This window comes from Lolium perenne, chromosome 6 (genome assembly GCF_019359855.2).
Source record: "Lolium perenne isolate Kyuss_39 chromosome 6, Kyuss_2.0, whole genome shotgun sequence".
Classification (NCBI taxonomy): Eukaryota; Viridiplantae; Streptophyta; class Magnoliopsida; order Poales; family Poaceae; genus Lolium; species Lolium perenne.
This window is the reverse complement of record NC_067249.2, coordinates 24,435,913-24,566,357: the sequence shown is the minus strand read 5'-3', so window position 1 is coordinate 24,566,357 and position 130,445 is coordinate 24,435,913. Positions and strand designations below refer to the sequence as shown.

Below are 130,445 nucleotides of genomic sequence, written 5' to 3'. Positions count from 1 at the left end.
TTGAAAAAATGTTATTTACAAGTTCTTAAAAAAATTGAAATAAATATTTGCATGTACATATTAACTTGATACTTACATGTGCCAATTCCCCAGAAAACATATGATTGTATGTGACTTATGTAAAACTTACATGTACATTTTTCATTTAAATAAAATAATTTACATAGCGTTACAAGTATAAAACATAAATACATAAAATGGCTTTGGCCTGCTAAAACCGTAAGCCTAGCCTACCTCCTCGCCGTCGCTGGGCATCTGGGTCAGGTCGACGACGTCCGGGATCGCCCATGGCCGTTCGGATGCAGCGCCTCGCCGAGGTGAAGTAGGTGCGCCGACGCACATCATGCTCCACCTCGAACCACAAGTCCAGTAGGGACTCGTGTCGCTGTAGGCGGGGTCCTCCCGGAGATCCGCCGGCTGCACGTGCCGCCTATGGATCTCCGTCAAGCGTGCGCGGCTGGTGGCCGGGATCGGCGGCACCAGAACCCGATCTGGGCTCAGGTGCCAGCCGTGGGGGAGGTGCATGGTGCCCCACGGCATTGGGGCGCCGGCCTCACAGAAGATCTGCGCCACCACGACAGTGACATAGATCCGGTCGCAGATAGCCAGTGACGGCCCCATGTGGGCTAGACACGTGGACCAGACGGACGCGCGATGACTCCGCGTGCCATCCGCGGCCACGCAAACCTTGACTATATTTGGATTGGGTTTGGGTCATCCCGGACACCGCGACATCCGCATTTAGGTTGCGTTGTCGTGTTGGACTGCGTTTTTATCCGCCACGACCAATTTAAACGTGCGGGATGAGTAGCCGCGTTGGAGATGGGCTTACTGCAGGTCTGAGTTGGACTTGTGCACTCGGGACGCAGATCGGACAAGGATTGTCGTGTGTGTAGCATTTTCGTATCTATGGTTCCTCTCTAAAATAAACAAAGATTTTATATTTATGTCAAAGTTAATGTGATAGTTAGGCATAGCCTTAATTAATTCCTTGACTTCCTCATAAACGTGGCCCAAGGGTTTCAATAATTAACTTCATTAGTATCTGCCTCACTAAGCACGTGTCAATCAACCCCATCAATTTGATGACATGCTTCCTCTAAAAACTTCATGTACTTTACAATATTCTACTAGGATATACCTACTGATACATTAGAAATCTCAGATAAGATTTTTTTTTAGATTGTACACTTCAGTACCCCTCTAAAGCCATTTAATGACGATAAAATGTGTGTGTTCACACACACACACACACACACACACACATATATATATGTATATATATATATATACTGTATATACATTGTATAGTTCAAGGAAGGTACAAACAAACATATTTGACATGTGATTTTGTCTATTTTTACCATATTTAATATACTCCATTTAACTAGATCTTTATATGGAGCAATGACTGGAACACAAAAAAAAATCTGCTCAAAATTAATATACTACAAAATACGTTTACATTTAAGAGTTATGTCTCAAAAACTAAATAATATTACTTTTATATAGTTAAGATCGTAGGCAGAAAAAATATGAAGAAGTATACAAGTTTACTATAAATACGTACTACTAGTAGTACTTGGCACGACAAACATGCTCCACCCGCTAGAGTTATTTGATAGTTAGAAAATGTAAAGTACTCAAAATTGTATGAGTTACATAGATTTGTTTAGTGAACAAACCATCCTGATAAGTTTTATATTAGACTTTGCAACAAATGTATCTCATTGTTCAAATATACTTTGTAACTTTTAACTTATATGTAGCGACCTTACAAATCTCGTTGAAAAAATAGATCTTGCTCTTCAAGACTTTTACATCAAGTTTCTTACTGGTGGTACTCACAAGCTACAAGTTTTGATCAATGAGAGCAATAATGTACTTTTGAGTGTCATTAATAAAGATACTCTATATGTCTAGATAATTGGCACCCGGATTAGTTATTTAGATAAAATGTTGTGTATAGTTACTTGGTGAGGGAAATGGTTGTGTGCATGTAACTTAGCAGTTTATATAGCATGCATTGCTCATAGCAAGTTGATTAGGCATACATGCCCTCATGGTGGATTAAGCTATAATAAAAAAAAAACGACGTATATACTACAACAACTATATGAGGAACACGTGTCTTGACTCGCTAGCTGAAGCATCTCCGTGGTGAGATCGATTGGATTATTGTCTGGTTAATATGCGCATATGATGGTGTTTGAGAAGGTGGATTTGCGTACCATATGTCGCGTCATAAATAATGGGTCTCGGCGACTTGGTCTAGTGGGGTCTGGCGGCATATGCATATTGATGGGCGAGCCTAGGGCAGAGGCACTGCTTGGCGACGATAGGCTTGGCATGAGTCTCAGATGTCTTCCCCCAAGATGGATCAGCGGTTGATGGAAGTGACGGTTTCTCAAATGAGTGCATGAGGTGCTTGTTGAGGGTCCGCTAAGTGGATGAGAGCTCATGTTTTTGCCATAGGGTGACTCAGTGATGTTCAAGTATTTAGCTGGTGAACGTTTTTAGGGCACAATGTCATGACGACATGTTTCTTCAGTGATAGGTGTTTAGTGGTGGATTTGGATTTTATGATGTATACCCGGCCCTTGATAAGTCTTTGTTGAATAAATTCTAAATAAAAGATATATAAATCTATTCGATGCAAAAGGTCGGGGCCTCATCCTCCATTTTGAAATTTTATTTTGCCGGTGCCATCTATATCAAACCGACGATATTTAACCGTTTAATTAGTTCATTGTGCCATTGTGTACCCTTTATTGTAAGTGCAGTCGCTGCATCGCCACACCCCTAAGAGCAAGTACAATAAATCACAGTAGTCTAGCTATAAGGATTATAATAATATATTATTGTCTAGTTGGAGGAGAGATAAGCGGAGAAAGAAGGTAAATGGACTCTCATGGAAAAGCTAGCTCTTGCACATCCCGCTTTAGGAGAGTGAAAGATGAGCCATCAATCAACAAAGTAGTATAATTTTGTAAGTTATAACTAACTATTCATGTTGGCTATATGGCTAACTACAGTTGACGGCCAGCACTTGACTCTATCATTGAACTTGCTCTAAGCACATCGAAGCTAAAAGTGAACTGATTTGCCATGAATGAGTAAATCATATGGTTGCAAACGTAAAATTTAAGAAGTTTCAGCCCGCTCAATGGCATGCATGTCGTGTGTGAGGCTTTTGACAGAAAATGGCAAATGTATTCAAGAAAAGAGCAAATGTATTCAATAAAAGAGATCCAAACAGATTCAATTTGCATATTTCATCAAGTACAACAACAAAATGGATATAAAAAAACACGAACACCAAAATAGAGCTACATTTTGATAAGATAGTATCATACCATTAAGTTGCCTCCTCGTCGGCGTCCATCGAAGGCAGCCGGGGACGAGCCGAGCTGGGGGCAGCCGGGCAGGGCTGACCGGCCGAGCAGAGGCCAGGCGATTGGAGTCGGAGATGAGGACGAGCTGAGGCGCTGAGCAGGGGGAGGAGACTAGAGACGAAGGCGGCGTGCCGCCGGAACGGCGATGACAGCACCGACCTCCTCGACCTGGTCAGGGACGCCGAGGCCCTGGCTAAAGCGGAGAAGGAAGCAGAGGAGGAGCAGCCATGCGGCGGTCGACGCCGAGATGGAACAGCGCAGGGTGGCGGCAGCCGCAGCCGCAAAGGACTCCGACTCCGACATATCATGGTCTTCCGATGACCCTGATGCACCTACCCCGGAGGAGAAGGCGACAGAGTAGAGGGCTATAGTCGAGTCCTTCGAGATGCTCAAGGACGACACCGCCAACGCGAGGCTGCGGCAGTGCCTACTAGAGGACGCGGCAGCGCACCGAGCCCTAGCGGCCGCACGGGAGGCGGCGGAGAAGCAGACGAGGGAGCGACGTAACGACAGGGCTGGCCCATCAGGTAGCAAGTAGTCTAGGTTTCTAGAACTACTTTGTATAGTTTGAATGTACTAGACTTCTATGCTTTCTATATATGTTGCAAATCTTAAAAAAATGGATCGCCCCGATGTAAACACACCCAGACGCAAACGGACGCGCGAACAAAATATATCCGCGGGGCGACGCAAACGGACACTCGCGACCACATTTAGGCGTCTAAAATGCGTCGCCCCGTTGAAGATGCCCTTAGAGTTGATTATTTTTCCCCAATTTCTGAGCCGGGTCGACCGACCCTCCTCGACCCGGTGGTGGCTCCGCCCATGTTTGTAACTAACTATTCATGTTGGCTATATGGTTGACTATAGTTGACGGCCAGCACTTGACTCTATCATTGAACTTGCTCTAAGCACATCGAAGCCAAAAGAGAACTGATTTGCCATGAATGAGAAAATCGTATGGTTGCAAACGTAAAATTTAAGAAGTTTCAGCCCTCTCAATGGCATGCATGTCGCGTGTGAGGCTTTGACAAGTTGGCATGTCACGTTGGCTGAACAAGTTGATGATCAATCTTTTTTTTTTTTTGAAGTTTGCAAACTACAATGCACATACATGGCAAGTTGATGTTGGGCAGTGTAATTACGTTTATTTTCAATATATTAAAAGCATGATACTCTCTCCGTTTAACTTAGTTATCACAACTTTGGTCATATTTGATATCCGTAGGCATGCACATCTTGGTGTGCGCTCATTTATAAAACAAACTGCGATAACTAATTTAAAACGGAGATACTCCGTAGCATATTTTATTGGGATTTATAGAGGGTTTTGTGGAAAATTATGTAGAGGCCAAATTGGTTGAATTTCTAATGTTTGGCTCGGTTTTTGTTCAAACAAAATCTTACTACTTTGATTTGCTACTGTACTTGTTCAGGCCAAACCAGGGCCATATTTTGAGCTGAACCCGTCTCTCCAGCCGCGCGCCTCTTCTCTCGATTCGCCTCTGAACATGATAAGAACCTTCCAGAACCTTCTGCAACCACCCCACCGACCCCACCGCGCTTCTACTTCTCTCTGCCGATTCTGCAGCCGCGCTTCGGCCCCGCCGTCGCCCGCCGGCGCCGGCGACATCTTCCACTGGAACTCCGCCATCACCGCCCACCTCCGCGCCGGCAGGGTGGCCGCCGCGCGCCGCCTGTTCGACGAAATGCCGGAGCGGAACGTGTTCACGTGGAACTGCATGATCTCCGGCCTCGTGGGGAACCGGATGCTCGCGGACGCGCGGAGGGCGTTCGACGCGATGCCCGCGAGGAACTCGGTCTCCTGGGCGGCGCTGCTGACGGGGTACGCTCGGCACGGGAGGGTCGCCGAGGCCAGGGAGCTCTTCGATCGGATGCCGGACCGCAACGTGGTCTCCTGGAACGCGATGATGTCAGGGTACGTGCGCAACGGGATGGTCGAGCGAGCGCGCGAGCTGTTTGACGCGATGCCGTCCAGGAACGACGTCTCGTGGCTGACTATGGTCTCCGGTTACATCAGGAGGCGGCGCGTCCGCGAGGCGAGGGAGCTCTTTGACTGCGCGCCTTCCCCGTCGACTTCTGTGTGCAACGCGTTGCTGTCGGGTTACGTCGCGCTTGGTTGCATGAAGGACGCCGAGGAGCTGTTTGGTCGGATGCGGAGACGGGACCCTGTCTCGTGGAATGTTATGATCACTGGCCATGCGCGGGCTGGGAGGATGCAGGTTGCGCAGAGCCTGTTCGATGAGATGCCGCAGAAGGACACCATATCTTGGACCGCCATTATGCGCGGGTATCTGCAGAATGGAGACGTCGACGCTTCATGGAAGGTGTTCCAGGAAATGCCTGATCGGGATGCTGTTGCTTGGAACACAATGATCGGTGGTTTTGTGCAGAGCGAGAGGGTGGATGATGCCTTGAGATTGTTTGCTGAGATGCCAGATAGGGATCTGGTATCCTGGAATACAATCTTGCAGGGCTATGTTCAAAATGGGGACATGGATGGCGCAAACACTTGGTTTAGAAGAATGCCAGAGAAAGATGAAACCTCGTGGAACACATTGATTTCCGGGTACAAAGATGAAGGAGCACTAGCTTTGCTGTCAGAAATGATCAGAGGAGGACTCAGGCCGGACCAAGCCACATTGAGTGTCGTCATTTCTATCTGCGCCTCACTTGTTGCACTCGGATGTGGAAAAATGGTGCATCTCCGTGCAGTCAAAACTGGCTTTGAGCACGATGCTTTGGTGATGAGCTCACTTATATCTATGTACTCCAAGTGCGGTCTAATTGCTGAAGCTTCCCAAGTTTTCGATGCGATGGTGCAGCGAGATACAGTGACATGGAATGCCATGATTGCGACGTATGCTTATCATGGTATGGCTGCTGAAGCTCTGAAACTCTTTCACAGGATGACTGAAGATGGGTTTCGTCCAGACCATGCAACATTTCTAAGTGTATTGTCTGCTTGTGCACACAAAGGCTATTTATATGAAGGTTGTCGCTATTTTAAAAGTATGCAAGAAGATTGGAACTTGATTCCGAGATCTGATCACTATTCCTGTATGGTTGATCTCCTAGGAAGATCGGGTTTTACACAGCAGGCTTATGCCTTCACAAGAACGATCCCATCGGACCTTCAAGTAAATGCGTGGGAGACACTGTTTAGCGCATGCAATGCTCATGGGGATGTTCAGCTTGGAGAAGTCATTGCAAATAATGTCCTTCAGGCGCAACCTTCTGATGGAGGAATGTATACACTATTGTCAAACTTATATGCTGCAAAAGAGATGTGGAGCAGTGCTGCCACTATTAGAGGATTCATGAAAGAACAGGGGTTAAAGAAGGAAACTGGGTGTAGTTGGGTTGAGCTGAAGGGAGAGGTTGCTTCCTTCTCAGCAAATGACAAAACACATCCCCTGATTGATCAGATATGCCAAGAGGTTGATAATCTTTCTGTCATGATAGAAGAGGCTACGTGATAAGGTTTATAAAATGGAACCCTGACAGTCTGTGAGATCATTTGATGACCCTTGTGGCTCCAAAGTCCAAACACTGATTTGTTTGTCAGGGGCCTGGGCCCAAATGACAAGTTCTTGAAAGGTTAGTCAGGTGTTTGTGTTCAATTCTTTAGTGGCAACCCGTCTAAGATGATAATCAAGAAGTTGAAAAGAAGACTGCTGTCTCATCCTCTGAAACCTCCTTGACCATCCTAAAAGAGGTGAGGTACTGGAATCATGAACTCTGCATTAGTGGTATCCTTTAAATTTCACTCACAGATTCATTTCTCAGCCAATATCAATATTTTAAAATAAATCAAACTGGAAAAGTCTACGTCTTAGCTAATAGCAGCATATGCACACAACATGTAGCTGTCATGACAGGTGCGATATTTTCCCATCACAGCAATTGGAGACCACACAGTAAGGCCCTACCTAACAGACTGGCACTCCAATAGCAATTCACGTCCACTACCACACACTGATACTCTCTCTCCCCTGCCCCCTCCCCTCCCTCTCTGGCCCTCTGTCCTAACCACCACCCCCCAGGCTTCAATGGCCATGGCAATCAGTTATTCAATCTCCAACCCACCACTTACCTTCAAAACTTCTCATCTTAATAAACAAGTACACCGTCCTAAACAAGACATCTCATCTTTTATTCCTTTCTTTCCCTATAAACTTGAGCTTTCTGTTCATGCAGTTTCTTCATTTTGTGAAGGTTCCAAATTGGAGGCTTCCTACAATCAGAAGCGGCGATGGCAGTGGGGGTATGCTCAGTATGCAAAGGAGGACTTTAAGAACTTGTTTCCATGTCTGTGCTGTCACTGGGGACCAGAGCACCAGCAATGCCTTCAGTGCAAAATTCCCAAGCGATTACACAGAACTTATAATGCAGGTAATTCCTGTAAAAACTTGTTCATTGACAACTGGTGCTCCTACAATGTGCTGGGGCCTTTGATGTTGTGCCAGTTTTACATTCTGATATTAGTCTCTTTGCTTTAATACGAGCCAATCATCTCATTGTGTGCAGCTGCCTGTACTTGAGGTGAACTTGCACCTGAACTGATAAAATGCCAAGTCCTTTGTCTGTCAGGCAGTTGTGGAATGTCTGAATACTAGTTATATCATTTGCATTTCAGATTCCCAGTTACATTTCTGAGGTCTATGCATTGGCATTAGGGGCATGCATGCTACACATTCAATTGGGCTTCCTTCACAATTAGGTGGGAAAACCGATGCCACATTTGGTGCAGGGATTTTTACATCTGTCTCTCCGTGCTGCAAAGTTATTGTTGCAGACAGCTCTTGTAAGAGTTAACACATGACGGGTTGGTTGAAGTTCCATGCCCAGCAACTCAGCACTATACTATATCTGGAAACTGTAGTTTGGATGGAATCCCTGAACATGCCAAATTGGTGATAAAATTTGTGTTAACCATGTCGGCAGCATCTCCCCTGACATGCTTATGTGGCTGAGAAGCCCAGCATAGTGAATTCTACCTTTGATGGCTAACAATGTAATCATTTGTTTCTACTGTAACTTTTGTATACCAGCGTTTTGTACCTGTGCTGTTGTTTACTCTGAAAGAAATTGTGTGTGCGATGTAAGGAGTAATGGGTATACATTTAGTGATTGCAGGCTAAAGAAGCTACAGAATCAGCTTTTAAGGATGGAAAACAGCTATTGGTTAGTGACTGGAGCGTCAATCTTATCACTTAGTTGTATTTCATTTTCTTCCTCTTGTGTCAAGAATTTTCTATGTCTTATGACAGGAAATAGAGTTTCCTACAGCAGGACTACAATCTGTTCCAGGTTCCACAAAGATGAGCTTTTGTATACTTGACTTACTATAAGTAAATTGTCAGGTGAAAAAGGTCCAATTTGTTTTTGTTCAGGTGACGGTGAAGGAGGAATTGAGATGACAGGAAGCATGCTTCTCATTAGAGAATTTTGTGATCGTTTTGTACCTGCCGAGAAAGCGACCCGGACAAGAATTGTACGTCTTTCTGGGCATTCCTTTATTTACCTACATTCTAGTTATATGAATGGATTTTAACCTCTGAAATGCAATAAAATCTTATGCTATGTTAAGCTTTGGCGAGTACTTGAATTGTGACTAACTTCAAATAGGTGTACTTGTACTGTACTTAAGTTTCTATTAACCAGATTCTTTACTGTCTCAACATGGTCCAGTTCTTCCCTGAGGCAAATGAAGTTACTTTTGCAAGACAGTCAGCCTTTGAAGGCTGCTCATTAAAATTGGATTATCTAACAAAACCATCATTATTTGAAGATTTTGGTTTTACAACAAAGGTCAAAATGGCAGACCGCGTGCAGCCCAACGATGAGACATTTCTTGTGGCTTATCCCTATTTCAATGTCAATGGTGTGTTTTTCTGGTGTTTCAAGTTTGAGCTATCCTTCCCTTATTGTACTGTTTAGTTTGCTGCTCTAGTAATCTGTCAATAATGGTCTGTAGAGATGCTTGTGGTGGAGGAGCTTTACAAGGAAGCAGTTCTTAGTACAGAACGGAAAATGATTATCTTCAATGGAGAACTAGATCGGATAAGAAGTGGATGTATCCTTATAGAGCCCATGATCAATTGGTAACATGAACAGGGAGCTAGAAACCCTTATTTCGTGATTCCATGTTTGTAGATTTGACTTCCTTAACAAGCAAAGATTACCCGCCCTTTTTCTACCCAAAGCTAGCGGAACTTTCCAAGACATTTCTTCCGAAACTGGAGACAGTTTACTATATTCACAATTTTAAGGGATCCAAAGGAGGAGCACTTTTCAGGTTTGCATTATTGTCCTGTGCATATGTTATGCCTTCCCTAATGCATAGGTCCATGTGTACACATGCACAATTTTGACATAGTTCTATTGAGATATATCAAATATTTCTGGACATAAGTTTGTTAACATCATTCCACTGTTGAAGTCTCGATTCTTGTAGTACTAAAACTCTTAATATTAAAATATAGTTTGTATACCAAATTACCAATCCTACTTCTCAATCGTTTCAGCTGTCCTGTATGCACTTTTTAAGACTCTAATTCTCCTCCTATTGATATGGTAGTCTGATCAACACAATCCATGGGTTAATATGGAAGCTTACATGTGCCTACCAATAAGTTCTTATCTTTATGGCAGGTGTTACCCTGGCCCTTGGAAGGTGCTAAGAAAACTAGGCGGCAGTTTCATTTGTTTGCATGAACAGGAGGAGATGCCTTCGCTGAAAGAAGTGGCCCTCGACATACTTCCTTCTGCCTAGAAGTTTCAATGCTTGAAGCTTTCTTAAATCATCTCTAGAGTTCTTCCCTCGATGTATATGCTCACGAGGTTGCTGACGATCCTGTGGCAAAGGGCATTGAATTAAGTTAGAAATGAGTATTGGATCGCTCAAATATGTATCTTGAGGCCAGGCCAGTCAGTCTTATCTTGGAAGATTACCTATAACCGGTTGCGCCCACCTGTAATTAAGAAAAAAAAAAGCTCATCATATAGAGTTTAAACTTCATCACAAAAAATAGAGCCTAAACTTGGTATCTTATGGTTATTTTAGCATCATGTGAGTTAGCTTGGTGGCTTCCTCGGTCCAGAAGAAGCAGAAGGTCTTGTAATAAATCCCCCGGTGGCTTCCAAGCCTAAGCTCAAAGGCGGGGAAACCAAAACATGAGCTAAGTAATGTGACAGTGACAAGGTTGGTGCAAAGAAATATGTTTTGCCATGCATATGGGGTTTGTCTTGAGAGTTGAGATCCATAATAAACGTCAAGGGTTTAGTTCAAATTAAACTGATTTAAATTAAAGCTCCAATGATTATTATAAATCAGAGGGAGTAGCATATTATCCTATTTCTAGCCGGACCTGGCTGTGAACCTATGAATAGTTCAAGTCTTCAAGCCGTTATATTATTGCTCTTTCACGGATGTGAATTTTTGGCACAAATGGGTGCTATGCACCCCATAAACACCAAATTTCATGGTTATTTCAAATATTAAAAAATTTGAATCCTCCTGAATACAAAAGATGATAAAGTATTGCATTCATATAAAAACATTTAGGCTTGAAATGATTTCCATGGTATCTTGGGTAAAAAGAGAAGTTTATGATGAATATAGCATGAATAGTACATGAACATAGGGCTTGTTTGATTTTGTCTTTTTTACCCATGCACATAGCATCACGTGAGTTAGCTCGGTGGCTTCCTTGGTCCGGAAGACGCATGAATAGTACATGGACAAGTTCATGCTATATTTATCAGAAACTTGTCTTTTTTACCTGGACAAGGCGGTTAGCTCATATACTCCTGATTCAATAAAAAATAAAACAAACAAACAAATTCAAAACATCTGAATTTTTTGTGCAATGAACATGAATAATTGTTCTAACTAAACAAAAAATCTTCGAGAAAAGACATATGTAGTGGTCTGTAAAAAGACAAATCAGAGCGATCTGATCAACAAATCTAGATGTTCCAAACATCACCGCATTTTATCTTTTGCACAAACCACTACATATGTCTTTTGTCGGAGATTTTTCGTGTGCAGTTAGAACACTTGTTCATGTTCATTGTACACAAAATTCAGATTTTTTGAAGTTATTTGCTATTTGCTTCAATTTTTTTATTGAACCAAGAGCATATGAGCTCGGGTTCAGAATTGGGTTTTCATTTTTACCCAGGATACAATGGTAGTAATTTCGTCATGATTTTTATTTGTACAAGTACAATACTTGATTATTTTTGGTTCCTAAAAGAATTTGGATTTTTTAAACGTTTCTTAAACTACCACGTTTTTTTGGATGTACAGGGTGCTTGGCACCCATGAGCATGGATGTATTTTCCCTCTTTTACACTTTATTTTGTTCATAAAGACTGTGAAAGTTAGATGCTTGCAGTATCTACTCACATTCAATTCCATCTTGTTTTTTGGACCTCATACATTTTTCTAAGTAAGATTTAATATATTCCACATAACAAAAAACAGGGAAGTAATGTGACAAAGACAATGTCGGTGCAAAAAAATGTGTTTTGTCGTGCGAGTAAACTGATTTGAACTAGCATATTCTCCTATTTATAGCCAAACCTAGCTGTGAGTAGTAACTGTTATATTATTGCTCATTTTACACTTTCTTTTGTTCATAGACATGGTGAAACTTGGATGTTTGCATTGCAGTGTCCACTCACGTTCAATTCCATCATTTATTTCTAGATCACATACATTTAGCTTTAAGTAGGATTTAATATTCATGTGTAACAAAACAATAGTACCGGCTGAAATAATCCGTCACACATGAGGAAGTGGGAAAGGGCCACTACCATGCACATGCACACGTTAATGTTTTTGTGTGAAATGTTGATTTTTTGCGCATTAATGATTGAGATGAGACAAAAAAGAATTGCCTCCATTTTGAAAAAAAATAGTTGACATGCCAAAGTCTTTTGCCACACATACCAAGTCTCCTCAGAAAAGCTGAAACATGGGCCTCAAACGCCAGTACATAGAATTGCCGAATATCCACCGAAATAAAACTATTTGCTGTATACAAAACAAAAAGAACGAAAAAACAACAGAAATATTCCCGCCTCCACCACTGTTCTTCTCCCCCACCTCCTCTCCTCCTCCTCCTCCTCCTCCTCCTCCTCAAGTGTTCATGCCTGTGAATATTTCAAGTCTTCAAGCCGTTATATTATTGTTGTTTTACAGACACGAATTTTTGGCACATGGGTGCTATGCACCCCATAAACCCCAAATTTCGTGGTGATTTTAAATTTTCAAAAAACTCGATTTTTTCTGGAAACAAAAGTTGATCAAGTATTGTATTCATATAAAATGTTTAAGCGAAATGATTCCCATGGTATTCTTGGCAAAAAACACAAGTTTATAACGAATATAAATAGTACATGGACATAGAGCTTGTTGGATTTTGTCTTTTTACCCAGATTACAATGATAGTAATTCCCTCGCGAAATATTTTTGCACAAGTACGATACTTGATTATTTTTGGCTCCCCAAAGAATTTGGATTTTTAAACTTCTTTTGAATTACCACGATTATTTTGAATGTACGGGGTGCTTGACACCCATGAGCATAGATGCATTTCCCTCTTTTACACTTTATTTTGTTCATAGATATGATGAAACTTAGATTCTTGCAGTATCTACTCACATTCAATTTCATCTTTTCTTTTCTAAATCGGATACATATCTCAGGAATGTGCGTTTTGGAGGCCGAGCTACATGTAACTCTTTATTTTCGAACACTCAAAATTCGTATTTCAAAGTTCAAAAAAATCTGGAGCAAAAATCTAGGGTAACCAATGATGAATGCTACAATGGTGTGAAATCTCAATACAAACTGATATGTATTCTAGGCTACACGAAAATGACAAAATCTGATTTTTTTATAGTATTCAAATATGCACTATTCACTATAAAAACTAGATAATACCCCGCACATTGTTGCGGGAAACTTGTGAAATAAACTTTGTAAAATATGAAATTTAAGTCTATGACTCTTTCTTTTCGAATAATTTTAGTAAACTGGATTAGAAGGGCCATAAAATGTTCATTGTATTGACAAAGCTCAAATGAAGAAGCAAATATATTATGTCAAGATAACACTGTTAAAAGCAGCCATATAACTAAATGGAATATAAATGATTTTACTTTGCCCAATTGCATAGTAAGATCATGCTTTTGTTCGTACATATAAGATAGTTACATCGTCGAGGAGGTCTGTGAAAAGACAGATAGAGTGTTTATCTCCAAAATTACTTTACATATTATTAAGAAGAAAAACAACCAAACTATTTCATGTGTTGCGCCTTTCGCCTTCATTGGACGATGCTTGGAATCTACCTTCCCAAGGTTAGTATATCTAATTTATTTCATGCACTCAGCATAAACATACTGCTGCTTCGTCCCACCAGTTATTCTCTTATGTAAAAATGCTTGTACCATCAGCCTGCATGTGAGTGGTCTTACATAGTGTAGTAGATGAGAGAGAAAATATTTCTCTTCACCAAAATTTATTTTTGGGCCCGTATTAGTGGAAAATAAACTGAATAATATACTATCTTGATGCATAACACAACATGACAAAATGGATTTTCTTGCTAGTTGCTACGCCGTATGCAACATACTGTAAACAAAATACCTAGACATTAACCAAACTAAGGTGAGTGTGCATGATTTAGCAGTCATTAGTTGGTGTAATGACTAATATACCACTACCTTAGCCCTGGTGTTTTTCCATCTTTGCTAGAGAACTATGATAAACAATATAAAAAAGCATGCAGCGTCATTTTAGACATCTCACCTTTGCAACACCACAACTACAATGAATAGAGGAAGATGAGGAGAAAGATTAAACTGAGAGAGAGCTGCTAGCAGAGTCTCTGTAGTAGCAGGCACCCGTGGCAACCACACTGCCGCCTTCCTGCAGCGCAATCAAGATGCAAGTAAACCAAATAGAAGCAAGTGTGACATTAGAATTGCAGGGATCGCCTCGGGAGGTCTTGTGATATGGAGCAGCACCAACAAAAGAGAGGGAACTACAAACAGCAGACCTCGTCGAGAGTTCAACCGGCCAGAACGGAGCTTGGGCGGTAGGAGAAGAACAGCCAGGCTGCAGCCTCCACCGGCAGGGGTCGTGGAGCTAGAGCGTCCTAGCGTTATTGAGTCAAGGAGTAGCACAACACTGCCTTAGCTCAGGCGCCAATAGTCGCCGGAGAAGGGCGCGGAGGTGATAAAGCTGCGCGCGTGGTGCCGTCGGGAGGAGGAGCCAAGGCATATGAGAATGTGTACACCAGCTTCTAAGTTGGAGATGATATAAAGCTCGATGGAGTGCGGTGGCATGCCAACAGTTTCATGCATGCAACAGCTAGAATTGATGGCTAGTGTTATATTTTGACGCTTCACATTGGTAGCAAAGTTGAAAATAAATGCGATGAAAGGCACCGCACAACAATTGTATGAAGCGCTTGCATGTCCAAAGAAATGACTTAGTGGGAAGGCAACACGAAGTGCGTTCTTCATTAATGGATCAAGATGGCTGATTAGGTGGGCCCGATGAGGTGGCATAGCTGCATGTTTAGAGAAATAGGTTAGTGGAGATGAACTTCTTAGTTATATAGGATTTCAGAATTTGTCATTTTTGTGTAGTCTAGAATATGAAGCAGTTTGTATTGAGATTTTACATCATTGTAATATACATCATTGTCTATCTCTAGAATTTTGTTTCAATTTTTTTGAAACACAAATTCTAAGTGTTTGTAAATAAAGAGCTACATGTAGCTCAGCCTCCCTTTGAGGTTTTCCCGGGTGTGGCACTTTGTAGCTCGGGCTACATGGAGCTCGGTTTTTCAAAAATTTAAAAATAGTAGCTTATAGTTTCAAGAAATTAGAAACAAAAATTATATAGGTAGACAATGATGTACTCTACGACTATGAAAAAACAATACGAAAGATTCAGTATTTTGGGCTATGCATAATTCATAAATCCATGAATCTGAAAACATTAACAGTACATATTTTGAAATCTCCAACATTTGTCGGTATTTGTCATTTTTGTGTAGCCTCTAATATAATGTATTTCCTCATGAAATTTTGCACAAAGGTAGAGTACATCATTAGCCACAATCAGATTTTTTAAAAAAACTTTAAATGTTAAATTCAAATTTTGTAAAAAAAAAGAGATGTGTAGCTCGGGCTACACTTTAAGTTTCCCTTAATATATTCCACATAACAAAAAGGGAAAATTATGGAAGTAATGTGACAAAGACAATGTCGGTGCAAAGAAATTTGTTTTACATGCACGTACAATGGGGTGATGTCAGCTTTCTCTTATGCTTGCCACGTCAGATTTTTACTTAGTTGGAGGAGAGAGAATGAAGGGAGGGGAGGTTGTCTTCCCTTAGCTAAGGTATGATCTCTTGTGAAATAAGAGAAGACTATTTTCCCCATTCTACGATTTGTCTTCCCTTAATCACATAATTTTTGACTAAAAATAATTAATTATCATTTATTGCAAGGGATTACAATAAGAAATAATGCATTGTACCGATTATATTTATCATGCTCTCTAGATGACATAGACTATTAAGAGAAGACGTGCCTTCCCTACCATTGTACATGCCCTAAATTGATTTGGAGTAAAGCTCCCACAATAACTACAGATTAGAGAAGGCATATTCTCCTATTTATAGTCAGACCTAGCTGCGAGTAGTTCAATATTATTGCTCTCTTTACACTTTCTTTTGTTCATAGACACGGTGAAACTTAGATGCTTGCAGTATCTACCCGCATTCAATTCCATCTTTTATGGCATACATTTTGATCTAAGTAGGACTTATTTATGTGTAACAAAATAATAGTACCTGTTGAAATGATCCGGTCGCCTAATTTTCCGCTAACCAGCCTGTTAATTCTCTTCTTCTTAATAATTGAGATGAGACAAAAAAGAATTTGCCTCCATTTTGAAAAAAATCAGTTCACATGTCGAAGTCTTTTGCCACAGATACCAGGTCTCCTCAGAGAAGCTGAAACGTGGGCCTCAAACGCCAGTACATAGAAATAACACTATTTGCTGTACAAAACAAAAAGAACGAAAAAAGAAACAGAAATATCCCCGCCTCCACCACTGTTCTTCTCCCCCACCTCCCTCTCCTCCCCGGCTCCGATTTCTCCCCCCGAATTCGCCCCTCATTTGCTCGTCTGCCCTTCCTCGCAGTCCGCCGCGGCCTCACACGTCGACGGACTCGCTGCCGGCGGCGGGACGGCGTCCCCTCTGCTGGCACAGAACTGTCAGACGCGGAGTGGAGATCCACCCCGGCCTGGAATGGTTCCTTCGTCCGTCGGTAAGGACACCCTAGCTCGATTGCGCTAAAGCCTCCGTTTTGCGTTGCTTCTCGGGGATCCCGAATCTTTCCGTTGCTGTTGCTGTGGCTGTGACCATGAGCAATCAAATCCAAATCTTTGTTACCTTTCCGCTCAACCAAGCTGCCGGTTTCCTTGCTGCGTAGTGCCGTGCGTTTCATCTAACCCACCAACCATCCTTGCATCGGGTTCGATTAGGTTCTTGTTCCTCCTCGGGCGCGCAAGATCCAACCAACCCGAGGCGCCCCGCCGTTTTATTTTGGTGGAAAATCGGGGCATCTGCTGAACTTCGTGCGAGTTTTGGTGTAGTTGAGGTTCGTACTGTAGTGGGGACGCAAGTCTTCAGGGGAAATGCTGTTGAGAAAGCCAGTTTGGCTGTTGTGTAGATGGTTCCGAATTCTGTTCTGTTTGGGCAAGCAAGATGCTCCTTTTCTCCCTCGCGGCCAATCGTTGTGGTGCGAGAATAATGAGGAACAGAATGTCGGTTGTTTTGGGCAAGCTTAATTTTTGTGAATGGTAGTACACTTGATGTTAATGAACATGCGAATCTTTAAGGATAAATAAGATAACCGACGAACCAAAGTACCCAAATAACCAAGGAGTAATTTTGGTTCTTTGCCATGTTCAGTCGTAGGTGCTTTTGGTTAGGTCACAATGTCACATGTAGATCTGATGAAGTTGTCCTTTAATTTATGAAACTTTTGTTCGTTCAAATGTGTATTGGATGATATAACGGCTCCTTAATGCCATGTCAGAGTTCTAGAAACAATCTAAGTTTATAAATGAGAACATGAAGGGAGTTTAATTACCAGTAACTTCAGTTGTGTCCTATATCTTCCAGCAAGATTTTTATGTAGATCATCTACACTGAAAACTGAATTCAGTATCAGCCTATGCAACAGATTTACCCATATTTGTATATCTCGCTGATAATCATAAAACTGAATCATGCAGCTGATCACAAGGAAAGATGGAGTGGTGGGGGTGCTGATATTGTCTAGTGCATCCCAATGTGAAAGAATCTTTTACAATGGCCCCAGGAAGCAGCATTGTGACTGTAGTTCCCGAGTCAGACTGTGTAGACCATGGGCTCTCTGAGGCACTCAGTAGTATCAGGCTTGATGGAGAGTCTACAAGTAAGCCCTCTTGGGCTGCGTCACTTGTCAATGTTGGTCTATCGTCATTGACTGGCTTGAATGATTTGCTCGAGTGTCCAGTGTGTACAAACTCAATGCGGCCACCCATACTTCAGGTATGATTACTAATGTGTCTTCATTCTTTTCTAGTCCTTCAGCAGAGCAGAATCTTTGGGGTATGTGCATCAGGCTAGCCCTGGTGTGAGCACTTTATTGGTTGTATCGCCTCGGTGTGGCGTTTTGAATAGAAATCTCTTGATAAAAAAGCAGAGCATAATCCTTGGCAAATGAGGCCCTGTTAGTTTTAATTTGGCTCGGTCGTCTTAAGTATTGGGTTAGATTTGTGAAGTTGTGCCAGACAAGCAGTCCCACGATGTACATAGGACATGTGTAAAAAATGTGTTTTGATATGTAAGGTATAATTGTTGTATTTGTCCAAACATAGGACATGCACTGGTGTACATACTCAAATTATTCTGTTGGTAAAGTATACTTGGTCTTTTGCTAATTAAAGTACCCTTAATTTTTTATTCATTTGTTCCATGTGGATTAGCATGCCCCTTTTCATGATGGAATCCCTTACATGTTATAACTAATAACAAGTTTACATTGGTCATGCTCATGTTTTTCGTTTTGTGTTCACCATACTGTCCATTGTTACAATGTTGGATTGTTCACCTTGAAAGTCTGGAGATTGCCACGTCTTAAAGACACAATAGGAATGCATGGGAACAATTTTTTGGTTTGATCAGTATCTTTGTGCTGTGCATGTATAATTAGTTGCTCATGCTTCTGTCAACCTTTGTCATTTGCATGGTCTCAAGTGTCACCAAGCACATAAGTTTTCTGCCATTGCATAAAAGTTATTCTTAGTTTGCTTCATATCTAGGCACTTATGTAGTTCTCTGTTTAGTGTGGAATCCTTTTCACCAATTTTTTTTCATTTCATAGCTGCAATTGCTGAAACACGAGTTTCATTTTAAATCTTGAAACTTTGCTAGTGGTTCCATCCTTATTTTATTTCCTTGAAGCCGAAAGAATTGCACGCTTGTTGTGTTACTTGAGGTAATGGATCATTGTAGCTAGAACAAGTTTTATCAATTATGAGTAAGAAAGATGATATCATACTGATTGATTAATTCTGGACTTCCTGCAGTGCCCAAATGGTCACACAATTTGCTCCAGCTGTAAGCATAGGGTAGACAATCATTGCCCTACTTGCCACCAGGAACTGGGAAATATCAGATGCTTAGCTCTTGAGAAGGTGGCTGAATCAATTCAGCTCCCATGCAAATACCAAAGCCTGGGCTGTCCTGAGATTCATCCTTACCAAAACAAACTTAAGCACGAGGAGCTCTGCAGGTTCAGGCCATACAGTTGTCCATATGCAGGTTCAGAATGCCTGGCCGCAGGTGATGTTCCGATGCTCGTGTCTCATCTCATAAATGACCATAAGGTGGACTTGCATGAAGGCTGCACCTTTAACCACCGTTACGTGAAGTCAAACCCTTACGAAGTGGAAAATGCTACATGGATGCTCACTGTAAGCACTATATCTGTGCATGTTAAATATAGACATACAGTATATCTGGTTGTGCAAAAGAAGTTAATTCCTCCTTTCCTTAGTGACAACATATAATTTTTGTCAAAAGTCAACTCCTTCTAAGTTTGACCGAGTTTATAGACAAAAACTGGGCTATAACACAAATCAATATGACAATATCAATAGGTTCACCGTAAAATATGTTCTCATGGTGTATTTGTTCAATATCACAGATATGGACATTTTTCTTGCATATACTTTGTCAAACTTAGTAAGCTTTGGAGCGGAGGTAGTATGTATTTATCCAATCTGGAATACTCCCTCCGTCCTATGGAACTTGTCTTAACTTTGTCAAATTTTGGATGCATCTAACACTATATAGCATCTAGATACATCCAATTTTTTGATAAAATCAAGACAAGTTTCATGAGACCGAGGGAGTACATCAGTTATCTTTGTCTAAAGAATCGAACATTCAACAAATCAGCATATGCATATTTTATAGGATATAATTTGCCTATCAAGAAGCATTTCTGGTATATATCATTGGACGTTCTGAGTGTGATCATATCCTTGTCATTTGCTTGGAACTCATCCAATCTTAGCTGTTTGTATCAGGCAGCTAGCGCCTTCGACTGTTTGTAGTCTAAGATCCGCTCTACCTTGTCATTGCCTTTGTAGGTTTTCAAGTGTTTTGGTCAACACTTCTGCCTCCACTTCGAGGCGTTCCTGCTGGGGATGTCGCCAGTGTATATGGCCTTCCTGCGTTTCATGGGCGAGGAGAGCGAGGCGCGGAACTTCTGCTACAGTCTGGAGGTTGGCGGAAATGGGCGGAAGCTGACGTGGCAGGGCACGCCCCGGAGCATCCGCGATGGCCACAAGAAGGTGCGGGACAGCTTCGATGGCCTCATCATCCACCGCAACATGGCTCTCTTCTTCTCTAGTGGCACCAGGCAGGAGCTCAAGCTGCGGGTGACCGGCCGCATCTGGAAAGAGCAATGAGGAGATGAACGACAAGCAGCCGCTGCTCCTCTGCCAGGTGCAAAGCCCCCCTCCCCCTCAGGAGCGGGCTGCGGCAGCGGGAACCCAGCCGCCGGCGCTGCGGATCTGGCCTGTGCAGATGCTTCTTCCATTCTTGCTGACCACCCCCATGATTCCATTATTTTGTTCTTGTGCTGCTGGGAGAATATGTCTACTACTACTTGATGTACAAATCCTTCAAGAAATTGTTTGTCGAGACCATGGAAGGAAGTCTTCCCTAGAACATATATGTTGTGAATTCTCTCCTTTTGTCATTGTGTATATTCCATGGGCAGCGGACGCTGCATATCAGCCAGGGCCTGGGCCCTGGCCTGCGGCAAGCGAGAGCCACATGCTGTAATTCCCAGCATAGTCGTCTTACAATCCCCGACATTGTGTGATGCTATGCTACAAAGCAAAATGCACACAGTATCTCTACAGGATGTTCACAACTCTGTAGTTTCCAAGTCGTAGGTCATTTGTGTGTTACTTTAGACTGACGATCATAAACTAGTTCCCAATAGGCGACTGACTTTGTAGCTCATGTGTGACTGAAAGTTTTATTTCCGACACATCCTAACCCTAGCTAACGTTTTTTGTGCGTAGATGGTAGATTATTGCGGCACAAACATACGAAGAACATAAACTTTGTGAGACCCTCATCTGATGGACAGCGTACACATATGGGTACAGATGCTCTTCGTTGCTTTTTATAAGGCTCACTCAAGTAGTTATCATTGCAACACCTTAGATGTTAACCTACCCAAGCTCTACTATACCATATACCGGAGGAAACCAAAATCCTAGAACTTGTCTTAGTAACAACATTTTAGAGTTTCAAATTATGGATGCTTATGAACCAATGATATGCTCGATGTGGATTATGCTCGAACTATATGACACTGTTTGTGTCCATCATACACTAAAATCTAAATCATGATAGCTCATGATTCGGACAAGGGAGTTTGTGAGTTCTGCTACGGTACACCCTGTATGTAAAATATAGGTCCCTAAAATATAATGATATTCATTGCAAATCAACTCACGACTCTAGGCTTTTTCCCTTTGCCGGTATTAAAAATATTAGATATCGATAGGAAAACTGAATCTCTGCATATTAATTGTGCGACACAGAAAAGAAATCCACACGGGTAGTGAAAATTCAATCAGTTTCTTACATGGGGAGAGCGGTTCGTTAAATTGTTTGAGCAAATGGTCCTGCTAGCTCAACTGAACTATTCAAAGCACCATGTGCTTAGCTAAGTTAGAACAACGAGGAAGTTATTTGCTGCATCCTCGCATTTTGGGACAGCAGATCTTTAGATGACAAACTGACAATGACTTCTGTGTCACATACTTCCTCCGGTATAAAGTTATACTAAATTCGAGTTAATTAAAAGAGTTCGGAGAGAGTAGCATGGAAAGTTTGATTTCCGACACCTCCCAACCCTAGTTAAGCTGACTCTCATGGACTTCCTTACACAAGCGTGCATAGTTTCACAAGCGATTCTATCACCCGTCTATCCCGGGCAGCCATCCGGCTCGCCGGCCGTCCATAATTTTCTACGGCAATTTTTGCGGCAAATTAACATCTAGTTGGTTGTTTTTTCTAGGTCCAACGCTGCAGAGATTGCAAGAAGTTTGTGCAACAACTATATATAGGCAAAAATCAAACAACTTTGTCCGGTCGTGGGCTACACGGATATGAAGGCTCCTTGCTTCTTTATATAGGGGCCAAGGGGTTGATGCGAACACTCTACTTAAGTGGGAGCTGGTGGCGTGGTGCAGGACGTGGCCGTTCACACCGCTCATTGTTAGTCTTTCTAACCTAGAGCAAGCCACCTGATAACACTAATCCGAAACAGTACAATTAACACCGGTAAAAATGCTCATTGGCTATGATTTTGGGGATTGTTCCCACATTTATGCCATTGGTGTGGTTCGGGTAGACCTTAAAATAAACTGGTTCATAAATCGCTCAACGTGACCACATGGATAATACAAATGTGTTCTTTAGGACATGTTTCTTGGGAGTAATTAATGTTTAGTATAGATTGAGAATTAACTTAATTCTCAGATATGTCATACAATCACAATTGCGACACATGTTACAACTCTTGATTAGCACGAATCATGGATCAATCCAATGTTGCAAGTAGTAATCTCAATTGTAACCCGGTCTGTAACCATGAAAATCTCAGTTGATGTGCATGTTACAACTCATGTCTAGCGTGAATCACGGTGTAATCCAATTGCGCGGGAGTCAGCCGAGAATTATGAAAACCGATATTTCTAACGAATGAACAAGAAACAAGTGTTGTTCATGTTGCCATAAAAAGTGTTGTTCGTCTGATGCCAAGGTCAATAAGATAGGGAGATCAACTTGATTCGAGTATCCAGGGATACATGTTAGAGGACTTGGATGATGCATTCCTCGTCTCAGGACCTAGTAAAAGGATAAGAGCCGGCGAGCCCAATAGCATCTTCGACGGCCATTTGGGGGCAGGATTCAAAATTAGGCTCACACCGGCGCACCCTACAAAGTGGAGAAAATTCCTTATTTGACACTCCCTTAAAGTTGGCTTCCCTATTTGGCCCTAAGAAAAAAATTATTCTCATTTTGACATCTAAACTCAGTTTCTTCCCTCAAATGACACTCTAGTGTATTTGGAGCACTAACGGTGTTAAATAGGAATGTGGAAAGACTCTTTTGCCCCTAACACATGATGTGACAAAAAATTGTCTATATAGATGTTAAGACACATTTGACTAAATAAGAACCGTACTATTCAGCTCAAATATACACATAAGCATGCTTTCTACTCACGGTCAGCATATTTCTACTCACGGTCAGCCTCAACTTGGGCGGAACGCTGTCCGAAGCTGGAAGCGGCTGCTACCCCCTCATCGGCCGCAGCATGGCGGGCGGATGCTGTCGTTGCCTAATCGACGGTACCTCGGAGGAGGGATCCTCACGAGGGGGAGAAGAAGTAGGGGCCATAGGGCGGAGTGCTCTCGGGACGGTGGTACGCGAGTTACCCAGCTTCGGAACACCTGCACGATGACAGGGCCTACTGCTGCTTGTCTGGAATTATCTGGGCGCTTTCGCGTTGTTACAATGAGTTGTGGTTGTGATCGTGCCTCTAAGGCTCCCAGGATCCGGCTTATAAAGGCGCACGGATCTAGGGTTTACATGGAGAGTCCTAGCCGGATTACAGGTCGCCTCACTACGGTACAAGGTCTTGCCGTGTACGTCAAGGATCTGCCTTCCTCCCTACGTCGTACTGGATCCGGGTTCCACATGGGCCTCCATGGATCCGGGTTACTCCTGGGCCTCCATGGATCCGGGTTACTCCTGGACCTCCATGGATCCGGGTTACTCCTGGGCCTCCATGGATCCGGGTTACTCCGATGGTCGGTTGGGATCCGGCTTCCCTATCCTGGGTTGGACTTCATCCTTTAGGATCAACAGCAGCTGGGCTGCCCGGTGGGCCATAAGCCATCACCACCATCTGTGGGCCACCCAGCCTCGCCGGAATCGGACCATGTCGATGGTATACCTATGAAGTATATCCACAACAGTAGCCCCCAGAGTTCTCCGAGTTTCGCCTGCAGTTTCCGCCATGCTTGCTCCTTAGGTTTCCGGCATCGTCGGCAACGCAGAGAAACTTGAAGAGCTCCAACTTTGCATTTTCTTCTTTTTCCAACTTACAGCCGGAAAATGCTCTCATCCTGCGGGACTTCATCCATCGACGTTCCAAAGAACATTTCCGGGTTACTCCCTGCTCGCGAACGAGAGCCAACTTATCTTCACGCAATTACCCGGAATCTTAAAAGACTCAAACGGTTCCACCAATTCTGGCGCCATTTTCGCGCGATTCGCGCGGTAACTTATCTCTAGCCATTTTTACCGCTAGGGTTTGGGACACGTGTCACGCATCCAACGGCGCGACGCTTGCGTTCCGACCACAGGATGCGGAACACGAATCTTATCCCCTCAGCCTATAAATATCGGCCGTCGACCCCTTTACCCCTCATTCACCCCCTTCTCACCTCTCTTCCGAGCGCCGCCCGTGAACCCGCCGGAAACCTGCCGGAGCATCGCCGGAGCGAGCCCTCCGCCGCAGTGTTCTTCGTGTTCTTAACTCCGGCGAACCTACTGCGCGAAAAACTCGCCGCCGGCAACTCCGACCACCGCACGCGCCATTACGGTAAACCCTCGAGCTCAAACTTCGCGTCGTAGTTGGTAGGGATGAACCTGGGGAAGACGAAGTGGGATCCGACTAAGGAAAGTTTCCGCCAACCTTTTTCTTCAGATGTCTTCAACGACTCCGCCTCCGAGCTCGGAACCGATCATGGCGACGCCAATCTCCTCCGCCCCTCCTCCCTTTGTTCCCATCAGGTTGGATCCTTCAAAGGATTCTGGCAAGGAGACTGAGGGGACCTCCGCGCACCCGGAAAAAACCTCCGGGCCGGGCCAGTCGGAGCAGCAAACAGAAGAAGCTGCCAAAAGTCAAAAGCTCGGAAGCGCGACTCCGAAGCTAAGGGGAAGTGGTGGCCCTGCACCACCACCGAGATGGAATTAAAGAATCTCGAGTCGGAAGGCTTCCTGCAACCCGGAAGCTGGAGGTCAGTTCCGAATGAACCAGCTCCGGCTCCAAGGGACGACGAGATGGTGCTGACGAAGGCACTAGTGGAGCGCGGATTTTCGTTTCCGCCTTCGGATTTCTTCCGGGAGATTCTGAAGACATACGGACTCCAACCCCACAACATATCTCCGAACAGCGTGCTCGCCATCAGCAACCACGTCGCTCTCTGCGAAGGCCACCTCCGGGTAACCCCAGAGCTTTCTCTCTTCCAATACTACTTTTCTGTGAAGAAGGAGAAGATCCGCCAAACTTCCGAGTTGGCGACTTGCGGATCTGTCACCTTCATCATCCGCCCGGGCCGCGTCTACCCCCCGACCGACCGCCACGAATCCGCGAGGTACTGGTCTGGGGGTTTCTTCTATCTGAAGGACGCCTCCGACCCCGCGAGCGACAAGAAGTTACCACCTTTCAAGAACTGCCCCGCCACCGAGCTTCCGTCATGGACGCACTGCCCCCACTTCTCCGACTCGCCTCAGCTGACCCGCGCTGTCAGGCGGATCTGCAAGCTTACGGAGGAGGGGCTGACGGGAAAAGACCTAACCCTCTCCTGGTTCACGAAGCGGATCCAGCCGCTGCAACATCGGGACCGCCTGATGTTTGAATACACAGGGCGCGACGATCCGATGCGCGCCACCAAGGATAATCTCTCCGCCGACGCCATCGACAAGAGGATCCGGGTCCTCATCAAAATCCCACGTGAACTCCACGTTCACATATGCAACAAAGACATCCACACGGAGGGATCCGGAACTGCGGTACGTCGTCTTGACTTTGGTTTATCGCTTTTCTTCAAACTTTTGGCTAAGTGTAACTTTGAACTAGCTCGAGGCGCTTGAGGAAAATCAACTCGGAACTCTCCTCCGAGTCCCATCCACCGGCCACGCGGATCCGGAAGCCACGTCAGAGGCGGAAGTTCCTGAAGCTCCACGTCCCGCGAAGAGGAAGAGGCCAGCCCCTTCCAGCCCTCACGCGAAACGCCCCCGCGAAACGCTCAGCATCGCGGCTACCCGGAAAGCTGAGGCGGAAAAGAAGCGCCTCGCGCTGATTAATACCAGCAACAAGGGGCAGCCTGCCATCCAGCATTTTTTCAAGCCTTCCGGGTAAGCGTCTTCTTCCGAGACCCAAGTTCTGGTTTAACACTCGCTCTTATATTTGTATGTTTTCCTGAAGTTCCGGAAGCCAGCCTCCCAAGGCCCCAAGGGTCCTTAAGAAGAAGGCCAAACCATCTCCGGCTTCCTTCCCTATCACTCCTGAGGTGGAAGTTCCGCCTAAAGCTTCATCTGCCAGCAAGCCGGATCCGAAGGACATCATTGACCTTGATAACCTTCCGGAAGACCCTGCCCACCATGGCGACTCCGCCCAGGGGACCTCCTCACCCACTCCACCAGATCAACCAAGTTCCGCTTTCGCGGGACCTACTGAGGAAGAGCAAGAGCAAAAGGTCAAGCTCCTCCAAGTTACCAATGCGACCCGAGTCAGCCTCGAGCCGACTCCATCCCTCCAAAAACTTTCCCTCGCCGAGCGTCACGCGGAAGTTTCCGCCATGCTGAATAAGGTATGGGGGAAGCCGGAAGAGGAGGTGGGTTATCTCGCGGAACTGGAGGACAGCCTGAAGGAATTTTTCGCCAAGCACAAGGAAGTGCGGCAGGTAATACTAGCCCCCAAGCATTGGGTGATATAGTTCCGTGTAACATGTATTAGCCGATGCTTTCTCCAAATGTACTGTTAGGCGGAAATTTGAAATGTTTATCCAAGCCTTTGAAATCTTCGCCAGCCCCCCAGATTTTAATATCCGACTAACTCTCTGCTGCTTCTCAGTCCACGCGGAAACTGCACGAAGATTTGCACATTCACGTGCTGGAGCAAATCAAGGAGATCGAGGGACTGCGCGAACACGCGGAAAATAGCCGAAAGGCTATCCAGCTGCTTGAGACCCGACTTCAAGGTACGAGATCCGGATCTTTACTGTTTTTTTGTGCTGACAGTTGTTCAGGGTGCATAACATGTTCAATTACGCTTTCGGAAGAAGCGCCAAGCATTCCTCGCTTGATGAACTATCCGCCAAGGTCAAGGTGCTTGAGGCGGAGAACGAGTCCCTCCAAAACTTCATGAAAGAATCTTCAAGCAAAGAGACTGAGGCGAGGAAGGAGCTCTCCGAGAAGCATGCCCGTGAGAAGGCGGAACTGATCGACAAGCTGGAGAAAAGCCAAGGCCGCGTGATCTCCATAATTGCCAAGAACAAAGCCCTAGAAGCGGAGGCGGAAGCCATTGACAAGCTTATCTTTCGTAAGCATTTTCCCGCGTCGTTGCTCCGACCACCTTGCATGTTTTCTCTGACGGAACTGAACCTCTCTCTTTCACAGCAAGCCTCGGCTTTGAGTGGACAAAGGACTCAAACCTGACGAGGACGGAGGCGTACGATGAAGCGCGGATCTCAATTGATGCGCTGTTTGGAGCCTGTCGCGGAATCGCCACGGCTCTGTCGCTGAAGAAGGCCAAAACCACAGTCATCGACACGATGACCAAACTCATGCGACAGGTGCCGGAGTTCATCAAGGACTGGCAGAAGTCTTCAGCACGCGGAGCCGCCTCCTTAGTCTTGGCCACCTGCAAGGCTTTCTTCCCCTCACTCAACCTGGCGCAAGTTGCACGCGGAGCCCCCGAGAGTTCCGACATGAGCGCTCTCCTCACGGAAACTGAAGGCTATGAAGAGCTGTTTGTCAGGCGAGTGGATCACTCGTTCTGGTACAACAAGCACAATCTGCCCGAAGGTTTTTCCGATGCAGAGGAGGAAGCAGGCGAGCCAGAGTATTATGGGGAAGGATCCGGGTCCAGCAGCGAGCACTCCGGAGAAAACTCTGGAGACGACTCTGAAGCCGGATCTGGCGACAGCGACGACGGCTCCAGCTACCAGCAATCTGAAGAGGAGGACTCCGAGTAGAGTTCCTGTTTGAAACAATGAAACAAGCTGCATCATTTTGGCCCCAGCGAGGGTTTGTAATAAGACTTTAAATTCTTAAGTAGCTAGGAACGAAATGATTATGCATGGTGCGTTCTCGAGGAGCGCATCTCCCTCTTCACCGGCGTACTTCGCCGAGCCTCCGTCACTCTCGCAGATGGAGGGACACACCCGCTACTCCCCGAGCACGCCGACATCGACATGACCGTCGACCCGAACGCGACGTACTCGCCGGCGTCGGTGCCGAGGGGTAGCAATGCATTTCGCTTCACCGTCGACCTCAACAACGAGCTCTCCGAGTCGCCAAATCTGCGTCGCGCACCGGGAAGCAGCGCCGGCCACGTGACTGACGACACTGGTCTCCCCCACAGCCTATTCAACGGCGACAACAGGAGCGCCCACCATGTGTTCGGCAGCACGTCCGACGCCACCATGGATGACGAAGATGTGAGTTTTCCCTTGAATCATGAAGTGTGCACGTATAATAGAGCTCCGGCGAACATGGTTGCGCCGGCCTCCATGTCTCCACCGGCGTCCACTGAGCGTGTCCCGGTGAATGAGGTGCCGCAGGTGATCGCCGAAGAGAAGGGCGTCGCCGAGGTGAGCTGCTGTTGACGCCGTACCTATGATCATTTGGCCTTGAAGCCCAACCTATTATTTTGGCAGCCGGACTATAAATGGTGGCGATTTGGTGGCCGTATTTTGGCCTAGACTTGTATTCAAAAATCTTAAATTCGAATTTCTATCCATGTTTGTGAGTTTTTTTTGGTTCAAAAATTTATATTGGTGGGGAATCCTTCCCCAACCGGAGGAAGGCGTGCCGCCATACGCTAGTGCCGGCGCAGCTGCCTACGCCTATTTGGGGGCGCCCATGGAAATGCTCTAAATCCATTGAGATACCCCACTTTCAGTGGCGGCTTGTGTTAGGGTGGGGCCCCCACCCTAGCATTTCATCATAGGACATATTTTAGTGAGAAAATAGAGAAAAAAAAAGCTAACTCATACATACATCAAATTATCTTCGTTGCCCCACCCTAAGGAAACTTTCTGGATCCGCCACTGCCCACTTTAGACAAGAAAGAGTTTTCTTCCCGTAGACCATGAGCGAATCACTTTGGCGAATCTAGCCATCCCTCCAAAATTTAACCGGGCTAAGGGGATCACATGTGCATGAGACCCTGCCAGGTTGCTGAGGCATTCTGCACAAAGGCAGTGTCGAGGAAGCGGTCGATGTACAGATGTTGCAGAAAATTGTGTACCGAGACCAGGGAAGGAAGATAGGCTTCCCGTGAACATATGTTGTGTATTCTCTTTTTTTTTTTTTGCGCTATTGCAACTCATTTTTGTCTCAATGAGGCCGCCAATAAGGAGACAAACAAGCTTTAGCTATGCGCAAAATATTGATACAACGTTGCACCATGTGCTTTCTAGTTCAGGGGAGCAACAATAAAGTTACCCGTGGACTCGACCTAACCCTAGGTCGGTTGAGGTGGCTCTCATTGACTCCTTGCACGATCATGCAAAGTTTGATAGATGGTTGTGCATAAAGTTATAGTATGCAACAATCAAGTCCCTTTGTGTCACTTCTTCCTGCCATGGGTCGTACACGGATATGGAGGCTCCTTGCTTATTTTTACAAGGCTCAAGTGGTTGATGACAGTACTACTACATAATAAGTGTGAGTCCTCCATGGTTCCCACCTCACACCTCAATGGTTATTCTTGCTAGGAAATATTTAACTTTGCGATAACAAACTAACACACAAAAAATCACATGATAACACTAGTACACAACTATTCAATGAGCATGGTAAAAAAGGCTCACATGCCATGTTTTGGGTGTCCGTGACCACATTCTTCTCACTCCCTACCGGAAAAGTCATTTTTGTTGAGTATCTGGTTGTTTACTGAGCGTCCCTACTCGGCAAAAGTTTATGTATTTTTCCGCCATTTTTTCAACTTTTACCTAGGGCAACACTGACAAAAGCCCCCCTTTCTCCTTTTTTTCTTTGTTTCCTCCATTATCATTGTATAGTTCATTGTAATGTATCCAAAATTATCATAGAGGTGCACCTTTCCATTCCAAACATTGTTGCCGAATCGAGTTTTCAATCTTTTCCTATTGCGTAGTTTCCTGTGGCCATTATCATTGTAGAGTTTTCAATAATTTTGATGTTATCATTGTAGAGTTTTCAACAATGTTGCATCCAAGAGTAACACACTGCAATGGACAACACTCGCAAATGTATTTGTCACGTTTCTCTCTTGCCATCTCAGTCGACATGTTGTCGATGTGCATGTTGCAAAAAATGGTGTGCCGAGACCAGGGAAGGGAGGTAGGCTTCCTGTGAACATAGGTTGTGAAATCTGTTGTTTTGTGTGCCCTAGTGCAACTCGTTTTGCCTCGACGAGACCGCAGACGAGCAAGCTTTTGCTATGCACAAGATATAGATACAAAGTTGCACCATGTGCTTTCTAGCTCAGCGTAGCAATAGTGAAGTTATCAACGAACTAGTCGCATTGTAGCACTGCTGATCTTCAACAGGAAATGAATTCTATGCGATATTGCATAGAAAGTATACTTTCTGACACCTCCTAACCCTAAGCCGGTTGAGCTGGCTCTTGTTGACTTCTTGCACAATCATGCAATGTTTGATAGATGGTTGTGCATAAATTTATAGTATGCAACAACCGAATTACTTTGTGTCACCGGTTCCTGCCATGGGTTGTACACACATATGGAGGATGCTTGCTTCTTTTTATAAGCCTCAAGTGGTTGATAACAGTACTACTACATAATTACTACATAATAAGTGGGAGTTGGTGCCCTCCGTGGTTCCCACCTCACACCTCAATGGTTTTTTTTTGAAAGTGGATTTGTATTACTCAATCAACATTGTTTGGATTATAATCATACAGAATCAAGCTCAACGCGCAGGTTGACACCGATCCCTGTAACACAACCCCACACACTTCTCTACGAGCTAGTTGGCATAAGGCATGAGCTACAAAGTTGCAGTTTCTGCCTATTCTTAGGTAGAACAACCTCACGGTCTGGAGGCTTTTTTGTCGAAACTCCTTCCCGATCATGCTCACTTCAGACCTATCTAAACTTCCTTGTCTGAATGCCTCTATAATTACGAGACAATCAATCTCAACCACGATGTTTTGCTCTGAATTGTTTAGGGCCAATTCCAAACCATGCAAGCAAGCGATGGCTTCTCCCATCGCTACAGATTGATAGTGAGGTATAACGTTCCAGGCAGAGCACACGGTTGCACCATTTTGGTCTCTTAGCACATCACCCCATGATCCTCTCTTCTCTTCTTCCAGATACTTGCATCCACATTGCATTTAACCTAGCCAGCGTTGGGTTTTTTCTAGCACTCCTTTACAATCTTTTGATAAGTGTTAGATAAACTGCTTGTTGTAGCGCTTAGGCCAGCTAGAGCTTTTCCCTTCCTATCAAAAGAGTCAGTTTCATTTGCCTTTCCCAGAATAGTGCAAAGATAATTTTGCAGATCCCTAGAGGAGTTCTCGACCCTTACTAAAGATAATATCGTTTCGGTGGTGCCAAGACCTCCACCAAAAAACATCATCTTAACCTGCATAACCGCGTCAAGTTTATCAAGAAGCACTAGCACCCAATCATTACCTGTAAAGGTTAGCTCATGTTCGCTTGGTAAGCTCAGGTTTTTGTAAGGGCATGTCTGAGTTGTAAAGCTTTTGTACATTTCATAGTTGTGTGGTATCCCGTCTCATCTTCTCTACCACAAATAAAACAAGTTGGCATGATATTTGGCAATCTTCTGCTTCTATTGTGGTTATTCTTGCTAGAAAATCTTTAACTTTGTGATAACAAACTAACACACAATAAAGCACATATTAACATTATGTTCTTAACTTAGCACACCAATCGATGAGATGGTAGCCGATTGTGCGGCACTGCAGGATAAGAAAATGATCACGGATAAAATCATTGTTACCTGATTACCTCAGCTACCCTAAAAAGACATATGATAACACTGATACACAATGATTCAATGAACATGGTAAGAAGCTCATCGGCCATGCTTTTGGTATCCATCACCACATACTTATCACTCACTACCGGAAAATTCCTTTTTGTTGAGTATCTGGTTGTTTCCTGAGCATCCTCTAACGAATGCTCGGCCAAAGTTTATGTATTTTTTTGGAAAAAAAAATCAACCTTTGCCAAGCGCAACACTGACAAAATCCCCGTTTTTTTTCCCTCCTCCATTATCATTGTATAGGTTATTGTAATGTGTCCACAATTATCACAGAGGTGCACCTTTCCATTCCAAACAATGTTGCCAAATCGAGTTTTCTCGTATTGCGTAGTTTCTTGTATTCATTATCATTGTAGAGTTTTCAACAATTTTGACGTTATCAGTAATTCAGTGTAGAGTTTTCAATAATGATGCCTCCAAGAGTAAACACACGGTAATAGACGACACTCGCAAATGTAATTTTCACGTGGCTCTCACCATCTCACTCGGCGGGCCGTTAAGCTGATTTCCTTTGCCATGTACTAGCATTATGAACTTGGCAAAGGCTTTTCCGAGTTTCTGAAAAAAACACTTGGCAACTTGTTTGCCGATGTGGTGTAAGACGAGTCGCTTTTCCGGGTGTAACACTCCGCAAAGCGTTTGCCAAGTTTTTTAGCCCCCGTCGAGTATTTTGGGTACTCGGCAAATATTAGTTTTTCCCTGGTAACCAACGTTGGGTCTTCAAAATATATATCGTTGAGGACATATAATTAAAAAAGAGAGCGGATTTATAGCCACCCGGTGGCAATGCCCCCCGTGTGGCTGCCGTCCGATCACTTGCTGGAGATTCGTTCTGCATTGCTAGCTGTCCACCACAGTACAATTAAAGCTCAATGATGACCTTCATAACTGAATTAGACCCTAATTTTACGTTCATTTGCCAGGGATACAACAGAGACTTGCAGCGCCAAACCCGGCCTGCTGACCCCCTTTGTCTGTCAGGTCATGCATATGCACCTTTGTAAAATAAAGGCATGGATGACGCCCCCTAGTGATGATTTGGATGCATGGCGCGGCTACTCATCGGTCTGACTCTGCTGGTACATTTTTCATTGGGAGATTGGCAGCTACCAGGAACAAGCGGTACTCGTTTGAACCAAAGTAGCATGCATGTGTCATTCTCTCTTATATCAACCAAAGTAGCATGCATGTGCAAGATCTACTGCACCATCGTAGATACAGACGCATCAGGAGAAGCGGTTGGCATGTGGGCGCGGACGGCGCCGACAGCCTGTCTTGCCGGTCGAGGCGTAAGTGTCCATGGCCTTTCCGACGGAGGCATAGCCATTTTCGAGGAACAGCTGATAGATGAGGCTATGGTGTTCCGGACGGCTGTGAAGCTGGGCGAGGTGATGGCATCCACGGGTGAGTTCTTCAACGCCGACAAGAGCTCCGGCAGTCTAGCCGGGTCCCCCCATGTGACGTTTTTATTTAATAAATGGCTGTGTGCATCGATTAATGCAGAGGCCGGGCTATGCTCCTATATCTAAAAAAAAGAGCTCCGGCAGTCTAGCCGGATCCTCCCCATGTGCGGCCTAATCATTTTCCATATGGGCTGCATCCTAGGTTTTGCCATTTTAATATGACCCAAATACAAGATGTTTTGATTTAAGATTTACTCGATTGGTAGACTGCATCATTATGAACAATCTAGATTTCTTTTCATATTTTTCTCGAATACTAAATGTTTTTTTTAAGTTGTTCACACAAGGCCTACATATTAAGCTACATTTTACTAGCTTCCGTCTCGTTCTAGCCTAGATGGCATGCATGCCTCGCTCTCTCACTTGAGCATGCATGTTCACATAAATTCTTACCTACATAGGGAGCATTGAATGTCTTGATTTCTCTTTGCTCTCCCTGATTCTCTCATGGCATACTTAGGAGTACATAGCAAAGCACACATGCAAACTACTCCTACGTAAGGAACTAAGGATGGAACCTGTCAATGCTACCGTACTAAGCACACACAAATCACACACACACTACTTTATAGAAATCGATCTAAATCCAGCTTGTTAGACTTCTAAACCGACCACTGCTGATAGTAATTAGTATTGGATAGCAGAACATGACATCACCACATGTTGCTGATCGACATGCAAACTTATGGAGTCAAGACAATAAGGATACGGCCTGGACATGTCTTGAGCAGTGCATGAGCACATTAAATCCCTAGTCAGCATGGGCGTATGTTTCACTGAAACACCTGGGTAATATTTATTGTATTGATCACTATAGTCAACAAGAAACACTCTGTTCCCCGCCAGGCCACTCTCTGAACCCTTTTCCACTTGTGGCGGGCATTAACACTGGCGTAGGCTACAGTTGGGGCAGGTGTTTTGCAGGTAGTTTAGCTGATAAGAGCTTGAGATGTGATAGTTCCTTTGCATCCAGCCCGAATCTATATGATGGATCCGATGGCAGCCAAGTGGGGGGCATTGCCACCGGGTGGCAACACCATATTAAACCAATAATAGTCATTCCTAACATAATGTTATGCAAAATAAATAAAAAATGTTGGGGTCACAACTTCAATGGATCAACAATGGAGACCACGTTGAGATCCTTTGTCATCAACAACGTTACTGCTGCGACATCGCTGCTACACCTTCACCGCCACCTCCACCAGATCGGTACGTGCGGCATATCTCGATCTGTTTAGCGATGGATGTTGTACTGTTTGCTCTGCTACTGTTCATGTTGATCATTGCATCTAGTATGTTCGATTTTCACATGTTAGTAGTTAACTATGGCTGGTTTTGCTGATGCACTGAGACCGGATAAGTTTACCGGTGTGCACTTTAAGAGGTGGCAGATTAAGGTCACGCTCTGGCTTACTCATCTGAAAGTATTCCAAGTTAGTAATGGCTTACCTGAAGGAACTATATCTGACCAAGATCAGAACAAGTTCAAGGAAGACAATACTCTCTTCATCGGATGCGTTATGAGTATTCTTGTTGATCGTCTATGTGATGTGTACATGCACATAGTAGACGGTAAAGAGCTCTGGGATGCACTGAATGCTAAATTCGGTGCAACCGATGCTGGCAGTGAACTGTACATCATGGAGAGCTTCCACGACATCAGGATGGTGAACAACCGTTCTGTAGTCGAACAAGCTCATGAGATACAGTGCATTGCGAAAGAGCTTGAACTCCTTAAGTGTGCCTTACCTGACAAGTTTGTGGCTGGATGCATCATCGCTAAGTTGCCCCCTTCATGGAGGAACTTTGCCACAACACTCAAACACAAGAGACAGGAGATATCAGTTGAAAATCTGATAGCGTCTCTTGATGTTGAGGAGAAAGCTCGGGCTAAGGATACTACTGAGAAAGAAGAGGGTCAGTCTAGCGCCAACATGGTGCAGAAGAAACCCTACAGCAAGAATAAAGGGAATAACAAGCCCTCCTTCAATAAGCCTATGAAGACTACAACCTTCAAGAAAAAGAAGATGATAAACAAAGCAGATCTGAGCTGCTTTACCTGTGGAGAGACTGGCCACTTTTCTAAGGACTGTCCAGAGAGGGCAGACCGCAAGAAAAAGGCGAGGCAAGTCAACACGGTGACCGCTAGCAATGCTGATGGGTACGGTAATCTCTTTACTGTTCTTTCGGTATTTCAATCTCCATGTTGGTGGATTGATACAGGTGCTAATGTTCATGTGTGTGCTGACATATCCATGTTCACTTCTTACCAGGTCGCCCGGGATTCTTCCGTCTTGATGGAGAATGGGTCACATGCTTCTGTTCGTGGTGTTGACACGGTAGATCTGAAGTTCACATCGGGGAAGATCGTGCAGCTGAGGAACGTGCAGCATGTCCCTACTATGAACAAGAATCTCGTTAGCGGCTCCCTTCTATGCAGAGGTGGGTTTAAGGTTGTTTTAGAGTCGAATAAAGTAGTTATTTCCAAGTTTGGACAATTTATTGGTAAAGGCTATGAGTGCGGAGGCTTGTTCCGCTTTTCGCTTTCTGATTTCAGTAATAAGTCTGTGAACCATATTTGTGGCAATGTTAGTGATGATACCAGTGTTTGGCATTTTCGTTTATGTCACATTAAATTTAGTTTAATGCCTCGGCTATCCAGTTTAAGTTTAATTCTGAATTTCACCATTGCCAAAGGTTCTAAGTGCCATAGTTGTGTGCAATCAAAGCAACCTCGGAAGCCTCACAAGGCGGCCGAGGAGAGAAACTTGGCACCTCTAGAACTCATACATTCTGATCTATGCGAGATGAATGATGTGTTGACAAAAGGTGGAAAGAGATATTTCATGACATTGATTGATGATGTGACTAGATTTTGCTATGTTTATTTGTTACGAACTAAAGATGAAGCTTTAGACTACTTTAAAATTTATAAGGCCAAAGTTGAAAATCAACTAGAGAGAAAGATCAAGCGTCTTAGGTCGGATTGTGGTGGTGAATATTTTCCTAAAATCTTTGATGAATTCTCTGAGGAACATGGCATTATTCATGAGAGGACGCCTCCCTGTTCGCCCCAATCAAACGGGGTTGCCGAGAGGAAAAACCGCACGCTGATTGACTTGGTGAATTCCATGTTAGCCACTGATGGTTATCAAAGGCATGGTGGGGGGAGGCTTTATTGACTTCATGTCATGTCCTGAATAGAGTTCCTAACAAGAATAAAGATAAAATCCCTTACGAGGAGTGGGCTGGGAGAAAACCATTGATGTCTACGGGAGCTTCTATTCTTGTAGACAGTGTTGGGCCTCCAAGAGCAGAGGTTTGTAGAACAGCAGCAAGTTTCCCTTAAGTGGATCACCCAAGGTTTATCGATCTCAGGGAGGAAGAGGTCAAAGATATCCCTCTCAAGCAACCCTGCAACCACAAAGCAAGAAGTCTCTTGTGTCCCCAACACACCAAATACACTTGTCAGATGTATAGGTGCACTAGTTCGGCGAAGAGATAGTGAGATGCAAGTAATATGGATGAGTATGAGTGGTAATAGTAATCTGAATAAAATATGGCAGCGAGTAAACATGCAACAAAACAGTAAACAAACGGAGATTCGATGCTTGGAAGCAAGGCCCAGGGATCCTGCTTTCACTAGTGGACACTCTCAACAATGATCACATAATAGGACTACTCTACACCCTCTTGTTGGATGATGAACACCACTAATTGTGTAGGATTACACGAACCCTTAATGCCGGAGTTAACAAGCTCCACAATATTCAATGTTCATATTTAAATAACCTTAGAGTGCAAGATAGATCAACACAACCAAACCAAGTACTAACACAGCATGCACACTGTTACCGTCACACTATGAAAGGAGGAATAAATTGCATCAATACCATCATAGTAATAGTTAACTTCATAATCTACAAGAGATCACAATCATAGCCTACGCCAAGTACTACACGATGCACACACTTTCACCATTACACCGTGCAGGAGGAATAGAGTACTTTAATAACATCACTAGAGTAGCACATAGATGATATTCAACTAGATCACATAAAGAGAGAGATGAACCACATAGCTATAGCGGAGCCCTCAGCCCCGGGGGTGAATTACTCCCTCCTCATCATGGAGACAGCGATGGCGGTGAAGATGGCGGTGGAGACGGCGGTGGAGATGACTCCGGGGGCAATTCCCCGTCCCGGCGGCGTGCCGGAATAGAGACTTCTGTCCCCCAAATTGGAGTTTCGCGATGGCGGCGGCTCTGGATGGTTTTCTCAGGTTTCGTCGAATTGGATCGAGGTTTTAGGTCAGGGACGACTAAATAGGCGAAGAGTCGGAGTCGGAGGGGCCACAGGGGGCCCACACACTAGGGGGGCGCCCCCCCTTGGCCGCGCCGCCCTGTGGGGTGGGCCCCCCTGGCTCCCCTCTGGCCCTTCTTCGGTGCTCTGGAAGCTTACGGGATTTTTAAGATCTTCGGTGTTGATTTCGTCCGATTCCGAAAATATTTCCTTACTAGGATTTCTGAAACCAAAAACAGCAGAAAACAACAACTGGCCTTTCGGCATCTTGTCAATAGGTTAGTTCCGGAAAACGCATAAATATGACATAAAGTATGCATAAAACATGTAGATATCATCAATAATGTGGCATGGAACATAAGAAATTATCGATACGTCGGAGACGTATCAGCATCCCCAAGCTTAGTTCCTGCTCGTCCCGAGCAGGTAAACGATAACAAAGATAATTTCTGGAGTGACATGCCATCATAACCTTGATCATACTATTGTAAGCACATGTAATGAATGGAGCGATCAAAACAATGGTAAATGACATGAGTAAACAAATGAATCATATAGCAAAGACTTTCATGAATAGTACTTCAAGACAAGCATCAATAAGTCTTGCATAAGAGTTAACTCATAAAGCAATAATTCAAAGTAAAGGTATTGAAGCAACATAAAGGAAGATTGAGTTTCAGTGGTTGCTTTCAACTTGTAACATGTATATCTCATGGATATTGTCAACATAAAGTAATATAATAAGTGCAATATGCAAGTATGTAGGAATCAATGCACAGTTCACACAAGTGTTTGCTTCTTGAGATGGAGAGAAATAGGTGAACTGACTCAACATAATAGTAAAAGAATGGCCCTTCATAGAGGGAAGCATTGATTGCTATATTTGTGCTAGAGCTTTGGTTTTGAAAACAAGAAACAATTTTGTCAACGGTAGTAATAAAGCATATGCATCATGTAAATTATATCCTACAAGTTGCAAGCCTCATGCATAGTATACTAATAGTGCCCGCACCTTGTCCTAATTAGCTCGGATTACCTGGATTATCATCGCAATGCATATGTTTTAACCAAGTGTCACAAAGGGGTACCTCTATGCCTCCTGTACAAAGGTCTAAGGAGAAAGCTCGCATTGGATTTCTCGCTATTGATTATTCTCAACTTAGACATCCATACCGGGACAACATAGACAACAGATAATGGACTCCTCTTTTATGCATAAGCATTCAACAACAGTTAATTTTCTCATATGAGATTGAGGATATTTGTCCAAAACTGAAACTTCCACCATGGATCATGGCTTTAGTTAGCGGCCCAATGTTCTTCTCTAACATTATGCATGCTCTAACCATTCTAGCGGTAAATCTCCCTTACTTCAGACAAGACGGACATGCATAGCAACTCACATGATATTCAACAAAGAGTAGTTGATGGCGTCCCCAGGAACATGGTTATCGCACAACAAGCAACTTAATAAGAGATAAAGTGCATAAGTACATATTCAATACCACAATAGTTTTTAGGCTATTTGTCCCATGAGCTATATATTGCAAAGGTGAAGGATAGAAATTTAAAGGTAGCACTCAAGCAATTTACTTTGGAATGGCGGAGAAATACCATGTAGTAGGTAGGTATGGTGGACACAAATGGCATAGTGGTTGGCTCAAGTATTTTGGATGCATGAGAAGTATTCCCTCTCGATACAAGGCTTAGGCTAGCAAGGTTTATTTGAAACAAACACAAGGATGAACCGGTGCAATAAAACTCACATAAAAGACATATTGTAAACATTATAAGACTCTACACCGTCTTCCTTGTTGTTCAAACTCTTTACTAGAAATTATCTAGACCTGAGAGAGACCAATTATGCAAACCAAATTTTAGCAGGCTCTATGTATTTCTTCATTAATAGGTGCAAAGTATATGATGCAAGAGCTTAAACATGAGCACAACAATTGCCAGGTATCACATTATCCAAGACATTTTACCAATTACTACATGTAGCATTTCCCGTTTCCAACCATATAACAATTAACGAAGCAGTTTCAACCTTCGCCATGAAAATTAAAAGCTAAGAACACATGTGTTCATACGAACCAGCGGAGCGTGTCTCTCTCCCACACAAGCATTTATTCAAACAAAAACAAAAACAAAAGCACACAGAGGCTCCAAGTAAAGTACATAAGATGTGACCGAATAAAAATATAGTTTCAAGAGAAGGAACCTGATAATTTGTCGATGAAGAAGGGGATGCCTTGGGCATACCCAAGCTTAGATGCTTGAGTCTTCTTGAAATATGCAGGGATGAACCACCGGGGCATCCCCAAGCTTAGACTTTTCATTCTTCTTGATCGTAGTATATCATCCTCCTCTCTTGACCCTTGAAAACTTCCTCCACACCAAACTCGAAACAATTCATTAGAGGGTTAGCGCACAATTAAAATTCACATGTTCAGAGGTGACACAATCATTCTTAACACTTATGCACATTGCCCAAAGCTTATGAAAGTTAATGGAACAAAGAAATCCATCCAACATAGCAAAAGAGGCAATGCGAAATAAAAGGCAGAATCTGTCAAAACAGAACAGTCCGTAAAGACGAATTTTATTGAGGCACCAGACTTGCTCAAATGAAAATGCTCAAATTGAATGAAAGTTGCGTACATATCTGAGGATCACTCACGTAAATTGGCATAATGTTCTGAGTTACCTACAGAGAATTTGACCCAGATTAGTGACAGCAAGAAATCTGTTTCTGCGCAGTAATCCAAATCTAGTATGAACCTTACTATCAAAGACTTTACTTGGCACAACAATGCAACAAAACTAAGATAATGAGAGGTTGCTACAGTAGTAACAACTTCCAAGACACAAATATAAAACAAAATTACTGTAGCAAAATAAACACATGGGTTATCTCCCAAGAAGTTCTTTCTTTATAGCCATTAAGATGGGCTCAGCAATTTTAATGATGCACTCGCAAGAAATAGTATTTGAAGCAAAAAGAGAGCATCAAGAGGCAAATTCAAAACACATTTAAGTCTAACCCACTTCCTATGCAAAGGAATCTTGTACACAAATGAATTCATGAAGAACAAAGTGACAAGCATAAGAGGATAAAACACGAATAACTTCAAGATACTCAACATAAAGAGGGGAAACTTAATATTATTAAGATGCATATAACCATGTTTCCATCTCTCATAATAACTTTCAGTAGCATCATTGATGAAATCCACAATATACCCATCACTTAAAACATTCTTATCATGGTTCATATGCATATAAGTATCATTAATTTTGGCATACGAAGAGTTCTTCTCATTAATAGTAATTGGAGCAAGATTATTATCAAGAATTTGAACATGGTAAACAAGTTGCATATTAAGGGAATTGTTTTTCGTAATCCAATCATGACTATGACAAGTTTCATAAGGATAGTTATAACCTATATCATAGCATTCTTTATAATAATCATCAAAGGTCGGAGGCACAGTGTCATCATAAGAAATAGAATAGTTATCTTTCACAGTCGGTTTATCTGTGACCATACCATCATTGTTATTAGAAGGAGATGTATCAAACACATAATGATCAGTAGCAAAAGGATTTTCAAAAACCTCTTCCCCAAGCTTAGAGCTTTCTATATCATTATGGGAGGAAGCATGGATAGCACTGATACTATGGCAATTATTATCATCATAATTTTCAGAATTAGTTTCCCAGAGATTTGCAATACCAAAAGTAGTGTGCTCATTCAAATCATGATCACTAATGTATGTAAAGGGCATAGAAAGATCATTGTATTCAGATTCATTGTCATAATAATCATTAGGAGCAACATACTTGCGGTTACCTAGCGTTATCTCATTCACGCGGGGATATGCCGTTACCTCTTTCTCTTTATTCTGCTTCTTCTTCTTCTTCTTCTTCGTTCCCTTCTTCTTCTTCTTCTTCTTCTTCTTCTTCTTCTTCTTCTTCTTCTTCTTCTTCTTCTTCTTCTTCTTCTCTTCCTTCTCCTCGTTCCCTTCTTTAGGAGGAAGAGGCTTGAAGGGTGGCTTGTCCGCATAACCTGATTTACTTTCAGAAATAATAGAAGAAACTTGGGAGGATTCCTCCTTTTCATTAATTAGTTCGAAACACACGGTGGTCCTATCATATTTTGGCAAGGTGTCATCTTCTAAAATATTTTGTATGTAGGTATTTGTATGGCTATTATCAATGCAATAAGAAAAACACCCATGCAGGACATCATCAATATCAAGATCACTCATATGTAACAAAGAGATTTTTCTTGAGAGCTCTTCACACCACAAAAATAAAGTAAGTTCATCATGCTGATTAGGAGTAATTTCATCATCACAATACCAATTTGTAGCATTCATGGGGTTCAAATTATCATTGGAGGAGCATTGAAAATTAAAATGACCCACTCCATGGCAAAGTTCACAAATGAAAGGATAGAGGGCACACACTTTTTTACCAAGATCATCTAGAGCCCTAAACCACTTTCTAGTTTTTTCATTAATATGATGGATACAGTATTCATCTTTGATTTGATTAATTCCACAAGGTCTATGCATTCCACAAAAATTAACATGCTTATAGGAAATAGCATTCTTAGGAGTTTGAGCATGCTTATTGCAATCATTAACAACAATTTCATTCTTCATGCAAGCCTCTTTAAAAGGTTCATGATACTTATCAAAATTCTTCTTAGGCAATTCAAAATGAGAAGCAAAGGCTTTATAAAGATTTGCAGCAACTTGAGAGTCAAGACCATAAGTAGCACTCATATCTCGAAATTTATCAGTATCCATAAAAGCTTCAATGCATTCATAATCATAATTTATACCTGACTCTTCACCTTTGTTGTTCTCCCATCCTTCAGCGTTCTCCTCAATCCGATCAAGAAGATCCCACTTAGCTTCAACCTCCTTGCTTGTGAAAGATCCCTCCGAACAGGCGTCTAGATAATCCTTGTGTTGTCCTAAAAGCCTCGCATAAAAATTGTTAACAATAACATTACGGGGGAGCTCATGAATGGGACATTTGAGCATTAGTGACTTCAATCTCCCCCACGCTTGAGAAATACTCTCTTCATCACGAGGATAAAAGTTATAAATATAATTCCTATCAATATGCACTTCATAAGGAGGATAAAATTTAGAGTAAAAGAGAGATACAATTTCCTCCCAACCAAGAGAATGACTATTCTTCAACAATTTATACCAATGCGCCGCTTTACCAGACAGCGAAACAGAGAATAGCTTCTTCCTCACTTCATCCATAGAGATACCTGCACACTTGAATAACCCGCATAATTCATACAAAAACAGTAAATGATCTCCAGGATGGACAGTTACATCCCCTTCATAGCGGTTATCTATAACATGTTCAATAATTTTCGTGGGTATCTTGAAAGCAGTGCTTGCAGTTGGTGGATTTAAAATATCACAAGCATCATTAGAGTTATCGCATATGGGAGATAAAGCATTATCAGAACAAATTTTCTCCCCTAAAGATGGGAAGCTAAAAATATCGCAGAAACTAGCTTCCCCAAGCTTAGACTTATCCATAGCATTAGCAGTGATTGCGTTCATACTAATAACATTGCTACTAGCATGCAGATGAGGTTCCAGAGGTTCTTTAATTTTCGCATCACACAATTCATGTCTTAACTTAGGAAATAAAATAAGAAGCTCATTGTTGTCCATTATGCCTAACTAGTGTAAACAAGAAACAAAAAGATGCAATTGCAGGATCTAAAGGAAATAGCTTCGAGCACACACACAATGGCACCAGAAAAGTACTTAGTTACCTGGAACCGGAGTATGAGTGCCTTTTACCTTTCCTCCCCGGCAACGGCGCCAGAAAAGTGCTTGATGTCTACGGGAGCTTCTATTCTTGTAGACAGTGTTGGGCCTCCAAGAGCAGAGGTTTGTAGAACAGCAGCAAGTTTCCCTTAAGTGGATCACCCAAGGTTTATCGATCTCAGGGAGGAAGAGGTCAAAGATATCCCTCTCAAGCAACCCTGCAACCACAAAGCAAGAAGTCTCTTGTGTCCCAACACACCAAATACACTTGTCCGATGTATAGGTGCACTAGTTCGGCGAAGAGATAGTGAGATGCAAGTAATATGGATGAGTATGAGTGGTAATAGTAATCTGAATAAAATATGGCAGCGAGTAAACATGCAACAAAACAGTAAACAAACGGAGATTCGATGCTTGGAAGCAAGGCCCAGGGATCCTGCTTTCACTAGTGGACACTCTCAACAATGATCACATAATAGGACTACTCTACATCCTCTTGTTGGATGATGAACACCACTAATTGTGTAGGATTACACGAACCCTTAATGCCGGAGTTAACAAGGTCCACAATATTCAATGTTCATATTTAAATAACCTTAGAGTGCAAGATAGATCAACACAACCAAACCAAGTACTAACACAGCATGCACACTGTTACCGTCACACTATGAAAGGAGGAATAAATTGCATCAATACCATCATAGTAATAGTTAACTTCATAATCTACAAGAGATCACAATCATAGCCTACGCCAAGTACTACACGATGCACACACTTTCACCATTACACCGTGCAGGAGGAATAGAGTACTTTAATAACATCACTAGAGTAGCACATAGATGATATTCAACTAGATCACATAAAGAGAGAGATGAACCACATAGCTACAGCGGAGCCCTCAGCCCCGGGGGTGAATTACTCCCTCCTCATCATGGAGACAGCGATGGCGGTGAAGATGGCGGTGGAGACGGCGGTGGAGATGACTCCGGGGGCAATTCCCCGTCCCGGCGGCGTGCCGGAACAGAGACTTCTGTCCCCCAAATTGGAGTTTCGCGATGGCGGCGGCTCTGGATGGTTTTCTCTGGTTTCGTCGAACTGGGTCGAGGTTTTAGATCAGGGACGACTAAATAGGCGAAGAGTCGGAGTCGGAGGGGCCACAGGGGGCCCACACACTAGGGGGGCGCCCCCCCTTGGCCGCGCCGCCCTGTGGGGTGGGGCCCCCCTGGCTCCCCTCTGGCCCTTCTTCGGTGCTCTGGAAGCTTCCGGGATTTTTAAGATCTTCGGTGTTGATTTCGTCCGATTCCGAAAATATTTCCTTACTAGGATTTCTGAAACCAAAAACAGTAGAAAACAGCAACTGGCCTTTCGGCATCTCGTCAATAGGTTAGTTCCGGAAAACGCATAAATATAACATAAAGTATGCATAAAACATGTAGATATCATCAATAATGTGGCATGGAACATAAGAAATTATCGATACGTCGGAGACGTATCAACCATCACTTTCGTATTTGCGCACATGGGGATGTTTGGCGAAAGTCAATATTCCAATCACAAAGAAGCGCAAACTCGAACCAAAGACAGTGGATTGTATCTTTCTAAGTTATGCTCCGCGGAGTGTAGGATATAGATTTTTAGTAGTTCAATCCGAGGTACCTGATATGCATGTTGATACTATTATGGAATCTCGTGATGCAACATTTTTTTGAGAATATGTTTCCTATGAAAGATATGCATAGCATTGCTAGAATTTCTACTGAAATAATTCCTGAGTCTAGTCCATCTAATGAGTATTTTGAACAGTCACATGAGAATGTTACTGACAAGGATGACAATGAAGCTCCTAAACGGAGCAAGAGACGGAGGATTGAAAAATCCTTTGGAGATGATTTCATTGTGTACCTTGTGGATGATAATCCCACGTCCATTGCAGAGGCATACGCATCTCCAGATGCAGATGACTGGAAAGAAGCTGCCCATAATGAGATGGACTCGATTCTTTCTAATGGAACTTGGGAGCTATCAGAACGACCCCATGGATGCAAGCTTGTGGGCTGCAAATGGGTGTTCAAAAAGAAGCTAAGACCTGATGGTACTATTGAGAAGTACAAGGCGCGGCTTGTAGTAAAAGGTGAAGAAAGAAAGGTGTGAAAGTTGCTGAAATCTTTATATGGCCTGAAACAAGCACCTAAGCAATGGCATGAGAAGTTTGACAGAACTCTAACTTCTATAGGCTTTGTTGTCAATGAGGCTGACAAGTGCGTTTACTATCGCCATGGTGGGGGCGAAGGTGTTATACTGTGTTTGTATGTAGATGATATTCTGATATTTGGTACAAACATGAAAGTAATACACGAGGTCAAGTCTTTCTTGTCAACGTGTTTTGATATGAAAGATCTGGGAGAAGCTGATGTGATTCTAAACATCAAGCTTATTAAGAACGAGAGTGGGATTACCCTAACGCAATCTCATTATGTTGAGAAGATCTTGAGCCGGTTCGGCTATATTGATAGCAAGTCTTCTCCAACACCTTATGATCCCAGTGTGACATTACGCAAGAACCGGAGGATTGCCATAGATCAATTGAGATATTCTCAGATCGTTGGCTCACTCATGTACTTAGCGAGCGCGACTAGACCTGACATCTCTTTTGCTGTTAGAAAGTTGAGTAGGTTCATGTCAAACCCGTACTGATCATTGACATGCACCTGATAGGGTCATGCGCTACCTATGTGGTACAATAAGTTATGGGATTCACTATTCAGGGCACCCAACTGTGCTTGAAGGATATAGTGATTCAAATTGGATCTCTGATGTAGCTGATCTCTACGCCACTAGCGGGTATGTATTTACCTTTGGAGGTGGCGCAGTGTCATGGAGATCTTGCAAGCAAACCATATTGACGAGGTCTACTATGGAAGCAGAACTTACTGCTTTGGACACAATCACTGTTGAATCAGAATGGTTGCGTGAGCTCTTGATGGATTTGCCTGTGGTTGAAAAACCTGTACCGGCAATCCTTTTGAATTGTGACAATCAAACTGTAATTGTCAAAGTGAACAATTCTAAGGATAACGCGAAGTCATCAAGACACGTCAAAAGACGTTTGAAGTCTGTCAGGAAATTGCAAAACTCCGGAGTAATAACTGTTACATATATTCAAACAGACAAAAATCTGGCAGATCCCTTTACAAAGGGACTATCACGTAATGTGATAGAAAGTGCATCGAGGGAGATGGGTTTGAGACCCGTTGATGTTACACCATAGTGGTAACCCAACCTTTGTGATCGGAGATCCGGTGAATTAGGACCTGGGAAGAACAAACTAGTGGTTTAATTGAGGAGAGTATTATGTAACCCTCTCTATGTGAAGATGCACAACTCTCAATTGCTGTAAGGCAGGTTGGCAACAAGCCTTAATGTGTTTATGTTGGCTATTTTAGCAAAGATGCTGTCCTACAGACCATTCTTGAAATAACACACCTATATGAGTCCGATTGTTAAACGTCGCAATCTATGAGATTTGGGTGATCTCTAGTAAACTCATGAAGAGACCACGAAGTATGACGCATATGCTTCACCCGCGGGGTAGGATACTGGCAGCCATGTACTGGTCATGACTTTGAGTGAAACCCTGATCACGCAAAACTTGCATTTCAAGGCTTAGTCCATTGTTCAAGTGTGAATGGATGTAGCTTAAGGTTCTAGGCGGAAGTTCAACTTAACAGTCTCCGCTGAAACACTGGTATATAAACAAGCACAGAGTATTGGTAAATCTCTAAATGGGGATTTGAGATCTGGTGGATTGTTGAAATATTGGGCCCACACTAAGTGGCCCATAGTAGATTTCAGATTTCCCTATAAACCTCAAAGCCTACATAGTGGCAGCCTTGTGAGTTTGAGTCCAAGTTGGTGGCAGCTCACTAGGGAGTGGCAAGAGGTGGGAAGTTTAGTCCCACATGGAAAGTTGGGAGGAAGTTAGACCACATTATAAGGTGGGTTGTTCCACCACTACTAAGTAGTAAGAATAGGAGTGGTTCACGCGCGCTCCTCCTCCTCCTCGCTCGTCTCGTCTCGACTCGACTCGACACGTCACGTCACGACGCGCGCCGCGCTCGTGGTGAGTGGATTGAGCCTCGAGCCGAGATTTTCCATTCTTTTTGCAGTTCAGGAAAACGAATTGAGTCCTAGACGGACGCGTCACAGTTAGTCGGTTCGGGTCGCTCCCGGACCATGGGCTATCTGTAACCGACTCGAAACATGCGCGCTGCGTGGGCGTGCCCCACGTTGCGTAGGGTTTCCTGAGCCTATATAATCTCCTGCCCGGCTACCGCAGAAACACATCTAATACACGAGTTAGAGTTTCCACCTCTCTCTGCTTACGCCGCCATCGTAGCCTACTCCATCCCATGCACCGACGTGCATCGGCGAACGGGAGAGCAGGTCTCCGGAACCGCTCGTCCTTGCAATCCTGTACGGGAGAGGGCGAATTAGGTTTTTGGGAAGCGCTCTGCGCGACTGCTCAAGCTCTTCATCACGGGTCGCCTTCCGTCCAAGTCAGGCGGTGCTCTTCATCACGGCTTGAGGCTCAATCCACTCACCACGAGCGCGACGCGAGTCGAGTCGAGTCGAGTCGAGATGAGTCGAGCGAGGAGGAGGAGGAGCGCGCGTGAACCACTCCTATTCTTACTCACTTACTAGTGGTGGAACAACCCACCTTATAAGGTGGTCTAACTTCCTCCCAACTTTCCATGTGGGACTAAACTTCCCACCTCTTGCCACTCCCTAGTGAGCTGCCAACAACTTGGGCTCAAACTCACAAGGCTGCCACTATGTGGGATTTGAGATTTACAGGGAAATCTGAAATCTACTATGGACCACTTAGTGTGGGCCCAATATTTCAACAGCTCACTGGTTCCTTCATCTTGCACTTGCGATCAACTCACATGGTTTCGACGAATCCAGCATGTTGATGACTGAAGACCTTCTCGTTAAGTACTCCGTGAAGTGACACATACTTGACGTGCAACTGGTAAATTGGCCGATGAGCGGCAGGGAGTGTGAGAACGGTGTGGTGCGGATGGTGCCAAGCTTCTTGACAGAACAGAGCGCCTCGTAAATCATAACAATCGTTCCCGATAATTTAAGCGATCATGTCCATGACCGATCGTGCCTTGTACATATAAATTGAGTCATAGGTGCGCAGTTTCTGGTGGAAGACCACTTTCTCGACATGGTCTAGGCCTGGCGTGGAGCAAAATCCTAGATACAATTGGAGAACCAACCTATAATAAGATGGTTAGGAGGGCACACCAAGGATCAAACCGAGCATAAAGATGGAATATTCTTCGGCGGGAGGTGATGTTTTTGTCAACAGTAAGGTCCCTCTGTTGATTTCGTCAATCTCAAGACAAGTTGGATCATATTTACGGCTAACACGCCACACCTAACTAGCCGTGGTGCATGGTTCGGTGCACCACAGGTAATGCAGATAGTCGTGGCGCACCACCTGGCGTGTCACCGGTAAGGAAAATCGGTGCACCACGGATAAATTTTTGAAATTTGATTTTTTTTTCGTTTTTCTTTTTGCCTTTTCTCGAATTAATAATTTTTGCTCGTTCGTTTTGCTCCTATTTTGGCTCCATGGCCGGGGTATGGTGGGTGGAGGAGGAGGATGTCACCGGGGTAAGGTGCGTGGAGGCTGAGGTCGCTGGGATAGGGTGCGTGGAGGCAGAGGCAGAGGCCGAGGTCGCCGAGGCAGGGCGCGTGGAGGCGAAGGTCGCCGGGGCAGGGCGCGTGAAGGTGGAGGCAGAGGTCGGTGGGGAGAGTGGGAGGCCCCTAGGCCGTCGCATAGGACAGGAGGAGAGGAGGAGCCTTAGGCCGGCGGGGCCAAGGCAGGCGGCAGTCACACAGGTGAGGAGAGGATGAGGTCGCAGATCGGTCGGCCAACTTGGGTGTGAGAAAGAGAGGGAGGAGGAAGAGAAGTGGGGAGGAACAAGATGTGGAGGATAAGGTGTGGGTGATAAGGAGGTAGTGAGGGTAGGTGGCCAGGGTAAAGTTAGCTACGGGGTTTCTCCCACCAACCTCCCTAATCGCGCCACGTGTCACGTCGAGAGCATAACCATCCATGCGTAAAAAGAACGGTACACTAAAATTAGAGTACAAGTACACATAAATCAAAGTACAAGTACAATAAAAATTAGAGTCCAAAGTATAGTTTTAGAAGTAAAAAATCATCAATTCAGACAAACGATCATAAAATATTTTATTTTGAAATTTTGAATCTCGAAAATAAATGCACGTACAACCTCCCCACACCCGCGCTGTAGAAGAAATTGCACTAAAACTCTACCATTGTGACACTTGTTAAACATGTCATGCGTCACATTTCGTAATTAGAGAGAAAACAAACAAAACTTCATAAATGTCGGTATTTTTCTAGAGATTATTTCATAATTTGAATCGATGCAATCTCCTTCTTCCGCCCCAAGTTCATCTTGTTCCACGCCTCGTGATTTTCTAATTGTATTCCCAATATCTGATTCTTCCACTACTCGATCACAAAATTATGTTATATTTCGGTGAATCATGTCAACTCAATCCAATTATACTTTGGGATATAACACTTCGGTTGTTGTTAACCATGGTCATTATTTTGTTCTAGTCATGTGGAGGATTGTTACTGATGTATATATGCTTTGAGAAAATTGGGGTGTGCATGTATATCGAGACTACACATAAGTTTCCCAGTGTGAACAAAATGGAGGTCGAGCTACACGTAGCTTTTCATTATTGAAAATTCGAATATCATATTTATAAGTTTCAAAAAAATTCAAAAGGATGTTTAGGTGTAGTCAATGATGTGTCCCGCAAGCATGCAAAATTCTTTATATTCTAAGGTACACAAAAATATATAATCCAACAAAGTTATAGTTTTGAAATATGCACTACTTGATAGACTTAGATTCACACTTTTATCATTTTTGTGTAGCCTACCATATAAAGTAGTTTGTGCTGAAATTTGCATGTTTGTAGGGTATACTTTGACTATATCTAGGCTTTTTTTGGGTATTATTTATTTATTTTAAAAAAGGCTATGTAGCTGAACCTCCATTTGATGTTTTCGTGAATATTCCCTCCCTTTTATCATTCTGTATCTTCACGGGCCTGACCGGTCTAGCATGCTCTGACTGCGGATGGTAGGAGCACTCTCCAAGAGGAAAGGAACTAGGATAAGTAACGTTTCTGGCCTCAGCTTCCAACAACCGACGCTTTGGCCGAGTGGTTAAGGCGTGTGCCTGCTAAGTACATGGGGTTTCCCCGCGAGAGTTCGAATCTCTCAGGCGTCGTACTTATTTTTTAATTTTCTCTCTGTCTCTAAAAGATGTCAACAATTTGTTTTGCAGCCACGTTATGCTATCTATTTTGTTTTTTCCTCTCTTTTCTCTCGCACACAAATAATTTCTGTCTCTTGTTTGTCTTGATGGTTACATAAGTCCCTTGCAAAAAAAAGAGTCCAATTTTGTCCTCCTAGTTATTATTAACGCAGTCAATGTTCATTCTGCAACTGCATCAAGCTCAAGCAGCAAATTCCATTAGTTTGGCTTCAACGTCTTCTAAATGTACACCTTTCATGTTTAACAGCTTATTATTCAGACTCTCTTTATTTGTCTCTTAGCACTGAACATCAACACAAAGCATCTGTGAAGGCATGACTCATGAGTGATCATACAGCCAGAGCGTTCAGTTCACCACGTACAGACAGTCATACAGTCGTAAGCTTTTTCTTTCTTTTCATCAATAGGAATGGCAGAAAGCAATCGCGTACACAAGTGGCTCCCCCTCAAGTATACACACATACAACCATAACAGGTGTTGTTTATCATTCACCCATTCATACAGCAAGCATCCTAGGACGAAGAGGATACACTGCAAGTTCCTATCAGATGAGTGTCGTCCTGTGCGACAACCCGCCACACGGGAATATAAAGCGTGATGTGGATCATATTCTTGTGGGATGAACAGATCGGTAGATGGGCATGACTGTCGTTGCGAGGTCACTGTGCAAACAGAACACCAGTTTCAGACTTGAGCAGAAAAAATGCGACCAAATTGGTCAGTGGGTAAGGCAATAATACTTTAGGCATGATTGATGTTAACAAACAAACTAACACAATTATTATTGATGTTATAAGGGTAGGAGTTAAATGGAATCGATGTAGGTTTGGAATCGTGTAGGACCTTTCTGTCGGTGAAAGTTAGATTGAAGGTCCAGCGACTGAAGTAGCATGGCCCGTCTCCTGCAACTGCTTCAGGGTGGACGCGAGCCAGTCCAGACCGTCATAGAGGCCCTCGCCACGGAGTGCACACGTCCCCTGTATATGCCATATTCTGTTCTTGAGATCATGCAGGCCCATTCCTTCGCTCACCTCCTCCGGGCTCATCGAACCTCTCTATGTGAAGATGGAAAACATAGTGAGTCTAGATTGGCTGAAAGTAAGCATCCACGTGCATTCTCTAATATATGCAGGCTGAAAGGTCATATCTGATTATGTCGATAATCAACATAAAATTTGATGCCCAAACAGACATGCTGGTAAAGATTTTTTGTTTGTGATAACATGATTCTAATCGGACGGCAATTATTAAGATTATGCTAAACAGCTAACATGCTTCTAATCGGAGGGCAATTATTAAGATTATGAAAAACAGCTATCCTTATCAAGATATGTATGGCAACGCAGGCAAAAAATAAGGTTGTCATGAACAGGTAGGAAATTATGCAGTAGCACTGTAGCAGTTAATTTAACTTACCAAGTCCTGTTTGTTTGCTAATATTAAGATTATGCTGTTTGCCATCAAAGGGTCCTTGATAATGGTCTGAAAGTGGTAAGGGAATGCAAGTTAGCATGATCTCACGTTCTCGACAAATGTAGTTTAAGGCAATTGGAAGTCCTATAACTACAAAGATAGTATGAAATATGTTACCTGGAATTCTTGTCGGGCATCTCCTATCCTTTCTCTGTCCAAAGAATCAACAACGTAGATCTACACCAAATCAAAAGTGGAAACACATCCTTAGCATTGGCAGTGAAAGATTTGTATATGATCCATGCAGCAATTCAAACTGTCAATGAACTCAATCAGCAATGAATCAGCTAAACAGCTATGCTGATCAAGAAGTCTAAATGATCTTCAGGTATATAATGCACATCAATCTACTCAGCCAACAGCTAACAGAATAGGAAATGAAACAACATATCCAAAAAAATTAAGAAGTCCTAAGATTTGAGGCTGCAGTTGGAACACATGAGATAAAGCAATGATTTAATATTGTGGGTACTAAAGCACAGCTAAACTGGTAAAATGAAATGCTAAATTTTGATATTTTTGTCATTATTACCAATGCATCGGAATTGCTGAGGTACATCTTCCATAATGGTCTGAGCTTTTCTTGTCCACCAACATCCCAGACTGTAAATGCCACATTTTTGTACTGAACCTTCTCGACGTTAAAACCTGCAGAGGAAAAATCATATCCGGAAGAATTAGACATAAGACCAATGAATGGGAAACTGAGGGCAACGCCCGACATAAACAAATATAGAAACAATAGTATGATATGCCAGTCTCCTACCTACTGTTGGGACTGTCGAAAGAACCTCCCCCATGTGCAGCCTATACAGTATTGTTGTTTTGCCAGCAGCATCCAAACCAAGCATCACAACCTTCAAAAGGTTATTCACCATCAGCATTAAAAAAAAAAAAACAGACAATCACCAAAGAATGTACTTTGCAGAACGATTTGAAATGAACAGATAGAGCAAGACTTGGCGAAACGCTTCCGCCTAGCCACCACAAACTGTTGAGTTAGGTCAGATGAAATGGTTGAGATCTTCTGAGTTTCGTAAGAAAAAAGTAGTATTATGAAGAACTGCAGAATCAATGTACATCTACATTTAACTAGGCCACTAGCTAGATTCGCCAACTGTCATACTATTTCGTCCTACGCAAAATTAACTGAACTGAGTTTTTTTCTTTTTGCGGGGGAACTGAACTGAGATTCAGTATACACCCATTAATTGCAACTGCACACTGCTAGAGTGCCATCCCAAACCGTTTGGCCACAAATTGCTCACTTCCCTGCAGGGACAAATCCGACCAGAGAACACTGGATTCATCAGACCTGCGGCGTGCACTTGACGATTCCAGCCTCAGCAACGAAACCCCTAAATTAAGAATCCTAGGCCACCACACCAGGATGAGCGACAGGACCCACCCAAGAACTCGGATCGGCGCGCGGCTCACCCTTGCCATGGAACGTCAGACAAACTAGCACACGGGTTCAGATTGGCACACTAACTCGAAGTCTGGTCGGGATTCAAGCAAGCCCCAGGCTCCAGGAGGGATGGTTCGATTAGAGCAGTCACATCGAGAAATTTAATAATTGATCCAAAGAACTGCGCCGCATCGAGAAAGCTACAAGGACCTGCAAGATCGAGCGCCTAGGTACCCCCGAAGCGAGGAAGATTGAGAGGGGGGAGAGAGATTTTTACCCTCATCTCTTTGGTGGAGAAGAAGTTGTCGAAGAGCCTGCGCAGCGCCTGCCCCATCTTCTTGCTCCCGCTCCCTACTTCTCCCTTCTCTCTCTGTCTCTCTTGATTGAGTGAGTGAGTAGGGTGGATTCTTAGCTGCGGTGGTCCAGTTCAGGGGCCGGGTTTGGGTTGGTGAGAGGAGAGGAGAGTTGGCGAGGAAGAAAGGGCAGCGCCCACGGTTGGAATACTCGTCTTGCTTTCGCCTGGTGGACGGTGTTTCTGCTGTTGCTCTCCCTGGTTCAGCTCCTTCACGGCGAGGTTTTTGTTTGCGTCAGTGCTGCTATGACACCTCCAATTTCAGTACTACTACCAATTCTCAACAAAAAAAATCAGTATACTAATTAATAAACTGAGCAATCCAACATCTAAGCTTTGATTCGGATCCAGCTATTCCTACTCTGAACAGTGTGTACAATTAAAGGTGGTTAGAAAGACGTTTAGAAATAATAAAACAGTTTTTCATTGGTAGTACTCGTGCATGTTATGTTAGGCTGGTCATAGTGGGGAGTAACTTAGACTAGTAACATGACATATGTTACTAGTCTAGGTTACTACCTTCATAGTGGGTAGTAACTTATATGTAGTGTCATGCATTGTATCATTTATTATGTTGTAGACTCAACTTGCCTTGGGGTGTGTGATGTTATGGTAACATAGCTAGTTACCACCTCACTCTCTTTCTTCATTTATTAGCATGCCATGTCACCAAAATGCCTTGAGATGTGTGATGTTACTAGCTATGTTACTCCCACTATGAGCAGTCTTAGCAAAACTTTAATATGGTAAAATAATTAACGAGAGAGGTGAGAATGGTATCACTGGTTACGGTATCATAACACGGAAAACTAGAAAACTTGATAGCAAATGCATCATGTACATAAATTATAAATTTGTATTTAGATTCTATAAAACATTAAATTTAACGAAATTATAATATTACCTTATGATACTATGCATTATAGAGGTGGTATCATAAACTAGTATCATTTGCATGATACTAATTTGTGATACTTTTTATTATGACTAGTCTTACATATCTTCTACTTTCTAAATAGAAATCTTCCATTAAAGAAATTCTCTCAACACGCAAGGTATCCACCTCATAACCATCTAAGCAATAATAGCTTGCCACCTAATGCAAAGGAATTTTTTTGTTTGAGTACATAGCTGCGGACCTCACCACCTACGGTCCATTATTGCAAGTGCGTTGATGCTAACCGATCGGTCCAATTGATATTCTTCTTCTCTATTGACATGTGAAGCTAGAGCGTTCGGTGGATTTTTATCTTCATATCCTCCTTTATCAATGTTCCCGCACCCAAGCAATAACTCAAAAGACGATTTGTCCCTGCCTTTTCATCTTCTCCAAACAAGAATAACCGATGTGGAGATTAGCCTTTATAAAAGTTGGTCTCGATTTCACTAGGGGTCTCCCCACACGCCCATCTCATACACCCTACGCCTCGAAAACTTCGGCCGCCACAATCAACTGCTCCATCTCTAATCATGCCAGCGCCATCATCAGTAGCAGTCCGCAAACGCGACCTCTTCTTCTCCTTAGCTACTAGGTTGTGTTCCTTTTGTCCCTCCTGCTTCTCTCCTTGACATCTGCCATATTGGCCGCCACATGCTCTGGTTATGGTTCAAGTGGGGGGTTGGTCCGCAGGTTAACACTGCCAGCGGACGACGTCTCTAAATGTATATGCTAGTGTGTGCCTAGGATCTTTGTGTGCGTCTTTCTTCTCACCCCAAGTTGTGTACTAGGAGTATATGTCAAGTAGCTAGCTATGTTTTCCGGTTATACCACTATTGTTATTGTATTTTTTTAGAGTATTCATATTCTAGTTATGCCATTGAGCATTAATCATGTATGACTGCCATATATCTCACTTTGACCTGAACAGCTAATTCTCTTGATTTCCATTGTCTTAGTCCCCCTATATCATACAATGTGTTGCTACTTTCCCTTCAGATAAAATCGAAGCTCGGGTATTCTAGCAAAAACAAATCTTCCTTACAATCCCTCCAGAAGGGGCTCCTGGAGTGCCTTATATCAGGCGTCCAAGTTACACAGGAAAAGCCAAGGGGAAGAGGGTCGTGTCCTCCGGTACTTCCTAGGCATGCTGGTGGGTCCTGCTGGCTGCTCCGTCTTATCCCCCTATCATCAGCGACAGGACATGGTGTTGACGCTACATGCCCGTAGCGCCAATGTAGCCTCTTACCCCCATGGTCATGAACATGGTATGTTCCATTGTCCACCGTATTGGCGACGTGCAGAGCGATCAAGAACAATGCCACATCGTGAAAAAATGGATGTGACAGGAGCACAGACTTCCAGCAGTCGACAGTCGGCCTCCAAGCGGTAGTCGGCAGATGGCCGGATCGGTCGACCAACGCCAGGTCAGCCTTCTTCTTGGTTATTCCTTGTCTTTGGCATACCCCCCCCCCCCCCCCCCCCCACATATTTTTGCTGGAAAAAATATATTTTAAGTTGGCCACACACTAAATTGAACACTTGAACTAAGGAGGATACGCCACCTTACTTTATTGCCAGTTGATGCCACCAAGAAGAAGTAAATGACTTCATACTGACTTCTTAATTGTTTATCTGAAATGGCAATTAATAAAGAATAAGTAAATGGCTTCAAGACAACATCCCGAGAAGGAAGGGCATGACTCAACAAAGACTATTGTTCCAGCCAAGACTACACACATGGCCACACTTTATACAACATTGGCTGAATTCAACACTTATACACACTTTATTGCCAACTGCGGCCACCGAGAAGAAGTAGATGGCTTCATACCAACTTTTGAACTTTTTATCTAAAATGGCAATCAACAAAGAAGAAGTAAATGGCATCAAGACAACATCACAAGAAGGAAAATCAAGACAATTTTTTTTTTGTATATGAGAAGGTATATAATGGACTGAAGAAAGCATATGATGGACAAGACTCATGTTGGTCTTGTTGGAATGTGCATAGAGGGAAGAAGTTTTGATAGGATATGTTTTTAGTACTCCTTTCATCTAAAAATAAGTGTCTCAACTTTATCTCAATTCGGATGTATCTCTAACTAAAATGCATCTAGATACATTCGTATGTAGACAAAAATAAGACACCTATTTTAAAACCGATGGAGTAGTACTCAGATATTATGGATAGTTTTTCAAAATTAGGTGTATATGAGGTGAATACAAACTGGTGCAAAATTTCCGATCAAAACACATGAATAGCCGGCTCACACAATTTCAAACCCAGACCATACTAAAAAAAGGGTACGGAGTATCCCACTCCTTCCATCCTTAAAAATACCGAATACATATAATAAATCCATCCAAAGAAAACAAGGAAATCAGGGGGCGGAAAAGAAAAAAGAGACCAAATCCCAAACGTCTCCATTCCAAAATCATTCCGCGCACCGCCCGGCGAGATCAGGCGGCTCCGTCGCCAATTCTCTGCCGGAGCCGGGAAGATGCGATTTTCCGAGGCGGCGGACCCATTTTCCTGTGAGATTTACTACGGTGGCGTTTCGAAGTCTCAGGTAGCAGCAGTATTGTTTTATCAGGTCGCCTCATCTTTACCTCTATCCTGCGCATTCCGGGCTATCCAGAGCGGTGATCCGGCGTGGTTTGGCTGTAGGCAGTCGGAAGGCGCGATCTTGCCGCTGCGAACTCGGGCAGATTCTTGCCGCTCATCTGAGGATTAGAGGTCGCGTGCGGAGGTGAGAGGCTGGGCACCTCCACCGCGTTTCTTGCGCGGATTTCATCCATTTCCTGGTGCTGTTGCCGAGAATCCGGCGTGAAATTCGTTGCGGGAGGCGAAAGGTAGGATCTGGATCATTCAAATTCCCGAATTTATCTGGACTCCATGCTGACTTGGAGTCCGGGGGCATGGTGATCTAGGGTTAGGTTTTGATTACCCTTTTGTGATTGTTTGGCAAGACACGAAGGCGATGGACTACTACAACATCCTCAAGGTGAACCGCAATGCCACCTTGGAGGACCTCAAGAAGTCGTACCGGCGGCTCGCGAGGACGTGGCACCCCGACAAGAACCCAACAGCTGGCGCCGAGGCTGAGGCCAAGTTCAAACAGATAACCGAGGCCTATGAGGCAAGTGAACTCTGCATTTGTTTTCTCGCAGTATCTGTTGTTGAGTACATGGTTGATTCCTTGCCAGTTTGAAATTAAATGATAGCTGTTCCTGTGAAGAGATTTTAGTTTTAATAAATGTTAGGAAGATTTATCCTTTTGTTTTCACGCATATTAAATATTGGTTGCTTAATGCATGTGTTCAATTGTATATCTTGATTATGAGGATTGGCCATTTAGTTGTAATACCAAATCATGAACATCTCTTTGCCGCGCCGAGCGCATGCTACAGAAGTTTTTTAGCTCAGCTTTGTACCTGGATCTACCAAGTTGTGCTCCAGGTGGCCCATTTGGAAATTGAAATATTCGATCGACTTGGATCTACAAGGAGCAACATATAGCTCTTGTTTTTTCCTCTTCGGATTATTTTTTGAGTTTACTTCTTCGGAATTTTGTGCATGTTGTGCATTAGTCCTTTACGAACATATCGTTGTGCAAAATGAAGGCATTATTGCCGGTTACATGTTTGATTCTTTGCCAGTTTTAAATAAAGTGATAGCTATTGTTGTGGAGAGATTTTAGTTTGAATAATTTTCAGATTTATCCTTTTGTTCCATGCTCATAAGAAATTATTGCTTGATTCATGTGTTCAGTATTATATCATGATTATGGGGACTGGCCGTTTAGTTGTGAACTTGTAATACCATACCACAAGCATCTCTTTGTTGCGCTGAGAGCATTCTACTTAAGCTTTTTAGCTCAGGTTTGTACTTAGCTGGGTTTCCAAGTTTTGCTCCGGTGCCCATCTGGAAACTGGAATCTCTACTTGGATCTACAAGGAGCAACATATAGTTCGTTTTTCTTATTCATGATTTAGTACCTGTTGTGCATTTACTCTTTTCCTATAGTACTCCTTCCATCCCACTGAACTTGTCTGAGTTTTATCAAAATTTGGATGTATCTAGATGCTGTTTAGTGTCTAGGTACATCCCAATCTAGACATATTCGGACAATTTTCATGGGACGAAGGGAGTATTTCCGTATTCATAATGAGAGCATTGTTTCACCATCCATTTGAATTTTAACATTTCAAAATTGACTGAAAAAAGTCAATTTGATTATGCAAATTCCTGGTGGAGTTTGTTAGTCTTGTTAGTTCAGAGGCAATGTGTAGGAAGTGGTCTATGTGTGATGCTGCCAAAAGCTTGCTGCAGCTTGTATTGCATAGTGCTATTTATAGGATATACAAGCTAGGTACAACATGTAGATTTCTAAAGCCTTCTAGAGCTTTCTACTGTTATCCTAACATTCTACAGGTTTCTACTGCTAACCAGAGTTAGCTACTGCCTAGTGCTTATGCTTATACATATGAAATGTACCACTACAACATACTAGAACATACCAGCACCTACAGTACTACTAGAACCTACCAGTCCTACTAGAAGGTACTAGCTTAACTCCAAAGCAAGGATTACTCTTAACAGATTTATCTTGCAAAAGAAGCTTCACTTTTGTTTTCTGTTTGAAAAATAGCTATACTATTTGGCATATGAGAAGTTAAATTTGTAACCTGTAACTATAAATTACATTTAACATTGTTTTGAATGGTGAAACTGGGGCTTCTCTGATAATACATTTTTTACAAAAGAAGTTGCAGCTGATTTCATCTCTGGTAAACATCACATGCATATGACTTCATTACCCCTCAAGGCATTAAGAGTTGTACTGCATTGCCTTCACAGTTATACATGGTTGTAGGCATGCAGTATGTGATGTAGTGTACTTTTTTCCAATTTCCTTAATGACTGAAATATTTAGTTCATGAGTTGTTATACTTATTTGCTCTTCTCACCAGCTTTGTATGATTTTGCCAGGTACTAAGTGATCCAGAAAAGCGTGCAGTATATGACCAATATGGTGAAGAAGGTTTAAAGGGGATGCCTCCACCTGGTTCGTATAGCCGTACCTCCACAACTGCAGGCCCAAGTGGTCCAAGTAATTTCCGGTACAATCCTAGTGACCCAGATGATTTCTTTAACGAGTTCATGGCGAGCAACAAGACATACACCTTTGACCAAGACCGAAGGCGCTTTCAACCAACACACCGGACCTCAGCAAGGAATAGTCGAAGTGAGGCTTCTTCCAGTTCTCAGAAGGAACCCAGTACTAGCACAAGACAGCTAGAAAAGCCCCCGCCTGTGGAAAAAACATTAATGTGTTCTCTTGAAGAGTTGTTTAATGGAACAAAAAAGAAGATGAAGATCACTAGGAATGTCGCAAAACCTGATGGGTATGTATCTACTTTTACCATATACACACATGTTTTAAAAGTTTTATTTAATCCTGGGAAGACAAGTATGAAACTTGAAATGTAAGCCTGTACTGAGATTAACTTTGCAATTTTTGATTGTCAGAAGCTTGGTTTGTGTTCTCCATTGCACTTTCATGGGATAAATATTTTAACTGCAATATTGTGTTTGTTTAGAGACAATATTGCGTTAATATTTCATATTACCTAGTCGGATTTTTTGCAAGCAAGTTGTGTGGATTTGAAATGCTTGTTAAAAGCTTAACTTGAGTGCATCTTTGTGGTATTTAATTTTAAACATCTGTAAACACACATCAGCTTTTCTTATTCAACGATATCTTTGCTGCAATGTTGTCTCAGATAGAAGCCCCTACTCTTTTTATAATCTTGTTATCTCCAGTTAAATGACCCGACAAATCCAAAATAGAATTGTTGGAAGTTAAATTAAGGAGTTTGGTGGCAAGGGCGTGGCTACTGTTTGCCTGGATTCTGAGTGTTCTTAAATCTTAACCCTGATGAGCAGGTGGCTGGTAAATGCACAATGTGTTTTTTGTAATTGATGTGAATGTGAAAATAATACTGTGATTGACATCCTACCTGCCATCCTACTACTTATCTTGGTTCAGTTCTACATGTCTATTTCTTTTGGTCTCTTTAGTTCTTCATACTATTTCGTATTTTCTTATTTACCCTAGGACTGAGTCCCAATTGGTTAAAGTCCTTCCTCTTAGTTTTGCTGCATTACATGGCAGCACAATTGGCTTGAGATGTTTTCAGTTCGATATTGGGTATCTGATTCTCCATCTTCATGTCATCTTCTGCAGAAAGCTAGAGGTCGAGACAGAGGTCTTGCAGGTCGAGGTGCTGCCAGGCTGGAAAAGGGGAACAAAGGTGACATTTGACAACAAAGGAGACACGCTGCATGGCTATCTACCACAGGACCTTACCTTCGTGATCGACGTGAAGCCTCATGACACCTACACTCTAGAAGGGAACAACCTCCTAGTAAGCCACAAGATCGCTTTGGTGGATGCTCTTGCCGGGACGACCATAAACCTCAAGACCCTCGATGGCAGGAGCCTTCCTGTCAGTGTGGACGAAGTGGTGCGCCCTGGGCATGAGATCGTGATCGAGAACGAAGGGTGGCCGATCCGGAAGGAGCCAGGGAAGAAGGGGAGCCTGAGGATCAGGTTTGATGTGACCTTCCCGGCGAGGCTGTCGTCGTCGCAGCGAGCTGCCATTAGGCGGATCATGGGGAGCTAACCTGAGATACATATAAACAAAGAAAAAGAACTGGCTAGTGTGGGGGCAGGTTGAGCTGATTTAGATAGTTCATCTAGCGATTGTAGGTCCGGTAGCAGCGGTTGTGGCACTGATTCTATCTTGTCGGTGCTGTTGTTTGGAAAGTGAGATGGTTTTTTGTTTCTTTGCTCATCATTAGAAATGATGCTAATTTTGGTCATGTTGAACTGATCCATTTTGAAAGCTTTGTTATTGGTGGTAGTTCTTCAAATAATTGGAAGGAACCATGCGGATGGTTTAAGCTACTGATAAGATATATAGTTAGATGAATGAACATCATTGTTATTTCAAAGATCAGAAGACCTGGCAAAAAAAAGTTGATTACCTGCGATGTACAAATAAATCTACCCCCGTCCAAAAGATAATATTTCTACACATATGTAACATGATTATCGATGAAAAGCTGTTCTTGCTATTACCATATGTCAATGTCTAATGGTTAACCCAACTGCTAAAAAGCTCTCAGATGCTGGTTGTCATTTTGAGCACTACCTAGGATAGCGCGCTAAGATACAATCTATTGTGAAAGGCCTAAATTTGGTGTGGCTTGTAGGCGACCTGGAGGTGCTGGGTGTCCATTTTCTTAGAGGTACCATGTCGAATTTTTTTGATTAATTGGAGAAGAGAGAATGAAGAAAGAGAATCATCTCTTAGGAAATAAGAGATGACTATCTTCTCCACCGTAGTCTTCCCGAGCCACAAATTTTTAACCAAATTCTAATTATTAATATTAATTGCTAGAAATAGTTATAAAAGATAATGCATTATATGACTTGTATCTATTGACTTCTCTAGCTGATGTGGCGAGGTAAGGGAAGACATGCCTTCTCTACCATTGTGCATGCTCTAAATAAAATTAACGTATATACAGTCCTTAAAACTCTAATAAGAAATACTATGCATGAAAACTTGGAAAAATCTGAATAATGGATTTTCTAAGCTCAATTTTAAGTCGGACAAGAATCATTCACTCTAAACTAATATAATACATTCAAAATTTGTAGATGTTTCAATTAAATCTACTCCCTTCGACTTATAATAACTGTTGTAATTTTAATTTATTTTTAAAAATAAGGGGAATCTCAGTCACCTTATGTCATCTAGTCTCAACTACAACCTAATTGCAACTAATGCAACTCATAACCCAGCATGAATTTTGGAACAAATTCAATGGTGTGGATATTTTCTCAATTACAAGTTACAACCCACTTGCATGTGGGGAAAGTCTTAGTTGCAACCCACTTGCAACTAGTAAAATCTCAATCAGTTGACGAGGCTAACCTAATGACTAAGAAGTAGACTAGGACATAATAAAAATCAGACGCCTAGCAAATCTGTAAATAACTACTATACTAAACCTGAACGATTTCGATTTTTCTCAGTTTTTTGGGATTTTTTTTGGGCACTCCTGCTGGTTGACACGTGTAATTCTGTCCGTCCCTTTGTTTTTGTGTACGTTTTTTGGTGTAGGTTGCACTTCTTTTTTACCCACCTCCACTGTGTTTCCTGTTGGTTGGCCCCTTTTTGGTGTACGTAATGTTTTCTCCCCACCGCCTGGTCGTTCGCTTGCGGGCCCGCTTCCATCTGTTCGTGCGGAGTGGCCGGTGCTATTTTATCGCCGCGTCTCCTTCCTTCCTTTCCTTGGCTGTCCCCGGCGAGCTCGACGCCAGCACGCAGCACGACGTGCACGGCCGGGACGAGCACCACGCCGGTGGCCAGCTCCGCCCCGCCCACACCCGCGGCCGTCGCAGCGAGCGCCGCCCCGCCCGGCCACTGCTCGCCCCGCCCGGCGTCCGCCGCGTCCCGGCAGGCCACGCCCGGCCATGGCTCGCGAGGTCACGCCCGCGGCCGTCGCGGCGAGCGCCGCCCCGCCCGGCCACGGCTCGCCCGCTCGGCGACCTCCGCCGCGTCCGGCGAGCCACGCCCGGCCATGGCTCGCCAGGCCACGCCGGCGGCCAGCTCCGTCCCGCCCACGCCCACGCCCGCGCCCGTCGCGGCGAGCGCCGCACCCGCCGGCCACGGCTCGCCCCGCCGACAACCGCGCCCCGCCTGCCCGTCCGTGGCCGAGCTGCAGCTGCTGCCTGGCCGGGCCTGCTCGCCCGTGCCCGCGAGTGGCCGACGCGGCCGGCGGCGTGCCCGCCCGTGCGTGGCCGACGCGGCCGGAGTCGAGGCGCGCACGAACAGCTCCGGCCGGCTCCACCCCTGCTGCGACGATGTAGAGGCGGCGGGAATGGCGCCGCTGTAGAGGTCGGCTGAAATTTGGCCGGGGGCAAGCTGCTGGTGGCCGGGGTGCAGCCGAGGCGGACGCGTCGAGCGGCGCCTGCCGCGGGAGTCAGGCGATCGCGCGACGCCTCCCCTTTCCAAAACTGAGGGCCTCCTCTCTCAGCTGCCCCCCTTGCCCTTCCTATAAGCTGCTCCCTGTCGTGGGTGTCGCCATGGCAGTATAATCAAAGCATCAAGATGTGCCGCTAGGGCCAGAGCCCAGTTCTCTCCCTCTCCACCGTCGTGCCGCCGTCTGCGCAGCTATGGCCCTGCCGCGCCCTCCTCTCTCTCCCGAGACGGCTGACAGCGTGGAGAAGGATCTCGGACCTCTCCTTTCCTTCTCGAGGTGGCTGGTGGCACGGTTGAGGACCCGACGACGTGTACGTGGTCGCTGGCAGAGCGGACGGACTGGAGTGGGGGCGCCGTTGAAGCCTCCTCCTCTCACCGGCACGGGCGCCCTCCTCTCTCTCTCTCCGTGGCTGTCATGGGAGCCCCTGCCCCAGTTCCTTCCTGTCAGCTCAGGACCGGAAGCGGGAAGGAGGTAGGTGCCGATGGGAATTTTCTGATGATTAGATGATCTGCTTTGTGATTTTGGTGCCTAAGAACTGTTTGTTTTTATGCCTACAAGAACTCAATCAGTGTATTTTCAGATTTCTCATTTGGTCTGTGTGGGCTAAATCAATTTATTCAGCTTAGCATGCGGTGCATCTGGGACTTCTTGCTAGCCTTGATATATTATCGCTGTTGGGAGTGGTATGGTGATTTGATTTTTTTTGCTGTGAGATTCCGCAATTATATATTGGAGCGCATTATATAGTCAAGCATGGACACAATCGAATGATTCATGGGTATCATCTTAAACAATGATTTTTCTTATGACAACGGTTGGCATTATGCATTGCAGATTTAGGCCTCAAAGACTAAACTGGCTGTTCGAGGTATCATCTTAAACTATGATTTTTTTTTCTCACTGCACTATTTAGGTGATTTGCAATAAATGGTTGGCAATATATACAGTGGGTTTATTCCTGTAGATTTTTCTCACTGCACTATTCAGCACGTACTCTAGAAATGTAATGGTTAATTTTGATGATGATTGATGGTTGATATTTTTTGTTGCTTTATCAGGAACTGAACATTCAAAATTAGCGTGCATTTTGAACTATGCCATATCCAGGTGAATTATTAGTGTTTTGAGTTTCTATGCTGGTTTCCATTTGATATGTATGCTACAAACCAGTGGAGGTTTGGCTGGGCATCACTCTAACACATGTTTACTTATACCGAAGGAACTACAAATACTTTTATCAACACTACCGACTGAACCTGGCTACACTGCTTCAACGATGTTTGATCAAATGGATGAAAAATACTTGTTCTCTTTTGCCATCTCAAGATAATTCTCCCTATCTCTACAATAATATTTTGTCACCTATATCAAGCGATGCTTTAATTGGTTTGAAAGTGAACTTCTTTTTTGTACGCCAATTTCAAACCTCCCAAAGCGGTCCGCGATGGGATACCCATTTGCTTTCCCCAAGTATGCAACATTCACCTTTAATGACTTGGTCATGTTAAGTGTTTTCGGCTGATCACTTAAGAACTACCCTGTTAAGGCAGTTTGGATCTAATGGAAATCTTGAGCAGCATGGATTTGCAAGGAATTGGCTTTGGACAATTGATGATAATTCACCCCCTTCACCAGTAAATCCTCCAATTAAAGCTTTTGTTGATATTATCCTGAAGCCTAATGAAGATGATTTAAAAATATGGCCCCACAGGTTTGTGTTAGAGGCTTAACCCACGAATTGGCACATTGACAACCTTTTATGCATTTGATCATGTATACACATATTTGACTCTGCTCTTTTCTTATTTAACAATAACAGTTTTGAGTTTGGCTTCAGAATTGCTCTTGATGCTTTGGGGGATGTGAGTCTCACGTCTACAATCAGAAATACCAACACTGATGGAAGACCTTTTTCTTATACATTTGCATATCACACAAACTTCTCTGTTTCTGACATAAGGTATGTTTCTTTGTGGCTTCTTTGCTCTCTGTGTTCTTATTGGCAATGGACTGCTTCATTCATTTAGGTTGCTTGGAAATTAAGATTTTTTTTTACCGTTGTGCATTATTTTAATAGTCATTGTACATGTATGAAAATATATTCACTCTACTGGTCCTGGTGAGTTGTTATATCTGTATGGATGTGAATCGGTCCAGTGCAAGCATTTTTTTTTTTTGCGAGAACAACAATATGGATATCTTTTTATTCTTCTCTGAAATTTTCATATTTGTAATTTCACAAGATGATATTTTATAGTAGAACTGATGACCTGATCAGAATTTCACTCCATTCGAGTTTGTTTTAAGAAAACTATGTTACAGATTCGTGAGATAGCTTCCACTTATAAGGTGGGATTTTTCAACCAATTATGGGTTATATGAACATGTCTTAATTTTGACAAAGACTCATTGTGAGTTGCAGTGATATGCTGGTATTCTTTGGTGCAATGTAGTCTTAGTTTTGACAAAGAAGCATCTCACCGTATATCATGAGAGAATGTAGTTACAGGAACATAAAAAATGATAAAAAGACATCTCTAACGAGACTAGGGGAAGCGTTATGTTAGGAAGGGAGGCGACTCTGTCGGCGACGGCGGGATCTGCCTGCACCGCCGCCCCGGCGGCTGTGAAATCCGACGGCTCGGCATCTCGAGTGCGTCCTGCTCACAGGAAGGCATCTCCTTCCGGGGGAGGGCTGCTCGATGGGATCAATTTCCATCAGAGAGTACGGCACATCGCCAAAAAAGTGGCGGCCAGTATGAGATCACCTCCATCCCCTTTGGCCCGCAAGGAAGATGGGGGACGTCTACAACCGGAGATTGCTGCCTTAAGACGGAAGGCCATCGAGATCTTGGAAGATAATTGGAAAAGGATCGAGACAAGTGAGAAGGTAATCCCAAATCCCCGATCCTGTGATTTATTGTTTTGTCAACTAGGGGAACATCATTTGGTGGAGACAGCGATCCCGACCAAGTCGGATGAAGATTTTAGTGCAGAGATTTGCGAGGACCGGAGAAGGAAAGATATATGCATGTTCAAGGACGTTGATCACAAAAAAAGGAAGAATGAGATTAGTTTTGTATTAGAACTGGACAGTCCTTTAAACATTTCGGAAAAGATTCACAGCATCACTCAGATTCTCGATAAGGTTTGTTGCTTTGGTACACAAGATGAGTTTGCCAAAATACAGAGGAAGAATATCGCAGCATCACTCCTACAATTTCTGGAAAGGGATCGGGGACCTCTGAATATAAAAGAGGCAGAACGTAGAGTCTGGGCTTACAAACTATCACACCACCCACTACAACAGTCACATACCATGGACAAGCGGCAGGCGATCACAGAGGGGAAGAAGAAGGTGAATGAGCAGCACATGAGCGCTGGGGAAAACATCACTCCCATAGCGCGTCGTGCAGCAGCAAGGTCCGAACGCGTCCACACTGGGGCACTGACAATCCCAGGCGCAAGACAGAGCTTTGTGATGTGTTCCAGAGCAGGAAGCGACAAGAGAAGCAAGGGAGCCGAAGAGGCGAGCCAGGACGTGATGCAGCAAGCTGGAGATGGAGAGGTCAATGAGGAGGCAACCAGCCATGGGGCCGCTGGTCAACTGACAGGTGCGGAGGAGCGCACCTGTCAGGAGTCATGATCGCCATGGCCTGGAACCTCCGGGGGGTAGGCGACTCCCGGACGGTTCAAGAGCTCGAGCGCCTTGTGCACACCCACCGCCCTCAACTCGTGTTCCTGTCAGAGACCCGCCAAAGGAAGGATGTAGTCGAAGCTCTCCGCTGGAGACTAGGCTTAAAACATGTAGTTTCGTTTCATGAGGAAGGGAAGGGGGGAGGTCTAGCCCTCTTCTGGCATGAGAATTTAGATGTCGACTTGTTCAAAATAAGTGATAGAATCATCGATGTAATCATTTTTGATATTAAAAAGGGAATAAAATGGAGGTGCACGTTTGTTTATGGAGAGCCTCGTACCCACCTCCGCCACCATATGTGGGACTTGCTTAAAAGAATAAAGCCTATGCATAACCTTCCATGGCTTATGATGGGAGATTTCAACGAGACAATGTGGCAAAGCGAACATTTCTCGGAGACAAGAAGAAATGAGAAACAAATGTTGGAGTTTAGAGAGGTACTGTCCCATTGTGACTTACATGATCTGGGATATACTGGAACACCATGGACATTTGACAACAAGCAAAGGGGAAGAAGGAATGTAAAGGTGAGACTTGATCGAGTTGTTGCTTCTCCAGAATGGTCAAACATTTATCCCCAAAGCTATGTAAGGCACTTGACTTCTTCTCGTTCAGACCACTGCCCTATACTTCTTAATCTGGATCAGAACTCTACTATGTGTGCACCGAGCCAACCCAGAAGATATGAAGCTTGTTGGGAGAGGGAAGAAACTCTAGCCGATGAAGTTAAATCAGCCTGGGAGGGTCATAGCAAGCCAAAGGACCTGGGAGGCGTGGCCTCAAATCTTTCTGGAGTCATGGACTGCCTACAAACATGGAGCAAGAAAACAGTTGGACCAGTTTCTAGAAGGATTGAAAAGTTAAGAAAGGAGTTGGAACATATTAAATTAAATTTATCTTGGAGTGTACAAGACAGGAAAAGGAGAATTGAAAAGGAACTAGATAGCCTGCTAGAACAAGAAGAAGTTTACTGGAGACAACGCTCAAGAATTAATTGGCTCAAAGAGGGTGACCGAAACACAAAGTTTTTTCACAAAAAAGCCACTTGGAGGGCAAAGAAAAATAAAATTGAACGTCTGATGAGACAGGATGGCAGTATGACAGAAAACAAAGAAGAAATGGAGGATATGGCCACAAAATTCTTCACTGATCTATACACTGCGGATGAACATGTGCAGCCGGATATCATCACAGATTATGTCCAAGCACAAATTTCTCGAGAGATGAACGAAAAGCTATGCGCAGCATATTCTGATGAAGAGATTGGTAATGCCCTCTTTCAAATTGGACCTTTAAAAGCCCCAGGTAAGGATGGTTTTCCAGCCAGATTTTATCAACGTCATTGGGGAATTTTTAAGGAGGATATCACCGCTGCAGTGAAGGAATTTTTTAGGAGTGGAAAGATGCCCGAAGGAATTAATGACACCATCATAGTTCTCATTCCAAAAAAGAAAAACCCGGTATGTCTTCGAGACTTCAGACCGATAAGTCTCTGCAATGTGATATATAAAGTAGTATCCAAATGTATGGTAAACAGATTGAGACCGCTGCTACAGGAGATAATAGCACCCAATCAGAGTGCATTCATCCCAGGGAGACTAATAACTGATAACGCATTAATAGCGTTCGAATGCATTCACTCGTTGCAGAAAAGTACTGATGGGAAAGGAAAATTTTGTGGTTATAAACTTGATCTAGCCAAAGCCTATGACAGAGTGGATTGGAAGTACCTCCAAGATATCCTCACAAAGCTTGGATTTGCAAATCAATGGGTGGATTGGGTCATGTGTTGTGTTAAAACGGTCACGTACTCAGTTCGGTTCAATGGAACCCTCTTAGAGAATTTCACACCAACTAGAGGCCTCCGTCAAGGAGACCCGCTCTCACCCTACTTGTTCCTATTTGTAGCTGATGGCTTATCAAGGCTGCTGCAGAAAGAGATTGATGCTGGAAAAATAAAAGAACTAAAGGTATGTCGGCGTAGCCCAGGTATTTCACACTTACTGTTTGCTGATGACAGCCTCCTTTTTTTTGAGGCCAATGATGATCAAGCAAACAAAGTTAAAACAGTCCTGAATAAGTATGAGCAAGCCACAGGACAATTACTGAGTCCGAATAAATGCTCATTGTTGTTGGGAAATAAATGTTCAGAAGCGACAGGGCAAATGGTTGCGTCCATTTTGGATGTTCCAACTGTTGGCTTCGAGGAGAAATACCTCGGCCTCCCAGTACCAGAAGGGCGAATGAAGGATGGAAAGTTTCAGCCTATCAAGGAGAAATTAAAAAAGCGGTTCTCTGACTACGCTGAAAAATATTCTTCGAGTGGAGCAAAGGATGTTCTAATAAAATCAGTTGTGCAGTCTATGTACACCTACCCTATGAGTGTCTTCAAATTCTCAGAGGGGTTATGTGAGGAGCTTATGAAAATGACGAGAGACTTCTGGTGGGGCGATGAAAATGAGAGAAGGAAGATGCATTGGATGAGATGGGACAAAGTCACGAGAAGGAAAGGACAGGGAGGCATGGGTTTCCGAGATCTCCACCTTTTCAATCAAGCTCTGTTAGCAAGGCAAGCATGGCGACTCATAGCATATCCGAATAGCCTATGTGCAAGACTGTTGAAAGCAAAATATTTTCCTTCTAGTGAGCTAACAGATACTGCATTTATTAAGAACCCTTCTCCATGTTGGCAAGGGATAATGCACGGTCTTGAACTCCTGAAAAAAGGTGTTGTGTGGCGTATTGGAAATGGGGAGCAAGTGAGAATCTGGAGGGATAATTGGATACCGAGGGGAGATATGAAGATCACTGCAAACCTAACAAAATCAAGGTTAAGAAGAGTTTCCGATCTTATAAACCAAGAGGATCACACATGGAAGGAGGACACGGTAAGAAAAATTTTTATGCCTCATGATGCGGAAGAAGTGCTCAAAATACGTTTGCCAAGGTATGAGCAAGAGGATTTCATCTCTTGGACATATGAAAAACACGGTTTATTCACAGTTCGAAGTGCATATAATTTAGCACTTGATCTTCGTAATAATATTCCAACAAATTCTAGTGGTAATTTGAATGGTGATAGAAGTTTATGGAAAACCATCTGGAGTTCAAAGATGCCGCCAAAAGTAAAAATATTTACGTGGAAGCTTGCTACAAATAGTTTGGCGGTACAGGTAAATAGAAGTAGGAGACTACCAAACGTACTACCTACATGCACTATTTGTGGAATGGAGGCAGAGACTAGTTACCATGCCACAATGAGTTGCACAAGAGCTAAAGCACTAAGAGAAGGAATGAATCAAGTATGGAACCTACCACACGAAAAGGAGCTGGTTTACACAGGAAATGAATGGGTGCTAGTGCTACTGAATAATATAAACCAAGAGATGAGAGATAAGCTGATGTTCATTTGGTGGAGGGCATGGCATCACAGGAATAATGTTATCTTTGGCGATGGTAAGGCCTCAATCCAAAATTCTATAAGTTACTTACAGAACTATCTAGCTACCTTGCAGAAATTGGAGAAAGAAAGTTACAGAGTTGATAGGAAAGGAAAAGCGAAGGTGGATCAAGACACAGGAACAAAGAACATGCAGAAGGGAGTAAGTCCAGAGAAGAATGTAGCTTGGGAAAAGCCTCCGGAAGGATGGGTAAAATGTAATGTCGATGCAAGCTTCATTAGTGAAGAAAAGAAAGGATCGTGGGGAGCAGTTCTTCGTGATAGCAATGGAATGGTACTAGTATCATCCTGGAATGCTATTGATCATTGCCAATATGTTGAGATGGGAGAAGCAATTGCATGTTTGGAGGGACTAAAAATGGCAATTGAAAACTCTACTGCAAATGTGGTAATTGAAACAGATTGTGCTGCTATTATTGACTCCTTCAAAGAGACGAGCTGTAACCGTTCTGAAGTTGGTATGATTGCGAAGGAATTCAGTTTACTGAAGCCTCCCGATCGACAAGTTACTATCTCTAAAGTGATGAGATCTTGCAATAAAGTTGCACACAATTTGTGCCAATTAAGCCGTAGTGTGTTGTGTGGTGGCGTTTTACAAGGCGCGGTGCCGACCTGTGCGTTGGAAGCGGCCTTAGAAGATTGTAACAATTACGTTGTTTCTTGATTAATATATAACACATTTTCAAAAAAAAATGAGAGAATGTAGTCGGGAGTTGTTTTGTTGAGTATTCGATACAACCTTCCATCCACCTGCCGAGTACATTCCACCTGATTTAGCTGTTGATGTAGCAAGATATTCATTGTTGTGGTTACATGAGCACCTCGCTTGATGCAGAGTACAACTGCTTCCAACTGCACCAAGTAGAGCCCATAATTGAGCCACTTTCCCTCTGACAGTCACCGCTGGGCAGCCTTGACTCCCCGTGAGGCACTGAGCACACATCACAGTCAATGGTGGTGCAGCTAAGCATGGTGCCCAGTGCTCCCTCTACACTGCTATCACCTGTAGGGATGAAACCGCATGCTAGGGGATCGGGTTCCGGTTGTTGTGTTCTGTAATTCTTAGTGTTGGATCCTAAGGACATGCTGAATCAGGTGTCAGTTTTGTGTTTCCTGATGCTTTATTGGTACAAGGTCTTGGTTATATTGCTCCTTAGTTCCGGAATTTGGTTGTGACATTGCATTCCTGCAGGTTTCTTGTGATAGTTGTGCATGTGGTTTGTCTGATTGTGGTGGTCATTGGGCTGTAGTTATTCCTGCAGGTTAGTCAGGTTTTTTTTCTTCCCTGGTACATGGTTCACATTAACAGGTTCAGGTATAACATTGATCAACACATACACTTTTTTTTTTTGAGAAAAACACATACACTTTCTACATCAAGAAACCATGTTATTATCATCTCCTTTACCAGGTACACATCTCTGTATGCAGGTTATTTAGATATGGGAGTGAACTGTCAGATAACACTAACCGAGATATGTTATATGTTAGTTAATATCCTAGTGTTCAAATGTTTGGTAGTGTCTATTTCACTTGCACCACTGTCAAACATTTTCACCTCTTATGAGCTACCATGTTTGACCTTCGATCTCTTGTAATATTCATCTTACTGCCACCAAGCTTTATTTTATATATTACATGTATTTTACTGTATAGCTTGCTAGCTTCTTTTTATTTTCTTTGTATTATGTCTTTTCCAGTCGCAGGCTGTTTGCATGTGTCGTGTCTCTCCAACATATGAATTGAACTACCGCAAATAAAAACAGTGCCATCTCATGCTAAATTATGTGTGACCTTCCAAGTGGGGTATAAAATCTGAATATTGGGGGATATAAGCAAAAGATTTATGCAAATCTAAGCAAGCGGCAGATATTAATACAACTTCCATAAGTAATGTAGTACCGACAGGTTTACTGTTCTTATGATTGATGGTCATCCCAAACTAAAGAAAGGATTAGAGGTACTTTAATTACTACCCTCGAGGGCGGCAGCCACAAGCATCCTTCACTCTGCCGGACGCTGGCACATCTTTTTTCTCAGTCGGGTAGGTGAGGTTATTCTATCTGATTCATGACGCCGGGTTATTTTTCCTGCTCATTCGCCTTCTCACTACCTCCAAGCAACCTCTGAACTTGCATTCCTTTGTCATATTACTATATAAGGGCTTCGGATTTGGAAGAGGGTGCGGACAGTCAAGGGAGCTGCTGCTGTTACAGCAGCACAACAGCACCACAAGACACAACAGGAGAATGAGAAGGAAGTGCGGCGCAAGATTTTAGGGCCCATTGGTGAGGTGGTTCTTCAGTGGGGGTGAGTCGGTGGCTGTTTACCACAGGTGGCAATTGTTGGTACTTGGGTTGATCCTTTAGGTCCATATGATGGTAAGGTGGATTAAGGAGGTGATGAAGTCATGGCGGAGTTTCGTACTGATTTCCATCTGGTCCCTGGCATCTTCTCTACAGTTTCTTATGTTACATGCTTTGGCAATATGTCATAAGTTCTGCAGTCCTTTTATTCTGATTTTCTTATCTTACTGATTTAGGTTTACACCTATCATGATATTTGTCATTTAGCAGGACATATGTTCTTCATATACAATATGCATGACTTCTAAGTTTCATAAGTTTTCTCTGTTCATTCACAAGTCTCCTACTTTCTGATCGCTCTCATGGCGGTATTCGCGTAAGCTGAGTACCAAAAATGCATACATAGTGGACATTTTATTTAGTATTTCACACATGATTCATTGGAATGACTGTAGGCAAAGTAGATTGGTATATAGTTAAATTTGTTGCTACCTGAGTTCTATTCTCCTTTGGCAATCCCGTTTTGCTGATCTTTGCCTTCAGCCTGGAGTTTTATTGTGCCGACGTCGGTGTACTTACCATCCCTGCTCCGGCTCTCCGCCTCTGCCACAGACGTGTGCAGCCTGCAGGTTGCAGCACCGAGACATGGAGCACTTGCTACATGGTGTCACATACTGACGTCTAATATTTTGTCTGCATGGTTTGCAGATAGAGACTGATATAGATGATGACCAGATCTTAAACTGAGGTAAATGAACAAACTTCTCCAATCCGTTTTTTTAACTTACTTTATTAAGAAAAAAATATTTTTTCTCTGTGGTTGCGATTAGATGTTTGTAATACATAGGATTGTGGAATTTCAGCTGCACACACTCTTCTCTGTATACCTTGATTGTCCGCGAGCTGAGCTACGATGAGCTGTGCTGAACTGCGGGTATAGAGGAGGAATGTAGGACCAAACCTGCAGCTAAAAGAAAGAAGCCATCATAAAGGGAATAGACAAATAAAAGCTACAGCCACAGTTTTATTACTCCTTCCACAAGTAATGAATATTCTCCTAGATATTACCATGCCACAGTACTTTGTAATAGCCAATTAGCATTGCCATCGGTCTGTATTAAATATGTACCCATGCATATAAGCTGATTTTCAGTGGAGTTTGATGGTAGATTTTTTTGCAGCCTAAAACTTCGTATCTAGCTTAGTGATATGTTGGCTTAATGTGACTAAAAAGGAATAGTGTAGAATAGGATCAGTGAACGATCATGTGTCCTTTATTATTTACGAATGACCACAACTAACAGGAATGTATTCATATGTGCTTTTTCACCTAGACCGAATGAGAATGGAATCCTAGCTTCAGAATATTTTCAGGGGTAATTTTGATTTGCTATCAGGACATCCTGAAATATATGTTTCCCTTGTAGCTTATGGTGATAGTTATGCATTTCATCAATTTAGATATTCTCAGATGTTGAATTTTATAAGCAGTGCCGTCATCAACCTTGTGGACTCCACTCACATGCTTCTTTTGTACTTCTTATGAGAAAAGTTTGCTGACAAGAGTTTACTTACTCCCAACTATCCTGCAAGTTAGCTATGTCAAATGTTTTCTTGGGCCCTTCTTCCGTAGAGCTATATGTATATACATTTACCAGTATATTATACAAAATAAGGTCTTTGCCTTGGATGTAGATTATATAGAGCGGACAAGCAGAGAACTCACTTATATCCCCATGCTACTGCGGCACAGAGTGCCATTTTAGTCATTTTTTGTTATAGGTGGTTGAGCAAAGAAAAAGAAAACTGAACCATTTCCTCCTCCATTAGCTCATGTTCTTTGACCACCAACTTACTAGAATAATTGAAATGAGTGACCTAGATCAATCAGGGGTAACTGTTGTGCTTTTCCTCATCTCGATGGATTTCTGTTTGCTAAACTGTACCAGTAATGCAAACAACCTTAAACAAAGGTGCGTCGAAATAGGCAACGTAGGAAACTTGCGCGTGGTTGAATCTGGGAAACAGAGATAGAGAAACTGGAAGAATTGTATACGAATTATGTTCTCCGCCATGGTAGATCACCTGGTAGAGGTTACATAAAGCGTCTTTCAAGAAATGTTCCAAAGTAAAATATCAGTTGACTTGATATAATAGTTCATCCTATAGAAAACATGTGATATATCTATCCGTGAACTTCTGAACAACAGTAACTCTATACTGATGTGTCCAACTAATTTACAAATCGTATTCTATGATCAATTTGCACTCATACTTTCATGTTTTATCTGTCAAACTTCGGAATTACCTGTATCTCCATGTCCAACTACCATGCGAAGCATGCTATATGTATGATCAGAACACACTTACCCCTTTGTTGATCTTCTTGGTAGAATAAGGCTATGTATTACATTGGTATTAATAAATTCAGTTCTAAATAAACAATATCAGTCTTATCCCTTTAACAACTCACTCACGAAACAAACATTAAACAGTGGTATTGCTTACTCTTTGTTCGTCCTTTTATTAGTATTCTACCAGCAATATAAAAGAATGTCATGAATTGGTCGTTGTACTCAGTTTATGAATTCTTGTGCCATTAGAATTATTACCGCTAACACACTTACTCATAGGTTCAGTAAAAATATAATCACCGAGTGTTTTAAACTTTTTTGCTTATCACAAACAGATCTCCATTCATGATGTAAGGTGTACACAACATAAGAAATCTTGGCAATAAACACGTGAGCTATTTTAGATGCTCATCATCCGGTCTCTAGCACATCTCTACGCCGCCATATTAACTTATAGTAGAAATATCTTTTGTTCATCTTAAAACCCATGGTTTAAACAGCAAAATATGTATTACTTTTATCAGTTCAGATGTGGTTTTAAAATCATTTACACCATCGCATTACATTGTCTCCACGCCGCCATATTAACTTATAGTAGAAATATATTTTCTTCATCTTAATACCCATGGTTTAAACAGCGAAATATGTATTACTTTTATCAGTTTAGATGTGGTCTTAAAATCATTTACACCATCGCATTACATTGTCGGCGCGGCGTGCCGCCGCGCCATTCCTGCTAGTTTAAACTAACATCATAAAACTTATCATGAATCGGAGGAAATACTGTTTAGGGTGTCAAATAAGATAATATTGTCACGGATAAACACGTTCGAGCAACCCTAATTAGAGTCCCTTAATCACATGAAAAACTTTCCCAAATTGAAACGGACACCGCGTGGGAACCAACATAGCCAGGTGCCTGTGCCTGGAGCGCGGAACCAAGGACGCCCATCGCTGTTTCTCAACCCCACCCACAAAAAGCACACCCTATCGTTGTGCCCTCCTCCTTCCTTTCCTTCACGCAAAACTTTCGTGCACTGATTCTACCTTTGGCTGTGTTCTTGCAAAATTTCTTTTGCTTTTTTGCTAATTAAAAACAACGCTTGTTCAGAAAATATTCAACTAATTGTTTAACTAGTGATAAAAGCTACTCCTTCCAATACATAATGAGTTTGGAGCGTTTAGTTTAAATTTGAGCTACAACTTCGACACTAATTATTGATCAGAGGCTGAAGTTTGAACTAAACCCTCGACACGTATTATAGATTGGAGGGAGTATAATTATTCTTAAATGGGAAATGCTTGTTATTTAAGAAAATCTGAGATTTAGCCACATGGCAGAACTTAGTTTCCTTACATTGTCATATCAATTCAGTACAGCAAATCGCCCAAAAAAAATCAATGAAATACAAAAAAGAAAGATGACTATCTTGCCACGAACTGCTGTTGTGCCGTATGCCAATTTCTCAGTACAATTCTAACAACACATTCCCTCGAGTTTTCAAACTTACACATCCCCAAAATGGCGAGGAATCACACCCCACTGTACACCACCAGCCAAAACCTACCTACTCGCCCTACCCAGAAAGACCCTACTACGGTTAGCCCAAAAGAAAAAAAAAATCAAGAAAACAATCTCCAGTAAGCTAAGATAGACCCAACTATCTTGGAACTCTAGGAGGCAGTCGCAGACTCTTGGCCGGACCACTTGAACTGGAACGGTCAGCCTTTGAATGCTGTTGCTCTTCCAGGAAACCGTACACTCGCGAACGGAACTTCTGGGCCAGCTCTGCGAGGTCGTTCGCCATCTGGGGATTCAGCTCGGTAAGGTGCCTCAAGGGGTACTTGCTCCTCTGGGGAAGCCGGTTCGCAGTATCAATTGTCAAGCTTGCGCACTGGTTACCACTGCCTACCAACACTTCCAGAGTTGGCTTCGAAAACATAGCGTGTGAAGCTAATCGGTTCAGAAGGATCAGGGCTTCTCTCATCAGCAAATACCTACAGGAAACATTTATGTTACATGAAATACAAATAATACAGCACAGAGAACTCTCATATTTAAACAACACAAAAACGTCCACAGTTGTAAACTACAATCAACACAAAAGCATCCACAGTTGTAAGTTACGATAAATGACAACAATTTCGTGACACCGTCTCAGACTTAACCTGTCATTTACTTGTGATAGTATCTCTTAATTGTGGAACTATTTTAGAATATTTTGAAACTTTGAGCGTGCCAACACAGTAGCTTCAGTTGGCAATAAACAGAGTGCATGGAACATTCATACAAACATGCGACAGACTGGGAGAAATGCATAGTTTAGTACGGAGAATTTTTTCAATTTACCTTTCTTTCAATAGCTCGTGTGCCTCAGTTGAAAAATCAACCTCCTGTTCCATCTGGGAAGCAAGGACTTCCATGATCAACTCCAAAAAGCTGGAACCATTGGCAGTCACTGAATCTAGAAGCACTTGATATCCCAACTTGCCACTAGATGCTATGTATGCTAATAGATTGACAACTAGACGACAAAGCTTGAGCTCCTGAAAAATATCAGCTTGCTTTAGTTGTAAAACAATGGAAACAAATGAAACACTTAAGACACTTAGTTGTGATGAACTCCTATTGTTGCAATCGAGCTTAAAAATTTGAAGGTAGCAAATGCCACAATTTTTTTTAGGATGGTAAGGGAAAGAACCCATTACTCCGTTCAATCCATGCAGGCTAGAATCTTAATTAGGTGAAAAAGTTTTCAACCTATAAATGCTACTCCCTCCATCCACAAAAGAATGTCTCAACTTTTTCTAAATTTGCATGTATCTACACACTAAAACTCTAGATACATGCATATTTTGACAAAGTTGAGACATTCTTTTGTGGATGCAGGGAGCTCAAACAAAAAGTTAAAGCTAAATGTGTTTATGCAGAGTCCTGACTGAATCACTAAAGAACCAAGGAACACACCAGAGAAGATGTTGCCTCACAGGTAAAACATTCAGACAAGTCCTGAAGTACTGCGCTTATAGCTTGTTGTGATCTATCATTTTCAGATCCAACAGCTTCCATCACTTCAGAGCCATCTGTACCTCCATTGCACAGAAGCTTCAACATCGTTGGGCCTACCATTAAGGCAGCAACAGGAATTAGGTTGCAGTTACTGGCACAGGGAAAGCCAAATAGCAGGAAAGAAAATATTAACATCATGTTAAAGATTTCTTCAGAATGAAACACCACTGAGATTGAACAAACATGGCTAGAATAACAATTCTTCTTCCAGCACGTAGTTGTTTAAAACCCTAAACCCTAAAACCGAATATGGTCTCACATGTATGAACTCAAACCATATCTAAATTTGAAGGTACATGTACTGTCATCTCTAGACAATTGTTTTTTTAACATATGAACTGAAACCCTCAGTTTTAGGTTTTTACTACGTAGATATTAGGTGGCTGTTTGGTACCACCAGAAAGAAGAAAAAAAATCTAAGAAACTGAAGGAATTATAGAGGGATGGGTGGGGATTGGATGTATGTTCAACGGAAAAATTTCCCAAGAGGAAGGAGAAGTATTTCATTTCCATTCACCTGGCAGTCGCATATGAAATGGATGAAGGGGGAAATCTAGCAACATTTGTTCCCGCAGGATCACTTGCAAGAAGAATACAGCTTCGAACTTCGACATGTCAATTTATCTCTCAAGAAAAGTCAAGTTAACTCAAAGAATTTATCACCCAAATAGTCAATTTGTTAGAACTTGCTACCTATACTCCCTTAAATAGCTAAGGAATCCATGAAAATGGCGTCAAAATAACTAGCTACTCTGCAGAATGCACAGTGGAGCATTCAACTGGCAAAAACAGTACTTTGTATAAAACATCTTAAGTTTCTAAAGATAATACGAGAAATGGAATATCTAACCAAAAGAACTTACAGTTCAAAAGCAAAAAAAGTAGATGCACAGAATGCTTCTTTACAAGCAATCCATTTTCCTTCTGCAACAATGGATGTAAGCTTTCCATTACAGAAGTAAATCCAAATCTGAAAGTAGTAGCAGAATATCATTTGGCAATAATAGCATTAAAAAGTTTGACCAATTTAAGAAAAGATAGCTCATGATTGCTTACTTTTCACGTTCCACTTTGGGATCACTTGTCCTTACAACGAGAATAACTATGGATAGTGCATCAACACGAATACTCTCTTCTGAATACTTTAGCGCAATTTGTAGCACAGCAGTGAAGAATGAAGGCCAGAATGTAGAAGGAAGAAACATATTTCCAATGTGAAGTCCATCTTCACTTCTTACTAGATTCTCCATGCCAGGTGCATTAAGCAACCTACTGTTACTCCCCATTTCCATGTTACCGTTAGCATTCGTCCCAATAATAACATTGTTCCTGAGTTTACACTGAGGAAAATCGTATTAAAGTTCATAAGCATAGGAGCCTATGATTATAAAGAAGTAAAATAAACTAACAAAGTACCAAAAGGAAAAGGATATTTGACAAACAAAAAGGCAACCATGCCAACAAGGAAAAGGTCAATGGATCATTAGACATGACATTCATACAGAGTCCAGCAAAACAGCTGTTCTACATTCACCTTGTCTTATACACTACTAATTTATTTTAATATTTAGTTGGTGATTTTTCTTACATTCACCACCACAAATTGTTTATCACATAGCAGCTATCCTGGATACTAGAAATATATCCAATGAGGCAAAGCATACCTTTGGTTAGACTTGACTCCATGGGTTAGCAAGTTTTGCAAGATGCTATACAATATCCGCAGGGCCCTACCAACAACAACGACCTGAAAGGAGCAGGTAAAATACATGCATAAATGAGCTGGCCGGTTAAAATTCAAGACTCCAAGTAGTTAAAAAGATGACTGTTTCACTTCAACGTTGAAAAGCCAAGACGGCTTAACAACAATGCAGTATGCACTACAGAGAAAAATCAAAAAATATATATCTTTAATTACTAATCCTTCAACTCAGTAGCAACTGTACTATCCAATCTACTGACTCAACCTACAGCTGCGTAGTTGCATGAGTAAACTGTAGCTATTAAAACTAGCAGTTTCCAGAGTCTACATAGTGTCAACTGGTGTGGTGAGACTTCTATTGTTCAATAAACAACAACCTAGGAGTAAGAGGAAACCTGTGCTCAGAACTTGGTTTGGAAAACAACTATTGTGATGGTTCTTATTTATTCCTGCCGGTTCTGGTCCGGCTAGATTTTTTACATCAAAAATGTCTAAGATGGAAACCAGTCAAAGGTAACTCATTGTCCATCGACAATTACTTTAAATCAACCATTACCTTCCCAAAAGTGACTACAAATAAAACAGAGAACTGCATTCCAATTATTCATGCTGTCAGTGTACCCAACTATGTTAAAAATCACTAATAAACTGAACTCATTAGTATTTGGTTGTATGGAGTGATAAACCTATTTTTCGTATGCCAGTGGAAAAGCACAATGGCTGGTCATGGAAAAAATAAGCAACCTTGCTATGGAAATACAGTGAGATAATAGGTTCTCACATTACCAACAACACACAGATTTAGCAATGCTTCAAGAAGAGTTTGTACAGGTACTGCGTCACTATTCACCTGCAGGAACAAAACAGAAAAAATATGAGATGTTATTTCAAATGAATATGTACTTCCATCATTCAAAATATAGGGTATGCTATATACAATGCATGTATGCAGTAATAAAAATTAAAACTGCATATGTGTTGGGTATAGGGGAGAACACACTTATTTCACATCGGACCAAAATAAACCTACATTTGCGAACAAGACGTTACAAAAAATGGCCCCTCTTTTTTAGGGAGGGACTAACTTGATTAGAATTTAGAAGAAAAGGCTAGTAGTAGCATTGATATATACATACAGATGTTGTGTAAACCCCTTGTACAACAAGGATACTACACAGCTAATATAAAAGAAATATACACGTTTCTTACACTAGGTACTCCAAAAACAACAAATGGGTGGGCATAGTATTCCCTATTCAAACGTGACATTATTCTGGTGAAAGCAAATCTTGTACCCCTCTTATCACTATATCACAGAGCAGCCAAATTGCAAAGCATTGTATGACAGGTTTTGGCATTAAAATAAAGTTCAAAAGCAAAGTAGCATTTCGCCCTTGAAAAGCACATATAGTGCGAGCTACAATAGCAAAGAGAATAGGTGCTTTTGCATGACCATCACCTTGATGATAATATCATATACTTCTGATATAGCATTATGCATTGAGGAGCTCCCTTCAGAAGAGTTTTCACACTTGTCTGGCGATCTCGTAGACTGGAGAAGTGTCAACATTTCTTCTGAGCAAGAAGCAAGGATCTTTGAGATCAGACTCCTCCCCAGCATACTGTTAGCTGGCCTACCCCAGATTGCACAGAGGCTGCTAGAGATGTTATTTATTGGTACTTTCTTGTGCTCAAGATGTTCATTGTTCACTGGAAGATCTGTTTGGACTCCTTTAGCCTTATTGTCCGTGCATTTGTTATTTTTTAATTCAAGGTGTGCATTCTCCTCCAAATATGCTCCTGAGGTACTTGTTCCTGTTCATTAAGAAATCACTCGTTTATTATATTAGAAGACAGGAGATAGGAAAACACACTCAGCTTCAAAAAGATTTATAATTATTTAGTGCTATTAACAGTTCTTTGGTGTTTGAGTTTCCAAGAAGTCAGACGCATCAATCAAATATGCTCGTTGAAACACAAACCATCTCGGGAAGAACAGAGGTCCTTATTTTTTCCATTCAACTTGTCTGCTCTCCTTGTGGATGTGCGACAAGAACCCCCAGCTTGCAAAGCCTCATTTGCAGGGGCATGATCAATATCCATCCTTGTACTGCAAATATCTTTGCTGGAAAACAGCCCCGGAATACACAAAAAACTAATGTTAATATAGTATCCAGCATGCACTCAAATGCAGTACAGAAAGACATGTGAACCAACTACTGTTTTAAAAAGCCACTCCCTACCATCCAGGCTGGTTTAAGGTTAGTTAAAAAAAAATTGATTCTTCACATAAAAAACATATGTTACATCAGCTTCATGATGTGCCAAGGGCATGAATAATAAATTATTAAAGAGAATAGCACTTACAGATTCGCCTTCTTCAAAATATGAATTTCTGCTTCTTTAGCCTCGATTTCAAGGTCTTTATTTTTGATGCCTTTCTTCAGCTCCGTGTTCTCGTTTTTCTGCAAGATTAATTCGCAACTTAAAACAAGGGCCAACTTCAATACTACTAGCCTTAGCTGCCATGAACTTTACACCAGTGCCCATCCCAAAGTAGGATCAAACAAGAGCATAACGCACTAAGGCCTGAATCATTTTCGCTGCACGGGCACTGATATAAATGATAAAAACTAGTACTACTACTACTGCTGCATTATCGAATACCAATAGCAGGGCAGCCAGTGAGATGCGCACCATGTCGTTCATCTGCTTCAAGACGCGCTCCAGCTCCCTCTGCATCTGCAACACCCAGCGAGAAAAGACCACGCGCGTCAGAAAACCAAGAAAGCACAGGCATACCAGCAAGGTGAGTACCAGCAAAAATGGCAATCTCACCTTGATCTCCTCGACCGACTTGCTCTCCGCCGCCCTAGCTTGCCTCCCCCTGGGCAAGGTCTTGACGCGGGCCTGGCTCGCCGCCCTAGCGTCCCTCGGCGGCACGGTCCTGGCCCGGTCGGTGGTCGTGGAGCCCATCGCCTCGATGATCTGGCACTCGCTGTCCTCCTCCGCCGCCGGGCGCTGGGAGAGCTCGCGCGGCGGGGAGAAGCCGCCGCCGCTGGCCGCGGCGCGCTGGGAGAGCTCGCGCGGAGGGGAGAAGAAGTCGGGGGCGGGCGCGCGGGCCGCCGCGGGGGTGCGGGGGAGGGGGAAAGGGGAGGCGGCGGCGACATTGGGGATGCGGGGGAGGGGCGTGGCGGAGGCATGGGGCGCGGCGGGGACGCGGGAGAGGGGGGCGGAAGAGGTGGTGGCGGTGGTGGAGAAGCAGGAAGGGGGCCAAGATGCGGCGGCGGCGGCGGCGGCGGGGGCGGCGGGAAGGTACTGGGTGACTGGAGCAGGAGTGGCGCTAGGGTTGCGGGAGGCGGAGGCCTCCTCGGCGTCGCGGCAGATCGCGTCAAGCAACTGCGCGTTATCGTCGAACCAGTCGTCGTCGAAGTCCGCCATCCCCGGCTCGCCGGCGGCGGAAGCGGGATGGGGAGGGCGCGGCGGGGGGTGGTGGCGGTGGGGAAGAGAAGAGGCAAGGGCAAGTGCGTGGGGTTTTGCTAGCAGCAAACCCTGATACTGTATCTCGCTCTCCAACTGAATATTAAAGAGAGAACACCCAAAATACCACTAGTTAAACCGGACTGCTAACTTCCGGTTAGCCGGGAACTAAGTTAAAGCTTCATCAACTCGACGACCGTTAGATTTGTATCGTGATTCGTGCATATGAGGATTATACATGAATTTATAATTGGATATGCATGTGCAATTGCATATCTTTTGCTCGTGAATTACACATGAAACCAGGTTGATGGGAAATTATCCGCGTCCGTAGTTAAAATCTCAAAACCGAACTTGCCAAAATACCACTAGTATTTTTTTGAAAGAAATACGATAGGGGGAAGCCCCTACAGTAATAAGAACCCAAATATGCGTCCCTAAGAACTTGAATCTGGTGGCTAGGTTCCACTTCCCTAACCAAAATACCATCGGTAGAGAGAGAGAGGTAAATGTGTGGGGTTTTGCTGGCAAGCAAACAGCAAACCCTGATATCTCACTCTCCAACTGAATATTGAAGAGAGAACAGCCAAAACACCACTAGTCAAAACCGAACTAGCTAAAATACCACTAGTAGAAACCAAAGTGTCAAAATACCACTAGTGACTAACTGAGACTAACTTCCTCAAAGAAAGACACAAATGACTATGCTTTGCCTAGTCGATAGAGGCGGGGACTAAGAGTGTGTGGTCTTCGTCGTTGGCTATTCTCTCTTTGGGAGAGAGGGGTGAATGGGGTGCCGGCTACGGGGATGTATAGGGCGATTGGAGTGGTCGCGGCGGGGATGCATGAGAGGGGAGCGGCAAAGGTGGTGGAGGCACGCGACGCTCCGGGGATGTAGGCGGTTGCAGGGATGCGGGAGAGGGTGTGGTCAACGTGCGCGCCCATAACGTCGGCGGTGGTGGGGATGCAGGAGAGGTCATGTTCAACATGGCGGCGGATGTAGGAGATCTGGTCCCACCACGGGGGGAGGGGAGGGGGCTCATGGAGAAGATCAGGGACTAAGATTAGAACAGAAGAGAGGTGGGCTTTTGGTGATGTGTCCTGCTTCACTCGCTAGCTGGATGTGGCCAGCAGCAAACCCTGATACATATCCCTCTCAAATTGAATTGAACAGCAGTAACGCGAAAAAAAACAAACTAAATTAGCAAGATGCGCCGACATGTGTGTAAATGTGAGCACCAACCTCCTCTGACTGAATAGGAACTCTGCCTTTTCCATTTACATACACAAGAATAACAACTGGCCTCCTAACAAAGAAAACTGGCCAAAAACCCGATGGAACAAGTATTTTGGCGCAATGTTTGATTCGCAAAATATGAACAAAACTTAAAATGAGTATTCTCTGTATAAAAGTAGGAGTGCACAAATGATTTCTATTTTCCACAATAGCATGAGAAGAACAAGGTGTAAGGAGTAAGTAGTGCTGCAGGTAGCAACAGCTTGCCATGCCATTCTCAGAACTTGGGATTGGCACAGAGGACGCTTTGATAACTAAAATAAAATCATTGTGTAGCAAATTTGCAGTTGATCTATTACAAGAATCGTCATCATTGGAGCTAAGTAAGTAGCGGAGTCCGTGTTGCACTGGTCAGGCTTCCTTCTGCTCGTGGTGGCTGCCGTTGGTGTCGTTCCGCTCGTTCATGTCGGGTACCGCATCGCCGCCAGTCTCCCCTAGCTTCTCCTGCAGGTACAAAAAAATCTAGGTAAATTTCTGTGCCCAAATAATAATATGTGTAGTACTTATGTATAAGTTAAAGAGTAGACCAGCAGCAGCGAATAAATGCTCAGTTTTAGTTATGAGCTGCCGTTCTTGTTGAAACTTGATTAAATATACTAGATCAAATAGTTGTTAAAATCATGTGTGAATTTCTCAAGATGTGCTTTCATGATATACAATTTTGATAAATTTTATAAATATATTATAATACAAATAGAATAGGTGGACTCTGTCAATTTTTTAGAACTTGAGATTATTGCCGGAACACGATGGAGTACTGTTCATGAACCCCAGCTAACCAAAAAAAAAGGGGATATCCACAGATATAGACAATTATTCTTCAGGGACTATGTGAATTTAGCTACCTTTAGAGAAGTATTCTTTAAAAGAAGTTCCTCGTACTCCTTTTTGATCCGTTCGAGCTCAACCCTAAGAGACGAGTTCTCCGCCTTCAAAGCTTCAGCGCGTTGGCCGAGCTCTTCGCACTCGGCCTGGAACAAACAGTACCATGCTTAGCTAATGTGTTCAAGTGAATGGTGAATACGGCATGTGTTTAGTACATCATACCTGCTTGCGCAAACGGGACCTGCGTGCTGATTCCCGATTAGACAACTTCCTTTTCTGCTTCTTCAGTTCCCTTTCATCCTGAATATTGGCAAGGGTACAGTTATTACCTTTCCTACATTGATTTATGGAGAAAATCACCGAAGACGATAAATATGTACTATCAAGAACTAAATTATGAACACAACAGCATAACATTGTAAACTGAGTTCACACTGAACAGTGAAAGATAAATTTCAGCTGAAGTTTGAAATGAAATAAAAGGTCATCAAAAGGTACTTTATGTATGACCAAGAACTACAGTATAAGCACGGTGACATAGCAGCTGTGTTCCAGTGGACTCTGTTAATGCAAATGTATGGTCAAGCACTAGAAAACAAGCACGCTTACATGGCAAACTAGTTGCCCGATTCCATTCTACAGAGAAACATTGTGGTAACAAAGCAAGGCATGCCAATTTTCAAACTTAATATGTTAGTCCAATGTTTGTTCTCAAAGTAAGGAAGCATGTGCATACCCATTGCTCTCCTCGAGCTGAACCAGACGCTACTTTGCTGCGCATTGCAGGAACAGGTGAAGAACCAGTAGCACCCCAGTAGTCCATTCCTATATTCAAGTTTGTCGCAGGACCAGCAACTCCCGCTATCAGTGCACCTGATTGTACTGGAACCAATGACATGGTTTCATTAAATACGCCATGCGAAGATGAATGAGATACACCATTCTGAGCACTGCCTGCATGACCGAATGCACCCTCCATCTTATGCAAAGAAATGTGCAAGTTCATTTATCTATTGTAAAACTACAATAAGTCCCCAAATGCCTACCATTTTCATTTACATCATTCTCCTTTGAATGTGAATCCTGCCACAGCAAATTTAGTCCATGAGTCAAGAGAAAGGACATCAGGAAAAACTATTTGTCAAATTATAGGCACAAGGCTGACAAACTATTTTTTCAATCGTAATTAACTATTGTACAAGGTTGATAAGGAATCTGACTATATTAAACTTTAATCAAAAAGTGATATTATCGATATCAAACTTACATTTTGAGAATTGGCATCACTTCCTTCACTCTCACTATCACTTCCACTTTCACTGCAGGTTGAAGGGACCATACAATTACTTGTTTTGGAACTAAAGAAACTCATATTTACCACAAATGGCTAACAAAAAACCTGTTGGAAGTAACCCCGTTGGTAGATGGACCAGATGTTCTGCCGGGCTCATTTTTCCCTGAAATTATGATCAGAAGAAACATAAAAATAATTCGCAAGCTTAAAATAACCTTGATATTGACCTTTGACAAGACTTACCATTCATTTCTGGAGCACCTGGAGCAGCTGCCTGAAAGACATATGTCACAGTTACATGAAGTAGTGACAACCAAAAGATAAAGACAGAAAAAGAGATTATTACTTACAGCAGGTTCAACATTTCCATTTGTTGCCATAGGATAATGAAATGGATGCACACCCTGCACAATTAGTTATTGATTTGTACAAGCATCTCAGTAAAATTGGAGACAAGGTGTGCGAATCGGAAGATAACATAATGGATTACACTTGTCAGGTGCAAAAGTCCATACAGGAGTGGAGGGATGGGCATATACTGTTCCTGGTGGATACATCATATAAGGTGGTGGAGGGGTCCCGTAAGGTGGTACCATATGCTGCAATTAAGGGGTTGATAGTTTAGGTTTACGTACAAAAATATGTAAGCAAACTGCCACTCCCTAACTTTGATCCCTTTGTTCCCCTGACAGAATACTTAGTATCATTGAGGAAATAAAATTGGAGGGACCTTTCTGAAATAATAGCAAGATATGTAGGAACAACATCTTCAATTAACAAAGCAGGAAAGACCCCAAGTTCAAGCCGAGGCTGACACTAACCCCCTCCCTCAACCAAGATAGGCTCATTTCAATAACAGAGACTAAGATTCCAAACAGCGCAAAGTTCCTACTTTGCTAGTTCTTTAAGCTGAATAGTGTAAATGAGATAAAAGGGATGAAGTTTCCTATAGGGAGTAACCTGAGCTCCCCACATGTATGGATGAGCCTGGCCTGCAGCAACAGGAGGGGGGAAAAACCCATGTGGTGGCATCGCTGAGTATCCCTACCAAGATTTACCAGAGATAGTCAATGAGAACATTAAATAAAATGATTGATTCAGTAACAAAAACTGTATGTCCAGCTTCATTGGTAATTAAATCATAGATAGATAACCTGAAAGCCGGGCCATTCAGGGTAAACTGGAGCTGTAGTTCCAGAGGTAGTGGCTGGAGGTTGCTCCTGAGGGGGTTAGCAAAAAGAGAATGTTTATTAAAACAGAAACAAGAAATTGTATTGTGATCCAACAGGGGTATTTCCTTCTGCTACTAGACTAGGAAACCAGAACAGAAGTAGCCAAGAAATATTTCGGTAATGCAGTCCATGCTGTTAAATGTTTGTTGAAAACAATGGTGATTAGACTGGCAAGCTGTGGGGTCAGTTTTTCACAGACATGAAGTGTTTGAATGAGCTGAACCCACAGTTTTAGAAATGTCAGAGTAAATATGAAGGAATCACAAACTTTATCACATAAGGGCTGTTCTGGGGCAAGATGTATCACACACCCTCAAATATAATTTTTTATCAAACTAATCGCGAAAACTAACAGGCATGGCCCACATGGGCACTCCCACACAGCCTGTCGAAAAAACAGCCCACCGAACACAAAAAAATCCAACCGCAAATTTTTCTGCCAAATTAACTAATCAATCTAAAGAGAGCCATTTGCAGCACCAATTCCATCCAAAATTCCCGTTTATCCTGTTGCAAATCCCAAATCTGTATAACCCTAACCCTAACTCCATTAATTTCTATCTCCTTGCCACATGGGAACTGCCAAATTATGATAGTCTGAGCAAATGAGTATGCACTTCTATTACATTTTAAATCATACAATACTTACTAAATTTCCTCTAATTTGGAAGTAACATGGTTCATAAGTATCACAATGAGCTTGGCACACATCCAATTATACAGAGAAACACGGGGTACAAAACAATTCCACTTATCTTTTAAGGAGATGATTAGCACCAAACTAAGCACCAGTGCACCACAAGATAAACATTTGGAAAGGTAAAGATGCCGTGCAGTCAAGCACCTGTTCCGACGACTTTGAAGCCTTGGACGGCGTGCTAGGATCAGTGCTCCCCATCGGATCCACCAACAAAGCTTCCGGGCGGCCAAGTCTTCCAAATCACTCCATCACAACCAGAATGCCAGTAATAACCAGGGGCAGCCGAAAGACCTACTGCTGCAACAAAAGAAAAGGGAATCAAATATTTTAGCAGGGAAGTAAGAACAGGTTTTCATCGTCGAAGCAAAAGGTTTCAGAGCGTTGCAAGCAAGTTGATATTCCACTCGGTTTGATTCCCTGGTGTGTCCCAATTGGGCAGTAAGCTACGGCGATTTAAAATAACCCCACTAAACTTCCAAGAATTTTACAACTAGAAGCATTAATTAATGCACCCTAACCCTAATTAATTTTGACACATAATGACCACAGCTATCCTCCTCCATCTGGCACCGCGATTTCGAACCACCCCACAGAAACCAGAAATCCGCGGGGTTTTCGCGGAATGCGAGCGAGAGGCCACGTAACCCTGCGAGTTAGCAAGCTCACCGTGCTCAGGCTCGCGGCACGAGTGGGGCGGGCGAATCCCCGCCGGCGAGGGAAACCGGCGCAACGAGGGCACCAAGCGGAGAAGCAGCTCTGGCCGAACCCAGGAAATGCGGCGGCGGCGGCGGCGGAGAAGGAAATGCGGCTGTGGTGGAGGGGGTGGATTGGGAGGGAGGGATCGAGGAGGAAGAAGAGAGATGGAGCTCGGAGCTCGGATGGGGAGATTGGCGTGGACCTGGCTCACGGTGGACTGCAAAGGTCGAGATCGAGAGCTCAGGGATGGTGGGGCCCTGGGTCTACGCGGCAGCGATTGGTGGGCCTGGTCCATCCAACGGGCGCGTATGGCGTGAGCCGGAAGGCTTCGATGGATGGATGGATGGATAGGGCTAGCTGGGTGGCCCACTTGGATGGCTGCAACAACCGGCGCCGGCGCCGGCGCCATGCTGGCCATATCTTCTCCGGTACTGGTAGCTGTAGTTAATTGTTTCTTTTCTTGTGAGGCCATGTCATTGCCAATTAGTATCGATCTTTAATAATGGAAAGGAAGGGCAATAATGTTGGTTTCTTAGAAGCAACTTGCAAAATGGGCGAGGGTCATAAAGCGTGGAAGCTAAAGAAAAAAAGTAAATTCATGGTAGTGTCACGGAAATGCACTTTTGATCCCAGGTGCATGTGCTTCCTTTACCCAAAAAATGAATTTTAAAATATTAAAAAAATTGGAGAAAAAATTTAGCACGTATACTTTTGCATTCTATGTCATCGCTTATAGTTTCACACTAAAATGATAATTTTGTGGCATGTGCAAAAAAGACAAAGAAATGCCTAGTAAGAAGCCTTATTGTAGCATCGATTTTTGCCTTATTTGCACAAGCCACATAACAATTCACTTTTTCCTGAAACGACTTCATTGAGATATACGCGCAACATTTTGTTTTGATATTATTTACTATGTTTAAAATGTATTTTAAATAAAGGAAGCAAAAGCACCGTGTCCGTAGTGTCATGGTTTGTTTGATTCTTATAAAATAAACATGAGGAATTCATGAATTTCAGATTTAGGATCATTTACATGTTTTGTTTGCATCAAGCAAGCTTTCGAATTTAGTTTCTTGATGTAAATTGTCGATCCATTGGCAGTGGGTATACGAAAACAATAGAATGGCCAGTTTTTTTAAAAAATGCAGGGTTTGTAGTTTAGTACTACATTCATATGAATTTTTCATCTCATGAACGAGTTTGCACCATCAGTCATGTGTGTTCGCCATCCGAGGAATACAAATCCCTCTCCCAAGCATAATCCGACATCCTATCCAGCTTCCGCAAGGCTTGTGATGAGGCTTCACGAAGGGCATCGCCTTCATTGCCTTTGGTGGCATGGCGACGATATGGGATGGGCGAGAACAGGGTGCATCGGCTACGACAACATGGGATAGGCGATGCGTCGACAACAAGAGATTGGCGGAAACAAGAGCAACATGTGGGAGAAATAAAATGAGAGGGAGGGGGAGTGAAAGTGAGGGTTTGGACCGTGCACTTCCAGGACTTGCCCGCATGTCGCATCCGACGTGGTGGCGACCACTTGCATCCATCACTCCCAAGGAGCACTATATGGGTCGAGGTTAGCCTAGGAGCGCCATAGTGATGCCATTGGGGCCATTACAAAGCAAAGTTCACCGTTCAGTGCACCCAATAGCCGAATGGGAGGGCTACTGCAGATGCTTGTGTCAATGGACTCAGGGGAGACAAATGCAAAGAGTCAAAAAATAGAGTGTTGTCAAACAATAAAACAAACAATTCCATTAAAAAAAAAAACAATCAATTGTAAATCGGATCATCGCGTACACCCTCAATTTCACATTACTCGGCACACGAGGTGTGGTCTATATGTTCCTAAGACTAGCCACAATGGGAGTATCATAAGTAGTATCATGCATGCCATGTTGGCAAAAATCTGATGTGGCACACTAATTAATGAGATGAGAGATGAGAGTGGTTTCATGATATGATTAGAAAACTTAATCATTGTGAGGGTAGTATCATAAACTAGTATCATGTGCATGATATTTCCCATTGTGACTAGTCTAAACACGGTTTGTGTCAATGGACTCAAGGGAGACAAATGCAAGGAGTCAAACAATAAAAAAAGAGTGTTGTCAGCGGACTCAAGAGAGACAAGTACAAGGCAGTCAAACAATAAAACAAACAATTCCGTTAAAAAAAACAATCAATTATAAATCGGATCATCGTACACCCTCAATTTCACATTACTCGGCACACCAGGTGTGATCTATATGTTCGACTAAACTTTGGCTAACTTTGACCAAAACTAATAGACAAAGTAATTTAAAATAGTGGGAGTATTAAGTTGATTAGGTAAACAGAATTATCACAATAATCCACCATGACGCCAAACGCAGCCTAGATGGCCAAAAAAATGAGCAGCACGCACGTGCAAAGTTCAGGAAATTAAGCAGACCGAAAACCATCAGAGAACACAAGGAATCCAACACAGAAATCATCATTCTGTCGGTTCAAACAACCAGAGCTGCCTCTATTTGCAAGTACATAATAACATTCCCCATTCAACAGTTCCAGCAGCTCTTTTCCCTCCGTCACTCCCCAACAATGTACAACTACTACTACTGGTACAAAGGGATCTGGTCAACAATAACCGGCCAAGATCCCGACACGCTGAACCGAGAACGGTGCAATGCAATAGCCCTGAACCCTAGACCCACTCCTCCGAGGCTCCATACAGCAAGGGGCGGAGGTCAGACTCTGCTACTAGGGCCAGCAGGGCACGGACGGCCGTTCTTGATTCGGCGCTAGAACTCAGTCTCACGTTGCACCCCTCACACCCACTGGAGCTTCCCTTGGTGCTCCAGGCTATGGCGGATGTCGCCATCGACAGCGACCGTCTGCTTTCTCATTGCTAGAGCGGTTGGTCTCGTATTGTATTTCACTTGAAACCTTCCGACCGGAGCTACGTCGCTATTGGCAAAGTTTTCCGGGAGAACCTCGTCCAAGAACTCGTCGGCGACGTCACCGTCTTCGTCGATCCTCAGCCTCCTTGTGTACCACCGAAAACCCTGGTTGAACAGATAGGACAAGAATAAATTTGTGTTCAAACAATAGGGATGGAAGCAGCAAAATCTCAAGCATTTGCCATTTCCCAACAATGAAAGGAATTCATTTTATCGACAATGCAAAAGAAACATTTTGACGGGTTGAGGACATAACCATTCAATAAAAAGACAATAGATGGGTAACAGACTGTTCTGGATAGATGCAAGATCTAGAAGTGCTAATCAATGGAATAAAAGAGTCCCCCGCATGGTTGTTCCATTACAGAAAAAGCCAATGTGGATGCCATCTGCTTGTAAAGAGTAGGCATCTGAAAATGACACCAAATATTGCAGCTAAACAGACCTAATAAAACTCTATGGTGGTATTAAGTATAACACAATAATGCTCCACGCCCATTCATTTTTCATAAAAATCTTCCTGCACACACAGAGAAAAAATGCTAGTCTGATGCCCTGCAAGTCTACAACAGAGGTCAACTGGGTTACCATAAACACCGTGAAGGCAATGGTGAGAATTATATTGCCTACATACAACAGGTTTGGTGATCAGTAGTCCCAAAATGCTATCTTCAAACTGCTGACATTCAATACCAGATGTTTTATGCAACTCACAAAATTAAGGTATTAGAAACACTGTACTCTGAACTGGGCAGATATTAAACTAATAAATCAAATATCACCTGTACGCCTAAAATGCAATAATCACCCAAATGAACATATGATGCATTCATGTTAAAACTCATATTTGCAGGCATTATTAACAATCAACAGCAGAAATAGCAGCCAGATGCCAGATATGCAAACTCTACTATGCATCAAACTTTGGAGAGGTGTCCAGGCTGCAAACTCTACTATGCATCAAACTTCGGAGAGGTGTCCAGGCACTGTCTGTAATGCGTTTCGAAATTATGTACATTACACAAATATCCAGGCCAGATTTCCCTGGAGTGTGGTCCAATAGGAGTGCACTATCCAGGCCTAGTGCTAGGTCTTCAAATTCATCGTTTAATTGGTAACAGTAAGAGTAGTGCATATGCACTATCCAGGCCTAGTGCTAGGTCTTCAAATTCATCGTTTAATTGGTAACAGTAAGAGTAGTGCATATGCTACCTAAAACTGACCATGACGTAACTTACACCCAATAAAAACCAATGTTCGGGAATTCAGTAACTGGTAACGGCTCGCCACTGAGTAGCGATTAATTGGTGAATCAGCCGGTTAACTGGATTAATCGGTTGAGAAAACAGGGCTGCTGTAGGTAGAGGCTCAGATCGGGGCTGCTGCAGGTCTGGGCGGCAGGTCGGGGATGGAGGGCGACGGGGAGCAGCTGAATGGGAGGGAATGGGAAGGGAGAAGGGAGAGTGGCGGTGGCTGGAGCTGCCGGAGATGGCTGGCGGTGGCTGGAGCTGCTGGAGATGCAAGCCACCAGGGGCAACGTAAGGGGCGGGAGGAGATCCCCAAACCCTTGAGATTTGGGAGTGTCTACTGGGAGGTACTGGGCGGGGGTCACGGGCCAGATATTGGCCTCGCCCATACCCTTTCAGTTAAATGGTCTTGCTGGTCTGACAGCCGATTAACCGCCAGTTAGTCAGGGTGACCAGTTAATTCACCGAATACGCTTCAGTAAGCCTCTGAGTAGCGATTAACTGCCCATTTAATCGGTGAATCCGCCGAATTCTCGAACATTGATAAAAACAAGCTCTTATTAATGATAGAGTAGGCTAAGTGATGATACTGGATTTAATAAGACTAAAAGGATTTGCATCCCAAAGTGACTCTTCAAAGATAAAGTAGAACCAATACATACTCCCTCCGTTTTTATTTACTTCACGTTTTGGGTTTAGTCAAAGTCAAACTTTGCAAATTTTGACCAAGAATAAAAAAATATCAATATCCTTGATACCAAATACTTCTAATATAAAGATATACTTATGAAGATTCCAATAAAATCATGGCTTTAAAGGCGCCAAGGCGTCCTAAGGCGAGGGGGGGGCACTCCGACGCTTAGGCAACGCCTTGGACGCCTAAGGCGGGCGTTTTTCTAAGGCGAAGGGGGGGCGCTTGGATGCTTAGGCGTCGCCTTCTAAGGCGACGCCTTTAAAACCATGAATAAAATAGATTTAATGTCTTGGTAGATGGAAAGATTCCTTTCTCTCTCCTTTTATTTGAATCTCAAAACAAAACGGACGGTGACAGAAACACCCACACCCATGCGTGTAAGTACAAAAGTATTTCCCTTTGTATTGTAGATGTCGATATTTTTTCGTAAATATTTGATCAAAGTTTGACTTTGACTAAGCCCAGGTCGCAAAGTAATTGTGAAGGGAGGATGCAGCAAACTTTAATGTGCTTCTTGGCAAACTCGCACCAATACTAAAAATGACAATAGTAAACCAATCATGACTTAATTACTCCACAAAGTATATGTGCAATAACAATAACATAATACCTACAGAGACAAGAAGAATGCCTAAAGAAACAAGCCAACAGGCACCGCCAAGTGAGCATTTTCAACAGAATAGCACATAGAGCTGGTAATTCTGAATGGCTACGAATCCAACAGATTTCGACAGTACTCAGCACATCAAGATTCAGGTTCTTAAAACATGTAAGAGAGTGGGTACACAATGAAGAAATAACAATGAGAATTAGATGGTGCAAAATATGCTTTGCCAATCAAATGAATTTTCATTATAAAGAAATAGATGGTGTCTTAGTATGTTACTTTCTCAGTTTCAGAAAATAAGGCGCCCTCGTTTTGCGTGTTTTTTCTTTGACTAAAAATTACTCTAAATATACAAATATTTTTGGTTTAAAATTAGCATCATTATGAAGTGTTTTTCAATATGAATCCAAGGATATCAATTACGTACAATACAATTAAGATTTTTTGCTCAATTTGTTTGGTCACAGTTCGTCTTGAAATGTGTGCACGCCTTATTCATTGAAACGGAGGTAGTATGAACTATCCGCATCTCAACTAATTTATTTTCGAGTGACGAGGCCATATACCTCCTCACCCATCCATCAAGGGCACAATATCCTATGGTTCCTACTTTATAAAATCTTGGTGCTAAAACCCATGAACCATCTATCGAAAACACTACATGGTCCTAAATGTAAATCATATAAGTTCTAACACATGTGAACCACATCACCTACTGTTTAGGAGAGCTCCTATACACCCTTCATAACTGTTAGGAACAGAGTTCACCAATATATGGTAGTAACTCCCATTCTCCACTTAGCAATGCACTAGGTGCCGGAGCATTCTTTCCTACTCTGTTGCAGCTTCCCTCTGTTGCTCTAACAGCATCAATGTGCTAAACCAACTACCTCGGTGTTCGACTAGATTCAACAACGGCACGGCCATCTAACCGCAGCGTATGTGACACTGTGATGGTCAAGATCCTCAGGGGGGACTGAAATCTCCTACTCCTCGAACCATACATCTCAATTCAGTGAGAAATTACACCAGGACCAAAACATTTCAGGAAGCAAAACAGTACAAGAGAACTACAAGTGAGAGCTTCTCCCAAGATCTCACTCGCTAGTGAGTCTAAGACCTAGAAGGAGAAGCGACACTAGAGCTGCAGCACACACATCACTGACTGTGTATAGAGGTGAGAAGCAATCGGATTACCTGGACGCCGCCGTCCCCCGGATGGCAGGGCACGAGCACGGGCCCGGGCGCCGGCCGGTCGACGGGGACGGGCACCTGGACGCTGAAACCGCGCCTCGTGGCGTGGCCGGCGGCGGCGGCCGCCGCCGCCGCAGCGGCCACCTTTTCGTGCGGGACGTCGCCGCCGCCGCTGTAGCCGCCGGCGGCGTCGGGATGGTCGGCGTCGTCCCTGGAGCCGCCGAAGATGCCGGCGATCCGGCGGAAGAACCCCATCGGCGGCGGGATCCCCTCGGAGGAGAGCAAGGGGCGGGGGAGGGCGAGCGGTTGATCCGACGGCGGCCGGGCAAGAATGTCAATGGCTGGGCTTGGGTCGGTGGAAGATGGGGATATGCCTCCTTTTGCTGCTCGCAAGTTTGGGACTCTTCGCTCACCACGTGGGGAAGCAACTTTTTCTCTTCTTGTTCGACAAGTTCAAAAGAAACTCCTTTTTCTTCTTGTACAATAGAGAAAAAAACATTTTCTTGTTCTATACTTTAATAGTTTGCCTACTTCAACATCTCACTTTTCAATATCTATTTCATTTCATCTTAATTTCTCGTCGCCTCTTTATCCTTCGACACTACTGGCCTTGAACCTACTTTAAAATATTGCCTACCAAAATCTTATGGTATCTCATTGTCTCGGCCATCATTTTCTGCTCTGGATTGTACAAGAGAACCTAGGAAACAGGGGGAATCAGTGTTTCACCCTATAATACAATACTTTTTCAATGTAAATATGTAATAAATTCTACAAAGAAAATGTAGAATTGATTGGCGCAACTAAAAACACAAGAATTTTCCTATACACTTTTTTCATGTAATTTTGAAGTTCTTTTATTGGGTCCAACCTCACATAATTTTTCTTATGTCTCTATAACTATTATGACAAAGCCTAATTTGTTGACACCGTTTTCTCATGTGGCAAACCAAACAAGTTCTATTGCATATTCGTGTATTTTTTATTTATTCTTTTGTAAGTCAAACATAACACTAGATCTAACTTTTATACTTCTCCTAATATTTTCCTCTTTGGAATCATGTGAATCAAATAGGCCATATAGCTTGTTTATTATTTGCATCGTTAAACTTGGAAACCGAACTTGGTGGCGAAGGTATTGGAAATTCATAACAAACATGATAACCATTTTTACCAAACTATACCACAACTTTGGCCAAGTTAACTATTGAAAGTTGGTGAGACTTAGCAATATGACATATTGCAGCCAACCACACTCAACCATCAAGCTTTTAATAACCAGGCAGATATAATATCGTTTTCACCATAGCTACTGTTGCACGCATATATAAGTTTTCTACAAATTCTCTTGTAGATATAGATTTTGAAAAAATATGTAAGGCCAATGGCCCAACATTAATTATATATAAATTAAGTCACACACGGTACGATAATATCTTCTACAAGCAGGTCTAAAACTAGTTCCACATACTACATACAAGACTGCAAGGTTCCAAACACAACGCTGAAAATACCCACAAGGTAGTCAAAATGCGTCTGTGCACTCCTAAGCCCTTATTCTACCCTGTAGAGTGTAGACTCCGAACCTCTTCCAGCACCGCATCCAACAACTCCCTGTCCCTCGATCTGACTAGTATCTTCCAGTTTTGCATATAGATAGACATTTTGAACATTCCGTCAGGTAGGTTGCTGATAAATTTCCTATCAATAGTTAGCTTATTATGTGTACTCCAAAGTGTGCCGCAAAGGTGAAACAAGCAATTCTACGAGGACTGTGACAAAAAAGTCCCCACCCCTGCTGGTTTCCAATTCCACTTAGGAGGTCCCACACTCCCATATGAATTTTCCTAAGTGATAGTAAAAACAGATGTGGTTGCAATCCTAAAGATCTCTAGAGAGCGCAACTTCCGCCCGGGGACGTTCCCTGTGGCCACCTATTCGCACAACAAAAGTCTACCCCTACTCAGTTGCCACAAAAAGACTTTGATTTTAGGGTGCACCTTTGTGCGCCACACTTCCTTGAAGCGTGTGACAGCCACCTCTTGCGACAATCTAAGGTACAAAGATTTTGTAGAGTAACCACCCGAGACTTCGAGGGCCCATGAGACCACGTCTTCGCCTATGGAGAAGGGACGTAGATAAAAAAATCTACAGAGATTGTCCCATTCCACCGTCTCCGCCAGCCCAAAGGCACGTCTAAACTGGATACGTTGTCCCTCATTGTTCCGAACCCTGGAAACAATCGTTAAAGGGTTATCACAGTAGACGAACAACCTTGTCGCGGAGAGGTTCCAACCCTATCCACAAGTCAAGCAAAAAATAGGTCACTCTCCCATTGTGGACATGATGCCTGCTCGAATTGCCACTTAATTTTGTATATGGTATTCTAAAATTGAGAGCCCTATGTCGGAACTATCTAGGAGAACAAGTCAGCATTTCCTAATAACAAAATTAAGTGTAAGCACCTACCCTAATAACAACGGTTTGACTATGGTCGACGATCATGTCGCTAGAGGAGCAATACATTCTAATATATTTCAAAATCACATTAATGAATTCTATCGGCCTAAACTGTTTGACATTGTTTGCCCCTTTAACTTTATGGATTAGGGAGATGATCCCATAATGTAGACGAGCAATGTCCACCCCAACTAGGGCAAAGTCGTCGAGAATTTGCATGATTGGTCTTTGAATTCCCTAGAATTTCGTAAAGAACGCAGCTATAGGCAAGTACTATGTGTCGTATGTAACGTATACTCTCTCGGTTCGAAGTTAATTGACTCGAATTTAGCTAGATGCAAGCAAAATTTGAGTCAATTAAATGAGAGACCACATACACCGTCGTAGTATAGCACGGGGTAAAGTCATTCATCGATTACAAGACATACATATATCACTGGCACAAACTAACTCAAGAGAGCGTAGCATTGTCTCTGAATCACAAATCAGGGATTTGAGCCTTAGTAGATAGATAGATTGTCACGTCCGCTGCTTGGCCCTATCCCCAACATCTTGCGGTTCTCTTCAGTGCGGCAAGTAATCAAGCATCAGCAGTAGTAGTGATACTCAATTAGTACGTATACTAATTTATTAAGTCGACAGGTGCATGGTCGATCGATCAGTTGGTGATGGGGATGATCCTGCCGTAGGCCTTCCTGGCGTCGTCCTTGGGGATGGTGACGGTGAGCACGCCGTTGTCGATCGAGGCATGCACCCCGGCGCCGTCGGTGTCGGCGTCGGGCGGCAGCCGCACGGTGCGCACGAACCGCTCGGCGCTCCGCTCCACGCGGCGCCACCGGTCGCCCTTCTCCTCGGCAGCGCGGGCGCGCTGCCCGCTGATGCGGAGCACCCGCTCCTGCTCTACCTCCACCTTCACCTCCTCCTTCCGCAGGCCCGGCACGTCCGCCATGAACACGTGCGCCGTCGGGGTCTCCTTCCAGTCCATGCTCGCCGTCGAGAACGGCGTCGGATGGCCCAGCGCCGGCCCCGTGAACGCCGACAGCGTGATTGCGTCCATGAACGGCTCCAGGATGTCGATGCTCATCGGCTCCACGGCCTCGCTGCCGGTCCGGCCGTTTGTCTTCTGCACCGCCGCTTGCTGCTGCTGCTGCGGTGACGGCGGCGGCGGCTGCTTCCGGCCCAGCATGCTGGAGATCATCGACAGCAAACACTCAGGATGAAAGGTTTTTCTCCAGAGTGGCGCGCTCTGATAAATGATTTTGTGTATGGGGGTAGTGTCGCAATCCGGGTCAATGATGACACCGGTCACTATTTCCAAACACGAAAGGGGTTACGTCAAGGGGATCCGTTATCACCGATGTTGTTTAACATTGTAGCGGATATTCTGGCTATACTCATAGAGCGGGCTAAGGCTGATGGCCAGATTGAAGGTGTGATTCCACATCTAGTTGATGGTGGCTTATCTATACTTCAATATGCCGATGATACAATTCTATTTATGGATCATGATCTTGAAAAAGCTCAGAACTTGAAATTAATCTTGGCGGCCTTTGAGCAATTGTCAGGATTGAAAATCAATTTCCATAAGAGTGAATTGTTCTGCTTCGGTGATGCCCAAAATGATGCGACTCTGTACGCAGAGTTGTTTGGTTGTGGGCAAGGCCAATTTCCGATTCGTTATTTGGGTATTCCGATTCATTATCGGAGACTTACAATCGCGGAATGGAAATTAGTGGAAGAAAGACTACAAAAACGCCTTAGTAGCTGGAAAGGCAAGTTGCTGTCCCTAGGTGGAAGATTGATACTCATTAATTCGGTACTCACAAACATGGTACTGTATATGTTATCATTTTTCATCTTACCAAAAGGAATTCTGCATAAACTCGATTATTATCGATCCAGATTCTTTTGGCAAGGGGACAGTGAGAAAAAGAAATATCGACTGGTTAAGTGGAGTATAGTTTGTAGTCCCAAAGACCAAGGTGGGCTTGGAGTTCATGATTTGGAAGTCAAGAATTCGGCCCTATTGGGAAAATGGCTGTTTAAGCTCCTCACTGAGGATGGGATTTGGCAGACTATCCTTCGCCGAAAGTATATCGGTTCGAGGACATTATCCCAAATGGTTTGGAAACCAGGGGATTCTCACTTCTGGGCCGGGCTAATGGCGACTAAAAATGAATTTTTTCGCCATGGCACTTTTTCAATCAGAAATGGAGCACAAATACGTTTCTGGGAAGATGCTTGGCTTGACAACGCACCCCTAAGTGAACAGTATCCTGCTCTTTATAGGATTGTTCGTCGTCAAGGTGATACCATTGCTACTGTAATGGCTACCTCACCCCCGAATGTGACGTTCAGACGGGTTTTACTTGGACAAAGACTTGCGGCATGGAATACCTTAATTCAACGGCTTGGGGATATTCATTTATCGGACGAACCGGACGAATTTAGATGGAACCTTCATGCCAATGGTGCTTTTTCTGTGAAATCTTTCTACAACGCGATCCTTCTCTCTGATCTACCAGTTGATAATAATAAAAAGATTTGGAAGATGAAGATACCATTAAAAATTAAAATTTTTGGATGGTATCTTCGTCGAGGGGTAATCCTCACCAAAGATAATCTTGTTAAGCGTAATTGGCATGGGAGTACTCGATGTGTTTTCTGTCAACAGGACGAAACAATCAAGCATTTGTTCTTCCAGTGTCAATTTGCGAGATCTATATGGTCAGTCATCCAAGTAGCGTCTACCCTGTATCCTCCGACTAGTGTTGTCAATATTTTTGGTAATTGGCTCCATGGGGTTGATTCAAGGTTTAAGTTGCTTCTTAGGGTGGGGGCGCTAGCAGTTATCTGGGCGCTTTGGCTATGTAGAAATGACAAGATTTTTAATGATAAAAATTGCTCTTTGTTGCAGGTCATCTACAGATGTACAGGTATTCTCCGTTCGTGGTTACCTCTTCAGCGAGTGGAGAACCGAGACCTGTTTACGGAGGTCTGTACACGGTTGGAGGCTACGGCGAGGGATACTTTTTCCCAACATGGGTGGCAGCATAGTCTACGGATAGATGCCCCACCTATCTCTTAGGCGTTTTATGTTTCATCTTTGATGTGTATCTCGCCTAGCTTTTTTCTTTTTTATCACTTTCGAACCTGAGACATCATAAACGGCTGTGTGCATCCTGGTTATGCAGAGGCTGGATGTAATTGCTTATAAAAGTAATGAAAGCATCCTTTATCGAAAAAAGCTAGCTTAACTGACAATTTCAGCTTCTTCTTCTTCTAGCCCTTGACAGTTGTTGATTAGCTTAGGCTACTTGCCATGTCTATTTATAGTGGCCATTGCCTGGCACTGGCAGCATGGGCATGCATGAATATTTGTTGCTATGTATAGATGCCATCGATCTTCTAGGAGCTTGTGGAAAGTGGAAACTAGTGGATTTGTTATTCGATAGCTACGTGCACTCATCAAGGAATTTTTCCCAAAGTTCATACGAATCACTTGCTTTGAGGAGAATAGAATAAAACACTTTCATCACCCCATGCCTTGTATTGCTTTTGTATCAAACTGGCTAGTATTTCCGATGAGCATTTAACAAAAACAGATTAGCCCTATTGTTTTTTCGGCATCCGACTTATCCCTGTAATCTATAACCTGAAACCTGGTTTCTCCCTGATCTTTTTTCCATCTTAATATATCACATGGAGGGTGGCAATTGTCATGTGCACGGGTTCACTGCGGGTCATTGTATTTCATTCGGTTGGACGAACTTTTTTTTAAACGATTTGCCTTATCTATTCATTAAGAAGAAAGTGCTCGGCTTCTTAAGAGAAAATTGGACAAAAACCGATGCAAACAGGGCCAAGCCCACCCCAACAACAACACAACAGGGCCACGCCCACCCTCACCGACGACACATCGATGATCACAAAAGTACGCCAACCACACGAACACAACCAACGGTCACCCACTCACCCGCTCCACGAACACTAGTGGAAAACAGGGCTTTCGTGTGAGCCTTTTGTCGCGGGCGTGCCTGCACCCGCGACAAATGGCCTGGCCACGTCGCCCCGAAACCATTTGGAGCGAGCCGGGCCTTTTATCGCGCCCTTTTGTCGCGGGCCGTATCACAACCCGCGACAAAAGGGGTCTGTGCTCTGGCGCCTCCCGCCAGCACCCCTTTTGTCGCGGGTCGTAATACGGCCCGCGACAAAAGGTCCATTCCTATATATACACGCAACCAGCCCCCCCCCCCACCCCCTACATTTTTTTCCTTGGTGGTGAAAGGTGGAGGTGTATGCTAGCACATTTTTTCTTGATGTGCACAAGAGGTGTTTGATGGAATGCTTGTGAGGGATGCCACTTGATTTTATTTGATAATATTTCTCCTCTTTTTGATCCTAAAAGGTTAGCAACTATTTTCTCGTATATACATAGTCCGTACAATACTAATTTTAGCAAGGTGATTGCATCTGATACACTTATGATGCAGATGAGTCATCCATGGATGTACGGTAACCGATGTGCTCCCGCTTTCAGAGAGGGCGTGAATTCTTTCCTGCTTGTGGCCGAGGCCAACAAGTCGAAGCAAGGTTTTATGTGTTGTCCATGTCTGAAATGTAAGAATGAGAAGGATTACTCTTGCTCAAGAGACATTAAGAGCCACCTGCTTCGGTTTGGATTCATGTCCAGCTATAATGTTTGGACCAAGCACGGAGAAGAAGGGGTTATGATGGAAGACGGCGATGAAGAAGAAGATAACGATGACCAGTACCGATCTATGTTCTCTGAATGCGATGATACCGCAATGGACGATAATGAAGAAGAAGGAGGTGAAGAACAGGCATCAGATGATCCTGTTGATGATGATCTTCGTCGGGCCATTTCTGATGCAAGAAGAGACTGTGCCACGGATAAGTGATGTCTACGCCCCCTCCTTTTCCTGTAGACAGTGTTGGGCCTCCAAGAGCAGAGGTTTGTAGAACAGCAGCAAGTTTTCCCTTAAGTGGATCACCCAAGGTTTATCGAACTCAGGGAGGAAGAGGTCAAAGATATCTCTCTCATGCAACCCTGCAACCACAAAGCAAGAAGTCTCTTGTGTCCCCAACACACCTAATAGGTGCACTAGTTCGGCGAAGAGATAGTGAAACATAGGTGGTATGAATATATATAAGCAGTAGCAACGGCACCAGAAAAGTGCTTTGCCCAGGACAGTAAACAAGCAGTAGTAACGCAGCAGTAGTAACGCAGTAAAACAATAAACAAGCAGCGATAGCAGTATTTAGGAACAAGGTCTAGGGATTAGACTTTCACTAGTGGACACTCTCAACATTGATCACATAACAGAATAGATAAATGCATACTCTACACTCTTGTTGGATGATGAACACATTGCGTAGGATTACACGAATCCTCAATGCCGGAGTTAACAAGCTCCACAATTCAATGTTCATATTTAAATAACCTTAGAGTGCATGAAAGATCAATAAGACTAAACCAAGTACTAACATAGTATGCACACTGTCACCTTCACACTATGTAGGAGGAATAGATCACATCAATACCATCATAGCAATAGTTAACTTCATAATCTACAAGAGATCATAATCATAGCCTACGCCAAGTACTAACACGGATGCACACACTGTCACCATTACACCGTGCAGGAGGAATAAAACTACTTTAATAACATTACTAGAGTAGCACATAGATAAATTGTGATACAAAACACATTGCAATCATAAAGAGATATAAATAAGCACTTCACTATGCCATTCATAACAGTGAATAAGTATTACATGAAATATAGCCTAAGAGACCCACACGGTGCACACTGCTGTCACCTTTACACACGTGGGACAAGGAGTCTCCGGAGATCACATAAGTAAAATCCACTTGACTAGCATAATGACATCTAGATTACAAGCATCATCATATGAATCTCAATCATGTAAGGCAGCTCATGAGATTATTGTATTGAAGTACATAGGAGAGAGATGAACCACATAGCTACCGGTACAGCCCCAAGCCTCGATGGAGAACTACTCCCTCCTCATGGGAGCAGCAGCGGTGATGAAGATGGCGGTGGAGATGGCAGCGGTGTCGATGGTGGAGCCTTCCGGGGGCACTTCCCCGTCCCGGCGGCGTGCCGGAACAGAGACTCCTGTCCCCCAGATCTTGGCTTCGCGATGGCGGCGGCTCTGGAAGGTTTTCTCTGGTTTCGTCGAACGTATCAGAGTTTTCGCGACGGAGGCTTTAAATAGGCGGAAGGGCAAGGTCGGTGGACTTCTGGGGGGCCCACACTATAGGGGGGCGTGGGCCCCCCTTGGCCGCGCCGGCCTAGGGTTTGGTGGCCCTGTGCCCCCTCTCTGGCGGTTCTCGTGTGTTCTGGATGCTTCCGGGCAAAATAGGAACCTGGGCGTTGATTTCGACCAATTCCGAGAATATTTATTTACTAGGATTTCTGAAACCAAAAACAGCAGAAAACAGCAACTGGCACTTCGGCATCTTGTTAATAGGTTAGTTCCAGAAAATGCACGAATATGACATAAAGTGTGCATAAAACATGTAGATATCATCAATAATGTGGCATGGAACATAAGAAATTATCGATACGTCGGAGACGTATCAGCATCCCCAAGCTTAGTTCTGCTCGTCCCGAGCAGGTAAAACGATAACAAAGATAATTTCTGGAGTGACATGCCATCATAACCTTGAGCATACTATTTGTAAAGCATATGTAGTGAATGCGGCGATCAAAACAATGTATATGACATGAGTAAACAAGTGAATCATAAAGCAAAGACTTTTCATGAATAGTACTTCAAGACAAGCATCAATAAGTCTTGCATAAGAGTTAACTCATAAAGCAATAATTCATAGTAAAAGCATTGAAGCAACACAAAGGAAGATTAAGTTTCAGCGGTTGCTTTCAACTTGTAACATGTATATCTCATGGATATTGTCATCATAGAGTAATATAATAAGTGCAATATGCAAGTATGTAGGAATCAATGCACAGTTCACACAAGTGTTTGCTTCTTGAGGTGGAGAGAAAAAGGTGAACTGACTCAACATAAAAGTAAAAGAATGGTCCTCCATAGAGGAAAAGCATCGATTGCTATATTTGTGCTAGAGCTTTGATTTTGAAAACATGAAACAATTTTGTCAACGGTAGTAATAAAGCATATGTATCATGTAAATTATATCTTACTAGTTGCAAGCCTCATGCATAGTATACTAATAGTGCCCGCACCTTGTCCTAATTAGCTTGGACTACCGGATCATCACAATACACGTGTTTTAACCAAGTGTCACAATGGGGTACCTCCATGCCGCCTGTACAAAGGTCTAAGGAGAAAGCTCGCATTTTGGATTTCTCGCTTTTGATTATTCTCAACTTAGACATCCATACCGGGACAACATGGACAACAGATAATGGACTCCTCTTTAATGCATAAGCATGTGGCAACAATTATTATTCTCATATGAGATTGAGGATATATGTCCAAAACTGAAACTTCCACCATGAATCATGGCTTTAGTTAGCGGCCCAATGTTCTTCTCTAACAATATGCCTGCTTAACCATAAGGTGGTAGATCGCTCTTACTTCAGACAAGACGAACATGCATAGCAACTCACATGATATTCAACAAAGAATAGTTGATGGCGTCCCCAAAAACATGGTTATCGCACAACAAGCAACTTAATAAGAGATAAAGTGCATAAGTACATATTCAATACCACAATAGTTTTTAAGCTATTTGTCCCATGAGCTATATATTGTAAAGGTGAATGATGGAATTTTAAAGGTAGCACTCAAGCAATTTACTTTGGAATGGCGGAGAAATACCATGTAGTAGGTAGGTATGGTGGACACAAATGGCATAGTGGTTGGCTCAAGTATTTGGATGCATGAGAAGTATTCCCTCTCGATACAAGTTTTAGGCTAGCAAGGTTATTTGAAACAAACACAAGGATGAACCGGTGCAGCAAAGCTCACATAAAAGACATATTGAAAACATTATAAGACTCTACACCGTCTTCCTTGTTGTTCAAACTCAATACTAGAAATTATCTAGACCTTAGAGAGACCAAATATGCAAACCAAATTTTAGCATGCTCTATGTATTTCTTCACTAATAGGTGCAAAGTATATGATGCAAGAGCTTAAACATGAGCACAACAATTGCCAAGTATCAAATTATTCAAGACATTTTAGAATTACTACATGTAGCATTTTCCAATTCCAGCCATATAACAATTTAACGAAGAAGAAACTTCGCCATGAATACTATGAGTAGAGCCTAAGGACATACTTGTCCATATGCTACAGCGGAGCGTGTCTCTCTCCCATACAGTGAATGCTAGGATCCATTTATTCAAACAAAAACAAAAACAAAAACAAACCGATGCTCCAAGCAAAGCACATAAGATGTGGCGGAATAAAAATATAGTTTCAGGGGAGGAACCTGATAATGTTGTCGATGAAGAAGGGGATGCCTTGGGCATACCCAAGCTTAGACGCTTGAGTCTTCTTGAAATATGCAGGGGTGAACCACCGGGGCATCCCCAAGCTTAGACTCTTCACTCTTCTTGATCATAGTATATCATCCTCCTCTCTTGACCCTTGAAAACTTCCTCCACACCAAACTCGAAACAACTCATTAGAGGGTTAGTGCACAATAAAAATTCACATGTTCAGAGGTGACACAATCATTCTTAACACTTCTGGACATTGCATAAAGCTACTGGACATTAATAGAACAAAGAAATTCATCCACCATAGCAAAAGAGGCAATGCGAAATAAAAGGCAGAATCTGTCAAAACAGAACAGTCCGTAAAGACGAATTTTAAAATGGCACCAGACTTGCTCAGATGAAAATGCCCAAATTGAATGAAAGTTGCGTACATATCTGAGGATCACTCACGTAAATTGGCATAATTTTCTGAGTTACCTACATTGAATTAGGCCCAGATTCGTGACAGTAAGAAATCTGTTTCTGCGCAGTAATCCAAATCTAGTATTGACTTTACTATCAAAGACTTTACTTGGCACAACAAAACACAAAACTAAGATATGGAGAGGTTGCTACAGTAGTAAACAACTTCTAAGACACAAATATAAAACAAAGTACTGTAGCAAAATAACACATGGGTTATCTCCCAAGAAGTTCTTTCTTTATAGCCATTAAGATGGGCCCAGCAGTTTTAATGATGCACTCGCAAGAAATAGTATTTGAAGCAAAATAGAGCATCAAGAGGCAAATACAAAACACATTTAAGTCTAACATGCTTCCTATGAAAAGGAATCTTGTAAATAAACGAATTCAAGAAGCATAATGCAACAAGCATAGAAAAACTAGACAAGCTCAACTTCAAGATTTTAAGCATATAGAGAGGTGTTTTAGTAACATGAAAATTTCTACCACCATATTTTCCTCTCTCATAATAACTTTCAGTAGTGTCATGAGAAGACTCAACAATATAACCATCACATAAAGCATTCTTATTCACATGCATAAAAGTATCATTACTCTCCACATAAGCATAATCAATTTTATTAGTTGTAGTGGGAGCAAATTCAACAAAGTAGCTATCATTATTATTCTCATCAAGTGTAGGGGGCATAGTATTATCATCATAAAAATTACTCTCCATAGTAGGCGGCACTAAAAGACCACTATCATTATAATCATCATAAATAGGAGGCAAAGTATCATCAAAATAAATTTCCTCCTCAATGCTTGGGGGACTAAAAATATCATGCTCATCAAAGCCAGCTTCCCCAAGCTTAGAATTTTCCATATCATTAGCAACAATGGTGTTCAAAGCGTTCATACTAATATGTTCCATAGGTTTTTTAATTTTCGCATCAAACCATCCATGTCTTAAATCAGGAAATAGAATAAGAAGCTCATTGTTGTCCATTATGCCAAACTAGTGTAAACAAGAAACAAAAATATGCAATTGCAGGATCTAAAGGAAATAGCTTCGAGTACTTACAACGGCGAAAATAGCTTAGTAGCCGAGATCCGGAGTGTGAGTACCTTTTACCTTTCCTCCCCGGCAACGGCGCCAGAAAATAGCTTGATGTCTACGCCCCCTCCTTTTCCTCAGAGACGGTGTTGGGCCTCCAAGAGCAGAGGTTTGTAGAACAGCAGCAAGTTTTCCCTTAAGTGGATCACCCAAGGTTTATCGAACTCAGGGAGGAAGAGGTCAAAGATATCCCTCTCATGCAACCCTGCAACCACAAAGCAAGAAGTCTCTTGTGTCCCCAACACACCTAATAGGTGCACTAGTTCGGCGAAGAGATAGTGAAACACAGGTGGTATGAATATATATAAGCAGTAGCAACGGCACCAGAAAAGTGCTTTGCCCAGGACAGTAAACAAGCAGTAGTAACGCAGCTTAGTAACGCAGTAAAAACAGTAAACAAGCAGCGATAGCAGTATTTAGGAACAAGGCCTAGGGATTAGACTTTCACTAGTGGACACTCTCAACATTGATCACATAACAGAATAGATAAATGCATACTCTACACTCTTGTTGGATGATGAACACATTGCGTAGGATTACACGAATCCTCAATGCCGGAGTTAACAAGCTCCACAATTCAATGTTCATATTTAAATAACCTTAGAGTGCATGAAAGATCAATAAGACTAAACCAAGTACTAACATAGTATGCACACTGTCACCTTCACACTATGTAGGAGGAATAGATCACATCAATACCATCATAGCAATAGTTAACTTCATAATCTACAAGAGATCATAATCATAGCCTACGTCAAGTACTAACACGGATGCACACACTGTCACCATTACACCGTGCAGGAGGAATAAAACTACTTTAATAACATTACTAGAGTAGCACATAGATAAATTGTGATACAAAACACATTGCAATCATAAAGAGATATAAATAAGCACTTCACTATGCCATTCATAACAGTGAATAAGTATTCTGTGAAATATAGCCTAAGAGACCCACACGGTGCACACACTGTCACCTTTACACACGTGGGACAAGGAGTCTCCGGAGATCACATAAGTAAAATCCACTTGACTATCATAATGACATCTAGATTACAAGCATCGTCATATGAATCTCAATCATGTAAGGCAGCTCATGAGATTATTGTATTGAAGTACATAGGAGAGAGATGAACCACATAGCTACCGGTACAGCCCCGAGCCTCGATGGAGAACTACTCCCTCCTCATGGGAGCAGCAGCGGTGATGAAGATGGCGGTGGAGATGGCAGCGGTGTCGATGGAGGAGCCTTCCGGGGGCACTTCCCCGTCCGGCGGCGTGCGGAACAGAGACTCTGTCCCCGGATCTTGGCTTCGCGATGGCGGCGGCTCTGGAAGGTTTTCTCTGGTTTCGTCGAACGTATCAGGGTTTTCACGACGGAGGCTTTAAATAGGCGGAAGGGCAAGGTCGGTGGACTTCTGGGGGGGCCACACTATAGGGGGCGCGGGCCCCCCTTGGCCGCGCCGGCCTAGGGTTTGGTGGCCCTGTGCCCCCTCTCTGGCGGTTCTCGTGTGTTACGGATGCCACGGGCAAAATAGGAACACAGGCGTTGATTTCGTCCAATTCCGAGAATATTTCTTTACTAGGATTTACGAAACCAAAAACAGCAGAAAACAAAGAATCGGCACTTCGGCATCTTGTTAATAGGTTAGTTCCAGAAAATGCACGAATATGACATAAAGTGTGCATAAAACATGTAGATATCATCAATAATGTGGCATGGAACATAAGAAATTATCGATACGTCGGAGACGTATCAATGAGGAGAGGTTGCAGTTCGACAAGATGTTAGAGGACCACCACAAATTGTTGTACCCAGGTTGTGAAGATGGACATAGAAAGCTGGGTAGCATATTGGAATTGCTGAAATGGAAGGCAGAGGTCGGTGTGACTGACTCGGGATTTGAGAAATTGATGATAATATTAAAGAAGCTGTTTCCAAGAAATAACGAATTGCCCGTCAGTACATATGAAGCAAAGAAGCTTGTCTGCCCTCTAGGATTAGATGTGCAGAAGATACATGCATGTATTAATGACTGTATCCTCTACCGCGGTGAGAAGTACGAGAATTTGAATAAATGTCCGATATGCGGTGCATTGCGGTATAAGATCAGAAAAGATGACCCTGGTGATGTTGAGGGCGAGCCACCCAGGAAGAGGGTTCCTGCGAAGGTGATGTGGTATGCTCCCATAATACCACGTAAAACGTTTGTTCAGAAACAAAGAGCATGCCAAGTTGTTGCGATGGCACATGGAAGAACGTAAGAAAGACGCGATGTTGAGGCACCCCGCTGATGGTCGGTAGTGGAGAAACATCGGGAGAGAGTTCCCGGATTTTGCAGGTGAGGCAAGGAACTTATACTTTGGTCTAAGTACAGATGGCATGAATCCCTTTGGGGAGCAGAGCTGCAGTCACAGCACCTGGCCCGTGACTCTATGTATCTACAACCTTCCTCCTTGGTTGTGCATGAAGCGGAAGTTCATTATGATGCCAGTGCTTATCCAAGGTCCAAAGCAACCGGGCAACGACATTGATGTGTACCTAAGGCCATTAGTCGATGAACTTTTGGAGTTGTGGGCCAAACCAGGTGTACGTGTGTGGGATGAGCACACCGAGCAAGAATTTGACCTACGAGCATTGCTATTCGTAACCATCAATGATTGGCCTGCTCTCAGTAACATTTCAGGACAGACGAACAAAGGATACAATGCATGCACACACTGTTTAGATGAGACTGAAAGTAAATATTTGGAAAAAAGCAGAAAAGTTGTGTACCCGTTCAATCGTCGTTTCCTTTCGCGCAAGCATCCCTTAAGGAAAAAAGGCAAGCATTTCGATGGCGAGGCAGACCGCCGTCCGAAGCCTATCCCCCGTAGTGGTGCTGATATATTTGACATGGTCAAGGATTTAAATGTTATCTTTGGAAAGGGTCCAGGCAGTCGACCTGTTCCGAAAGACGCTGACGGACACGCGCCCATGTGGAAGAAAAAACCAATTTTTTGGGAGCTAGAATATTGGAAAGTACTGGAAGTCCACTCTGCAATTGACGTGATGCACCTGACCAAGAATCTTTGTGTGAATATTCTAGGTTTTCTGGGCGTGTATGGAAAGACAAAAGATACACCAGAAGCACGGGAGGACCAGGAACGTCATAAAGGGCCAAACTTGACAATCATCCAGGGCGGTTTGTAGGGCCTGCCAGCCTACGCTCTTACCAAACAAGAGAAGGAGATCTTTTTGAAGCCCTATTCGGTATCAAGGTTCCGTCTGGTTTCTCGTCGAATATAAAGGGGATAGTAAATATGAAGGAGAAAAAATTCCAGAACACGAAGTCCCATGACATCACGTGCTTATGACACAATTGCTTCCGGTTGCATTGAGGGGACTTCTACCAGAAAATGTTCGACTAGCCATTGTGAAGATATGTGCATTCCTCAACGCAATTTCTCAGAAGGTAATGGATCCAGAAACTTTGTCAGGATTACAGGAAGATGTGGTCGAATGTCTTGTCAGCTTCGAGTTGTTGTTCCCACCATCCTTCTTCAATATTATGACGCACCTCCTCGTTCACCTAGTTGAAGAGATTAGAATTCTCGGTCCTGTATTTGTACACAATATGTTCCCCTTCGAGAGGTTCATGGGAGTCTTAAAGAAATATGTTCATAACCGAGCTAGGCCGGAAGGAAGTATCTCAAAGGGCTACGGAACTGAGGAGGTCATTGAGTTTTGTGTTGACTTTCTTCCTGACCTTAAGCCGATTGGTGTTCCTGAATCTCGGTATGAGGGGAGGCTGACTGGAAAAGGCACACTAGGAAGGAAAGCAACGGTGTGCAGGGACAAGATTTCTTTCAATCAAGCACACTACACAGTTCTATACAATTCCATCTTGGTGGCTCCGTACATCGAGAAACATAAGAATGCTTTACGAGAAATAAACCCGGGCCAGCCCGAGTCTTTGATTACACGTCAACACATGAATACCTTCGGCAGTTGGTTGCAAAGACATCTCATTAATGACCCATCTGTTGTGGAGCAGATGTTCTTGTTGGCCAGTGATGACCCACAAGTATAGGGGATCGCAACAGTCTTCGAGGGAAGTAAAACCCAATTTACTGATTCGACACAAGGGGAGACAAAGAACACTTGGAAGCCTTAACAGCGGAGTTGTCAATTCAGCTGCACCTGGAAACAGACTTGCTCGCAAGAGTTTATCAGTAGTAACAGTTTTATAGCAGTAGCAGTAGTGAAATAACGACAGTGAGTAACAAAGACAGCAGTAGTGATTATAGTAAACAACAGGATTAAAATACTGTAGGCACGGGGACGGATGACGGGCGTTGCATGGATGAGAGAAACTCATGTAACAATCATAGCAGGGCATTTGCAGATAATAATAAAACGGTGTCCAAGTACAAAGCAATCAATAGGCATGTGTTCCAATTATAGTCGTACGTGCTCGCAATGAGAAACTTGCACAACATCTTTTGTCCTACCAGCCGGTGGTAGCCGGGCCTCAAGGGAAACTACTGGATATTAAGGTACTCCTTTTAATAGAGTACCGGAGCAAAGCATTAATACTCCGTGAACACATGTGATCCTCACATCACTACCATTCCCTCCGGTTGTCCCGATTTCTGTCACTTCGGGGCCATCGGTTCCGGACAGCGACATGTGTATACAACTTGCAGGTAAGATCAATAAACAATGAATATCATGATGAAATAATAACATGTTCAGATCTGAGATCATGGCACTCGGGCCCTAGTGACAAGCATTAAGCATAACAAGTTGCAACAATATCATCAAAGTACCAATTACGGACACTAGGCACTATGCCCTAACAATCTTATGCTATTACATGACCAATCTCATCCAATCCCTACCATCCCCTTCGGCCTACAGCGGGGGAATTACTCACACATGGATGGGGGAAACATGGCTGGTTGATGTAGAGGCGTTGGCGGTGATGATGGCGATGATCTCCTCCAATTCCCCGTCCCGGCGGAGTGCCAGAACGGAGACTTCTGGCTCCCGAGACGGAGTTTCGCGATGTGGCGGCGTTCTGGAGGGTTTCTGGCGACTTCCCCTTCTCTTCGTGCGTTTTTAGGTCAAGGCCAATAAGTAGTACGAAGGAGGGCGTCGGAGGCCGGCCGAGGGGGCCACACCACATGGCCGCGCAGGCCCCCCTGGGCCGCGCCGCCCTATGGTGTGGGGCCCTCGGGCCTCCACCTGACTTGTCCTTCTGGCTCCGTCAGTTTTCTGGGAAAATAGGGCCTTCTGCATAAATTCCGAGGATTTTCCCGAAAGTTGGATTTCTGCACAAAAACGAGACACCAGAACAGTTCTGCTGAAAACAGCGTTAGTCCGTGTTAGTTGCATCCAAAATACACAAATTAGAGGCAAAACAATAGCAAAAGTGTTCGGGAAAGTAGATACGTTTTGGACGTATCAACTCCCCCCAAGCTTAGCTTATTGCTTGTCCTCAAGCAATTCAGTTAACAACTGAGCAATAAAAGAACTTTCACGAACACATTTGCTCATATGATGTATATATTCTCATGCTATGGCTAATACTTAAGCAGTTCATAATGAGATACATGCAAATAAGATCATCTAACAGCTATGTCAATCATGGAGAGGTACCAACAATTAATAATAAGCATCATGAATCATGTATATAAGCAGGATTGCAATGTTCATAAGAGAGTATGATAAAGTGGTATCTCGCTTTTTGTATTTGATTGGCAAAACATAAATGCCCGGGCACCTCTGGAGTTCATAGAAAGACTAGAAGTAGTGATTGTCAAAGATAAAAGCATCAAAGTTATACCACAATCAATCATATTTTGAGACAAGCATATTATACTAAGAATGACAGTTGTGCTCTCAAGATAGTGCTCAAAGAAATAATGGAGACACAACATAAAAGTAAAAGATTGACCCTTCACAGAGGGAAGCAGGGATTAACATGCGCTAGAGCTTTTCATTTTTGAAATCAGGAGTAAAATTATTTTGAGAGGTGTTTGTTGTTGTCAACGAATGGTAATGGGTACACCAACTACCTCGCCAACCGGACTTCCAAGAGCGGCTCCCATGAATTATTGCATATTTATTTGGCACTCCTTCCAACCTTTCTTACACAAACCATGGCTAACCGAATCCTCGGGTGCCTGCCAACAATCTCATACCATGAAGGAGTGCCTTTTTATTTTAGTTTTATTATGATGATGACACTCCCCCCAACCTTTGCTTACACAAGCCATGGCTAACCGAATCCTTCGGGTGCCGTCCAACAATCACAAACCATGGAGGAGTGTCTATTTAGGTTAATTAATTTGGGACTAGGAATCCCGTTGCCAGCTCTTTTTGCAAAATTATTGGATAAGCGGATGTGCCACTAGTCCATATGAGAGTCCGTCAAAAGTAAATGACAAGGTTGAAAGCTAAACACCACATACTTCCTCATGAGCTATGAAACATAAACACAAATTGAGAAGCATTTTGAAGGTTTTTAAAGGTGGCGCATGAGAATTTACTTGAAATGGTTTGAAATGCCATGCATAGGTATTTATGGTGGACACTTTTGGAACAACTTGGTTTTCAGGTGTTTGGAAGCACGAGCAGCGTTCCCGCTCAGTACAAGTGAAGGCTAGCAATAGACTAGGGAGCGACAAATCAAGAGAGCAGTAACTGTCATAATCATGCTTGCGGCAAAATAAATTAACGGAGACATAAAAATGATACAAGAACTCTGAAGCAATATAGATCATCGAGGCTTAATTGACTTTTTGTTCAGTCATATGCATGCGTGAGCATGTGCCAAGTCGATATAAATGAATTATTCAGAGGAGGATACCACAATGCCATACTTACTTATAAATAAAACAATGCAAGCAAACATCCATGACATGCTACTCATATTAATAGATTGGAGCTAAACATGAGAGATCATAAACTACTAGACTTTCTCAAATAACATATACCTCACATGAACCAACTAAGCATGCTCACATGGATGAGTATATGTACAAAAATGAAAACAAATAGAGTTCATACCAGCCTCTCACCACAATCCAATTGTCGTAGATCGTCATTATTGCCTTTCACTTGTGCAGCTTGGATAATATGAAATGAAAACCACGCTCCAGCCACCGAAGACCATTGAACTCATAAAGAACTTTACAAAATCAAAGAAGAACAGCAAATATTTTTGGTGTTTTCGAATTTGAGAACAAGAACAAAAGGAAACAAACAAACAAAGCAAAATCTTTTTGGGTTTTCTTATAGCAAACTGGCAATAGCAAATAAAGCGAAACAAATGCAAGAAATCAAAGCAAACAAATGGTGAAGAGAAACAACAGAAATATTTTTGGTCTTTTTATGTTTTGGGAAAGAAACAAAGCAAGAACAAGAAAATGAAAACTAAAAGAAACACAGAAAAGCGAGATGGCAGAAATCTGCCAAAACCTGACAGTAGTACAGAAATCGATTTTTACAAAAATCTTACGTTGCTCAGATCGAAAAGTGTTCAACTAATGAAAGTTAGATAACAACCTGGGGAACCTGCACAAAAATTGGCAGCTCAAAATAACGTTCTGGCTGTGCGCACGAATTTTTCTAGTAACAGTGCAGAATCTGTTTTCAGGCAGCACTTCCCCAAATATCATCTCCCTCTCATTAGAAAACCACTCAAAGAGACTAAACAAGTATGTATAAGTATCCAGCAACCGTAATATGTAAAGAATGAGTGATGCCGTTATACCTCCCCCCAAGCTTAGGCTTTTGGCCTAAGTGGAGTTCAACCCCATCGAGGATCGCTGTTCCTCGCCGGTGGATAATTCATGGCGTAGTCATAGTAAAGTTCCTGTGCAGAAGAAAAGCGTGGAGGCTCCACATGTCCAACATGTTGATGCGAGGAACTTGCTGCATCGGATGATGAGTCGAGGTGCTCCTCGACCTCCGTGTCGTCTCTTGCATGATGGCCTCCTCCCTCTATGTGTGCATCCAGTGCACCTTCTGTGACCGACCAATCTTCCCTGGAATCAAGGTTAGACAGAACAGGCGCAGGCAATCTTACTAGTTTCTCAGTTTTCTTAGTTATTATCCAGACTTTCTTATAAAATGTCATCTTGTAAAACAGGTTACCCAAGTTGGAGGAATCAGAAACAAATTCATGTTTAATCATAGAGGCTATGTCAAGTTTTTCTATGGGGAATGGAATATCAAAATGATGAGGTTCTACATTATGAAAAGCTAGTAAACGAGAGGCGATGAGACCTCCACAAATTCCACCTTTCTCACGGTTAGTAGCGAGTCTATAAGCTATCAATGCCCCCAAATTATAAGTCCTACTACCTTGCAGTGCCGCAGCTAGAAAAGCTAAATCCGGGATAGAAAGTTTACCACCAATCTTTCTAGCAAGAACGCATTTAGTAATGAAATAGGCAAAGTAGCGTATAGCCGGGAGCTGAATGCTAGTGATTTTACCACTATCCTCTGAGAAACTCCTTCCATAGCAAATCATCTTGAAGAGGTTTAAGAGTTCTTGCGGCGATCCCCTTATCTTCTCGCATGATCCCCATTGCGGTACTTTAATTGCTGCACAAAAATCACTGAATGACAAGTTGACAGCTTTATTGTAAATTTTATACTGAACCGTGGGGTTAGATCGCGACCAATTGAACTTAAAGTCCTGCACAAAAGACATAGTTAATTTTGCATATTGTCTTGGCTCTCCTTCAACAAAATCACTCAGCCCTGCTCGAGAAATTAGAGTCCGAACATCTTCCAATATTCCCGCGCTTCTCATGAAATCCGCGCACGGGTAGTAGGAGGGGTATACTCCCTCTTCACGATTCACTCTCATAACTTGTTGGACCTCCAATTCTTGTTGGTTAAGTTGATATCTACTCCACTCCATTTTCTGAAATTTTCAACAAACAATATAAAATTTGATTTGGTGACATATAATCAAGGGGAACTACTATAGGAACTTGCTAGAGTACCAATCATGCATCAAAACTAGTTTATACAACTTAGAACAAGCATGCAAGCTCACTAAACATGTTACCTACAGCAGCAAAATATTCAAGATATACTCAACCAAACAAAATTCTACTTGGATAGGTGGAGGAGTCACATACCGGAGAGCAAATGTGCCAAATTTCAGAAAGAAATCTGGGCTGAGCAAAGAGATCGAAAAATCCTGAGCTCTTGAGCAAAAACGCGAGTGAGAGGAGGTTGGTTCGAGTTTTTTCGGGAGAGAGAAGATGCTGGGAGAAAGAGATGAGATGGTGGGGCAAGGAGGGGCCCACACCACAGGGTGGCGCGCCCCCCTCCTTGGCCGCGCCGGCCTGTGGTGTGGCACCCTGTGGTGCCCCACAGGTCATCCTCTGGTGCTCCCAGGTGCCTCGTCGAAAAATAGGACCAACGGTATAATTTTTGTGAATTTTTGAAAACTTTGAAAAATGCACATTTCTGGGTATTTAGTTTATTATTACTGGCCAGGAAATTTTTTGAAATTTCCAATTAACTAAGGAACTTTGCAAATTAAAAGTGCTACAGCAACTAGAGCAAGTGGAGGAAGAAAGAGATGTTGTTTACCTCCTCTATGCATATAAAAAGTATTTGTTAACAAGGTTGATCAAGTCTTGCCACCAAATAAATTTTACATAGCATAAGAAGAAATAAACCTCAAATCAATCATGTTACCTTGAATTGTATTGATATGGATCCAATCACGAGAGTTTGATATTCTTCTTTAGGCTCATATATAGGACAATCAATAGTTCCCACTTTGATAGTTCTCACATTAGAAATAGTATTAACTCCACACGCTTTCTCAATCCTCTTGGGAAAATAAACGGTATGCTCCCTATCATCAACATTGAAAGTAACCTTTCCTTTATTGCAATCAATAACAGCCCCTGCGGTGTTAAGAAAAGGTCTCCCAAGAATAATAGACATATTATCATCTTCAGGCATTTCCAACACAACAAAATCAGTTAATATCAAGCAGTTAGTAGTAACTTGAACAGGAACATCCTCACATATACCAACAGGAATAGCAGTAGATTTATCAGCCATTTGCAAAGATATATCAGTAGGTATCAACTTATCTAAGTAAAGTCTCTTATAAAGAGAAAAGGGCATATCCCTAACACCGGCTCCCAAATCACATAGAGCAGTTTTAACATAATTATTCTTAATAGAACAAGGAATAGTAGGTATACCTGGGTTGCCCAACTTCTTTGGAACTTTGCCATTGAAAGAGTAATTAGCAAGCATAGTGGAAATTTCCTCATTGGGGATTTTCCTTTTGTTAGTAACAATATCTTTCATATACTTTGAATAAGGAGGCAATTTGATAGCATCAGTCAAAGGGATTTGCAAGAATAAAGGTTTCATCCAATCACAAAATTTATTATAGTGTTCTTCTTCCTTTGATTTTAGTTTCTTAGCAGGAAAGGGCATTTGCTTTTGCACCCAAGGTTCTCTTTCGTTACCATGTTTCTCAGCAATAAAATCTTCTTTAGTATACTTTTTATTTTTAGCATGCTTTTCAGGTTCTTCTTCAACCTCTTCTTTGTCAGGAGTATCATTCTTATCATTATCTTTATCATGTTCATTACCACTTTCAGTTTCAGCATCAGAAATAGAAATGCTATTAGGATCATTAACAGGTTCAGAGGATTCTACAACATTCTTATGTTTCTTTTTATTTTTCTTAGATGGAGCACTAGTTTTAGTTCGTTGAGAATCTTGTTCAACTCTTTTGGGATGTCCCTCAGGATATAAAGGATCCTGAGTAGAAACACCGCCTCTAGTTGTTACTTCATAAGCATGTTTTTCTTTAGAATGATTCCCCAACAAGTCATTTTGCACTTTAGTGAGTTGATCAATTTGAGTTTGAACCATATGAAAATGTTTAACAAGCATCTTAACATCATTGGAGGTTCTCTCTACAATATCATGCAATTCACTAATAGCTCGAGAATTTTCCATTAAATGATTCTCTACTCTCATATTAAAATTCTCTTGCTTAACAATATAATTATCAAACTCATCTAAGCATTGTGCAGGAGGTTTCGAATATGGAATATCTTCCCTAGTAAAGCGTTGAAGGGAGTTTACCTTAATCATGGATGAAAGGGGAATTATCTCACATATATCTTCTATGGGAGGAAGATTCTTCACATCTTCAGATTTAATACCTTTCTCCTTGAGAGACTTCTTGGCTTCCCTCATATCTTCATCATTCAATTTAATTAAACCCCTCTTCTTTAATATTGGCGTTGGAGTTGGTTCAGGCATAGTCCAATCATCATGATTCCGGCCTATTTTAGCCAATAATTCTTCAAATAATGGCGTCCTGGAGTTCTTTTCCTGAAAACACAACCAGCACAACTATCCAGGTATGCCCTAGACTCAATGGTTAGTCCACTATAAAATATATCAAGTAAATCATGCTTTTCCAAATCATGATCAGGCCGAGCTCTAATAAGAGAGCAAAATCTCGCCCAAGCCTCAGGCAATTTCTCTCCATCTCCCTGGTCAAAATTATAGATTCTCTGCAAAGCAATATGTTGAGCACTAGCAGGAAAGTATTTACGGAAGAAAACAACAAGCAATTCTTTTGGACTTTTAATAGAATTAGGTGGCAAACTATTATACCAAGTTTTAGCGTCATCCTTTAATGAGAATGGAAAGATTTTAGCAACAAAGTAAGTACGCTTCTTAACATCATCAGAAAACAAGCTACTCAGAGTAGATAGCTCAATCATGTGTTCAACGACACTTTCTTTTTCAGTACCACAAAAGGGTGTTTTCTCAACAATAGCTATATGAGATAAATCAAGAGAAAAATCATAATCTTTATCCTTAATGTTTATAGGAGATGTGGCAAACTTAGGATCAGGAGACAGTTTATATCTAACAGCATGTTCTGCAAGCAACTTTTTAATTTTTCTTGCATCAGTAGTAGCATTGCATTTTTCAATAAAATCATCATTAAGCTCCACATAATCTTCATCAGGATCATCACTAGAATAATCAAGTTCAGGTGAATTAACAGGTGTAGTAGCATTAGGAGTTTCAGTATTTTCAATTTGTCTAGACCTAGCAATCGTAGCATCTAGAAAGGATCCCAATGAACCACTATCATCAAGCACAGCAGAAATATTATCAATATTATGAGAGTTTTCAGATTCAGCAGAAGTACCCGCATGTGAAGCATGTGGCGGTGAAACAAGTTTATCAATCACAGATGGTGAATCAAGAGCAGCAGAGGTACTCAGAGTTGTACCTTTTCTTGTAGTGGATGGTAATATGGCGACCTTAGTATCGCGAGGTTTACCCATGATGGAGAATTTGCAGCGAACAATATCAATCCAAGTGAACTTCCAAATAAAGCTATGCTCCCCGGCAAAGGCGCCAGAAAATAGTCTTGATGACCCACAAGTATAGGGGACCGCAACAGTCTTCGAGGGAAGTAAAACCCAATTTATTGATTCGACACAAGGGGAGACAAAGAACACTTGGAAGCCTTAACAGCGGAGTTGTTAATTCAGCTGCACCTGGAAACAGACTTGCTCGCAAGAGTTTATCAGTAGTAATAGTTTTATAGCAGTAGCAGTTGTTGTCGTCAGAAACCCACCGGCGGGTAGCGACGGGCAACACCGTAGAGCCGGGAACAACCTAGGGCTGCGGCTGGCCGAGGTCCCTCCGAGCGACGGCCCGCAAAGCCTTCTGGTCACACGTCCGATGCTGATGCAAGGGCGTGCCACCTGACCTATACACAGTCGGGAAGGTGATGGAGATGCCTCGCTTAGTTTCCTGCATGGCATACACGTAAACATTAAATACGAGCCTCGATCGGCTCTCAGGTTATCCTGTGAATCGGCTCAAGGAGCCGATCCACCCATGATTCGTACGGGGTGCACGAATATATGGTGGTCCTGCTTGATCAAGATAAAGCTAATGAGATCTACGACGATTTAGGGTTTTCACCGCATAATCGGATCATCCTACTCACGGTTGGGCCTCGCGGCCACGCACGGTGATCGTAAGCCGATCCTAAACAAGGCCTAAAAACCAACACAAGGTTGATCCCCGGAACATCCTGTTTAGGGCTAGCGAACGACACCCTATGTGCCGCTGGATCCTCCACCCCTTTGTAAGGCCTAACTATTGCAGATATTAAACTAATCCTTGTAGAACAAGGAGCAATCGTAACGGATCAGATCTACTAAATAATGATCAAGCGGGGTGCCGCCCCCACACCTAAGATAGGTGTGAGGGCGGCTAGACATGCAAGGGTTGCACTACGATAGCATGTTACGCGAAGAACTATGCTAACCCTAACACATCTATGATAACTACGTTGCTCGCCATCAACAAGGCTTCAGTACGAGCAACGCATGAACAACGTGGAGCTTGTGCTGCCTAGATCGCAAGATGCGATCTAGGCAGCATGTCGCTTACCGGTAGAAACCCTCGAGACGAAGGAGTTGGCGATGCGCCGAGATTGATTTGTTTGGTTGAACGTTGGTTGTTGTTTATTCCATAAACCCTAGATACATATTTATAGTCCAGCGGACTCTCTAATTTAGGCGTGCACCTAACCGTGCACGGGTAAAATTCTAACTAACCGACACGTATCCTAATATGTTACAGATACAAAGGCAAACTAGCCCAAACTCAGCATAACAGGCCGATTCACGTAATTCTTCCATGTATATTCTTCAATTTCATCTTGATCGCGGCCCACCTCTGGCTCGGTCAAATTCTGGTGATAACACATGCCCCCCTGGTTTTGGAATTGGTAATTCCAAAATCACTCCTTTCCTTCGTCGGGTCATGTCGTGGCAGAACCGTTGCAGTATCCGTCATCATGATGCCTTGCCTTCTCAACTTCTCCGCGTGACCTGGCAGTTTTTTTTTTCTTTTAGGCACCACTTCCTCGGAAACTGCTGTGGCATTGAATTTCCACTATATCCCCTTTTATTTAACCGCTCCGCACAGTTTATTTCCGCATCTTCTTCGCATTAGCACTCCAAAAGCCCTCCTGTGCCACCATGTCTTCTTCCTCCTCTGCCTCATCGGATCTTTCCACCCAGTCCTCTTCCTCCCGCGAGCCGACGCCGGAACCAAATCCGGCGGAGGTCCACGCAGCCAACATCCGCCGCGCTATTGAGGCCGGGGAGGAGTCTAGCCACGACTTCTCCATCTGGTCAGAGGACGACAAGTCCCTGACCGACGGGGAGAGCGACCTCCACTTCCTCGCCAGCGGGGAAACGGAGGAGGAGAGCGACGACGACCGCTTCTCCTGCGACTTCACCTCTCCCGAGGAGGAGGAGGAAGAAGAGGAGGAGGAGGAGGAGGATGACACCTCCTCCGACGAGCCGCCGGCCAAGCGGTTCTGTCCCTGGCCGGGGAACCTCAGCGACTTCGACAGCGACGACGACGACGCTGACGAAGAGGACGAGGACAATGAGGGCCCGGTCTGCGGCCATTGGAGCGACGACGAGCCCGCCGGGAGCAGCGCCGACAGCGGCGATGACAGCGACGACGAGGGCAGCGACGGCCCGTAGATAGGACCTCTAGTATAGGACCAGTAGTAGTAGATGGGGCAATGTATCCCCTAGTACTTCCTTTTGAGAGCAATCAGCTCTTTATGTAAGAAATCTATCAATGAAGAACTTTCCCCAATTTGATCTTGCCGATTTCCTTTGAGTTTAATTTAGCCGATTTCTTCTTATACTGATCTTGCCGATTTGTCCCCTTTGCCAATGCGTAATGAGCCGATAGCAACGCATCGATCCTTTAAAAATCACCCTTCCATCCTTCAACTGATGATTTTGAAATCTGGTGGATAATGTAGAATCTTCAGGGAAGCCTTTGAATCCAACCAAACCTAATGGTCTTCTTTAATACTCATCATTTGTGAAGAAGGTAGCGACGAAAGACCAGCCGATGGTACCCCAATCGGCTCTTAAACAGAGTATCCACCAGGCCTGCTGCCCCCCGAGCCTTACTCGAGGCGAGAATGTCAGAGAGGACGCACCAAAGCCGATCACCTTTCCTCCTTAGAAAGCCGACAACCCCTTCTATCAACACGGCTGAACTAGCACCAAAGATTGGAAATCCTCGACAAGAAGGTTCAGGAACCCGGATCGGCTCGAAGCAGCTGAAGAAATTCCCATTGTTTTACTCCCGCGAAGAAGCAGAAGGCACCACAGTTGGCCTGGATTTGGTGGAGATTCGGTAAACCTCGCATAATTCCACTAGAGTCGATGGCTGCGCATCGGCTGCTTCTCAATTCTAAAGTCGATGCCCTTGCATCGGCTGTCTAAATTTTTTTTTTTACTGGCCGATTTTCTCCTATCGGCCCTAAAATTTCACTGCACACATGTCCTCCTGCACCTGTTCCCATGTTCATCGTGTTTAGGTGCCCCCCGAGCCGAATCTGTCAGGGAATGGCAGATGTCGGCTCTGTGGTCACTGCGTCGGCTCTGATAGGATCAAGGACGAACACAAACGAACATGTGGTGAGGATAATTTTGGCCGATCGCTGGAATCGGCCTCCATATCTATTGAAGTGTTGGTTGAAGGTTACGTAATGCTCCTTCATAATTTTTGGGGCCGATCACAAGGATCAGCCTCGCCCCGTTTGCTCATTGCTTTGCCTCGGCTACATGGTCAGGCCGGTGGATAAAACCAGCTTAACCCTTCCCTTCGTCACGTCGATGTGCTCATGATCGTCCAAATTGATACGAGAGGGGTTCTTGGCCTGCTGCTTCCCATGCGTTCATGCCAGCCGTTGAAATTTTGGCTGAATCATCGGCCTGGACGACTTCTACCTCATCTCCATCCCACTGTATTATGCATTGGTGCATCGTGGAGGGAATGCAGCAGTTGGCGTGGATCCAATCTCTTCCTAGCAGAACAGCATAAGTGCTCGTGCTATCGACGATGAAGAACGTTGTAGGGATAGTTTTCCTTCCTACGGTCAGATCCACGTTCAGAACACCTTGTGCGTCAGACGCTTGGCCGTTGAAATCGCTCAATGTCACGTTGGTCTTGATTAAATCTGAGCTAGAGCGACCCAGCCGACGTAGCATAGAGTACGGCATGATGTTGACTGCCGCTCCGGTGTCCACCAGCATCTTATTTACAGGCCTCCCATCGATGTAACCTCGCAAGTACAGGGCCTTCAGATGTCTGTAGCTTCTTTCTCGTGGCTTCTCAAAGATAACCGGCCGTGGGCACGATCAAGTTGTGCCACGGGTGCCTCGTCTAATCCTGGAGCCTTTGAACTCCGAAGGGAGGATGAACACCATGTTTGTGCCAGCCGATGTTTCATCATCGGCTTTCCTTTGCTTGGGGCGCCACTCCATTTTCCGTGGACGACCCTCTTCATCCAGGGTTCGCTGAACTTTCGCAGCCAGATCAGGTCGTGCCTTCCTTAACGTATGCAAGTATAACCTTTCGGCTTCCTCCAGGCTGCGCAATCGCTGAACCCTGCGCTTTTGTGAACGGCTGAGCCCATCAGGGCACCACCTTGGCCGGTGGTACCTGTCTTCTTCTTCTTCTTGTCCCTCGTCTTCAGAATCCTCGAGATCTGCCCACCGAGGGGACTCAGCGCGTTTGCTTTGTGGCGGGAGAGGCCCTAGGCGCTTGAACACAGACACGTTGGCTGCCTCCTTCTTTTTCTGGTTGCATTCTGGGCAATTGCCGATTGTGGGCAATCGGCTCATTCCTGAATCCCAGCAGTGTCTGAAGAAGGGGCAGTCCCAGTGCCTGTCGTTGTCATCTTGCTCCCTTGACTTTTCCGTGGCACGGCGCTCGTGCTCCTCCTCATCGCGATCGTGCCGACGATGTCTTCTGGCTTCTCTGGCCAGACGATATCCCTCATCCTCATCGGTGGATCGTCGGCGTTGGTCATACTGACTCACATACTTGTTGAGGAGGTGATCAGAGAGGGGTCGCTGATATCTCATGTTCTTCACTTCTCCCTCTGTGATGTAGCGCTTGCCATCATGCCGGAGCCGATCGCGTGGAGCGGCCTCTTCTGTGTCCTTGCTACGAGAGCAGCTGCCCTCGTCTCCATCTTTGCCAGAGTGGTGCCCAGGTCCTACCATGTTGATGCTGAACAAGGATCCTGGCTGGCAACCTTCAGGGTAAGTGCATTCTACCATGTTAACGGCGGGGAAGGGCTGGGTGTCAACCTTCATGGCGTATTGGTTGAAAATTAGACGCCCTTTTTCTATCGCCGCTTGGATGTGCTGACGCCATACCCTGCAGTCATTGGTGGCATGGGAGAGCGAGTTATGCCATTTGCAGTATGGCTTTCCGTTCAGCTCTTGCACCGTGGGGAATTTGAGACCTTCAGGAATCGTCAACTGCTTCTCCTTGAGCAGGAGGTCGAAGATTTGCTCAGTCTTGGTCACGTCAAAATCAAACCCCCGGGGCGGGCCTGGTGGCTTTACCCATTTGCAGGACACGGGGGTTCCTCCCCGAGTCCATTCAGCCACTGCTACCTCTTGGTCTCCCGCAGGAACTTCGTCTTCCTCTGCATCGACCAGGACTATCGCACGCTTGAACTTGTCTTGGTACAGGTCCGGGTGGCGCTGTTCATATGCCGATAGTTTCTGAACCATGTGCGCCGGTGAGGGGTAGTACGCTTGGGAGGCCATGTCCTTGAGCGGTGTTGCGAGGCCCGCTACGCCAACTCGATCGCTTCCTTTTCAGTTATACGAACCGAATAACATCGGTTCCTAAGATTCTGAAGCGTTGGATGTATTACATCACAGTTTCTCCGCGCTTCTGACGTAGTTGTGCTAGATCGGCAATGCCAGACTCGGAAGCCTCTGAATGGTACTGCATATGGAACTGCTCTTCCAACTGCTTCCAAGTCCGGATGGAGTCTGGTGGCAAAGAGGTGTACCATCCGAAAGCCGATCCCGTGAGGGACTGTGAGAAGAGCCTCATGCGTAGTTGATCCGACACTGAAGCCGGTCCTAGTTGCGCCAAATATCGGCCCACGTGCTCGATGGAGCTGGAACCATCTGATCCACTGAATTTGGAGAAGTCAGGGAGCCGATATTTAGGTGGTAGCGGGATCATCTCGTAGTCATCGGGGTACAGCTTGGAATAGCCGATTGCCCTCCTCTTCGGCACCATGCCGAACTGGTCTCTCAGTATGGTACTGATCTGATCCGCTGTGCTGGCTGCAGGAGTTGAATTCTAAAGATTCGCCGGGGTGGCGTACTTAGCCAGCCATGTTTGCTTTTCCAGCTCTGAGCCAACTGCAGGAGCTGAGCTCTGGAGGTTCGTCGGGGTGGCGTACTTAGTTAGCCACGTCTACTTCTCGAGCTCTGTCGCTGACGTCCCTCCTGTTTCCCCAGAAGTCCCTGATGTTGTGGCCTGGTTTGTGAGTGCCCAGTTGCCACAATCTGGCACATACGTGCACGTGTACCCGTGAGGGATCTCCTTAGGCGCCTCGGGCAAGAACTGGTAGTCACCAGGGTCACCACCGATCTTGTAGACGACGAATGCCAGTGTAGCCGGCACTTCTGGTGCTGCCAACGCATATGGCAGCGGTGGACGGGACTGGAGTGGCAACTCTCCTTGATGCGTCCCGAGAGCTGGTCCTGACGGCGAGTACTGGTGCCTCATGATCTCCTGGATCACGCGAAGAGCGACACGCTCCAACGTGTTGACCAGGTTCTCAGAGTGGCGGTGTAGCGAGTGAGCCACCAAGTAGTTGATCTCCTGCCGCAGGGACCTGGTGCGTTCTTCCGACGGGGCAGAGAGGTCTATCCCATCTAGTGCACCATTAGGCGAGAACCCCTTCCACCTGATGCCATGTGAACGGGTTCTGTGGAAAGAGCCGATGAGATCGGCTTCGAGGATGACTTTGATCTCGTCATACTTCTTCTTGAGCTCGTCCGTTAGATCCTCGTACGTGACTGGCGTGTCGTCCGCCATCTCAGATGTAGATGGCGATGTGGTTGATGTAGAAGCTTGTCCCACCGGGCGTGCCAGAATGTGTTGTCGTCAGAAACCCACCGGCGGGTAGCGACGGGCAACACCGTAGAGCCGGGAACAACCTAGGGCTGCGGCTGGCCGAGGTCCCTACGAGCGACGGCCCGCAAAGCCTTCTGGTCACACGTCCGATGCTGATGCAAGGGCGTGCCACCTGACCTATACCTGGTCAGGAAGGTGATGGAGATGCCTCGCTTAGTTTCCTGCATGGCATACACGTAAACATTAAATACGAGCCTCGATCGGCTCTCAGGTTATCCTGTGAATCGGCTCTAGGAGCCGATCCACCCATGATTCATACGGGGTGCACGAATATATGGTGGTCCTGCTTGATCAAGATAAAGCTAATGAGATCTACGACGATTTAGGGTTTTCACCGCATAATCGGATCATCCTACTCACGGTTGGGCCTCGCGGCCACGCACGGTGATCGTAAGCCGATCCTAAACAAGGCCTAAAAACCAACACAAGGTTGATCCCCGGAACATCCTGTTTAGGGCTAGCGAATGACACCCTACGTGCCGCTGGATCCTCCACCCCTTTGTAAGGCCTAACTATTGCAGATATTAAACTAATCCTTGTAGAACAAGGAGCAATCGTAACGGATCAGATCTACTAAATAATGATCAAGCGGGGTGCCGCCCCCACACCTAAGATAGGTGTGAGGGCGGCTAGACATGCAAGGGTTGCACTACGATAGCATGTTACGCGAAGAACTATGCTAACCCTAACACATCTATGATAACTACGTTGCTCGCCATCAACAAGGCTTCAGTACGAGCAACGCATGAACAACGTGGAGCTTGTGCTGCCTAGATCGCAAGATGCGATCTAGGCAGCATGTCGCTTACCGGTAGAAACCCTCGAGACGAAGGAGTTGGCGATGCGCCGAGATTGATTTGTTTGGTTGAACGTTGGTTGTTGTTTATTCCATAAACCCTAGATACATATTTATAGTCCAGCGGACTCTCTAATTTAGGCGTGCACCTAACCGTGCACGGGTAAAATTCTAACTAACCGACACGTATCCTAATATGTTACAGATACAAAGGCAAACTAGCCCAAACTCAGCATAACAGGCCGATTCACGTAATTCTTCCATGTATATTCTTCAATTTCATCTTGATCGCGGCCCACCTCTGGCTCGGTCAAATTCTGGTGATAACAGCAGCAGAGTAACAAAGACAGCAGTAGTGATTATAGTAAACAGCAGGATTAAAATACTGTAGGCACGGGGACGGATGACGGGCGTTGCATGGATGAGAGAAACTCATGTAACAATCATAGCAGGGCATTTGCAGATAATAATAAAACGGTGTCCAAGTACAAAGCAATCAATAGGCATGTGTTCCAATTATAGTCGTACGTGCTCGCAATGAGAAACTTGCACAACATCTTTTGTCCTACCAGCCGGTGGCAGCCGGGCCTCAAGGGAAACTACTGGATATTAAGGTACTCCTTTTAATAGAGTACCGGAGCAAAGCATTAACACTCCGTGAACACATGTGATCCTCACATCACTACCATTCCCTCCGGTTGTCCCGATTTCTGTCACTTCGGGGCCATCGGTTCCGGACAGCGACATGTGTATACAACTTGCAGGTAAGATCAATAAACAATGAATATCATGATGAAACAATAACATGTTCAGATCTGAGATCATGGCACTCGGGCCCTAGTGACAAGCATTAAGCATAACAAGTTGCAACAATATCATCAAAGTACCAATTACGGACACT

General features: G+C 43.5%; 8 protein-coding genes and 1 non-coding gene across 10 annotated transcripts; 5 read left to right on the top strand and 4 right to left on the bottom strand.

The window, feature by feature from the left end:
* The first annotated feature begins 4,867 nt into the window (after positions 1-4,867).
* On the top strand, positions 4,868-6,895 carry LOC127308586 (uncharacterized). The gene has a single exon (XM_071821492.1). It carries the CDS (start codon positions 4,907-4,909, stop codon positions 6,893-6,895), a length of 1,989 nt encoding a protein of 662 aa, XP_071677593.1. The 5' UTR covers positions 4,868-4,906.
* Positions 6,896-6,996: 101 nt separating this feature from the next.
* Positions 6,997-10,654, top strand: LOC127308587 (protein LPA3). 2 transcript variants are annotated; one of them, XM_051339450.2, is made up of 9 exons: positions 6,997-7,134; positions 7,635-7,811; positions 8,556-8,603; positions 8,690-8,729; positions 8,813-8,913; positions 9,111-9,303; positions 9,397-9,495; positions 9,600-9,717; positions 10,074-10,654. In XM_051339450.2, exons 2-9 carry the CDS (start codon positions 7,686-7,688, stop codon positions 10,192-10,194), a joined length of 846 nt encoding a protein of 281 aa, XP_051195410.1. In that variant the 5' UTR covers positions 6,997-7,134; positions 7,635-7,685; the 3' UTR covers positions 10,195-10,654. The 2 variants fall into 2 exon arrangements, with proteins under 2 accessions (XP_051195410.1, XP_051195409.1); XM_051339449.2 differs by lacking the exon at positions 6,997-7,134 and adding an exon at positions 7,393-7,540.
* A 5,886-nt stretch (positions 10,655-16,540) lies between these two features.
* LOC127308588 (E3 ubiquitin-protein ligase SINAT2) lies at positions 16,541-20,763 on the top strand. Its single transcript, XM_051339451.1, has 4 exons — positions 16,541-16,783; positions 17,757-18,054; positions 19,095-19,481; positions 20,163-20,763. The coding sequence occupies exons 2-4, from the start codon at positions 17,833-17,835 to the stop codon at positions 20,481-20,483; spliced, it is 930 nt and encodes a 309-aa protein (XP_051195411.1). The 5' UTR covers positions 16,541-16,783; positions 17,757-17,832; the 3' UTR covers positions 20,484-20,763.
* A 30,223-nt stretch (positions 20,764-50,986) lies between these two features.
* On the top strand, positions 50,987-51,068 carry TRNAS-GCU (transfer RNA serine (anticodon GCU)). Its single transcript has one exon. It is a non-coding gene; the product is annotated as a tRNA-Ser (tRNA).
* Positions 51,069-51,487: 419 nt separating this feature from the next.
* LOC127308589 (uncharacterized) lies at positions 51,488-54,573 on the bottom strand. Its single transcript, XM_051339452.2, has 7 exons — positions 54,276-54,573; positions 53,357-53,447; positions 53,123-53,238; positions 52,708-52,767; positions 52,534-52,599; positions 51,961-52,172; positions 51,488-51,779 (listed from the first exon to the last, which is right to left on the bottom strand). Exons 1-6 carry the CDS (start codon positions 54,330-54,332, stop codon positions 51,978-51,980), a joined length of 585 nt encoding a protein of 194 aa, XP_051195412.1. The 5' UTR covers positions 54,333-54,573; the 3' UTR covers positions 51,488-51,779; positions 51,961-51,977.
* Positions 54,574-57,662: 3,089 nt separating this feature from the next.
* LOC127308590 (uncharacterized) lies at positions 57,663-62,233 on the top strand. Its single transcript, XM_051339453.2, has 5 exons — positions 57,663-57,860; positions 57,959-58,143; positions 58,261-58,430; positions 60,284-60,699; positions 61,542-62,233. Exons 3-5 carry the CDS (start codon positions 58,272-58,274, stop codon positions 61,978-61,980), a joined length of 1,014 nt encoding a protein of 337 aa, XP_051195413.1. The 5' UTR covers positions 57,663-57,860; positions 57,959-58,143; positions 58,261-58,271; the 3' UTR covers positions 61,981-62,233.
* Positions 62,234-77,575: 15,342 nt separating this feature from the next.
* LOC127310674 (uncharacterized) lies at positions 77,576-90,660 on the bottom strand. Its single transcript, XM_071822051.1, has 27 exons — positions 90,435-90,660; positions 89,913-90,065; positions 88,991-89,056; positions 88,797-88,880; positions 88,352-88,435; positions 88,187-88,240; positions 88,080-88,110; positions 87,942-87,999; positions 87,810-87,861; positions 87,589-87,625; positions 87,279-87,496; positions 86,765-86,842; positions 86,563-86,688; positions 86,072-86,161; positions 83,779-84,516; positions 83,638-83,682; positions 83,308-83,405; positions 82,923-83,065; positions 82,400-82,755; positions 81,722-81,790; positions 80,903-80,985; positions 80,295-80,567; positions 80,058-80,208; positions 79,756-79,858; positions 79,137-79,291; positions 78,519-78,715; positions 77,576-78,166 (listed from the first exon to the last, which is right to left on the bottom strand). Exons 2-27 carry the CDS (start codon positions 89,964-89,966, stop codon positions 77,830-77,832), a joined length of 3,780 nt encoding a protein of 1,259 aa, XP_071678152.1. The 5' UTR covers positions 89,967-90,065; positions 90,435-90,660; the 3' UTR covers positions 77,576-77,829.
* Positions 90,661-92,921: 2,261 nt separating this feature from the next.
* LOC127308591 (uncharacterized) lies at positions 92,922-97,577 on the bottom strand. Its single transcript, XM_051339454.2, has 2 exons — positions 97,161-97,577; positions 92,922-93,520 (listed from the first exon to the last, which is right to left on the bottom strand). The coding sequence occupies exons 1-2, from the start codon at positions 97,410-97,412 to the stop codon at positions 93,284-93,286; spliced, it is 489 nt and encodes a 162-aa protein (XP_051195414.1). The 5' UTR covers positions 97,413-97,577; the 3' UTR covers positions 92,922-93,283.
* A 2,429-nt stretch (positions 97,578-100,006) lies between these two features.
* Positions 100,007-100,815, bottom strand: LOC127308592 (18.9 kDa heat shock protein). The gene has a single exon (XM_051339455.2). It carries the CDS (start codon positions 100,813-100,815, stop codon positions 100,276-100,278), a length of 540 nt encoding a protein of 179 aa, XP_051195415.1. The 3' UTR covers positions 100,007-100,275.
* Positions 100,816-130,445: the final 29,630 nt, after the last annotated feature.

Excerpts from the sequence above, each read along its gene's own strand:
- LOC127308586 (XM_071821492.1), top strand. The coding sequence starts at position 4,907 with ATGATAAGAACCTTCCAGAACCTTCTGCAACCACCCCACCGACCCCAC.
- LOC127308587 (XM_051339449.2), top strand. The coding sequence starts at position 7,469 with ATGGCCATGGCAATCAGTTATTCAATCTCCAACCCACCACTTACCTTC. Across the intron at positions 7,812-8,555 it reads ACACAGAACTTATAATGCAG|GCTAAAGAAGCTACAGAATC; the intron begins GTAATTCCTGTA and ends TAGTGATTGCAG. Across the intron at positions 9,496-9,599 it reads AGATCGGATAAGAAGTGGAT|ATTACCCGCCCTTTTTCTAC; the intron begins GTATCCTTATAG and ends TAACAAGCAAAG.
- LOC127308588 (XM_051339451.1), top strand. The coding sequence starts at position 17,833 with ATGGCCCCAGGAAGCAGCATTGTGACTGTAGTTCCCGAGTCAGACTGT. Across the intron at positions 18,055-19,094 it reads TGCGGCCACCCATACTTCAG|TGCCCAAATGGTCACACAAT; the intron begins GTATGATTACTA and ends GACTTCCTGCAG. Across the intron at positions 19,482-20,162 it reads ATGCTACATGGATGCTCACT|GTTTTCAAGTGTTTTGGTCA; the intron begins GTAAGCACTATA and ends TTGCCTTTGTAG.
- LOC127308589 (XM_051339452.2), bottom strand. The coding sequence starts at position 54,332 with ATGGGGCAGGCGCTGCGCAGGCTCTTCGACAACTTCTTCTCCACCAAA. Across the intron at positions 53,448-54,275 it reads TCTCCACCAAAGAGATGAGG|GTTGTGATGCTTGGTTTGGA; the intron begins GTAAAAATCTCT and ends AACCTTTTGAAG. Across the intron at positions 52,173-52,533 it reads TAGCAAACAAACAGGACTTG|AGAGGTTCGATGAGCCCGGA; the intron begins GTAAGTTAAATT and ends ATCTTCACATAG.
- LOC127308590 (XM_051339453.2), top strand. The coding sequence starts at position 58,272 with ATGGACTACTACAACATCCTCAAGGTGAACCGCAATGCCACCTTGGAG. Across the intron at positions 58,431-60,283 it reads AGATAACCGAGGCCTATGAG|GTACTAAGTGATCCAGAAAA; the intron begins GCAAGTGAACTC and ends TGATTTTGCCAG. Across the intron at positions 60,700-61,541 it reads AATGTCGCAAAACCTGATGG|AAAGCTAGAGGTCGAGACAG; the intron begins GTATGTATCTAC and ends CATCTTCTGCAG.
- LOC127310674 (XM_071822051.1), bottom strand. The coding sequence starts at position 89,966 with ATGGGGAGCACTGATCCTAGCACGCCGTCCAAGGCTTCAAAGTCGTCG. Across the intron at positions 83,406-83,637 it reads TGAAGCAGATGAACGACATG|AAAAACGAGAACACGGAGCT; the intron begins GTGCGCATCTCA and ends TTAATCTTGCAG. Across the intron at positions 79,859-80,057 it reads CATTTCTCGTATTATCTTTA|ATTGACATGTCGAAGTTCGA; the intron begins GAAACTTAAGAT and ends CTTGAGAGATAA.
- LOC127308591 (XM_051339454.2), bottom strand. The coding sequence starts at position 97,412 with ATGGGGTTCTTCCGCCGGATCGCCGGCATCTTCGGCGGCTCCAGGGAC. Across the intron at positions 93,521-97,160 it reads CGGGGGACGGCGGCGTCCAG|GGTTTTCGGTGGTACACAAG; the intron begins GTAATCCGATTG and ends CTGTTCAACCAG.
- LOC127308592 (XM_051339455.2), bottom strand. The coding sequence starts at position 100,815 with ATGATCTCCAGCATGCTGGGCCGGAAGCAGCCGCCGCCGCCGTCACCG.